At 40.1% G+C, this 144,179-nt stretch overlaps 6 protein-coding genes across 10 annotated transcripts; 4 read left to right on the top strand and 2 right to left on the bottom strand.

Moving 5' to 3' along the window:
* Positions 1-59,128: 59,128 nt before the first annotated feature.
* Positions 59,129-81,201, top strand: stx18 (syntaxin 18). Of its 2 annotated transcripts, none has more exons than XM_084705470.1 (11): positions 59,129-59,358; positions 75,214-75,281; positions 75,808-75,923; positions 76,148-76,225; positions 78,509-78,575; positions 78,926-79,023; positions 79,282-79,373; positions 79,584-79,642; positions 79,944-80,013; positions 80,102-80,182; positions 80,567-81,201. In XM_084705470.1, the coding sequence occupies exons 1-11, from the start codon at positions 59,206-59,208 to the stop codon at positions 80,660-80,662; spliced, it is 978 nt and encodes a 325-aa protein (XP_084561596.1). In that variant the 5' UTR covers positions 59,129-59,205; the 3' UTR covers positions 80,663-81,201. The 2 variants fall into 2 exon arrangements, with proteins under 2 accessions (XP_084561596.1, XP_084561597.1); XM_084705471.1 differs by lacking the exon at positions 59,129-59,358 and adding an exon at positions 68,242-68,321.
* Positions 81,202-81,578: 377 nt separating this feature from the next.
* LOC146273425 (neuronal vesicle trafficking-associated protein 1-like) lies at positions 81,579-87,598 on the bottom strand. 2 transcript variants are annotated; one of them, XM_084705472.1, is made up of 5 exons: positions 87,485-87,598; positions 87,015-87,164; positions 85,825-85,941; positions 84,381-84,491; positions 81,579-83,454 (listed from the first exon to the last, which is right to left on the bottom strand). In XM_084705472.1, exons 2-5 carry the CDS (start codon positions 87,141-87,143, stop codon positions 83,251-83,253), a joined length of 561 nt encoding a protein of 186 aa, XP_084561598.1. In that variant the 5' UTR covers positions 87,144-87,164; positions 87,485-87,598; the 3' UTR covers positions 81,579-83,250. The 2 variants fall into 2 exon arrangements, with proteins under 2 accessions (XP_084561598.1, XP_084561599.1); XM_084705473.1 differs by having other exon boundaries at positions 81,579-83,451.
* A 4,490-nt stretch (positions 87,599-92,088) lies between these two features.
* On the bottom strand, positions 92,089-96,295 carry zbtb49 (zinc finger and BTB domain containing 49). Its single transcript, XM_084706405.1, has 8 exons — positions 96,159-96,295; positions 95,547-95,742; positions 94,282-95,378; positions 94,065-94,111; positions 93,831-93,904; positions 93,569-93,651; positions 93,032-93,193; positions 92,089-92,689 (listed from the first exon to the last, which is right to left on the bottom strand). The coding sequence occupies exons 2-8, from the start codon at positions 95,696-95,698 to the stop codon at positions 92,229-92,231; spliced, it is 2,076 nt and encodes a 691-aa protein (XP_084562531.1). The 5' UTR covers positions 95,699-95,742; positions 96,159-96,295; the 3' UTR covers positions 92,089-92,228.
* A 143-nt stretch (positions 96,296-96,438) lies between these two features.
* lyar (Ly1 antibody reactive homolog (mouse)) lies at positions 96,439-116,713 on the top strand. Of its 3 annotated transcripts, none has more exons than XM_084705081.1 (8): positions 96,439-96,791; positions 96,907-97,021; positions 101,927-102,034; positions 102,152-102,235; positions 102,405-102,753; positions 103,042-103,107; positions 103,731-103,816; positions 104,655-104,768. In XM_084705081.1, the coding sequence occupies exons 1-8, from the start codon at positions 96,670-96,672 to the stop codon at positions 104,751-104,753; spliced, it is 1,029 nt and encodes a 342-aa protein (XP_084561207.1). In that variant the 5' UTR covers positions 96,439-96,669; the 3' UTR covers positions 104,754-104,768. The 3 variants fall into 3 exon arrangements, with proteins under 3 accessions (XP_084561207.1, XP_084561206.1, XP_084561205.1); XM_084705080.1 differs by lacking the exon at positions 104,655-104,768 and adding an exon at positions 116,440-116,713 and having other exon boundaries at positions 96,441-96,791; XM_084705079.1 differs by lacking the exon at positions 104,655-104,768 and adding an exon at positions 111,256-111,653 and having other exon boundaries at positions 96,443-96,791.
* Positions 116,714-131,068: 14,355 nt separating this feature from the next.
* Positions 131,069-134,092, top strand: tmem128 (transmembrane protein 128). Its single transcript, XM_084705313.1, has 4 exons — positions 131,069-131,477; positions 132,949-133,081; positions 133,226-133,387; positions 133,666-134,092. Exons 1-4 carry the CDS (start codon positions 131,243-131,245, stop codon positions 133,763-133,765), a joined length of 630 nt encoding a protein of 209 aa, XP_084561439.1. The 5' UTR covers positions 131,069-131,242; the 3' UTR covers positions 133,766-134,092.
* Positions 134,093-135,890: 1,798 nt separating this feature from the next.
* Positions 135,891-143,815, top strand: otop1 (otopetrin 1). The gene is made up of 6 exons (XM_084705278.1): positions 135,891-138,552; positions 138,738-138,874; positions 139,129-139,187; positions 139,275-139,405; positions 140,503-141,416; positions 142,206-143,815. Exons 1-6 carry the CDS (start codon positions 138,180-138,182, stop codon positions 142,374-142,376), a joined length of 1,785 nt encoding a protein of 594 aa, XP_084561404.1. The 5' UTR covers positions 135,891-138,179; the 3' UTR covers positions 142,377-143,815.
* Positions 143,816-144,179: the final 364 nt, after the last annotated feature.

The following is a 144,179-nucleotide window of genomic DNA, read 5'->3' as shown; positions in this document are numbered from 1 at the left end:
AGACAGATTTAAGTGAAAACAGAAAATGTATATATTAGTCACTTCGCCTGCAAGAGAAAGTTTCACTGGCCACTCACTTCCTGTAGTCACGCAAAGATAGTTTGCTAAATAGCCAATTGTATTAATCTAAAATAGAAAGCCTTGTGGAAATTATACAGTTATGCACAACAAATTATGCATTCAAAGTTAAGCATTATATGCCACATTGTGTCCAAAACCAGGCATAATCACATCAAATCTTTTCATAAAATGTTATCATAGGTAAATATCTATTATTTTGTAAAAACCTTCCAGAAAGTGTGTTAAGTAAAGTAATATACTATCCTGTTTCAAATGCTAAATTCTATAAATTCTCCTTTCTGCAAAGATGAATGCAAATCAGTTGGCCAGAAAACTTTGTACGAAGAACATTTAAAAGTTTAAGGCTGACTGTTAAGTGCATGACAGACATTCCTCAACCTCTTTTTTACTCCTCAGAATGTTTTTGGACTTAATTCAAGGAAATGTTTGGAGGTTATAGTCATTTGAAGGGGAATGGGGTGGAGTTGAACTTGCATCATGTTTCCATGACATCATTAAACGAGAGCATTCATGTCAAAAGCAAGATAATTGCAGAGCTGTTGCGGTGCCACAATATACCTTTGCATTTATCGCGTCATTCAACAATTATGGTTCATTATCTTCCTGAGCTGCCAGGAACCAAAACAATGGACTGCAGCAAACCCATGAGCTAATTGCTCACAGACATAAATATATATTTGGAGCCTATTAAACAGGCAAATACTTTGTTGTAAATGTGTGTCATTTCCAGTAAGATTATCTCAAATACAGTATCACAGTGAATTCTTTACTCATGATGGACAGATGACCACAGTGCTAAACACAGCTGAAATACAAATAATTAGGAACATTAAATAGCAAAGATACATGTGTATGCTTAAGTTTAAAATGAATTAAATTGTATGCAAACATGCACAGATATTTGAGATACATTGATGATTGTAGGATTTATATAATTATTTATTAACCTTTTATTCATGCATGGTCCTTTGCACAAAAACTAAGAAACACATTTTAATTTTTAACATTTATAATAATTATACTGTACATAGAACTGTTTGTCACCATAACCAAGTTATTTGGTTCCATATGCAACAAAAAGTCTGTCTGTTTTAGTTTTTTTGTGTTGGGAAATTTAAGGTCACCATTACTGATTAAGTAATAGAGAAAATGCACAGACCTGATCTAACTTGAAGGAGGTATTTGGCTGTAGTACAATAGGTATAAATGAGTATGTTCTGATTGTTAACTGTGAACACAATTTATCATTGTCCAGACAAACACAGTATTATCCTGGAACCCCCTAATTCTTACTGAAGATAACCCTCATAGTCAATAGGTAGGACAGCCAAGATATTATACAATACACCAACCTGGGTCCCTCTCATCCCACATGCTCTCTATATGCCTCAAAGGCCTTATAAGGCCAAAGTTATTCTCTGAAAGAGATGGAAAGTCGTTCATGCTTTATATTATCTTCCCATCCCCTCATTTACTGTAACATAATAAAGACAGTATGATTATTATCGCTGTCAAAAATGAGACCCCTGCATAAGAACACCGAACACCATGCCTTTTATGCACACAATCTTTCTTTGAGTTACCTTTTAGGAATAGAGTATTTTCAAGTTGGTTTGGTCCCTGAATAGATTTATACAGTTCGTGTGCACTGATCAAATCTAATGTGAACTATTTCTCTCTTTGAAGTGAAGGTTTGCAAGTATATGTTAATGACCATATGTTTTTTGTGAGACACCAGTTTTTAAAAAATACATTTAAAAATGTTAGTTGGTTTCACTACACGACTGTGCATGGCTTTAGTTGTTAATTGTTAACCAAAAGCTTTCTTGATTACAAACCTTCTTTTTCCACTTCTAAACCATTGTGCTGCATTCAGTAAGGCAATATGTTGCTTTGAATTGAGGCAATGTGATCAGTTTATATTCTAAATATATAGTTTCAAAGTAAATATTTGCCCTAATTAAAATTGTCATATAACACAGTGAACAAGAAAGTGTCTACGGCATTGTCGCTTTTTGCTTGACTTGCAGAACGAGTAATCATACATCAACAGTACTTTATCTGAAACAATAACCAACAGCACTTTAAGACACACACAAACCAACTCTCTCTTTCTCTGTCTCTGTCTCTGTGTCTCTGTGTCTCTCTCTCTCTCTCTCTCTCTCTCTCTCTCTCTCTCTCTCTCTCTCTCTCTCTCTCTCTCTCTCTCTCTCTCTCTCTCTATCCTTTCTCACTTTCACAAACTTGCATAGTGTCTTACACAGGGGCTGTCGTGAAATGCTGGGTGGTGTTACCACGCGGGGGCTGCGATGGACGGCGCACTCCTTGCTGTGTGGTGGAGCCATGAAGGCTGCACAAACATCTCTTTAGGGGCCCCCTGCTCCTTGTTTAATGAAACATCACAGGGGCCTCACTTGTGGACGCACACAGTGAGAGAAGAGAGTCAGAGCTCAGTTTTGACAGACAGTGTCACAGGGGCCATGCCAATTATGTTTTCGGCATCTCCCCCAACCCCTACACCAGCAATCTAGAAAAAAAATAACTGAGGGAAAAACACACACATCAATCAACTCTCCAAACCAAACAACAAAATCGTATTGAGATTTACAGTATTTGGTTGTTATTGAAAAACTGGGATTCCTGTTTCAAGGGATTCACAGCTCAATGGTTTTCTTCTGTTGGTCTTCACTTCAGTGAGTTAAGTTGATATTACTCAAACTCAGTTTAAGTGCAAATTCCAGCTACGGTGAAGTGACACTAATAGACAGTAGTTGTATGCACTGAACACATTATCAAAAGCCTGAGTATAAATTGTTACACTTCTAAAGTGTCTTTCTGTACATGATGAAGCTCTAGTCATTGCTCCATTCTTTTTTTCCCTTGTTCCATGCTCTCCATTCAGTAACATGTGTTATGTGAGACGTACACAATCCCAGGAGTTGACTGATAGTAGAACCATTGCTCTCAGCTTTCAGAATGCCATACCTTTGCCAGTGGTTTGAAAGAGCCAATCATAAGAGGCGCTCCATCACATCCTCACTCAGGCAGAAGGGGAGACAGACGCACCTCCAGAAGGGGTTGTGGGAGAGACTCATTCTCATCATGTATAATATCACCAATGTGATTTAGATATTTTTTTTCAATATGTGATGTCTTTCTGATCATTTTCACTAATATCTACATTGTTCATTTCTTCTGCAACCCAAAATGCAATAAAAGTGATGTAACATTTTCTTATTTTATATTTTTTTATGAAAAAAAAAAAATACAATTTATCAGATGCTTTTATCCAACGTGAAATATAAGGTTTTGCATGGAAACATGTTATATACATTATTTTTTATTTGGGCATGGTGTGTTCTGCTGAGTTTATGAATAGTCAGTAAAAAGTGTATGCATAGACGGGTATGATTAAAAATTCCAATCTATGTTTTTGACACCTTACCTTTCATAGTATTTATCTGATATTTTATTCCCCATTTCTGGCAAGAAATCTTTTCATACGAGACCAAGAAAGGTAACATGGTACAGACTGTTTTGCTCCACCCACAATAACAGGCACCATGTCAGGTGGTTTATCTTAGATTCAGTTACAACTAATACCTTAAGTCAGTACAAGGTGTAATTTATGGAAAGGTGTTCATATTTATGGAATTAAATACAACAGATTTGGTTTTTAATCCTCTAACCTTCTCCCACACAACCCAGCAGGAGAAGTCACTCAGCACACAATGAATGGTACCCCAGACAATAGTAAATAAGGCCTGCAATTGAATGGTAGGGATAACTCAATGGAGGTGAGGACACTCAAGATTATGTCTTTATTTGCATGTAACAGGATTAGCGCGCCCATGAAAGGGATGCACACAAAATTACCAGATTAAACACAGTGTCAGTTTCTCCGCAAAATAATGTCCACTCCTTCGTCATGTCATTGGACACTGAGGAAGCGCTGTTATATCCTTTGCCTGAGACCAGGATAGCCTCAGTCTCCTTTGCTGGTGTCAACGTCAAAATCCATTGGTGCTGCGGCATGCTGCAGTAGCCTACTATGCACTGATGAAACCTTAGTATCGTAACTTCCACCCCTGTTCTTTCTGAACCTTCTGTCCACCCCCAGGAACCCACAGCTCATTGGTCAATGAAAACACAATTAAAGGGAGACCACTAGGTTCTCAACTGTGCACTAACAGGCTTAAGAGGAGAAAATGGATCTAAATGCGTGTTATTGGCCTAAAGTTAATCCCCTCTTGGATTGACAGTTCTAGAAGGTTTAGCCAGTGTGGGAGGCATGGTGGTTACATGCTACTGAATGGGTTTAAACTCAACAGTGTTCATAACAAAAACAAGAGTTGCACTTGATTCTTGAGGTCTGAAAACCATTTAGAGATTATTTAAGTAATCTGACAATTCTATCAAGTAGGCTACACTTTGTGCATGTCCAGCTTGTGTCTTCAAATTCAGTGTTGAGTTTATTGTGGCAACCACACAGCTATAGGGATTCCCTTCAGGATATAATTTCAGAACTGTTGGGGGGAATGGAGTTCCAAATGTTATTAAAGCTTGACCATGTAGTTGTAATTCTAATTAGATGGGCGTTTGGAAATTAATTGTTTCAATATGCTGTTTGAGTGCATAAAATTGGATTAATAGACAATCATGCTGTCTGCTTTTGCCACATGATATGATTTTTCAACAGTTATCTTAAACAACACAAGCTGATATAAAACACTTTGCTTATTATTTGGTTTCTGAAATGGGTTCCAGTCCTGGAGATATCCTGTGATCAGATTGTATTTTACTTAAGTTCTACCATAATTGGAGCACCACTTTCGCTCTTTTGTACACATTATTAAGTTGTTAAATCTATCAAGTTCGAGGATAGGCAGTTAACCGCATAGCCACACGCACTGTTAATCCCCTTTTCAGTTATTTCAACTGGCAATTTGGCCCCTCTTTTTTCCCCCTAAGTTTTTCCCCCAAGGCGCAATACTTTTCAGCTGTGTGTATGGTCAGAGGTGTAATAGAGAAGATGGCTTAATAGCCCATGGTGTATGTAGAACCCAGACCATTGATCTACTAAGTGGGTGGGAACAGTTTTCTTAATTATTTTTACTTTGAAACAATTATGGAAACCATATTTCTACTTCCAAACAAACTTTTTTCTTGTGAACCTGCCTTCCATTTAGTGTACAACTTCTACAAAAAGTTCTAGTTGGCAAGGGCAAAGGTTTGGTCTCAGCTTTGGTAGGGACACTGCCCACCCCAATAAAAAACTAATTATATGTAGGTAAATGGTTCAGGTTTTATGGAGCTGTACTGGGCCGACATCATCTGTTCTGGACTTCTAAACAATTAAATAATGAATTATATTTGGGCATCCCAATTTATAGCACCTTTTTACGACGTATAAATGTGAATGATAACATTCATGGATAACATTGTCTAAACATCCCTTAAAAAACAGCAATTTAATGCAATCTTTACCAAAATGGACAATTCAACTTCTCACCTGAACCCCTGATGCTGATTCATCACCACTCTACTCTACATCTGTAGCTTCAGGGTACTGGTTTTGTGAGAATGTAGCAAATAGTTATGGAACGTCGAGGTAGTCATAATTAAATAAACAAATAAATACAAACATAGATATGGCTATGAAATAAACTCTGAAATAAAACAAAGAAGGCAATAAATATATAAATTTAGCATTATATAGTTATATAGCTGAATCCATTTACCAACATCAATAAATAAATACATTTATTTATTTCAAAATGACGTTTTTGTAAAGACAACATTTATTAATTTTATGGGACTTTTATTTCCTAATGCCACATTTATTTATTTTTTTAGACTTTTACGCACCACATTTATTTCCACATATATTTCCACACCACTTTTATTTCCACAACACATTTATTTCTGTGCTGTATTTATTTCCGATCTCACATGCAAACCAGAGGGGCATGGTTATCTTCAGACCAACGCAGCTGCACACCTAGATTGAAGGCAGATAGGGACACCTAGATTCAGTAGATAATGGAAGACATTAGCCGTGTCAGAGATCGCATGCTGGCCTTATAGATCATATTGATCAGCATGGCTTGTCAGGATACATTATTTTGGCACACATGGTAGATTTTGTAGAGGTACTTGGGCGGATGAGTGCTCTACAGAACATAGATATTGAAGTCTTGAATAGTTTGAGACTTATCGAGCACTGTTCGTGTGCAAGATGTACAGGTAGTGGGGGGTGATTAGTGCCAGGTAATGTTAGCTAACACAGCTAGCAACCGTCGCTACGCCTAACAAAGAAGACAATCACTGCCATCGCTACATCGCTCTGCTATTATGTGGATTGCTAGGTCGATAAGACACCAAGCTATAACTATCTAGCCTCACCATTATGCCAATGCCGGATTGACCATTTAGCGAGACGAGACCTGAAGTGAAGCCAGACCATTCCAGACATTACCCATACCTTTGGATTTACAGGACTGCTTCAAATTGAAGTCAAGTTTCTTAACGCTTTGTTATTATTGGCAATTTAAATGTGCAACTAACCAAGACAAGTCCAGACCAAGACCCATTCAACACGTTACACAATACCCAAACCCAGATTTAATAATTTATGGAATTATTCAATATTAAACCAAACCATTACCACTAGACTCGTTTTAATGACCATTCAGTGACAAAACAGGTTTGGCTGTTCAGGTCTGTGCCAATACAGCACAACACTACTAGCTCTACAGTAGCTAGATCTAGCTGAAATGGCCACACTGATGTTGTCCTTTTATTATTTAGGCAGCTAGCTAGCCGGCTAGCCAGCCACTTGGCCTACAGTTGCCGACTTCGAGACCGGTGATAGCCAACATACCAGCTAGGAAGACGTAGTAGTGATTGTTAGCTTTGCAGACGAGTTACACGTCACACGAGCAAAAACAATGTTTACAAAGGTAACTTCAGCGCTACCTTGTAGATATCAAAGACCAAGTCCCCACACATAGGCTACTAGGTCACCGCCATCACTCCCACTGGGAACCAAAGATAAAAAGGCAGAGACGACACAGACATTATGGGCAAAGCTTGTCTACATTGTATGCTTTTCGGCAGTGCGATGCCACTGTCACCCACCATACAGGTAGCATAGCTATCTAGGAATCTAGGTGTGCAGCTGCGTTGGTCTGAAGATAACTACGCCCTTCTCGTTTGCATGTGAGGTCGGAAGTAAATACAGCACAGAAATAAATGTGGTGTGGAAATAAATGTGGTATGGAAATGTATGAGGAAATAAATGTGGTGCGTAAAAGTCTCAAAAAATAAATAAATGTGGCATTAGGAAATAAAAGTCCCATGAAATAAATACATCTTTACAAAAACGTCATTTTGAAATAAATAAATGTATTTATTTATTGATGTCGGTAAATGGATTCAGCTATATGATTATATGCTATATTTATATATTTATTGCCATCTTTGTTTTATTTCAGAGTTTATTTCATAGCCATATTTATGTATGTATTTATATATTTATTTATTTATCTATTTATTTAATTTTGACTAACTCAGCGTTCCATAAATAGTAGGCTACTTAGGCAAAAGTATTTCATGTTAAATGTAAAAATCGATAGCCAAACAACTATCCTGGTCCACGTTACTCTGTCATTGTGACATTTTGTTCTTCTGACGTGGACTATTAGTTGTTTCTTCTGAAAAGTCCTGCTTCATTCAACTGCGTTTTTAGCGTGCGCATAGGCTACTTATTGTAATATTGTGAAACGTTAACAGCATATCTAAGATAATTTCATAGGAATGACCCTGATTAAAATAAAGAGTAGTGTCATGACTCTGAATTTTTAACACAAATGTTTCCTCTTTCCTTCCAACCAAAACAATCAAGTTCATGATAATGACAGAGTTACGTGGACTAGTTGTTTGGCTATCAATGTTTAAGTTTAACACGCAATTTATTCTTTTGCATAAGTAGCCTATGCTACATTCGATACCCAATTTTTTTTCCTGTTGCACTTAAGTCTGTCAGGCTATTGCATTTTATACTTCTGTCAATCCATTTCTTATTTCTTGTTAGTCAGCCTTCTGCATCCAATCAGTGCTGAAGTATAGTACCTACCCTTTCCATTCAGAGTTAATGTTATGTGTTTTTTAGTTAATGTAATGTCGTTTTCCATTTGGGGGAGCGTGTTTTTGTATTGGGGGGAGGTGAACAAGTCATCCGATTTGGGGGGAGTTGATTCGTATTCGTGGGGAGTGTTTTCATTTGGGGGATGTACTCATATTAGGGGGGGTGTTTTGCACTTCAGGGCCTCTGTAGTACATTTTCCGACTAGCTAACTAACAACAACCTTCTTGATAGCTACTTACTCTCTGGGTGCTGACAAAACTTCGGATACATCTCTTCTATTTGGGTGACATTTTCCTATCTACAAAGCATAAAAGGGTCAAAAACATCAATGCTGAGACCAAACGAAATACTAATATGAGGCTTTATTATATGGCAACAACGGTACGAGCTTTCTGATTGGCTAATGGGTAGTCATGCCAGACGCGTATTGCCCTCCTCAGCGGTCAATACGGCTCCGTATTGCCCTCTGACGTCATCTTCAAAATGAGCGACGAGTCAGCTGCTGAGTTTTACTATACAAATGATGCTGAAAAGATTTGTCGTCGAAAGTGAGGATGAAGACCAGACTCTTTTAATCACTTGTGTTGTTATTTTGTGTTGAAATTAAAGCCATTCTAGCAGAACCATGTTGTCCGCTTTCTATCAAAAGTAATGAGTTGCTAGGCAACACATGAAACACAGCGTGAGAAGACTTGAGAGCTAGCTACAATTAGCCTAGAGGTATCATTTATTTTAGTTTACAAAATGAAAAAAAGCTAAAAATGCCATATATATATAATAAACTACTTACTAACCTCGACCGTTCGGTCATGCCGGGACATATCAAACCTCGGCTTTGCCGTATCCAGCCTCAGTTTGATATTTCCCGGCATGACCTCACTCTCGGTTAGTAAGTAGTTATTATTATTTCCAGGCGTATTTAGTAGTTTCAGCCAACTTCAGCCAATTAAAATACATCAACTTGTCTCGCAGGCTCGAGGGCGCATTGGTTAACTTGGAAATGTCTTTTTTACTTTTCTGGGTGACGAACAATAATACGAATCCGTTTTGCAAATATATTGTGCAAAATATATTTATTCTGAATCAATCCAAATTGCAGCACAAAGGAGTTTGCTAAAATATTGGTGGGGACAATTTTGTCACCTTAAAATATTAGTAGGAACTAGTACCTAGCCTCCCCCCTAAACCTATACCCATGCTAGTTGGTATCCATTGAATCCCTGTTGATTGCCATTTACCTACCGGGCCTGTGGGTCCTCAAGCATTGTGGCATTTTGAGAGGCATATTTAAAGGTTCCATGGCATTCTTAGTGGTCCCCTAATACTTTATCTGAAGTCTTTTTCCCAAAATTCAGCCTTGGTGCAGAATTACAGCCACTACAAGCAGTCCCACAATGAGCCTTCCTTAGGACGGGCCATTTCTGTGTCTGTAGCTTCAAATGCTACAAGGAGGAGAGAGGCGGGGCGAACTGCCATGCTTCTGTTGTTTGCAAGCCCGGATGTCTCTTGAGGAAAAACCAATATTGCGTAGCTCATTTTCTCATTGGCGGGCCAAATTCTCTGGGCGGACAAAGCAGAGAAAGGGGAGGTAACTGCTCCCCATATGACGACATAAGGGGAAAAGTTCCAGATCGGACCATTTGAGCTTTCATTTTCTCAAAGGCGGAGAAGAATACCCAGGGCTTGGTTTATACTTATCAACATTTCTAGCCACTGGGGGACGAAAGGTTGGCTAAGGGGAACTCATATTAATGTAAAATAGCCTCATAAAGTGACATTTTCATGCCATGGGACCTTTAACTTAAAGCAAGCCACAGAAAGTGGGTTAACCGTGGATGACACTGAAGTCATCCAGTAAATAAAGTAATTCAACTCTCAACCCACCATGTAGTGCCGGTCCTAGCACATTTGGCGCCCTAGGCAAGATTTATCACCAGCACCCGTACCCCCCCCCCCCCCCGGGGGCGTAAATCGAGGTGCCGCCCCCCCAACCACAGCACGGACATATGACGTGGTGCGGTTAATTTATGTAATTAATGGATGCAGTTTGGAAAATGCCGCCCCCCTCTGCATGCCGCGCTAGGCGGCTGCCTATGTTGCCTATAGGAAGGACCGGCCCTGCCACCATACCTTCTGTATTGTTAATAGGTAATTACAGAGGTTTACCAAATTAAGTGCTGTACCAAGCCTTGTGGTGGCATATTGTCGCCATCATCTTCGTATCGTTCTCTGTTCATGGGTCATAAAAATGGAGTGAGTAAACATTAAAAAAGTGTATTACCTAATTGGTGACTCCCAGGAAAATTTTTGGGTATGTGTCCACCAAGATACTATTGTAAAAGCTGGCTTGTTTTTGCCACCCAATTTCTACAGGATTTGAGTGTATTTTAGTGGTTTATTGGTTTAAATTAATTTCAGTAATATTTCCAGGCTGTACTCCTGGGTATTTTTCTGAACTTAAGATGGTTCTACTTTTGTTAAAACACAGCACCCATCAATGTCACTTCAGTCCCAACTGACCGACCAGATCAATGGGATGGGTGGAACTACCCCCTCAAACAAGCACCTCTTTGTTCAATTACTGTCTTACATTTTTTGTGATACTTTTCTCAGTGAATATTTTATCTAGACAAATGGGCTACAACTAAATCAAGTGATGTTTACATCCATGTTTATTTTGGGTCCTTGCCATAATAAAAAAGATGCTGCAGACAATGACCAAGCTCAGCATTTTCTGAAAGTAAATAAACGCTCCTGCTAGACATTTACTTAGAAGTTTAAATTAAGGAAAAAATAGAGATCTGTCAAAAATAAACAAATTGGTAATGGCATCAAAAGACTGTACTATTGATTTTTTTTTGTTTTTATTTACTTTAAGTCCTCTACACCACAGTGTGTATTTGGTTGGAATTCAGTTAATGAGTCGTGTGCTTTGGAACTAACATACTTAACCAAAAAAGTCACAACAACCACCACTGGTGAATGTAGCCTCAAAGTGTGTTTAAAGAAAATCCACAAAGATCAGGACATGATGATACAAGAAAAGGAAACCACTCAAGTGACAGTGACGTGACACTCTCAATTAGTATTATCAGTGGTGTCGTTTTACATGAAAGAGTCTGTGGAAACTCCAAGTCTTTGATCACGACTTGATCACCTGTCTAGTTATTTTGGCTCCTATATACCAATACAGACAGTTTAGGGTAAAGATAGTGAATTGCCTGGCTCTACTGGGCCTTCCTTTCTTGCCATGAACCCACAGACATGCACAAAGCCTAAACAGGACCCAGGGATCTTCCTGACACTGACAAAACACAGATTTTGCGGCGCTCATAAAACACCATGCAAACTGTGGTCTTCTAAATCACAGCCAAATGCCACAAGGGGAATAAGGGGACTATCTTTTTTCGTCAGTGATTTTGATTATCTTAAAATTATGTAAGTGTGTCCAAGTGCTTCCATTTTCACCTTGGAGTGGAGTATTTTATCCTAGTCTTTTTATTATAGTGTGACAGAATTTGTATTTTATACAAGTACACATAGCATTTTTCACTAATGTATTAGTAAATTATCATTTAAAACCTGCAAACTAAGTAATACTTAGTGTTATCACTGGATTAAAAGAGCCATAAACTCCTTTTCCGCTTTCACAGGTCCGGAAGGAAAGTCCTTTCAGTCAATTGAACCCAAACTTTATAGCCATATGGATCATATCACAGAGTTCCATTTCATTATAAGATTTGACTTGAGATTCAGGTTTCATGAGTAGTTCATTGAATAGATCATTGGACAGTTAGTCAAGCTGATTGTAAAAATGTCACCATTTGCTTAGGGCTACCTAAATACAGTATAAGAATGCACACCTAGTATTTATACAACATTGTAAAGCCTGGGCTTTATATAGGTTTTATTCATGTACAAATAGAATACAAGAACACAGGGAAGCATGACAATAATGTTAAAGGTTAGGGCCTACTGTAGCAAAATAATCTGCCTAAGGCAGTATTCATGGCTCATTAAAGTAAAAGACTAAAAACTATATGATCCCCAAATCAATAGAAAGGGATAATTAAAACTTTCATCAATTCAACGTCTTAGGACAGCTCTTTTCTTTGCCTTAAATTCCGTGACAAATTTCTCCCTCGTCATCCTCACTTTATCTTTTTTGTCAGTTTTTCTGCCCCCCCCCCCCCTCCACCCCATGAACTGGTGGTTGAGAGAAAGAGTGAGTGACGGGTAAAAGAAACAGAAAGGGGATGTACCCCTATGAGTGGAGCTGAGTTTTTTCTTACAGCAGTGATTACAGTTTCATTCCCTGACCCGTGAAAGTAAGCAGCAATAAGAATGGGAGGAAGAGAGGCCCCCCAGACTTTGGTGGTGAGAGAGCGAGGGAGAGACAGAGTGTGATAGTGAAATAGAGAGACGCAATAAGAGCGAGACTTTGAGGGAGACAGAGAGCTGAAACTCCCCTATGGTATCTAGGCAATTACAATGACTCCCTTTCAAGCCAGGGCACCCATTGCTGTGACTTGATATGATTTTTATCAGATGCTGAAATGCTACATTACCAAGTGGACAGTAAATTATGTCTAAACCAATTATAGTGGGACCCCAAGCGAGCCAACGGCCACAGAAGGCCAAGTGGGAGGAGATAAAATGAAGCAGGGGTGTGGGGGGAGGGGCTGCCCACCCGTTTGTCTTGATTACGGGAGTCTTGGGGCGCATGCTAGTCTGGAGATAAGGGAGCGTGTGCGTATGTGTGTGTGCTAGTGTCTGTGCGTTGAGGGGGGCGGACTGATCTGTATCCATCTTCTGATTCACACAGAATTATGTACGAATTCACTAAAGTGATAGCTTCGGTTTGGTAGAAGTAAAAAAGCTATATAGAAATCTAATGGAAAATGTGTCAGTATATGCAATATATCAGATTAATGTAGTCTCCAAATATTTTATCATTTGGGTCACCGGAAAAAAAACAATTAAAATAGAATTAAAGGGGGGTGGGTGTAGCTCAGTGGAAGAGCATTTGTGCAGATCAAAAGGTCCCATGGTCAAATCACGCTGTACATTGTTTTGGATAAAAGCGTCTATAAAATGAAGAGTTAACCTTAACCTTAAAGTTACGACATTATTAGCTTGTGGTCTTTATTCCTATTTGCCTTTTTGTTTGTTGACTGTAACCTGTATGTCTGTCCGATCCAAGGGGATGTAGGCCAACAGTATCTACTGTAGACTTCAAAGCAACATTAATGTTGAAGCCAGCGGAAAGTAATAACTTGGGGACATTAGCCTTCACAGCTTCTCAGATTGTATACGGCTACACCTTCCTTCGCTTGGCATGCTTTCATGCTCCTACATTCATTCTCTGGTCTGCCTCTCTGAAGACTTGATGGTTTGACGGCAGTCCATAGCCTCTTTCTCGTCTGCTTTCTCATGTCTTATCTTTCTCATCATCGCTCGTAATTTTGTTTACCCTCATCCTCGCCATAAACATTGCTACGGGGCAAAGAAGTGATCGCTGTGTGGGATTGCTCTTTCTTCTCTTATCAACAAAAACAATTAAGATAAGGTGGAAGGATAGAGATGTGCTCCAAGCCTCATGGCATTTTTTATAGGATGTAGTATTTCGCTGGACAAATTGTACAGCTTTACCTTTTGTTCTGAAAATCAAACTAGGTTCCACAGATTAGCTGATCGATTGGATACCATTTTATAATGTGTTCATTTAGCAGACTCTTATCAAAAGCACTGATGTATTCAAACCTACAACCTCTAGATCTGCAGACGAACACTGCCACTGATCTATAGTATTCAAATGTCATGTCTATTCATGGCAGAGAGCAAGACAAACAGACCAAGAACACACATGTTTTTGTCTACACATATATTCGTAGACAGGGAATCATCTTATACAATCACTGCTTTTCCATGCTGCTTTGCGCAAAATGTTTGACTTCCATGTTGTTCCTGATGCGCTTCTCTGATGTTAGCATTTTCACTGAATGACCTTGTTCCTAATTTTATCAGATTTTCAACCAACCCAATTCTATGTGTGTGTAAGGACCAAATTATTCCAGTGAATTAAACCGTCATGCATCCTGTTTGTATGGAATCTAAAAGGATATGGTATAACCTCATTCTCACATTCTGCCCTGTTGAAAATCTCATCACTGAGCTTTAGTCCAAATATTTTGCATTTCTATGATTATGGCATCATCTATATTATTGACCAAGAAGAACAAAACCATCAAATTCAACCAACATTACAGTAGCCTAGAACACAAAATGAAGTATTATTGTTCACAACGACTTAAATTATCCCACAAAGGAAAATCCCCTTTTGATGTTTACTCTCCGTTTTCCTATATCCGTTCCCACCCCATCACACTCCTTCACTTCCCTGTCATTCATCATATTCCCAGACACCAGAGACTCAGAGCCAGCGATATAGCGTAGATGATAGAGTAGAAAGAAGAGGAACATTGTGATAATGCGGAAGGAAGAGAGGACAGGTCCGCGGGGACTACTTTCTTTGTCCTCCAGGAATACTTTGTCTGCCAAACCCCTGCCCCCACAGTCCCATGATTCCCTATTGAGATATAATCAGGCATAATGTGGTTGTGGGGATTTTAGCAGTCACAAAGACAGGGACACATACAGCTCCGTCTCAACACAGCATACAGAAGAAAAAAAACTGCGGTATGCAGATTTTCAAGATGGGTATCACAAGTTTTCATCTATGCTTTCCTCTCTTCATTTTTTATTGGCAACAGCTTACAGGGGCGTTATGCTGCTGAGTTGAGATCAACTCTTGTGGGTGGGAGTGACAGTGTGTTATCTGATTGTGCTACGTCCCCTGCTTTTCATCAACAATTTACCACTTTGAAAAAGTCCCAATGACCAATGATCTGCAGACATCCATCCTTTGTAACATTATCTGGGCCAAGCTGATAAAATGCAGATGTGCCTCCCTCTCAATGTGAATTTGTGACCCATTAAGCCACCCCCCCTCTCTCCACACACACATCCACATACTCAAGCTCACCCACTCCCCACCCCCCTCCCTCACCCCTTTCCTTGGCATACACCAAGCGGCCCTTGTTCTTTTTTGCATTGGACTTCCCTGAAAGCAGGTATGTGAACAGTATAACACTAACGAGCCACAATGGTGAATTTGTTCAACAAGCAGCACCACATCACCTAAATCCCTCCTTGGTCTCCTTCTCTTTCTCGCTTTTTTTCACACTTACTCACTTTTGCGAACAGCGAAACAGATTGCTCAGCCTTCAGTGTCTTGTGGGGAAACGGACAATGGGCAAATTGAACTTGGGCTTGTGACAGCTTGGTGTCAACTGCTAAAAGAGGTATTTGTAACAAATTAATGTGAAGTCAACACAATTTAGGCTCCTCCATTTGGGTTTACATTAATCAGACAAATAAAAAGTACTAGGAAGAAGTTCAGAATAAACAATACATGATCATTTTACACTGTGCAGCCAAATGTTGCATGTGTTTATTAACTGCTGTTTGTGCATCTTTAATTTGGGACTTTATGAACTAACAAGCACTCCAAGACGCCATGTTCTTGAAGGTATTTGGTCTTCAATGAGCTTTTAGAAAGAAAGAATGGATAGTCAATTTATTTTTGTAATTTTATGTAATTAGTTTGGACTGCTCAAACTTCTGTATGACCTCTGTTAAATATTAAGTGAACCACTCGAAATGTCTCAAACTGTTCTGTACTCTAAACTCTAACCACATTGTTCAATTTGTAGTAAAGCAGTAGCACTCTTTAGTCTAACACTGGTTAGGCCCAAAAGTGCCTTTTACATACTCTCAGATCTACCTCATTGCACCACTTCAATGTGAATAGAGAGTGTAAAGTCAAAGACTGGAACAACAGAAGAGAGCATTATGGATGAGTAGCCTCTGTGGAAAAAAACTGTGACAGTTTAATTGGTTGCGTTAGTCATGATATTTAAATCTCCTCTGTTAGTTAGCCAATGGCTAAAGTGTGTGCTACTGCTGGCCAAGAAACTGCAAACCTCTGCCCAGTTAGCTAGCTGGTAAGACACATTAAGATGCCCCTTCTGCCAGAAATTCCAAGTCCTGTGGCATAACTGCCATCTTTGCCAAGCTAGCTCTGTCTTTGCTACATTAGAAACACTGAAATCCTTTTCATATTATCTGTCATTTTCAAGGTCTCCAACATAAACAGGTGTTCCACCTAGATGTGTGTATTTACTTATGTCAAACACGACACTCAACACACTTTTAACATTCCCCCTCTCCTCCTTTCCCTCATAACAGCCAGTGAATGTCTTGGTTCAATGGCCGTTGCATTTAGAGTGTTTCGAGGAGACAAATTACAGACATAAAGTTTGGCTCTTTGAAAGAGACCTTCTGTATGGCAGGTGCCTTGCAGGCGTTAACTTCCCTTTCCCTTCTCCACCACCTCAATGGCAAATCTACTTCATACAAGAGACCTATAGAAAAGTTTTCGAGCATTCACTTAGATCCCCGTAGAATAGTTAAAGCGGTTGTAAAATATGTTAGGCTACACAAGGCTCAAGCTTGCAATAACTGGTGACGACAGTCAATTGAGGGCATGCGTGTTTATGTGTGTGTGTATGTGTGTGTGTGTATGTTTGAATGTGTGGGAGATGAGAAGAGTGCTTACTTGCATGTGAGAAGGAAAGAGAAAGAAGTGGATTTATGGAGTGTGTATTATGTATTTGAGAGAAAGAGACAGAGGGAGAAGTTGATAGTAGGGTGAGCATGAGAGATTTTAAATAAATCAAGGAGAAAGTGAGAGATATATATTGAGCAATACAACTTGACCAAAAGCACACAATAATTCTTGTGAGACTTAAAGACACAGCGTCTGAGTTTTGGTCTGAATGTGACTGTGTGAGAATGTGGCTTGGCGTGAAGCCACTTACAACAGTTCCAGAAAGCACTGAAGAAAAGGAAGAAGACGTCCACATTTCTATCTGGCTCACTCTCTTCTTCTTTCTATCTTTCACTCTCTCTCTCTTTCGGCCTCCCTCTATATAAATGCTGCCTGGCAGTTTAACGCATGGCTGGGAGCAATTTCCCACAATGTGTAAATTAGTCAATCTCCCAAGTCAGTAAAGTACTCTTTGATGGGGAGGACATTAATGAAGTGTACCATTAGGCCTCACATTTGTATTCTTAGGGGTTCTCTGTGCTTTTGATGTTGCTGGGGCCCCATGGCTGATTATCCACATGCCAGCGCTGCATGCCTGTGTTACTTAGAAGGGAGGGAGGGAGGGAGGGAGGTAGGTAGGGACTATTTTTCTTTATTTCTCTCTCTCTATATATATATATATATACGTCTCTGTCTCTCTCTCGCTCCCCTCTCTTTCTCTCTTTGATGGCAAGGGAGACTGCATGGAGGGTAGTTTATTAGTGGGTCCAACAGAGGAGAGAGAGAGGGGGGAGGGAGGGAGCATGGGGAAGAAGCCAGACTTTTCACTGACACTTCAAAGCCCTGTCTGGACTAAATTGCTGTGGACTGCTTCATTCAGAGTGTAAGGGGTCTTCCTTTGCGGATGACAGTTGCATGGTGACAAAGTTCAATTGGCACTGGTAGAAGGGGGGGACTGAGATCAAAGCAGGACCATTGTAATGGTTTTGTTCCGTGGAAAATCGCTTTTTGTCCTCTGTCTTTTCAAGCCTGGCTCTGGCTCCACTCGGGGTAAATGGGATTTTTTTTAACTCTTGTGTCGGTGGGTGGACGAGTGCGAGGGTGGAGAGGGGGGAACTTCTTCAGACCCCCCCTCCAACTCCTTGCTTCAACAATGCAAGGACAGCTATGTGGTTATTACCCTTTTCATCAACTACATATACCATCAAATTCTTATCAGGTTTAAGAAGTGGAATCACATCATTATTATTGTTTAAATTACCAGTACCAGCACATAACAAACCTTTGAATATGCAAACGAACTTTTCCTCTCTTTCTGTTTCTCTCACATGCTCACTCACATTTACCAAATACACAGACTTGCTAAACATACATTAACAGTACGTACGACTGCCCTGCATGAACACTTCTACTTACGTTTATTTATTGCGCACACTTACTCACTCAAACTCTCTGTCAAACATTCTCCAGCTCTCTTTTCCCTTCTCTCTCTTTCTCTCTCTCTATACCCTTGCAACGACACACCCCATGGGCTTGTCCATTCTGCCCCTTTAAGGTGCCATGAGAAGAAGCAGAGGCTCTAAGGGGCTTGTGCTGACCTCAAACAGAACAAACAAACAATCACAGTGCTACCAAGACAATCAAGAGCTATTTCAGACCCTTGACCCCCCCCCCCCCACACACACACACACACACACACACCCAGGCACCCCTCCTTCTCCCATTCATTTTCACATCATACACCTATGGAGTGGAAAGAGAGCAACAGTTTGAAATAATTTCAGTGGAGATAATGGTTTAATGCTTACTTTAATCCAACTGACATTGATGTTGGAAGTTTGGTTTATGGTAAAACTCAAGGTGGGCTTATACTGTATATATGTATACTACATAGAAGTGATGCAAACAACTTGTTTCCCCCTCCCCCCCTGTGTTTCAGTAAACATTTGATTGATTACATTGAATTACATTTTAAAGGACTGTGCTAGAAACCAAAAGTTCCTAAGGTTAAACCTGGTGAAATACAACTGTTTTCTAACCATGCTACTTTTTCTTGTGCTCATGTAATCCTCAGTCTAACTGTTACCATATCAGAATGATACCCAACCTTAACCCAAAACTCAAATTTAATATGTAACCATAATCCCAATCCTTTTATTGTAATGCCTTAACCTAGTACGAATGCAACGGTTATTGTAATTACATGACTGTTGTGAAAGCGTGATTCCTTTGAAAAAGTGGAGAAAAGAAAAATGAAAAGATTTCAAATAAATAAACATTTGTTTATTAATAAATCTATTAATAAACAAATAAATGAAGTTGTATGCATTGCTATTAAGTCATCACCAAACACATTGATAGGGTTTCATTTTAGATTGTACCAGTTGGAATGTTGACATATTTTTATTGGCATCTTTATCTATATAAATTACAATTATTACAATAATTACTCCACACATTTGGCAAGAAAGGTTCCGTCTGTGATAGTTTATTTTATATTAGAAAGAAGAGTAAAGTGTCTAAGTATTTCTGTGTGTTTGCATGCACGTGTGTGTGATAAAAGGAGTGTTTGGGTGGACATGTGTCTTCACCCAATGTGAGTACTATAGATATACTGATATTTTAGTAGCAAAGTACGTCAGACAGCGGGAGCTTGGTTTGTATGATTGACTATATACATTTCCTGCCAAATGTTTCACTTTTTTTTCTTTAGCTCAAAGAGAAAAGTGTTATTTCTTCAAAAGGCCCATTTGAGAAACCCCACAAGCCTGTAATTGCGAGGGAAAAGATTGGACTACCTGCCAAGCCAAACACTTGAGAGGGAATTTGAAATACTGTAAACAGTGTAGTAGCCCACTCACTGTCAAGACCAGAGAGAAGGAGCGAGAGAGAGATAAAGAGAGAGAGAGTTTTTAAATTTAATTTTGTAACCAACTACCAGAATAACCACCTAATCAAAGCACATATTTGGTACTGCAGCATATTTGGAAAAAAAGTTCTCTCAGCACACCAAATGAAGTGTAGAAAGAAAAAGATCATGGCCCATGCATGCCTGTAAGTTTTTCAGACAGCTTTTGTTCACTAAATTTAAATTGTCAAAGCATGTCTCTCTCTTCTGAGCTGTAAAAATAATTTATGATCGTCAGTAACCTTTTTTATGTGTTGACACAATATTTTTCTTGAACTATCAAATAAAAGTTTGGGATTATTATTGTAGTGTGACCCCTTCTTTCCCGTCTTAATGACCCAAGGTAAGTTCTTTCTGGGGGGAAAAACACATTAAAATCCAGTTTGGGTTTTGTGCAGCTCTGTAGTTCTGTGGGCTAACTTTCCTCCTCACTTCGTCTCTCTTTTTCCTTCCTCTCTAAAACCCAAAATCCCCCGACACCAATTAGAAGGCAAAAACGGAAATCTCCTACCAAACATGACATTTACAGGCCAAAACTCAAGACTTTTAACAGTCTCCCCCACCCTCTCTCAGACATGTATACATGTGCGCTCTTGAATATAGATGTGTACACTCACGCATGCACAGAAAGTATTGTCTCTTTCCCTTTCTGTCACAAATATATAATTGTAGTTTACTTTTATTTTGATGTTAAGGTGACATTTTCAAGGTACAATGATAGTACAGCTTTGATTGGATTACGGTTTTTGTTTGGAAATGTGTCAATTGACTCCATGCTTAATTGTTTATAGAAGGAGAGCCTCTTCTATATATCGCATTATCTGAGTGAATTTGCATAGTTAATATTTATTCTCATCACAAAAAGTCGGACATGCATGCCCTCTTCAATATAATAGGATTCCACTGTTTCATAAAACGCACTACCCCTGAAGCTTCAACTGGTTAAAACTTTCCGCTACAGTTGAGTATGTCAAACAGTCTCTTAAACAAAAAAAATCACCATTGCATTACACTCTTGCCCCAGCATAATCAACCCTCCTTTCATTCCACTTTGACTCCTCCATCCAGTCAGTCAGATTGCCACCCTTAGCGGAGATCTGTCAGTATCTGCCAAATTACAATTAAATGTGTCTGTATGACTATAATGTAATAAGCCCTGAGCTGCATCATTAATTATGATCGAAACACATCGTTAGTTCATAGACCAGTATGCCCCCAACCCCAACCCACTCCAATTATTCCCCTCAGACTCCAGAATGTGCACAAAAACAGTCAGGTAATTAATGATAATTATATGAATTAGGGTGGCAGTCTCTCCTTTGCCAGTACCCTGGTGGTGCTGGTGTCAGCCACCCATAATATTTGAACAGCAGAATGCAAACATGTAGCTTTTCTGTGAACTGTTTTGCTTTTCAGAGGCAATCTCCTCACTCTCCCTCCTGTCCCCAACCCCTGGATGGCAGCACCGGTTGGTGTCATTGGTGGGATGGTATACCTGATGATATTTCCACATGAATAACCTGAAAAGACAGCATTCTTTATTGTGGAAGAAGGCTTATTATTGTATTGAAATACAAATGTTAAGGACTGTTAAAGGAAATGGGAGTGTTTGTTTTTTTCTTTTTCTTTTTTTTGGGGTGGTGGGGGGGTCCTATTTTACTGATCACTATCTGCTGCTTTTACTTTCATGGTTGACAGAAAATAGATAAAATGCACCATTTACTGCCTCCTTTGGGGATGGGTTGGGGTGGGGGACTGAATGAAGCCAATAAAGGGGCACTTGCCATCCACAGGTTTGGACAAATTGGACTAGTTTTCAGCTTCATTAATTAATCCTGAATAAATCCTCCTCCATAGGATAGCATTTCTCCCTTGTACTGTTCACAAAGTTCATAACATTGATATCGCTCTTAGGGTGAATTCAGTTACCAATTGGTATGGTTCAAAACAAGTACTACAACAATATATTACATGATACAGTCCACTATGCTACTTGGCTTTTTAAGGCATGTTGCTATATTATTAGTCACCTAATTGTGAGATTGATGGAAAAGGATTGAAAGTACATTAGGTCTAGCTTTGAGATACCAAGACTGCTTGCCATGGGGAGTGGCCACCATGTCTCTGCATGGTTTTGATAAAGCTCAAAATTTATGCTCCTCTGGCGTTTATGGGCCCCGGGCCGTCTCTGCATTGCCTACTTAGCCCTGCCGCCACCTCCTGTCTGGACAAGTGACGAGGGGACAGACGGATATCTGTTACAGCCTACCCCCCCCCCATCCCCCTAGCTCTCTCTAACTCCACCACCCTTCATCAAGCTAGCCCAACTGGTGACCCAAAACTGATAGCATGGCATTTCCACGTGCACTGACCTTCTTTGAAAAATGATTGGTTGAAGCAAAGTGATGTCACAACAGTGTCCTCCTTGGTGATAGCTACAGAGTGGATTCCTTGAGGGAGCCCCTCTGGTGGCAACTGTCATTTATGTCATCAGATAACCAGCAGACATCAGTTCTTTTATAAATACATTTTTGTAATTCATGGCTCATCGTTGAAACAGCAGTATAATTTTGTGAAGCAAAACAGAGGGGATATGGTATTTATTAGCTTTAGAAGTGGAAATATTGATACAGCTGTAACATACAGATACAATAAAAATACAGTAAAATCTAAATGGCCAGGAGATGACCAACATCATCATGTGTTCTTTTTAACATTTATATAAAATAATTCAAAGCAAGTACATCAACATTAAATCTGAACAAAAGTTGCTGACACAAACTGGAAATGAAAGTACAAAATGTTGGAGGGTGAAAATTAAATCAATGTAAGACAACTTTGAGTGAGCTTCTCAAGTACAAAGAAAACAATCTAATGGCCCGCAACAGTAACAGCAAACCCTGCCCCTATGGCTTACACATTTTTGAATTAATCGCCAATTTGATATTTTCACATAATTTGGCTGAAGATATTTGCCTTGAAAAATGGCCTACGCATAAATGATCATGGCAGTAGGAAATAATTTGATATGAATGTGTATGGTTTTATATGAAGACATTCCCACACATGTTACTGTTGTTCATGGATTTTAAAACCTACTTAATAAATGTTTGCTCGACAAGCTTAATTAGAAATGTTTATGAATGCAGTCGCAAGTTATATAGTAATGCATGAAAGGGAGAAGGCTATGTGAATATCAATATTTAAGCATCTACATCTTGTCTATCACAAAGAAATACCCTGAAATATTTAAACAAACATAATTAGTACATCATAGTAGTTTTATGTGAGCTCCATCTAGCAGAGTAGACATATGTTCCGGAAAGTCCGGGGAGAGAGAGGCTTCAGTCAGTGGAGTCAGGGAACAGGGGGCAGGGGGAAGCAGTGCTCCGCTGCGCTTGTCCCCCCTGGCTTATTGAATTACCTAAATGAGCTGAGGAGACTAGACTGGGGCTCTTAGTCGTTTGAAGTTTACAAATCATTCTGACTGCTCTGGGGCAAGGGCGGGGGCAGTGGTTCAGGGGTTGGGGGTGGGGGCTTTTGATGTTTTAAATAAAAGCATCATGGAAACAAACAAACAAGGGAGAGAGGACAAGATGCCTAAACATGGTGTACGGGAACACCATGTTACCCATGGTAACTTGGGAATGATAATGGTTGAGAAACCACTTCCTGTGTATGACGGAAAAATTGCACAAGCTCACTGTTGTCTGCTGTCCACCATGTCTGAGTGGACCAAGTAAAGGAGTGAGAGAGAGGGAGAAAGATGGGAAATGAGTCAATGTGGTGGTGAGGAACTACTTTCAACCCCCACTTACTGCTTCTCTACTCAAGTGTTCTTGATGACATGTCTGTTTGTTATGTATGAAACGAAAAGTGACAAACTACTTCCCTTAACAGCACTTAATATGCATTCCCAGATACTGCTTATACTACAAATATGAATTTAGCTATAATAGTGTAATGAGCTTACTGTGCCTGAAAAGCAAATACCTTAGCCAGCTTCTTTGTTGACAAAAAAATAGACCAAACAAACATGCTATTGGTATTTACCATCCATTTCTTCTCCAACTTATATCTTTACTTCAGTTATTGCAGAATGGGAAACAATTACACATATATTTGTCCCTGAAAAGTAGCCCATTACCCTCAAATTCATGGATGATAACAACCAAATAAAACGGTTTCCTTTCTTGTATTTAATTAAGTATAACCTGCTTGATGTTTGCACAATCAAGGAGCTCTTCGAAGCTATTAAGCAAAACGAACTACTTAAGGCGTGGAAATGCATGTCTAAAAACATCTATTTTCCCAATGGAAAAGCCTGAAATGTAATTAGTTACATAATCATGGCAAAAAGGTAGACTTGATTGAAAACATATTGTCCATACTTTGCATGTCCTCCTTTTGCCAACCAAGCTGTTCTGGGTCCCGTAATACAGTATTTCGTTTTCCAAAAATATTTACTATTCTTTCTGTCTTTTCCATTTGCACTTGATTTTTGAGTTACATAAAGGTCGGCTCGTTTATGTAAAACACATGAGAGAAAATACACCAGAAAAAAAAACATGTTGATGACCTGAAAATGAAAAACGAGAATCTCAATTTGGAATACAGTACACCAGCAACTCAATCAACAACTGTCCAGGGACGTTAAGAATCTATTTCAACTCTGTGACCTGCTGGCTCCATATCTATCTAAATCAAAGTGAGCCCCTCCTCTGTTCTAATTGGACGACACAATGTCTGGGGTTTCTGAGATTGGGCAGAACTCACGGCAAATTACCTCTGACTTCCTGTTCAATCTTAGCAGGGCACTCCAGCCGTCAAGGAAGTTGTTGGACTTTTTAAAGTGTTTACTTAGGTTGGTCTCCTGTAACCATGACTCTGTTGTAATGAAGAATTATTTAGCATTTCTTCAAGAAAAACCTCTTTGGTGTGCATTCTACCAAGAGTAATGTTAATGGTACAGTATATAATTTTGTAATTGACCAGAACTGCCACTGATTTGAGAATTTCTAGCAGTCACATAAAAGTGAAAAGTTGATTCAAGCTTTATTGCTTATAAATCTATAATTAGAGGGCTTGTTAATACATTCAGATTTGTAATACGTTATGTAAACTTGTGAAGTGTCACAAATGTGTCCCCCTTCCTTTATGGAGACAAGCAAAAACTATTAAAACAATTATGAAAAGTAACAGTTAACTACCAATGGTACAGCGCTAATAGGTTTTTAACTTTTTTAGCCTCTTGAGAAAAACCTTACAAACATCAACTACCAATTACCTTCAGTAAATTTATAGAAAATGGAAACTGATGTTGCAATCATAGTTATCATCTCCAAATAATTTGTATCTTACTGTTATCAATCAACATTACACCTTTACAACAAAAACAACCTAAAATATAGTTTGAACATTTATCTCAGATAGAATTAAGTCTTTGGTTGGCTTCATCTCAACATTTCTCACGCCAGTGTTTGTGTCATCGTTTCGGCTCTGGCAGTAGCTGCAGACCTCATGTCTCTCTCCTCCTGCCTGGAGAAACCAACGTACAAGGGACCAAGATTGGGAGTGACATCTGGCAGTTTGATAAAGTGGATTTGGTTTCTTGGGGGCAATTCCAAGCCGCTCTCCCTGGGCGCCAAGCCCCTCTCTGGTTAGTATATGACTTACATGTGTACAGAGGGGTAAAGGAGCGAACCACGTGTGTATATACGTACGTATGGGAGGGTGTGTATGTGTGTATTGGTATGTGTAACTGAATGAGTGTGTGCGCATATGTGTACAGTATGCATGTGTGTGTGTGTATTGTGGAAGGGGGAAGCATTTACTGCAAATGGAAACCAGCAGTTCCTGGTACATTAATGCAAGCCTTTCATCACCCGCTTCCCTAAAGCATCGCCTCTCCGCCCTCTAATTCACTTTAAACACACACATTAGTCTCATCAATAAAAACTAATGGATCTTTATGAAACAGAGGTTTATTTCCAATTTATCTAACGGAGGCTCAATTTCCCTCCAGACCACTCCAAGTCCCTTAAATTCCAATGGAATCCATCTTTCCACATTCACAACCATTGCCCCGAAGAGAGCACAACAAACTGCATGCAAACATGACATTCTGCTATGGCTATTGTCTCTTCCATAACTGATGTAACTCAAAATGACATTTGAAAAGGGGCAGTATTGCATTATGTGCAATTGTCTGTTGGTCATCCACCATATTTAGGTTGCTTATCCTTGGCAGCAACTTTTTAAGTAATACATTGTCATATTAGGTAGATTGGATCTGTGCTTGTACATTCAACAGCAAGCTCTGACAAACAAGAAGTCAGGTAGCAAACCAAAGCATGGTATATACTGACAGTAGACTCTAGACCTCAATAATAAAAATGTATTTCACTACTATAGCCTTTATCCACTGACAGATACGGCACTGCACAAATTACAACTTTGCCGTGTGTTTTAAAACTTATTTTAACTCCAGACATCGTAAACACTCTATAACAAAGAGTTCAAGAACAAATATCCACAAAAACAGATGGACTAAGTAAGTAAATTCAGTAGTATAACAGATTCTTTCACTTAATCAAGCCCCTAGATCTTTCCGTGACTCAGTAGACAGGTTACAAACAGCATATTGTCTTCCTTGCCTGGAACGACTGATTTATGAACATGTTGTGGGTTCCATGGTTTGCTTTAGGATTTTGCCACATCAAAGTTGAGGTGGAGGTCAACATTATAGGCCTACTGTGGCTATGAAAATATCTTGTGTGTTTTCCCACTATGGCTCACACGAACATGCAGTATTCTAAGTGTGCCACCATCAAAGGAATAGTCCACCCCCAAAAAAGTACCAGGCTGAACCTCATTGAAAGTGACTGGTAAACTTGAGGTTGATCTGTCTATAAGTTCATATGTACTGTCTCCGAAGTGTGTTGACAATAACAGACTGTTAATTTTGTATTTCATAGTGATCGGAAGAATACCTGCTGCAATAGTGTTTCAAAAAGATGGACAGCCAATACACTGTCCTAAGGGTCAAAGATTTACATTTACATTTAGTCAGAAATTACCTTCTTTTTCCAAACCCCCTAAAATAAAACAGCTTTCTTTTATTTTAAACCTCAAATCTTTTCCTTGTTCACAATGCAGAAAGACTGCATTTAATCAGTGGACACTGTTATAATTGACTTTAGGACTTAAAGAAAGAGAGAACTAGGGGTACTGTAATTTGCAGCTTCTGTATCAGAAATCAGTAGCACATATCATTTAAATTTTTCATTGTGTGTGTGTCTGTGGTTTTTGTGTTGTGTACATTGTTTCATATACTGTAACTGCAGGGTCAAAAATGACCCTAAGACAATCATTGTACCCTGGTTGTGAACAGCTTTCATGGAAATATGTACGATGGCAAGGTTTCTACTTTTCTAATGTTGGGGTCACTCTAGGAAAGGTAAACTAGGTTCAAGTCTATTTAGGATTTTTCCTCTGCTGTTTAACATAGTGGAGGGTCATTAAAGCCTCAGTGATATACACTCATACCAGTTAACTACCATTCAATCCTAAAGCAGACATTTTTAGAGAGTGAATGTATCTGATTGTAAACAGATTGTTTGTAAACTGTTACTCTTCCCCTCCAATACCAGAGAGTGGTAGATGTATGTGGGATCCTCTAGTCTATCCACCAGCTTGCAAAAATCAATCTAGAACCACTAAAATCAAAAAGTCATCAACGGTCATCAGAATAGCAACTAATTTGACCCTTATCATACATCTCAAGTAATTTGACCTTTGAAAAGTTACAGTTTCCGAGAAGTATCTGACCCATATAGTCAATTCCTTCATTTGACCAATTGAAGTCAGCCTGCTTACAGATTTGGAAAGATTCCTTTCTCTCAACGTGCACATTGCTGTTCAGTTAGTAATGTTAGTGTGTTCATTTGAAGTGAAAAGATTTGAAAAGCCTTATATTTTCTTACAATCCTGGCCATTCAAAAATCAGATTATTCTAGATAATAATGCATTTTCTTTTGAAAATGAGGGACAGACAGAAGATGACAGAAAGTTGCAAACTTTACATAGTACCTAAAAAAAGCTGTCTTAACAACCTAAAATAAGTCATTTGCTATGTAATTTGTGTGTTTTGTGTCTCTCAGCTCCTTTATCAACTCCACTCTGTCATCTCAATTCCACTGACTTCTCAGAGAATGGAACGATATGCTGAATCTCAAGTAGGGCCTTACCTCACCCGTGGCATTTGAAAGGAATTACAGGGTTTAAGTTCTCTCAACTTGACCCCGGTCCTAATTACTTGTAGGATAAGTCTTTTGGCTCCTCATGGAGTGTTGTCCTAACCTCCACATGTCTGCTGTGTGTCCAAACACAAGAGAAAGGAAAACAAGTTCTACAGGAACAGGGGCTTATCTACCTCTCCGCGTTCTCACAAGTCTCCCACGGTCTCCCAGGGGCCATCACACATTAACCCAAGGTCTTCCCTCCCCCATCAAAGGTCTGTAGTATGATGATATGATATAGTCTATAGTCAATATTATTTTATGTTTTATTCATTGTGAGAATGTCTCATTTAAAATGATCTGAATGAAATGAAATCTACCTCTCATCTACCGAACATCAATTTGAAAAACATTCAGTCAATTATCGTTTGTTCATAGTCATTTAATACTTTACACTATGCTCATGTTTTTAAAACAGTGTTAACATCGATATTTATGGCTGTATATGAAACACACTGAAAATATGTGTTTCAAACAAATTGTAAAAAACGTTATGTGCCATGTCATCTAAACTAAGTACAAATTAGTTTGTATTTTTGTCAAAAACATATTTAATAATTCTCAAAAAATAGTATAAAACAACAATGTCACCAAAATGTCTTAACATCTTTAGTATAAGACATTATTGCTTTAATGAAGGTCAAAAAACTACAGTACTACATCCAACTCAAAATAAATATCATTATACACAATTTGTGACTCAACGTAACTGTACTTAGGTTTTCTATTCAAACAACACTTCAAATTCTCATGTTTTTTTCTGATCATTTGATCTCCAAGGTGCACCCAGATCAAACCTTTTATCAGATAATCCCACTCCATATGATAATTTATCTTAAAGATAATTAAACTCTGTCATTATACTGGAGATAGATTGGTCCTCCATCACCCCAAAATTCTGTTTCCTATACAGAACTTTAGTAAAGCAATAATACTCAAGGGACCTTACAAGTGAAGAAAGGTTTGTGCCGTTATTCTCTAATAGCTTCCATATCCTTGACCCTTCACCCCTATTAAAGTCTGATTGGACAGAGGATTTACTTTGGATTACATGGTGGTTTGAATAATAATGTTAAACATATGAAGAGATCTGAGTCAAAACATAGCTATCAATCCTTGTTAAGAGGGACATTTTATTCTTGCCTGTAATATACTATGCCTAACTATGCCAAATAGTGGCAGTTTTGTCAAATAATATGAAATTATCTCTGATGATGATTTCTGAAATGAATAACCACAGCTAATGTCTTTCTATAGTTGATATGTATGCAGTTAGCAGTAAGTTGATGATGAGATGATTCATATTGCTATCCAATATGAATAGCATTCATAGCATATTGCTATTCAATATAAATAGCAATGCTATTCACAAAAGATAATGAAAATAAATTGGACAAAGTCTGTTTTCATTGCATAGTCATCGGGACTGAGCTGTTTCAATATAATGTGCATTTTTAAGTTACACACTTCATGCTATTTCTTTTCATTTTTCTGCATACAAATGTTTGGATGGCAATTTGTAATCTTAACATTAATAAATGGCTGTTCCACTTCTGTGCCCAAACACCATGAGACTCAGGTATCTTGCTTTTAGAAGCATTATTTCATATTATGGAAGGAATCCATACACAACACCTCACAGGCCAAGGTAAAACAACCATATTCATGGTTTAGGCAGAACATTTATCCAGTCATTACCCACATGAAATAATAACTCTTGGCTGGGGAAGTGTGTCCCAAAGCAAACAGAGATAAAACTATCCCATTTTTATCTTTGCATCATATGACAACTCTGCTAGGGAGGTCTGATAGGGTTACAGTAGGTTAACATTATTTTGGGCCCCACACTAAGGCTAACAAACCGATCAGTAGATTAATGTCGGCCGCAGCTCAGCCACTTTTGTTTTTTGTTTTTTACCACAGACTGCACTAATCTCAACGCAGTGAAACATCAATGCAATGTAACTAAGGGGTGATGACCATTTGTCTGCAACCACTTCTTCAGGATCCACGGGTGAGATTGGACATTTCAGGCTATAGATCAATACACTCTTGCGTTTGTTTACCCTTTATTGAAGCCAACGTTTTAGTTTTTTATATTAACATAACGTTTGGCAGACACTTGGCAGATCCAACATTTTCCAAGTTATCTCTGGCTATATTCTTGAGGTGACAAATCTTGCAGTAGTGTTGTGATTCTTTGTGAGATTATGCACATTAAATGAAAGAGCAAATATGTTTTAATGCAAATGCAACCTGTTGAAACAAATGATCATGTTGCAAATAATCCACTTAAGTGTCTACATTTTGTTGTTTTTATATGTTATTCTGACTGCGACTCTCCATCAGATGTCATAGGGTTGACAGAGGTTTTTTAGCTTTGTCAACAAGGTTTGAAAATGTATAATTATAAACTCAATACAACCGACACGTGCCTGCTGAGTCATGATTAAATACTGGGATGGGGCATTTGGCAAGATGGAGCAACAATTTTGGTAAAAACCATGAATATTCATTATTCTTTCTATTGAGTATAAACAGCCTCCTGAAATGTGACACCCCAAGACAGTCCATAATGCAATGCAGTCATACTGGTTTGCAAGTACCAATTTGTTTTGTTTCAGCTGGTTGAAGCATTTAATGTGGGATTTGTGTAACATAACTATTAGGAGCCAACAAGACACACATTAGGAAAAGGACTCTAACCGTAGAAAAAGGACTCTCACCTTACAAGCAAATTAACTTACATTATCCCAGGGCACTGGGCTGTAGAATTCTCTGTTTAGAATGTCCACTCTTTTGTACTTGTACCTCCTTTGTACCTGACCCAAGTACTTGGGTCAGGACCAATAGTCATGGTTTTATTCATTAGAGTTCTGAATAACACAAAAGTAACTGTTTGTGAGAACCATTCCAAATAGTTCTGTACTGTAATCTGCATGCATGAGGTCTGTGATGTAGGCTATTGTGCCAGATTACCATTTAAAGTCGGGAGGGCTACAATGTTTCTTGTCATCGTCTCCATCTAAGATCCTCATTGACACACAGAAGTACACTCTTTGGCCTCCTTTTTTCATAAATACCCAATAAACAGTTAGGTTCCCACATTTACAATGTAATTTAGGGAGTTTTTAAATTCACAACAAACAGCACCTCAGCTTCAAATGACTGGAGATGGATGTGTCTTACCTGAGTATGCCTCAAATGTGGGTCAATTAGGCTGTGGTTCTAACAAGTAATAACAAGCACACAAAGTATGCAAAAAACACCTGTACAACCGGTGTTAAATCCTGTTTCGAAAGTATTAAAGTAGGTGTTTTGATTGAAATGTCTCTTTACCAGTTATATATGTCAGCATCAATTCCTCCTACTGTCTTGTTAGATCAAAACGATGATATCTACTGTTTGAGTGTAGCCAGTCTGGCAGTGCTGGGCTTGCTGGCGTCTATGGCTTGCAAAGTAAGGAATAGACAGCTCTCCCTATGGTTGCACTTTGAGGCTGGTGCCAGAGTGTCTCACCCTTGCAGGTTAGTTTGGGAACACAATCCTACTGCAGGGGTTTCATAGTCAAAACAGCTGGTATTCTCTCACACATAGTCATGCAGAGTTCACCCACAAAGTGCACTGCATACTGCAAATTAAATGTAGCATTACATTTTGTGTAAATGTCGACTGTCATGTTTTGTATGTATTTATAAACTTCAATTCCTTTAAAATCACCACTCTAAAACTATATATTTAAGAATTGTATGTCAATGGTGGTCAGAGTGAATAGAAAGTTAACTTTTAGATTATTATAAAATAGGATAGCTGTAATGTTATTTAGGCCTTATAACATAATATACATGCAGACATTACACAAATACACACCATGCCTGACTAAACAAAAACTACGGATGAAAGTGGGCAAAGAAACCTTCATCTCAAACATTGAAAACATGCCCTCACCATTTGTAAACTTGGTATGTGTCATTTTAATAAAATACTATTAATAATAAAAAACTGTAAAGTCAATACAGAGCATATTTAGCAATGGCTAGCAATGGCAAAATATAGTCATCTTTCTATATAATGACCCGCCCCAGCATTATGAATGCAACTCTAGGAATAAGTTCCTAGCACTAACTCTTGGGAAGTACCAGTACAGTGCAGTGATCAATTGTTGTTTGTTGATTGTAGTGTTGCCATGTTTGGTGCTTAGTTGTCATTATCAAGACCATTGCAATACCTCACAGGACACCTTTTACCCAAACCATTCATGATTGTACATTTCAAGTTTCAATCAACAAGCCCAGTGGGACTGTCAGTGACAGGCAATGTGTCTGATGGAACTACAGGGCTATCAGCAGCACTAACAAACACAGGTGTTATTCATCAGAGGCTAAAGTTGGCAGTCAAACTTTGGCCTGCATCTATTTTAAATTGCAGGCACTTGACAGCACATAGTGGCATTATGAGACACCTGGGTGTACAAAGCAGGTAAATACGGAAGTGGAACCAAAACTTTAAACGTGCAAAAGGAGGGAACAATTGAACCGGTGTGTTTTTCAGAGTGGGTTGCACCCATTGTGTAAAAGCCTTAGAATTATGAGATTACTGTGAGCAAGGTATGAAAACTAGACATTTACCTGATGGCAAAACAAAGGATTTAATTGCATAATTTAATTGCATAATTGTTCAAAAGTTGACTAAACTAGATCTGTCTCAGGTCTTCGGCAGTTGGCTTTAAAACAGGAAAAAATAAAGTACTCTACCATAAACACAAATACACACAGGCTATTCCAGTACATTCACCTAGTGTCACCCAGTCCAGAAATATTTTTGTTTACATTGAGAATGCTCCAAAACATTACTCAGTTATGACAGAAAGGTCTATGCATGAGGATTCCGGATATTTTAAGCTTTGGGGTGGATCAGATAGGCCCTGTGGTACTACCTGGCCCAGATTGCGGAACATCTTGGGCAAGATTTGTAGGCAACCAGGACCACATCAGTGTGACTTCAGAACTAGTTGTGTTGGTGTTGGTTGGTTAAGCTAGCCTACTGTCTGGTGTGTCTTACATCATGATGAATTCTAAAAAGAGCATACGCTTGTAGAGTGAGCAAGTGAACAGCGATGTGAAGTTTAATGTAACTTTTGGATTATTACAGAATCCTCAAAAACTATGAACCAAAGGAACATAATGGTTTCTGCAAAGTTATTATTAAAAATTGAATTGCCATTCTAGTGAAAGCTTGTCAGGTTGTTAACCAGCGTTCAGAATGGAATAGGGCCATAGAAATCAGAGGTCAGTCTGTTAATTGTGTTGGATAGTTCAACAAATACATTTAGCCAGACCAAAAGTTACAGTTTTAATTACATATTACATGGAAAAGTTGGCCCTGCTGAAAAAAGAGGTAATGACTTTCAACTTGAGTTATCCATGAGCTAGTTGTTGTTAGCCAAACAACATAATGCAAAGTAATTCCTCATCAATTGCTCAATTTTTTCAAACAGCCAGACACATGCTGCATCAGGCCTGGTTGTGTAGCATGCGCTCATTTGGTAACTGAGCAGAGTGTTTTTAAAGTAAGTCTCAATTTTTTTGCTGTGGCAGATTGTAACCGCAGCATAAAACCTGTCTACAAATTATTGCACAAATTTGAGCAGACAGGTAGTAAAAAATTTGTTGAAGCATGAAAACATTTCCAGTTAGCATAGGAACAAACCTTTTGTGTGACGTGGATACATTGCAAGTCTCCTGCCACTGTAATGAGCGGTGCCACTAGGACCAACCTACAACATCGAATTTCAATTTCCTGCAGGGGACCAGGACATCGATGTTGGGCAGGGGCCTACTATAAGGAAAAAATAACTGGAAATGGGACTGGAGATGAGAAGAGGCCCTGTTGAATTTCAGATGATCAAAAGAGGCCAACGCCTGAACAGTCTAAACATTGAATTGTATATTCATTTCACAGACTAGGAGGCAACATTTTACATTAAGGTTACATTCACCAGTTAATGTAACCATAATGTAAAGTGTTGCCAAACAGGAGTTAGAATAAAGCAGTGTCTGTTGAGATGACAGAGGAGCACTGAAGTAATAAGTGAATGGAAAATTGATTTTGAAATTGAAGTATAAATGGTGTGACCAGGCAAGAGAATGAGTGTGTGCTTAAGGTCATGGCTGGGCTACAGAAGCAAAGCCTTCAGGTAGACAGCTTGGGAACAGAGAAAAATTGCATAAGTACAGTATGTTGAGAACATGAAAGTGCAAGTGACAGGTAGATCATGAATGGGAGTTGTCTGGCTTCTCCTCTTGAACTTTCTAACTAACTAGAACTCTCAGGGCTACGTACAAGTATAAGTACAGTGTTGTTCTATCCAACTGGTTATTAATTGTATACTGGGAGAGACGACCGTTTAGTAACTACTGTAAGTTTGCCTTTGTTATTCTACACGGGCCGTGTACACCTACATGTAAAACTGTACTACTGTACACCTACACTGGTAATGTATGTACAGTAAAAGTACAAACGCCATACCCTGCAATATAGAAGCATGGAGGATATTTAAAACTTGACTATGATTGTTCATAGAGAATATTGGGAAATGCATTTTGACCGAGCAAAATATATTCTTTTAAATACTAAATAATTGAAAGATTTCAATTTCAGTTCACCAAATTAAATGTTCTTGCTGTATCTTCTGTTTACGTCTGTTTAAAATGTTTACTAAAAATATTGAATAAATGTCACAAATATTTAAAAGGTGCAAAACTTGATTGGTTGTTTAATGAGATCTTTCTTGTATCCAAGTGACTTTTTACATTTTATTGTGAGTATACATGGATATTTATACATTTACATGTTCAATGATTTTACCCTTTGTGTTTATTCTGTGAACTCAGAGAAAAGCGCTACACAAGTTTCATGTAGTAATTGTATTTCAAAATCAGAAACACATAAATAAGGTTACCTCAAAAAAGAATAACCTTAAGGGAAAAAGGTGAGCTGGATTGAAATAATTAGCGCCCTCCTGTGTTCATTTCTAGCTACGGCCCATGCAGCACCCAAACAAATCGGTTCTTTTGTTAACTGTATTTGATTCCAATTAAATATTCTTATTTTGTACATGCACAAAACGAAACCTGTTCACGTTTTTTTTTTCGAGCTAAACACAAAGCCACACTGACTCCTGTAAGATTTTTGAATATTTGTTTGTAATATTTCAAATTACATAACGTTTCCTTTAAAAAGATTACATTTGACCTCATAAGCAAAAGTTTAGTCTAATAAGATACAATACACATGTAATGTACGACATATTCTCACTTGAAGTGTACACCCCAATATGAAATATGTCATCACATTATGAAACATGGAAACAGCCCTACAATGTAGTAATGCACTGTAATAACAGCTAGTTGAAGAGGTTGTTAAACATACTTACAGCATACAGCTCCATAAAACCAATGACTTCCTTTTCTCTTTGGCATTAATACCCTCAGGGCTTGCATTGAAGACTGTTGCTATCACATTTCACCATTTGGATTGAATTTGACCAAAAAGTTACTGAGTTGCTCTGGCTGAACTGCCTCTGTATATATAATCTAAATAACTACTAGAAATAGGCTGATTGTTAAAAAACGTATCAACATATCAAAAGAGCTTACGTCTCAAATTTATGTTTTAAGGGTAACATTGGTTCTTTTAATTGTGCACTGTGCAACATTACAAGCAAAGCCCTCCATTCCTCGTTGAAAATATATGTGTCAAACTCAATAGTAAAAGTGTTTTTACATTAATCATTTCAAGTCTGTAAAATATTAAAGAAATGAAACCATGAACATCAACCTTAAAACATGTGGCAAGTACCTTAAAATAACAAATGTGTGTTTTTTGTTCTTGTGTTTTAGAAGCTTCCACATATAATGGTGAGGTGAGGAGTAATAATTTATTTGAGCCCCTTTTATATCTGTAACAAATGTTACCTGTACATTAGGTATTTTTATGTCAGGGTCATGAGTCATGCCTGACACACAAATGTTCACTTTTGCCATAAGGTTATTCTTAAAGTTAGGTTATATTATGTTATACACACTATTAATTAGGTGAATTAGCTAGTGAACTTCATTACAGGGCAATGGCCCTACCATTGTCATTGGGCACTTTACCCGGTTCTTTCTCTGTCAAGGTCCCTGAGTTACCTGAGGAAACTTGGCATGGCAGCTGAGCACACAATGGAAATTTTGAAAATGTGGTGCCCATGGGTGACAAACAATTATTGGGTTTGTGTTTATTACAATGGTGTACAAAGGGAATGAAAATTCCATAGCTAAGTGTTTTACCATAAAAAGGCTGGGAGCAAAATGAATGTAATTAAGACCATGGTTACCTCTGGTTTTGTAACAAAGCCATTTTACTGCCTTATCAGCAATTTATTATTATGGGGGTACATACTCAAAATCCTTCAAGAGCCTTTTCACAGACTGAGTTCAGTTAGGAGTTGTTTATTATTTTAAATCTGTGTTATCAATCATGATGTGTTTTTGTCCAGAAATATTACATCTTCCTGAAAAACTTTTAAATTTACAGTGCATGATCATAGTAAAGTAAATACACCATAGTCTTTACTGAAGATGTGAAAGGGCTTGTACTTTAAAGTACTGTTAATTTCAGTAAGGAGAATTGTGAAAACAACTTTTTTTCTGTGAGGAAGACGAGATGAAAATCTAACCATGTCTTTAAAACTTTCATGTCAACTCAAAAAAGATTTTTTGGGTCAAATGACTAAATTTCTAATAGCTGCCAAATTGAAACATTACTTAGAAATACCCATTGTACAACATTTACATCCCATTCACCACATTGTAGTGTATTTCACATACACATGAATATACAGTATTTTGTCTCTATTGTTGCACATGACAAGTCCTCTGAAGTTTAATGTCACCCATGTAAAGTAATACATTTATAACTATCATTCTAAACGGTGTTATTCTGTGCTTCTTTCATGACCACTGGTGTAATATTAGAAGCTTATCTTATGAGTGAAGAGTGACTCTTTTTACTTTAAGATGGCAAGGTACAGGTACACGAGAAGACAAACCCTTAACTTCTAATCACTTATCAGGAACTGTATTAAAATAACCAATTAATGCTGGACCTGATGCTAGTTTCCTCCAGGATCACAATGACTCTTATTGAGAGACTTGTTGCTCTTGTTGGTTAGTTGTAACGGATTTAAATGATTGTACTCGCTGTGAAATATTTTACTGTTGATTGCTTTTCTACAGGTATACTCTTGCACTTTTTGAGGTTCATGTTGTTTCATTGTAACTTATAAGACCCCTTGTTGTAAAATTACAACGTCACCTTTCACGCATTTCTTTTTTTTGAAAGACCACATTCATCCAATAGCATTGCAAGGCAAGACAATAGGACCCATTGGTTATGTAAATGTGGTCGTTCCAAAAAAATCTTATTTGCAAATGTATTTTTTGGAGAGCTAAAAGTGATGTTGAAATTATAGGGTTGGGTCTTACAGGGTTAACTGCATGCTCTTATGGTACTTCCCTTTAGCACTTATTTTGTTTTTCACAATATATGCTTCATGGTTTTGGCTGCCTGCAATGTTTGGGGCTATCTCGTTGTTATGATCAGTGATCTATGCACTTTAGTACAGCTCTCTCTTGGAAGTCGCTTTGGATAAAAGCGTCTACTTAATGCATAAATGTAAATGTTATCAAAAACTGTATCAAAGTAACCAATTAATGCATACTATAAAAACAGTATACAATGTAGAAATCTCTTAGATACAAGACATGTTTAAGGTTTAGCTCATTAACTTTTTTTAATTTTAGGGGAACCTAATTAGTAAAATACTAATATGCTATAATTATAAATCTTACTTTGTAATGAGTAGGTAGTTTCTGTTAGCTTTGCTTTGCAATGTGGCCCCTAAGTCTGCTGACAACTATAAACAGAGATGCATTGCTGCACATTGTGATGCCATCGGGAAATCCAACATAAAATTTTACAACAATTCAACAGACACTGTTTACATATTCCCTACTGGTTAAAAAAACAGTTTTGCTGTGCCTCGTACATTTATAAGGATGTTATATTGACAACAAATTATCACTGTCATTTAGGGAAATTGCTATAATTTCAATTGATCGCAGATAAATATGCATTTCAGTGAAGTGTGTGTGTAGATGGGATGTTGCGTGAGTGTGTTGTAAATGTGTACTTTACCTGAACTCATACAGTGTACAGATAAATTGAGGTGCAGATTAAGAACAAAAGCTTGACCAATTTATAAAGTTCTATGAAACATTTGTGAAACATTCTGAAAAAAAAATATTGAACGTGCTTTGTTACATCACAACCATATCAATTTCCATTTGTGTCTGTGATCCCATACCATTGAAAACATCTACAAGGTATTTATAAAGACTATACAGTAACATTTCACTTTACATTTTGGTCCCTGAAATCTGATTTCCTACTTTGAAGCTACAATTCTTGTTCATATTCTATTTATTCCTCTCCAGCAACATGTGTCCCTCATTACATCACGTCATGCCAAAGGACAATCAGTTTGTTGAAACACATTTCAGGATGAGAAGAAAAGGGGAGGAAAAAAGCTCAAGAGGGAAAGAAAATCTGAAAATGGAGCGCTGTCAGAGGTATGTGACAAGGGGCATTATTGAAACAGTAAAGGATACCTCTTCTTGCCCATGGCGTTTGAAGGGTAACTGTTACAGAGGCTTGCCTGTAGCGCCTTCTCCTTGAAGTTAGCAATCCCCCTCTGTGCTTAGAACTGGACTGGGCGGGTTTGTGAGTGACAGCTTCAATAAGTGTAATTACAGTGGGCTGCTGGGACAAGGTGTACTGTCTGGCGACCCCACCCACTCTGGAGCCAGTGTGACGGTGTTAACTACGGTGTCAGGCCAAGGTAGTCATCAACAAGGTACTACCGACCATTAGCAATCAACACATGCAAGAACAGATACGGTTGTATACTCTCACATAAACTAATGTGCATAGCCTCCTTGGATTTTAATTACTGTTGCGTCTCTTTTTCAATCAATCAATCAAATAATCTACATATTTATCTGTTATAAACAACCATGCACAGACATACTCACACAAATGCATTTGTTTTTTGTGGTTGTATTATATATATTTTTTACATGAATGCATAAACACACATTCATGATGTAAATGTAATAAACTCAGAGGAACAATGTTTGGTGTCAAATGGCCATCTCAAATGTTCCTTTTCCAACTGTGCACATATTTGCAGCATGGGTGTTAAGAGTTGTGGAATGCCAAAGGGCAGGGACTCACATTATCAAACAGGGCTGGGAATGTCTTATCCGTAATTTACATCTCTCTCTCTCTCTCTCTCTCTCTCTCTCTCTCTCTCTCTCTCTCTCTCTCTCTCTCTCTCTCTCTCTGTCTTTCTATCTCTCTCTCTCTCTCTCTCTCTTTCTGTTTTTTGTGTGTGAAAGAGAGTGAGAACTGCACTGCAGGGTTTTTAGAGCCTCTCATGACTATCTTGTGCTCTATGTTGTGAAACAACTCAACTGTATGCTTAAACAATGTTCTGTGCACAGATGTCATATCGTCTGTCAGATTCCATTGTACAGAGGACCAACTTTCTGTAGCCTTTAAAACTAGAAATTACAAAGCTAGAGACATTAGATATATAAACATACGTTGATGTTCTTGTTGTCTACCTGTAGTGCATGACTTACAAGCAAATGCATAATGAGGCACACTCTGATGTGTGCCTCATTATGCATTTGCTTGTAAGTCATGCACTACAGGTAGACAACAAGAACATCAACGTATGTTTATATATCTAATGTCTCTAGTTTGGCATGTTTACATGAGCGATGCATGTAATTGTATGCATGCATAGCATTCTCTTCCACTCACTGTACATTAGCCCATGGTTCTCTACTTCCTGACTAAATTGAGAATTATCACAAATTATCTATGCTCTGTCCTTTTTATTATTATGTATCAGTGTCATGGCCTTGGGCCTTGCCATTTTAGGTTTGATGGGGTAGTGTTGTCTTTAACCAGTTAAGATCTGAGGCAAGCTAGCCTGTTATGATCAAAACTGTCTACAAACTGGTTTAATGACTCAAGGCATTTTGGCATATTGTAATGGTTTCTGATTGTCACAATAACAAGGCAATCACATTGATTCATTATCATGATGTGCTTGGCTGCAATCACTTTTATTTTTATTTTTTTTATGTTGTGGATATTGGTCCACTTTTATTGGTCAATATATAAAGACAGTGGCTTTTGTTAATTTGCATGATAACTGTTGCTGTAAATTGCTATAATGTTGATAAATTACAAAGAAAGGTAGAGAAGAAATTCTATACGTTTTGCAATAGGAAAGAGTCCAAAATGTACAGCTCTAAGACAAGTTCATAGACAATTTGATTAGAAGGAGTACACATGCTTTTAAACTTCTGAATCAACAACAGAACAACCAACACACTTGAACACCCTCTTCAGACATGGTGGGCCACTGGGAGGCTCATTCCACAGTGGAGCCAATGCTGTTTAGAGACCTGTCCTGTCTGCTCCTCTCAGGTCAGTTTAATATCAGCCTTAGGCTATAGATTTGCCCCCATGCAGCTCCACCAATTACTAGAATATCCCCCTTCCTCCTTCCATTTTACTCCCACCCTCCTCCCAGTCTTCTCATGTTGCTCGCAACACCACTTTGTTGTGTCTGCTCTACTCTCCTGCATAGTCGGTTTTTCCCCTTTTCCTACTACCTTAAACCCTGTCAGACTTTCTCCCTCCCTCTTTCTGTCTTTCTCTCTCTCGCTCTCTCTCTCCTTCATTCTGTCTATTGTTATCTCTCTCTCCCTCTCTCTCGTTTTCTGGTCAATAATCTATTTTCAAAAAACATTCAAAAAGTTCCTTTTCCTCACTCAAATGGGTGTTGGATATCCCAATGGATGATCTTGAGGAAGATACCGAGTAAACTGAGTTCCTGTCCATGTATACTATTCGTGTTTGTCCATATGTGCTCACAAGCTAGTTTGTGTGTATACATTAAAGCTTTGAGGGGGATCAAATCCCGCGACAAGCCTTAAAACTTCAGTCAGGGCTGCATCCTGATATCCCAGTGTGACTGGTTGGAGGGGATAATCTGCACCACTAGGAACACAGTTTTTTAGAGGTTCCTTATGTGCCTTGGCACCAGACAGATGGACGGCAGGGGAGGCTCCTTATTTACAGCAACATTCCTGTAGCGTTGTCACGCAGTTTTATTAGCGTTAGCCTAGCCTCAGGCCCTGTCATTAGAACTCACTCTTCGAAAACCGTTCCCATGCTTGTCTGCCCATTAGCTCACAGATGGTTAACCACAAGTAACCACCAATAAGGTCATAGAATCAGTGTCATAATGTACTTAATCAATATGGGTACTTCGAACAAAACATCCAGTTTACTTTACTCTCAGTTTGTATTTCCTTATGTTTATTCCTTTTCTTTAAATGTTTTAAAAATTGGTATCTTCTTGTGATTTATTATAATATGATTGTATTATATAATTTTTGCAAACCTTTGCAAAGTTGCCAATATCAAAATCTACAAAGAAGAAGGATGGCTAAAAGGTCTGTGATGTGAACAGGCAGGGCAACTAAAACCCAGACAGTTTGCGTTTCCATTGTGAGAAATGTCAACCTTCTCTTTAACCCATAGACCTAAACTTGCAAATGTGATTTATTTGAGCAATCATTCTAATAACAGTAAATCCACAATAATTTAGGTCTTACAATTTGGATAAAAGAAAAGTGACTTTTATTACAAAAACCTTCCAGGTGACTCAGAGGTGGAAATGAAAAGCAGATCATTTGATTGTTTCCATAGGAAATGTTGCCTTCTTTGTTTTGATCTGCACGGTCAAAGTTGGCTGCCTACTGAAATGATCTTCAATCAATTGTCATGAAAGGAATTGTTTTGTGAACATCAGCAAATTTTGTCACAACTAACTGTAAAGGACTTTAACCCTTTAGAACTGTAATCTGTAAGATAAAAAATTGTACACAAACATTATATGACTTTTCCATTTGTTATTGTATATGTGCCTATTACAGTGTGCACATTTGCACCATAATGTATGCCTTTGTATCAAAAAGGGTACTATGAGGTCATTACAAGGTGTTTACGAGGTCTTGAAAATAAATTTGAATCACTTTTGTAGTTGCTACAATACCTTGCTCTTTACAAGACTTTAACCTTAAAGAGAATTCAATTTTTCTATTGTTTTTTTTATGGTTTACTGATTTGGCTTATAGATTTTATTTTGATCTCCTAGGGGCCTATATACCATGTGAGTACACTTGTAAGCTTAGTAAGTGCTTGCAATTTACTGGACAATCAAGCAACAAATGTGAACTGTTGTTGGAACACCAGTGCACTCGCGTGTACAAGATTTGTTTACAACAAAAAAGCCCTTTGGAAATAGTTATTTTTTATGAGTTCACTAACCAGCATGTAGGCATTAAATAGTTTGTACATTTTTCGACATCAATCTCCAAATGGTTCCAGGATGTGATAATGTATTGTTGAAAATATTTGGGGGCCTTTTGCAGCAATAAACATTTTTATAAATGAATGAAAGTAAATATAAAGACTCCTTCTCAAGTACGGAAGATTTAAAGACAGATAGATAGCACAATATGTTAAGTCATATTTCACATGAAACAAATCCTTATTTTACAAGGGAGGTACAAAGCATCCTACGCAAAGTATATACTTATTGTGTCAATATGAGCAATGTGTGTCTAAGTGGGCATGCGTTTCAAGAGAACAAGAATGGATGTACATTTTGAATGAGACATCAAATCCACTTTCTTGTTTCTAAGAAAGAAGAATGACACTTCAGAATACTAACACATAACCATTCACCAAAATAGCCTGCTCAAACGTCACCAAGTAATTGCCTGCTAATTCACATTTTTACAGTGTCATATTGCTACCTTAACAACATTGTGACTACCTCCCAGTTAGCATGTCGGCTCACCCTTAGCCATCTGTCTCTCCACAGAGAGCTTTGCGATGTATGGAGTGAAAGAGGGCTGCAGTCAGGGACTGCAGGAGTGCCAGGAGATCAAATCCACATCAGTGGACGTGGCTGTGAGAGTACGACAAACAGTCAAAACAAAACCTGATCTCAGGGGCAATTACCAGTGTTTGCCTAATCTTTGGAACGTGCTGTCAAGAGCCAGGTCAATTACGCTGTTTGACTCTTGATTTTTAGCAAGGGCTGGGTTGGGGGTAGAATGGGGAGTGGGGATTATGACTCATTAGGACTTCACAGTTTTGTGTTTGGAGACTTGAAGGAGCGGGGGTGTGGGAGGTGTGTGTGTGTGGTGGGGGGGGGGGGGCTGACGGAAAAAAGCTGCACCCATCAACACAGACACAAACCTAGACACACCATTGAAGAGGATAGTGGGTGAAATGTGATTATGTGAGTGTGTGCGATATAGAACTGGGACAACACTTGTTGAGTTGCAATGGAATAATATTTTTTCAACAATTCATAGGTAACTGAATAATTATTTTAGTTCTAAATGTACACAGGGAGAGAGCATTGTATATGACCTAACTCGAGCAATGAATATACATATGAAAATACTGGCAGGTAGAGCCTCATTAATTATATTGTTTCAATACCTATTTGTTCCCTCAGATGTAATTAAAGTCATTTAAAACCCCAACCACCAACAAGCTTTTTTCACTCTGTAATTAAGATGTCGTGACACCAGGGTTTAGTCAAACCTGATTCCACACCACATTTAAATGACAGTGTAAAAATCCCTTCAAGGGTATGTGAATGTCTTTATTGGGATAGTTAGTATTGGTAATTACCTACAAGTAATTACACCTAATTCCTATTATTACTGTTAGTCTTCTTGGTTACACATATCACCTGGGGGCATGCACTTTGTTCCCGGCTAGCTTTATGCTTGCTTTGAGTGCATGGGCATCGTCCCAAAGTATGCTTGAAGGAACAATGAGCTGTGTTAAGTTTTGCTCTGTCTTGAGGATTGCTCTGTCATGTTTTATCTTTTCCTCTCTTCCTCTCTTTATCTCTCAGTTGATACTTACACACACACACACATACACACATGACATATTATGACTAACCAGACAGTTAAAAAATACTTCCTACTGACAAGTTCAGTCAATCAGGATGTCCCTGCCAGCCAGACTATCTGTACAAATAAAATGTACGATAGTCTGGTTAGGACCAGGCTAGTTCCACTTGCCAAACTTGAGACTTCTTGTCTCTGGCTTTTCCCAGTAATTAGGGTTCCTCCGGTAGGAGGGAACTATTGTTTTTGTTAGTATTCCTATTATAATTTTTCTTCTCCGTTAAATGGCTCAATAGCTCAAAAAGTCCTGGACCCGATTTTTTCCAATTTGGCCCAATGATTCACCAGGTCACTCACTACTCCCAGACGGCTAGTGGCCCATGTACGCCCATAGGTGGCGCTATAAAACACGCCCAAAGTCTACGTGATTTCCCCAGCGCCCCATTACTCCAAAATGCCTGAAAATTGATATGAATCCCTTATTTCTCATGGGGAACAAAAAAGCCTCAAAAACCCATAAGGTCCGCCGTCATAGATTTTGCTTTACAGTCCAAATTTGGTACAACCTTCAAAACCCTTCTACTCATGAACCATAAATCCAATCGACTTGAATTTTTTCCCAGATGTGTAGAATATATGTCTTTACATAAGGTGACATGGAATAAGAAATGTAATACAAAATGGCTTATTTATGTGTAGCCCCTTGCTAGTATTTTATTTCATATTATATTCATTTATTGTTTTTCTGTTCGATATACTAATGCTGTTAAGTTCCATGTATTTTATGTAATATATCCGCTGTTAATATTTGGATTTAATTTAATGTCAGCTTATTGGTTGATTAGTTTGACCCTTGACCCGATGTCGGGATATATATTGGGATGGAGGGAAGCGGAAGGGGGGAGACGGTGGAGAATATATCAGTTGGTGTGCGTGGAGTTTGGTTAATATTGCAGTCCATATAAACTTTTAGGCTATCGTAAAGTTTATTGAGTGGTGTGTTGCCAACTAGGTAACCTTCAAAATACAGTAACTGGTGAGCTGTCGGATAGGCAACTCCGTGGTTACGAGTCAAACCAGGGACTGCATCAGACGCGAGGAGGACCGGAGTTGACGGATAGCCAAATCCAGGAGGTCTTCCATTCTTGTCTATACCAGCAAATCTCCGACGAACTCTGCCAAAGTTCTCTGGGACACCGTCGACCTGCTTGTTCAGCCCTGTAACCATCACCGTGCCACGAGGTGGCCGCTATTGCTGCGTCTTGCCCATGGACAGCAGCCGCCATCTTAGGCTGTGGAACAACGTGCCCGAGCCGAACACCAGTTGGCATGTGACGGACTGAGGGGTATTATTTTCAATCAGTAGTAGGATGATTACGGCCAGTGTTATTATCATCTAAATTGTAATGTCTTATATATATATATATTAAATGTAAATATGTGTGTTTGTTAAGTTGAATGCGTATGCATTATTTGTTGAAGAACTCAGGGCGCCCTTCTTAATTTAAGTTATGCCCGACAACGTGGCACGAGGGGCGCTACATATGTAAATGTCCACATTGCCTCAATATCTTTGTGTCAATAAATCTAATATAATTTTGACTCATGATTTTTCAAACCTAATAGGGTTCAAGACGACATCACTCTGAAGTACCATAAACAATTTCACCTTGGTATATCTATATATGGATGAATTCAATTGAATTGCTGCACAGCGCGCGCTCCAAATTCTCACAGGCTCATCCTGCTCCTTGACACTAGGGTGACCACCTGTCTCGCTTTGTGTTGTGTGTCGCACAGCATTTTTACCCCTTGTCCCGCACGTTGCATATTGAATATGCTGTGCGATACCGCGCAAAGAGGGACAGGTGGTCAACCTACTTGACACGCGCAAGCTTGGCGAGACGCACACACATCCTTTCTGGAAATGTGTGCTGACCAAGCCCCCACCCTTGGTCTTTAGCTCCTGTTTCATTTTGCTTCCAATCGCAGCTCGCGGTTACGAATATAAATTCTTTTTTGGCCACGTTCGGTAAGTCCTATTTTTACACATTTAAAGCTACAATCAATGATTGGGTTTGTGAAAGTACACTACTCTTGAACTATGGTGAAAGTTTGAGAACTTCGACCTTTAGATCGTGAGTTTGAAGTGACGGAAAACCGAACTCGAAAAGTAGCTAGCTTTTTCCCTCTGTGTAATTAGTGAACCATGTAGCATCTCAGCAAATTCATCAAAAAGGTAGAAGAGAGCAGCTTGTAGGAAAACAAGCAATTCCCCAAAGACCCGTCAGCTCAGAATTTAGATTTGGGTCGTGAAAGTCTTTGTAATAAGCCTATGCGCCAGGGAGACCGCATAGGCTGAGGCGGCAGCCATGTTTTGGTCGCATCATGTTCATAAGTTCACCATTTCAGCTCGGTCAACACCAAAAATGTGTTTGTTACCAAACCTCGAGGAGGTTATTCGAGGCATTGTTTTGACTTGGCCTCAGAGACAGACTCGGCTCGCTCACTCGCAGTGTGTAAACAATATTGTAGTTCACTCAGTTCTACTCCTAAAACGTCAGGGAGGGCTGCTTTTTGTAGACAAGAGCCTGCTGAAGATAGCCAGTATAAAGGGTCTTTCAAAACAAGCCTATTCCATTAGTCATTTGCCTGATAAAGCGACCTATGTTAGCCAGGCTAGTTTCACTCAGTCAGCCTATTTAAAGGTCTGTGACAGTCAGAATCACTGTTTACAGGCAAAGGTCGAGCTGGTCTTTTGTCAGATGTGTATATATTGACCAGTTTAGAGCTAAATACTATTGTTAGAGCCTGTGTTTTGAGTGACTTTGCATGGGTATCCAACACATTTGGATTCAAGTTCAAGTATTGCCACTGCATTTCACAGTCAAAACTGAAGTCTGTATCAAGATAGATGTAAAAAGCTTCATTTTTCACCACTGACATGGACCCTTTCTTCACTTTTACAGGTCATGCAGAGGCCTGCTCAACAGAGTGCAACAGACCATGCTGAGAGAAACAAGAGAGGATGCTGAGTGTAACAGAGGATGCTACAGAGGATGCTGAAGCAGCACAGACCCCTTGCAGGACTACCCCTCTCTACCTGGACAGCTTGTCTTCAGCCCTGCCCCCAAGACAGCTTCATCCAGCTGGCCTGCCCTGCCTGCCTGCCCCTGCCTTGATATCTCAAAAGATCACTGAATTACAGCTGTTTAAACTTAAGCCAAATCTTATAAGGCTTGCCACAGAACAAATAGCTTGGCCTGTCATAATTTAATTATCTGTTTAGTTTAACAGGATGACATCATTCGGATATACCATGTGCAATGTCACCTTGAAATGTCAACCGTTTCTTAACCTTTGTTCCAAAGCTGACCAAAGCTAATACTCAAATCACAGTCGGAGCACAGCTAGATAATCAGCGTCAGCGCCCCTTGGGTACCCAGCATGCAGTGCGGTATGTCAAATAGGCAAAGACTTGTGGAAAATAGTACGGTTACAACAGCCGTGCAAGGGATTTCAGTTGTTGTGTATGTTCAGTTAGATGTTTGTAATGTTATTGTTTATCAGTTCATATAATCTTGTTGGTCACCCTGATTGTGCATGTTGTGTAGAGAGTCGGCTGCTGTACTGCCATAAGCTATTCTCGCTAGGAGCTGAACATAAGCTCTGCCCTAGCCCGGTTGCCCACATGACTATTGTTATTTGTGCATTGACTGAGATTCCGGAAAGAGATCAACTCAAGAAGAGTTAAAATATCTGCTGTTTGTCAGCCATCTTGGGGAAAATGTGTCAATTGTGGGAAGCATTTTTTTGGACTACCCCTAAACCTCATGTGGCTGCCGCAGCATTTCTCCCTTGGCATGACCTGTGCTGGGAGAGAGGGAAACAGCATGGATGGAAGTTGTGTGTGGGCAGATGTGTCTTTTTATAGGGTGAAATGGAATAAGAAATGCAATACAAAATGGCTGAAAGGGTTATATTTATGTAAACGTCCACATTGCCTCAATATCTTTGTGTCAATAAATCAAATGTCATTTTGACTGATGGTTTTTCAAGCCTTATTGGCTTTGAGATGACATTCTGAAGTGGTTCCATGTGCAATTTCATGCAATTTGCCATTGAAATGTAGAGTTTCTTAACCTTTGTCCCAAAGCTGACCAAAGGTAATACTCTGCCCTTTCTATTCATAAAATCTCAAAGTTGGTGTGTAGCAGTGTAGCAGAAAGGATAGAGAGACTGACTTGTAACCTTAAGCTCATGAGTTCAAAGCCCCATTCAGCCTATTTTTGTTGGCCAAACATGAAGTCGTTTTGCTTCTACATTGTACATTTTAAAAATATATAGCCCTTTTGAGGATGAACCCGCATTGCTGCTTGCAGCTATATTTTACTACCTTGTATTTGCTGTTATTTGCTCATTTTAATAATAAATTGTTAATGAGTGTCCTTATATTGATTTTATAAACCTTCACTTAAGGGTTTATTACACTTAAACACATTTGAAATAGGATTAAGTAGTCACATGGTTTGCTTGGTTGACTTAAAGAAACAGCTCTCATCAAACCACAAGCAGTACTATGACAACACATGCCCCTCTTCTACTCTTACAAGCTCAAACCATCCAGAGACATGCAAGTAAACATTGGCTTAGACCTAATTCGCTTGGAGAGCGAGTTCCCCCTTTCTGTTCCATGGCCACCCCATTGTGAGTCCCCACCCCCCTTCTATTCATTCATCTAAATGCAGCCCCCCTCATAACTTTGGGAGAAGGAAGTCCAGCCTGCATCTCCTCTCCATCACTGTCCTGGCGGCCTCCACAAAGTGCAGGGACGGGGGTATGAGTACCCATAATGCCGTGTCCGTGCCTGCCGCTCAAAGCCACCCCTTCCTAATTGCCCTCAGAGAGGGCTGATAATGGGCCGGCTTTGAAGTGAAAATGGCACCTAATGAGAGGGAGAGGGGTAGAAGAAGGGGGAGAAGAAGAAAAGGGGGGGGGGGCGAGGATCAGGTGTCACTAGACAGCTCATGAGAAAGAGCACAGAAAGGAATAGGGGAGCAAGGCAAGTTTTTGGGTGGTGGCGGGGGGTCCCTTTGTCACTCCCTCTGTGCTTACAGGACCACGAAGGAGTCAGAGACGGGGCTCCGAGACGCACTCCCTGCAGGGGGCTGCTCCATCCATCTCCCCCCAACCCCCCATGCTCGCCCCCACCCCTGTCTCCAGCAAGGCGCCTGTCTCCCCCCAATGGTAGTTAGCTGCACCTCCTCTCTCTCCCTCTCTTAACCCTCCCTCCCAATCTTTCTTTTTCTCTGTCCTCTGGCCTCTTCATCTCTCTCTCTCTCTCTCTCTCTCTATCTATCTCTCTCTGTGAAACACTGTTTGAAAGTGTCATGAAGAGGATGGTCCTTACCACCACTAGGAAATTGTAGTTCCCATGCTTTTGATGTGCCTGTGATTCTTTGCGCTGCCTTGTATACTTTCACATGGTCCTGTGTAGGCTCAAAGGCTGCTGATTTGCATACAAGCATTTTATCTTTTTGCTGGGCATTCTTTTGACATGGTCTTTGATCCTTGAGTAGCTAGGTTACTTTTCTTTACTGTTGCCGAATGCACACTGTGAGATTGGCATTGTTAGGTGCCTTTAGGTACATCGGAAATAAATTAGACAGATTGTGTTGAATATCTACAGCAATTGTTTAAAACGGAATGTTATCAGACAATATCAGTTATATAAAAGATGGTAAAGAAATAGATCCATCAGTCTTCTTCCTTTTCAGCACAGAAAATGTGGCATTTTGAGAGTCTGTACCGCGACCGAGCCACATTACTCCATAAAATACAATCTGTTCAGAAAATAATAGACTCACTTAGCTATAATCTGTCTTTAAAAGGGAAAAAAGCCTTTTGGCCTTTATTCCTGGCACAAACAAGTTGTGTTCTCGCATGGCCTGCCATTTAAAAGGCTTTCTTTTGCACAAAGACCATAGCCACTGGTGTTTTAAATAACAATGCTTTGGAGTATCGGTTGGTATTTACTACCAGAGCTTTGCAGTGCATTAAGCTTGAGACTGATTGTTGCTCTGTTTGACTGTACTAATTGCCTGGTAAGCAATTGGGGGCCGATACAATACAGAAGCAAAACAGTGATCAGATAAGTGACCGTTCAAAGAGAGGGGAAACTTTATAGTCACTGTCGACGTAAATATGCAGGAATGTCTAGAATCTGGGGTTGAGCTAGGTATCATGTTCAAAGAGCTGTGAGAAGGAATTCTGTGAAATAGTGAGACCGTTTATAATCTGTTATTGACCCGAGGCCGTTTTATTAAACACCATCATGATGATTCTCAATGGGCTAAATGTGAATGAATGTCAGATAACTTACATGAAATGTCTTGAAGATCTGCACTTCCATTAAATGGACTACCTGACTAAGAGCTGAAATGACATTAAATGACATTTGTTAACTTAATAAGCCATGTCTTTTAGCCAGGTGATGCTAGCTGTATTGTTACCTCAGTGTTATAGTTTCTCATTGATTGAACTACAGTACAACCACCAGGTGAAGGGTGGGTAGACATAAACATTCTTTGGGTCCATAAACATAATCTTCTCAATCATACCGTTCAGTTTTTACCCATTATGAATACATACCAAATGTTGTGTTGTCTCTGGTGAACCTGTAGGGATACATTGACAATATCAGTGGGAAAACAAAAGTTGAAACTTAGAAGAAATGGGAGGAAAAGGGATTTACCTTACCAGGGAAATAAAGGGTATATCAACATGCTGTGGAGTAGTTGAGCATCCACACTTTATTTGAGAGTGCCTGTCATAATTTTCATTCCATTTTTTAAATTGAGGCCATGAATTCCCAATCTTTTGTCAAATTCATCATATTTGTCATATTCAAGCATTCACAAACTGCTACAGTAGGACCCTGTCACCAAAAGAGCTGTCTCACCAAAACATGAAGGTAGGGAAAAGGGGACCAGAGAGACCTGGTTTCATCCAACCATGGCTTTCTAGTCTACTTAGTAATCAGGACAAGCTGTGGAAAAGACTTGGCCAAGATTTTAAAAAGCCTCACCAAGCTGAAAGATGAGGAGGAATAGTAAAAAAATATATGTTTCAAGAAATAAAAAAAGGTAGATTTTTTTTTGTCCTGGACAAGCTGAAAATTAACCATTCCCGGGACGCTGAAGTGAAAGCTTCACCACAGGTCTTGATAGTAAGTGTACATCAATTAGTCTTTCCTGACGTGAGCTTTTTTGAAAACAGAGAAGTCTCTCATCAGATTCTAGGTCTGAAATATCCCAAATGGACTTTGTAACATACAACAAGAGACGAGGGAGAGGAAGGGGGCACACAAAAATCTATGTGAAAGCCAAAAAGGCGAGTTCCAAAACGGTCATGGTTGAAACCAATATTCACAGTGAATTTCCGGCCAGTGCCATGTCTAAGTCCCCTGATTATTTTCTGGTTCAGGGGTTGCTTCATTTCAAAGTCTTCTCATGGCCCACGTCTATATAGTCTTGTTAAGGGGCCTATATTTCAACAGAAAAACATGCAGAGAGTGCTACATAAAATAAGAAGTGACTGTAAATCACACAGGATCTGCAGTGTTTTGTTGTGATATAGTACCAACCATTGTTCCGCAATCTCAAGCCCCTATACTAACATACTAGTATTTGCTGAGTGTGTTTTTATATCAACACTATATGTTTAAATTCTACCCTTTTTGCAAATTGTAAAAAAAAAAAAGAGTATAGGATTTTTTTTCCTTCATAGAACACTAAAAAAGGAAGATAAACGTGCACACCCAAAATAGCATTCCTGCAATAATGACTTGACCTGATTATTACTCTCCTAATGAAAGAAAAAATATTTTCCATATATGGAAGTTACTATGGTTTGTCTAATAAAGATAATAAAGCGCTCAGTAAACAGTTTGGGTTTTGAAAAGTTACAGTAGCATAAGATTTTGGTTATTATTGGATAGTGACCTTTGGGGTATGCATGTATCCATGTAAACTTGAAGATAACATAATTGGCAACTCTCAACTTAAAGTGTCAAAAGAAAAGAAAAAGAGGAAATCACAATAAAAGTATATGTTCATGCCAGTAATTGATCACCTTTTCCAAGATGAATGTGTCCTCATAAAAAAACTGAATGAACTATCTTACAAGGCTGAATGATTGTAATTATGTGTCATTGACTGTATGGTGGCAAAGTCATTTTCTCCTCAGATCCCACATGTACTTTTCAAATTACAATCACTTTGTTATTGGACTAGCAACTAACTGACCTTCTCCAATTACTGTCTTTCATGAACAACTGTGGCATTAGACAGCAAATCTCAGATAGATGTGCCACAGTAAATTGTCACTAGATGAGGTACCTTTGACAAACATTATATGGTTCCAGTCACGTATCTGGGTCCATCAAGTTGTTCCCAAAGCACTGGCCTTGTTCTGAGCCCGGGGTTAAAAATGAGATAAACCACATTAATGCAAATTAGTTGCCTACATTTGTTTATAGGAAGTGCCATTGTCTGCTATTGTTGTTGTATTGCAAATAATATTCAGGTGACTTCCCAGTCTTCCCAGGTGACTTACTGAACTGTAAGTTTGTTTTGTCTGGCTGCACACTCAACACATTGTAACACAGGTATAGTTGATGAGGGAGATCACCAGCACTACCTGAGTGCTATACCTGAACTAGGCTTTGCTCATGAGCTGGACACATTAGCTGCTGCCACAGTCAACTGTGGTTTGACACTTGAAAAAGTGAGTTGGCCTTCAGAGAAACTGAGATTGCAAAGAGGTTATACATTTTAGAATTTCAAGTACCAGTGAAAAAAACACATGCACAAAAAAGTATGTGGTATCCTATCTAACTGTTGACTCAGATTGCAATGTTTTCACAATATTTAGGATAAAAAAAGCTTTTAAGATACATTTGAAAAGAAGATATGTGCAGAAATAATTGTCCCTTTGAAAATGAGATATGATTATGATGTTTGTAGATAAATTACTATACTGAGGGGACAGGTATGTACCGAATGTCAGAATTAAGTGTTCAATTACCTTTTTGCATTATGCCTTCTCAGGACAGCTGGTGTGCACCAACATACAGTACAGTATTCCCAAGGTCTACTGATAATTATATGGACTATGACTGAGTACATTGCTATTGAAGATGTCAGGTTGCTATTTTCCTATGGTTGTCTAATGAAAGCTATAATTTGCACACAAAAAAACTTAAAGAGCTTCAAACATCATATTATGTTGGAATGTGAATAAGGAACTTGCAAAAGAACATGCAATTTTCTGTTGGGCTTTAATCACAAAGAGGATCCCCTTTCATTGATGGTGCAATGCTATCCAGTTTTGAAGACGTACCTCTGTTAAGAATCCTTTTTTACAACAACCTTTTCTAAATAAAATTGTAACGAGGATGGATAGTTGCAACTTGGCCATAACATTTTCCATAATTAATTCTGCTGGATTTTGATCATTCATTTTCAATTACCATTATTATATATTTTCAATTTAAGTCATTTGTCAAAATAAACAAGTAGTGAAGGGTATTAGAAAACTAATTCAGAGAACCAGAAAGTCAAATTAGATTTTTGAAAAATATTTCATATCTATTGCAACCTACATACAATGTATTATTCAATAAAGAAAAAAAGATAATGGCGTTTTTATTTCACATATATATGTATTAATAAATAAAACATGTGTTTATTAATTAATTACAATACATGTTCATTTATAGTATACGTATTTACATTTTTGGAAGCACCAATAAATACCATACAGTTAAAGGAGTAGTTGCTTCTATAATTTTGTAATTTGTAATTCTGTACTTCTTTTACAGTAAAAAAAAATTAAGAAACACAACAACTTCCTTATGGAAAATTCAAGATGGGATTGCAACATTGATATTCTGTGGTTACACTGTTCCAAGGATAGCTAAGCATCACATCCTTTCCATGCTAATTTTGCATCTTCATGAACTAGCATGCAAAGATTATGATTTGTGTGCTAAACCGGCTCCTAGCTGTTATCTCAGGAGAATAATTATTGAAATATTCTCAGACATGGAAACAATGGCAATATGCAAGACAATCTGTCAGCACCCAAGCTTTCATGACACATGCACAAAACATATAAGGTAGCCTGGTTCACTTTACAATTGAGTGATGTTATTTATATTAACTATTGTTTCATTCATCACCTTAGAAAATCATTCAAAATGCTATGATTGTACACAGGTAGAAGATAGCAGAGAAGATAATTTAATCTTCATTTTTAACATCTCAAATCCCTTAGACCCGTGATTTTGCTTTTAAATTTACTAATGGGAGTTTACAATCTACATTTATTTATAAATGTGTGGGTTGTAATGTACTGAGTCCTGTGCCCAACACCTTTAGTACAGTAGTGTAGTCTCCAGTACACCAGTAAAGTCCTATCAGACAATGGAACAGGGTGTAGACAGAATAATGCTGGGACCAATAGTTTGTTTATAAGCATTGAATGCATGGAATTATCAAGATGAAAAGGCATTTTGACCCTGTCAGGTCATAATTCCTACCTCAGATAATTGTGTAGCTTTACATATCCTAAGAGTATTTGCAATTGACTCAAATGGACATTCACCTTCTGAAAATATACTTTAAATTGCATTTTAGTCCAAAATATGTATTTGTTTTACTCCAATTACCCATCTACAATATTGATACAAAGTATAAGACAACAAATGATCCATCCAAAACACCCCTCAAATGATTCTTTTTTGCCATTCCAAAGAGTCAGAAGAAGGATATAGCCTCTGGCATGAAAGATAAGAGCCTTTGATACAACCAAGTGACATCAAACAGTGAATGGATGAGTCCTCTGAAGATAAGGTGGTCAAAACTGTCAGGCCAGATAATCATCCAAACAAAGAGAAAGTGGAGATTAAGGGGTTCCTTTTTAGCAAGTTAAGTGGACTGCCCAGAGGGCATGCAACAACATGACTCACCTGTCAGAGAGGTAGTAGATACCATCATATACATATTCCCCCCTCCCTGTCAAAGGACACTTTTTTTTCTCTGAAGATTTATCTGAAGTATTATACATCTAGGGTTTAAGCTATTTAAACATTAATTATTCAATTTCGCAAAAGCTTTAAATCATTTATTTCAAAACAATGAACATCTTTTAAATATGCTTTTGTGTAGAAAAAATATTTGTACATAATACAGAAAGTAACTAATTTAAGGTATATTTAATACACTTCACGTCATATCTACTGTATTTTTGAATGTAATACATTTATTAGGTGCTATAATTCTTGGTTATAATAACATAGTGACACATTTGTTTCTGATAACCAGTTTTGTCACAGTTCTATGGCAATAAACTCTATTCATAAAGGTTCTACTATTTTTACAGGCAAGAGTTTGCATGGGGAAAAATTGACTGACATAAACATTCAGAAAGCTGAGTCTGCAGAAGAGGAGACCACTGTAACATCTGGTCCTACACTAACAAAGGATATGAGCAAACCACACACCAAATACATTTTTATTCAACATGTTGGGCCCATCTAGTTAGGCATCTAAAAGCCAACACAAGTGAAATGCAAATAAACAGATTTTATACGACATATATGTAAAAATGGCTACATTAGACTGGACAGAATATCATTTTAGCCTTACTTATCTTGGCATTGAACAGTTTTAGTGTTGTAGCTATATGTATATTGGTGAATAGGCTACTCCAAATGACAAGAGCAAATATTTGTTAACGTTGTTAACTTTACATTTTAAATGGAAAACTCAAGGATAAAAATGCAATTAATAGCCAGAATGCTATCAGGCCATTTCTTCAAAGTTTGTAATAGGCCTAATACACTTCAATTCATTACGTACAGTTCTAAATTGTGTATTCATAGAGCGTACAATAGGATTTTGGTTATACGTTTAACGGAAATAAAAAAATATTTGGTAATAAAAGGATAATTAAACGTTAAAAGACACAAATTAGGAGGTCATACTAATGCTATTATTAAGTATTAAGTATTTTGTGAAGACCATTGTCTTCACAAAATAATGAACAGCCTTTGATTCCAATTCCCACAAGTATGCAGTGGCATAACTACATCTCTGACGTTGATAATAAACCAAACCGTTTAAAAATCAGTTGAAAATTGAGCAAGTAATGGTCATTTAAAAAGTACATAGCATCAACACAATGTTATGGGTGAGCGAGTTGACTATAGCAAGATGGCCGCCATGTGCAAACGTTCGACTCCGTTGTCCCGGCAATGCGGACGAGACATCTAGTGTTTATATATATCTATGCCTCGAGGTATAGCCAGAGAATAGGCGCGTTCGACTTCATGCAGCGACCATAGATGTATATATGTCTATGGCGCTGTCAGGCCAAATAGTGTCCTAGGGACAAATAGTGTCCTACCTGACGTCACAATGCCGTTCAGAAGCAAGGACGCGTCCGTCGCTATGCCGACCTTAAATTGGTGAGATATCTAATCGTGCAAGCAGGAAACTGTCATGTTGCTATACTGGTTACTAGGTAGGAAGTTTTGTATTTAGGCTTATTTAAACCAGTTCATTCTACTCTACTATTTAAAGTTTTCACTCGTTCGATAGCTGGTGCTAGCTAGCCAGTTGTTTTCGTCAACAAAATTACTTATTTAGCGTCAATTTTAACAGACCAGGAAGGCAACACGTATAGTATTCTACCTGCGCGCGTTGCTGTCTCGGGAATGTTGAACGAGTGAAAACTTTAAATAGTAGAGTAGAATAAACTGGTTTAAATAAGCCTAAATACAAAACTTCCTACCTAGTAACCAGTATAGCAACCATGACAGTTCCTTGCTAGCACGATTAGATATCTCAGGAATTTAAGGTCGGCATAGCGACGGACGCGTCCATGCTACGGAACGGCATTGTGACGTCAGGTAGGACACTATTTGGCCCTAGGACACTATTTGGCCTGACAGCGCCGACAGTCGGCTGCCTTGAAGCTGAGAACGCCATTGGCTGCTTCAAGTCAGCCGGGCTGCAGGCGGCTGCAGGCGACACCGGCGCTGCATGAAGTCGAATGCACCTATTGATATAGCTGTGTAGCCTATCTATCGTTGCCACGCTCACACATAGACATAATAAAGAATAGACGCTGCATCAAACTACTGCCTACTGGCGCTGACTAGACGGTGGGGCCGCCATCTTGGAAAGGTCCGATCGCTCCACTCAGTGTAATCTAATTGGTTGGGGCAATGAGCTGTCAGCGCATTTAATTAATCATACCGCACTGAATAGCCTACCAAACGGATTTTCACACGTTTTTTTGCTGCAAAGGTCATACATGTAGCAATGATACAGGCCACACGTTTTGGCGTATTTTAATATTCATAGTGGGCCTTTCCTTTAAACCCTTTCGTGCCGGACCATTCAAATATGGGCATTAAAATGCCCATGGTTCCCGCGTCAATATCTTTGCCGTCCAATTGCCGATTTTATTTCTGAAAACTGCCAGATACTCATGACAACTTAAGCTCAAAGTACATGTCATTGTTTAGGTGTTACTGGGAGGGGGAAATAAATGTATCAGCAACGGGAGCCATTAAGGGCTTTCGACTTCATGCAGCGCCAGCAGCGCAGGAAGTCGGCTGCAGTCGGCTGCCTTGAAGCTGAGAATGCAATTGGCCGGGCTGCAGGCGGCTTGTGAAAAGTAACCCCCTTCGCCCTATTTAAGATGGTTCGCCGATTAGAGCATGAATATGCTGCACAGTTTTGCGCATCTTGTTTATTCTGCTGCTATGCAACTAGGAATTTGACCTTTCCAAGATGGCGGCCGCATTTCTCGCGCCCAGCAGCCAATGCGGCCAATACTTTTTATTATGTCCAGAGCCTGTTTAAGGAGAGCCTTGCCACTCCCTATTAAGCCCCATTGTACCGAATTTAGCTGCAGTTCCACCAGAGATCCACTGGGGGTGATCGCGAGCGAGTGCATGTTGAATGGGAGTCTATGGAGCTAAACGTCTAAATTTGTCTCTTTCGCCTGATTGTCGTTGAAAAATCTCCGATTTGATTTTAGTTTGTGCATTTTCAACATTGATTATAGGTCTAAAGTTGAATGAACGAGTACTAATGTCCTTTTGATTTCTTACATGGTGAGTCGTTGTTGCCCATAACACGCTAGCATTCTGCTAATGAATGCCGATTGGTTAGTGAAGGACTGATACGACCAGAGCTCCCGCTTGATGGCATCCGAAGAGGAATCAGAATGTCGGAGCATTAGCAACATTAGCAACAACATTTGCAAGCCAAAATGTGTGTATTGACAGGGAGAGCCTAACCTGTCAGCTGTGTTGTCGATGCCCTGAGAGAAAAAAGTAAGTGACCAGAGCTTGCCGTCAAGCAGTAGCTCTGGTCATACGATGTGTATGACGTCAATGACATTTTCAAAAGCCTTTTAGAATAGAAAGGCGACTTTAAAAAAATCTAACAGCCAGCAGTGTTTATTTTTTTTGCCTTTCCTTTCGAATTCAGAATTCAAATTTCTAGACAAAAAATTATATCCTGAGAAAAGTGGATTTTGAGGGGTACCGCTCCTAGACCTCCATTCATTCTGCACTCGCTCGTTAGCGCCCTCACATGGAACTTCCACCAGTTCAGAATCCGGAAGTTTCCCGAGAGTGGCAGTTCTCTCTCCATAGACATAATAATTTATTATGTCTATGATTCTCTCTATATTAGACATTCTCTGTTATGTCTATGCGCTCATATCCATGGCCACCATAGACATATGCCCACGCTTCTCACTGAGAGAATCTCAGTGCGCTTGTACGTGTGTCGCACGAGTATGACGTTTTTCTGTGGTGACGTGTCTTTGTTGACAGTGGACCTCAGGAAACTTTGCTAGCTAGCATATCTCACTGCTTAGAAATGGCTGTTGATATAACTCTGCTTTTTAAAGCCAGTGTGAAAACTGTCAAAACAAGGAACAAGGCCATTGGAGTTGGGATTGAATCTACGAAAGACGACATTTTCAAGAGGAGCAAAACGAAAAATGGATTTTCTCCAAAAGCGAAGGAAGTGGTGAGTCTCACAATTTCGCTAGAGATAGCTAACTCTACTGTCTGTAGCTAGCTCTAACGCCAGTCTTACTAGATGGCTACAAGTACTGAGTCCTACATTTCTACATTTACTTAACTACACAAAGTTAGTAGTTACATCTGACTCACGCCCGTATAGTTATATTCTTTACTATACAATCTTTGTGGGTGCGAAAATGTGCTCATAGTACCAGCTACTACTACGAGTATCGGCCACACCGCAGGTTTGCTAGATCATTAGCTCCAGATGGCCAACTTCGTTTCATTCTCGACTCGAGGAATCAGTATCTAGCCACAGCTAAACCTTTACATTTTTACCTTTAACGCTACATGTAGTCACTCTACTCCTTGTCTTGCTACCCCAGATTCTGATTATTTAACATCATATTGTTGCTAGTTATCTGATGAATGTTATGTTGTTTTGTAACTACAACAAATGAACCCCAGTTGGTGTGCAAGCTCTCTAAACAGATGAAGCCTAGCCACCGAGCTCTATACATTTGTAGTCAGCCTCCTGTTTGAAGCTAATCCATCAGAACAGTCACAGCGTAGACGAAAATGTCACCCATTTAATAAAATGTAGGCATGTATGAAGCTAAATGTAAACAGTTTATTACGTTCATGTTAAGTAGTTTTCCCTATACATTTCTGGAAAGTTTCCACTAATTCAATGGAGACAGAATTAATCAAATGGAACCTGTCTTGTCTGTCTGCTTTACAGTTGCATTTGGATATACTGGTGCACAGTGCCCGTGATGCAATCAGTGAATAAGTCAGTGAAACACAAATACTGATTTCTTGAACTATAGATAGTGCATAGTCCCCGTGATAAAATTGGTGGCACACACACACACAGATTCCTGATAGGGCACAGTGCCCACGATGATGTCGGTGACACACACAGACTTCTGAAATTATAGATAGTGCAGTTGCCGTGATGCAGCTGATGATGACAGTTTATCTCAGTGGATTTGGTACCTATATTTCTCAGATCACAATTTAAATTCTTTGTCCTCTCTGAAGTACTTGTTCAACCTGTATATTCTAGTCAAATTGCCAATGTTGTGGTAGCCTACATTAATGCAAATGATTATGTTGTTTCTTATATAATGATTATGCGTAGTTATCATGCATTTGTTTGCTCTTACCTACGTTATAAATTGCTCATGTTATGTTGATCAAAATGTACTATATTGGTTCTATGTTAAATTGTCTACCACCACATCTAAACATTTAGTACTGGTAATAACAGAAGTCATTACATGCACAGTGGTTGAGCCAGTTAACATAATTGTAGCCTAATTCACCATACAGCACTTGTACATTTGCAATGTGCAGGCAGTTTCGACATCAGTAAACACATTAATTTCTGTAACAAAATTCACTTATCTAGATACTGAAAGTATATCCGCTTTATATTGTCGTTATGTTAGCTAACCAGCATCCTTGAAAACTGGTGATTATCGATTGTAAAAACGAATTAGCTTCTATAATGCTTCATTTCATTTTATTGTAGGGCTGTCCCCACTCAGTCGACTAGTCGATTTTCTGGTCGATATGCTCTTGGTCGACCAAGATTTTTTTTAGTCGAGCTGCTGTATGGCAGTGTGGGATCTGATTCCCGCTTGTGTCATCATTGCTGAATTAACAAAATGTTCTACAGAAATTGTAGATTATATTATTTAAGACAAATAAAGCAACTTTAAAAATATATAATTTAAAAGAAAAGGTAACATTACTATTTTCCCTTTCGTTAATCTGCACTTTGTTTTGGTATTTTGCACACAGCACAAGCACAATCGGCTGAAGAACTACAAACTCTGCCATAGCCTACTTTGTTAGTGTTATCAGTCAAAATGGCTAAGAAATCTGTGGTATGGCAGCATTCCATTAAAGTACATTTACACTTACAAAGTACCGGGTGACTTGAAAAACGTTGAATGCAAACTACAGTTTATTTTTCATAGTTCAATGTCGAATATGATGTAGCCTACCACCTGAAAAACTTAAGTTGGCCAAGCCCTAATTCATCCATGCTAACGCGCTGTGTTGAAAAATGAATATGCCTATTTTAAGAATCACATCCAAATCAAATGACATTATCTTCTCCGGCCAAGACAACAAAATGTTTCTCTGTAGCACCATTCCCCACTCAGCTTCTACGTAAGTGCGTTCACACTGCAGCGACGCGATGCGAGCGACAACATGTTTTCCATTCATTTTCTATGGAGCCAGGCGAATCGCTTGCGTGGTGCATTGTGGGTAGCGAGGCGACGCGACAGAGTTTATGCAAATGAGGAGCGATTTTCGCTTGCGATGGCCAATCGGAGTGTTTTCTTGTTTCTCGTAACGTAGCAACCATGGCAAACATTTCTAGGTTTCAAGGTGGAGGAGAAACTGTGTCAACGTGGATGTCTACGTGTACGTCTACAGTTTTGTATTTTGTATACAAGTTGTATTTTGATCGATGTTGCGAGTACGTAAACCCAAGTCTGCACACTTGGCCATTACAACTACAACAGTGACTTTAGAGAACCACATTCTAAATGAATCTGTTTGAAACGCCCCGGAGTGTGGTGAACTGTGGGAAGGCGAGCGACGGCAAGGGATTCGCGTCGCTGCAGTGTGAACGTAGGGTAAGTTTGCATGCTGCAAGTTCAGGCAGTGATAAGCGCGCTCTGATGATTTAATGTTAAACAAACAATATATTTAATTTGTAGTACATTGTAAGATACTAAATACCATCAGCATTCGGTTACAACAGGACTTGTGATGCAAGTCTTATTATTAGTAGGCTACTAGCAGCTTAATCTGCAATGTCCATTAACCATTGAGTCAGATCGAAAAAAAAATTGTGAGAAAAAAAAAGAATTGTGAAAAAAAAAAAAGTTTCAAATTTCGATTAGTCGATTTTCAGACGTTTTAGTCAAGTCTTGGTCGACCAAAGAAAATCTTAATCGGGGACATCCCTATTTAATTGTGAATGCCTTTGTTAATGCATTAGTTCAATTGCGGAAAGCCACTTGGGCAGTTTTGACATCACTAATATACATTTATGTAAAAAAATTAACTGATCTATACTGAAAGGATATCCACTATGTCGTTCTGTTAGCTAGACAGCCCCTTTGAAAGCAATTGAATATCGGTTGTAAAAACAACCGGAAAGTTTCCACTAATTCCCTATATTACTTACTACGCTTAGTTTCATTTAAGTGCGAATGCCTTTGTTAATCGCATTAGTTCTTTAGGATTTAGTGCTTTGAATCCATTCAGTCATCTAGCTCAGCAAAACTTTGCTTTTGTTACTTTCAGTGCATCCTTGTTAAGTTAATATTGGAAGTAGTGGTTTAATAAAACGGTGATGCTGATTCAAGGAAACTTAAACCTCGTCTGTGGTGGCCGCCCCCCCCCCCCACACACACACACACACACACACACACTCACAAACTTGACCCACAACCCCCGCGTTAGAGATATCATCGGCAACTGTCTCGGTAAACCAACATTGGAAGAAATTGAAATTGGAAGTTTGGAATGTCGTGGCTGTGTACAGTTATGTTGTGGCTTTCATCCGACTATTCAACCCCCCATATTTCTCTCTGCGCAACGCACAAGGTTGCATGTTAGTTTTTGCAAGAGCCCTCTCTTTGCATGTATGATTCCATAAACATGCTGAAATAACATTTTCTCAAACAATTTCTCTGGGAAAGCCGATCCTTCCCAAGAGCCTGTGATTAAAGGTGGAAGATCAAAACACAGAAAATATTAAATTAGGTCCCCAGTAACAATGTTGATGGCCTGCACATAATGTGCAACAGATGTGTGCCCTGCAAGAAATGCAGGGCTCTCATATTTCCCAAAGACGTTCCTAAATAAGAGATAAAAAGGGGAAAAGTTGATGAATTCTTTCTTCATTCAAAACATTAGAAACTTTGACATCTTTTGAAACTAAGAAGTTAACTTACAAAGAGGCCAGTATCTACAGATTTGGTTGGGTTGGTAGAAATGATTTGTTCTCCTAGGGGTCAGTTTGGGGTGCTGTGATCTCAGTTTCAATGCTCACATCAGCATCCACAGCCATCTCAAGTTTCAATTAGAGGCGGTTGCTTCAAAATATTTTAATATTGTGTAGAAAATAATGTTGGCATTTCTACAGTCATTCTGGCTGTTCTCAGAAGGTATCCCTCAAAGGTGCGGCAGTCAGCCAGCACTTTACTAAAATGGAGAGGTAGGGGGATTTATTTGGAAATGATAATCTGGTATATTTTCATAACTTTATCATAGATTTTGACACACAGAGAAAGTCTGATGACATGTTTGAATTCCTGTCAATTGAGACTAGATATTTTGGGAGGAGAGGGAACCCAGGGATTCTGCAAACTAAACACAGCATCCCCACTTTGTTCAGCATTCCCACTTTTTTTGCCAGAATAGTTTAATTTTTAAGAAGCAATGAGACTGTTTGTCCACACTGCAAGTATACTTCCACATAATTTATATTTTTCTTTTTTGTCCCTAATTACTTGACAAATATGTAGGGGTGTGACAATACAATAAGCTTGAGATGAGACAATACATGATATTGGGTCAGGCCCGGCTCCACCCACTAAGGAGCTTGGCCCACCCTGGCCCCACCCCCCATAACAACCAATCGCAAAATTGGTGCGGTGTTCAAAAGTGTTTCCCCTAGGATTTTTTTCAGTGGGGGCGGTAGACCTATATTTTGCTTCCCATTCATTTTCAATGGATGCCAGTGGATCTACTGTTGTGTACTCATCATCAGTCGATCATGTGTAAATAACAAGAGCAACATTGCGCAAACTTTAGTCGAAACTTTAAGGTGAAGAACAAGAAGAGAATTGCCTGTGAAAACAGCTTTATATTAGCCATTTTGGGGGAATATAGCCTAATTACTTGTTTAACTACATGCTCTTATGGTTTCCTCCCTTTAGCACTTATTTTTTGGTTGTTCACAATGTGTACTTCTTGTTTTGGCTACCCGCAATGCTTTGGGGTTATCTTGTTGTTATTATCAGTGACCTATGCACTTTGTAAAGCTCTCTCTTGGAAGTCGCTTTGGATAAAAGCGTCTGCTAAATGAATACATGTAAATGTAATTACTGTATAGATATATATATATATTTATTTATTGTCATTCTTTTAGGGGTTGGGTTGTCGTTTTGGGGGGGCGGGCCGCCAAAACAATGGAAGGGGAAACACTGGTTGAATTCTCAGTGTTTCCCAAACATAGACCAATTTGAGGCAGTGCGCCACAGAATCAACACTGCCGCCACATATTGCGTTTCGTTATGATTTTTTTTTAATGCTATTTAAAACAAGCAGCGTATTCGTTCGGCTGCATTTCTTTTCCCTGCTCTCCCTCCGTCTCTCTGTCTCTCCCTCCCGCATTAGTAGCTTAGCTAAAAGTCTAAGAAAGTTGAGGCTACTTTTCGCGAGGTACCCTACAAACATGTCTTAATCTGCTAGACAAGTGGGTTCCCCTTCGTTCTTTTGGTGAGCAGTCTCACAAGCCCTACTTTCGCGGTGTCATGGAGCCAACCAGCTACATTGTTATTTAGCACTAACGTTGCTACCTGCATATATGCAGAAATTGTTTACAATATTTCAAGGCTTCGACCAATGCTGCTCAAGCAGAAAGACAGGGTCAGTGAGAGAAAGAGATAGATTTGTTAAAGAAAGAGTAGGAGAGCAGGACAGCATCCAACATGCTTCTGTGAGAGAGCTAGCTGAAGCAACAGGAGAGGTGGACAAACAGATGTAGAAACAGGCAGGTCAGAAAGCAGGTCTCAGGACAAGGGAACTCATGTGAAGGTGTGAATCACTTTTGATTAATATATAATATAACAAAGTTCTGTGTAACAAATTATTAACAAATGAATTATTTTGCCCCCCCCCCCCCCCCCCCCCCCCGTCGGACACTGGCCGACCCCCACAAATTGAGTCAGAGATGGAGTCATTTGATTCTGTTCACCCAAAATATTCGTACGCTGATTTGTGAACAAAATCTGGTGATTCTCTCGTTCACAAATGATTCGTTCTTATATTGGATTCGTTCAGTGAGTCCTCCCTACAGCCGAAGTCTGTGTGGTATGCCCACTGAGATTACACTAAAACAGGGGTACTCAATTAGAAACTCAAAAGGTCCACTCACCAAATTTCCATTCAGTCGAGGGTCCGGAACGGACCATGGTTTATTTTTCTGGCCCTTAGCTCTCCCATTGACTCCCATTCAAAATTGACATAGGTTTAGGCACAGTGCCCGTGCCCATGGGCATCTTTCTCCCATAGACAAGAGTTCGGGGGGTACTTTTGTTCAGTGCCTATGCTTTGTGTCATAGTGACGTTTCACGTTAGCTCTACCACTTTTGACAAGGGCAACCATGGGGGTTGTGCTAGGGAGGGGCTAGCAGGTGCTTCAGCACCCCCAAGAAAGACCAATGCACCCCAATAGCACCCCAAAAATATTGCTCATTTATTAATAGTATTCAGGCCCGGAGTGGCCATCGGGAGAATCGGGAGAATTTACTGTGGGCCGCTTTGCTCGCTCATAAATTGGTCCAGCAGATCGCCTGCTTTCTCTTTGTTTTTTTTCACACACCGAATAAAACAATGTGTAAAGTTACTGTGACTGATAAGTAAGCTAATAGGCTACACTAGGTTTTAATCTAAAATGTTTTCTCCATAGCCTTGAATCTTTCAGGTACAAATTTGGGTTGTAATTTCCGGAAAATATCACAATATGAGTCTAACGAAATGTTTATATTAGCCTACAGAAAGCTCAAAAAACTATTTTGCACAGAAATAAATGCAGAAAATTGCGCTTGGGTGCTATGCACGCTCGCATTCATGTGAAGTTCCGATTTCACCTTGCATCAAAACCTTGACTAGGTTGAAGGTTCGGGTTAAGCCCCGATTGTTCAACATATGGCTTGGCCCCTGGTAGGGGATGGGCTGGCTTTGGCCATTACACTGCTGGGCTGAAAATGGGTCCCACTCCGGCCCAGACGGCCCTGATAGAATTTATATAGAATATATAGAATTGTCAATGATCTAGCACCCCCTTAACACCTGCATTAAAAATTCTCTGGCGCCGCCACTGAGGGCAACCGTCTCATTGCAGATTAAACACATCGGTTTTGTGCTCCCCTCTGGATGCACAAATGCATCATGAATCAACTTTTCGCTGGGTTTTGTCACGCCATTATTTTTGCTAAGGAAGAACAGGTAGGCTAGCTACCGTTAGCAATGGAAAACCATAGACATAATAAATAGTGTAAAGGCTATAAAACATGTGCCGTTAAAATGGAAACGTTCCGTCAAAATGAATTAACTCCATTGGCTAATAATATATCGGCTGAAGGTCCGGGTCCGGATAGGAAGCCGCCTGGGTCCGGACTCGGACAGCGGTCCACAATTTAGTGACCCCTGCACTAAAACATAGTTACATTAAATCTTATTCTGGAAAATAATTTAGTTACAAAACTGACCAATTTGTTGGAAAAGTTAGTGTGTAAATAATGTAATGTGAATTATTTATTGCCCAACCAACTGGAAAAAAGTAAATAGTATGGATAAGTATATTTTGTACCAGTATTCCCTACTTATAATGTGAATAGCCGGTCAGCTTACCGCCCAATCTTCAGACAGGAATGTTGTTACTGGCGTGAAATGATCGCTAAATGGCTCTTTTTGTGTAGAGAAATGCTAAGGTTGAAAAATGAAATGAACTTCACTTTGTAAATCTATCATTAGTTTCCATGTTCATACAGTGATTATTTCATTAGAACATTTGTTGTCTGGGCCTTCAATCATTCAGTAAAATGTATTTTACTATAAAGAACGTCATACACTTTGAGGGTCATACTGCTGTTTTTAGGCTATTCTGTGTGGCACTGTATCGACCAAGTGCTTCACGGATTTGTTCAAGAGGGTCCAACTGCAGCTCTCCCTCCTCAGGCCCCTCTACACCGGAACTCTCCCCAGGCCCCTGAAACTTGTGTTTTGCATTTGTCTCCGCTCAAAGTGGTTTGTGCACAAAATGACTGATTGACGGCTCCAAATCCACCCATTAAACACTTTAAACTGACGGCTTAAAAGACCGAAAAGGCAATGTATAAGTGTCATAACACAATGTTTAAATCTTTAAAAAGTCTTTATTAACAATTCACTAAATAATTAAAATATATGTAGCCTATATCTAGGCTAACCCTAAATATATTGTTTTTTAAATCTATATTGTCATGAGATTTTATTGTTGACTGGTCTACGTTTGTATGTAAAAATAAAAAATAAAGGCGTAAATATATAGCCTATACTTAAATGCAATTCATACAAAATAACGTGACTAAAGTTATTGAGTCATCCAAAGTTGCTGTAGCTAGCTACATGCTATGGTAGCCTTCGACAGTTCTGGTTTAGCTCAACAGCCTGCTAAACATGGCCGTCCTTCTCAACCATTTAAGTGCTAGCGCCGTCCATGCTAATCAGGGACAGCACTCTGAACATCATCGCCTTCCATGATCTATGCTCCCCCTAGCAACGGACGTCCCTGCTAATCAGCGACGGCCCTCTGAACAGCATCGCCGTCCGTCCATCCTTGCAAAGATCAGCAGCCACGCTCTCAGTCTATGGACGTCCATATGGACGTCTATGACGCTCTCAGGGATTTAGCTGGCTCTCCAGGGCCTCTGAAGGCCGATTTATACTTCTGCGTTTTTACGCACACGGGGAACGCCCTCTCTGTCAAGAAACGCCCTCTCCGAACCCCTCGCAGAGCTCTGCGTGCACCTCTTGATTTTCCTGACTGTCCGTCTGTAATTTTACAGATAACCCTTGGCTGTGATTGGTCCGTATTAAGAACCGCTTGCGTCAGGGGCGGGGTTGCCGTTACCAACAAGAGAACAGAATCTTATGACCGCCATTGTTGTAAGTTTTTACAATTCATATTTCAGCTAAACAGTACATGTAAATCAGCATCTGAATTAAAATGTGACGAGAAATGGGCAGTGTAGTTGGTAAGAATGTGCTTATTTTATCGATGAAGCGGCTCATTTGTAAATTTGCAACTTTTCAATAACCTAGCTAGCATTGCAGTGCAGCGCCATCTACTGTCCTGGCGTTGAATTGCTTTCAGCACACAGAGCCGTCTGAGTAGTATAAATTCAATCAATCCGTCCAACTCTTTGCGTGCGTCTGTCCGTTAACGGAGACGCAGAAGTATAAATCGGCCTTAAGGCGGAGAAGAATACCCAGGGCTTAGTTTACTCCAGTGTTTCTCAAACTTTTTCAGAGCAAGGACCACTTGGCCAAAAAATAAAAACTCTCGGACCATCTAACTAAATAGTAGGCTATATCCCTGGAACAACAGGCCTCCAGACCTGGCGCCATACAATTGTTAGAGGCACATAATGTAGGCTAAGTTTTGAGACTGCTTAACGATCCGAGTGTTAATCAAGCACAGAGCCAGACGCTGCTAATGCAAGCATATTCTGAGTTCGATGTGATGCGAGTTTGGGTGTTCTATCCTTAATGTCGAAAATTTGTTGAGTTTCATGTCAAATAAACATAACCGTTTTTCAATTGGTAAAACCTTGTCTAGTAACCTTGTGTAGTGAAGGTGATTTCTTTGTCTCTCAATTTTTCAGCCCCACCCTATGTTTCTTAGCTTGGTTTTCCATCGTTATTCTTCTACCGGTGCTCCCGATTGCAAGTCCGCTACTGTGGAGCTGTGCCACGGTGGTGGATTTTTAAGTCATATCATTTTAAATTCTCGTGCTGTCAGGGGGTGCTGCAGCACCCTCAGCACCCCTAGTTCCCGCAGCCATGCCATCACTCCGGCCCTGCTCCCATCCATCCTCCCTGACGCGTATCATTATGGTTGGGCCGCCGGGCCCAGCAATCGGTAGCCTATCTGAGAAAACGTTTTAGAAAAGACGGGCTATGGACCCAACCAACTCTATTTGGGAGGGGAGAACTCCCTCACATGGTACAACCAGAGAGGCTCTGGTACAACCCATGCAGAGGTTGCGATGTCAGAATGCGGAACGTTTTAATAGGCTACTACCAGAGAATGTCTAATATAGACAGAACTGTCACTCTCGGGAAACTTCCGGGTTCTGAACTGGTTGCAGTTCCATGTGAGGGCGCTAACGAATGTTGTTGCTAATGTTGCTAATGCTCTGACATTCTGCTTCGGATGCCATCAAGCAGGAGCTCTGGTCGTATCAGTCCTTCTCTAACCAATCAGCATTCATTAGCAGAATGCTAGCGTGTTATGGGAAACAACGACTCACCCTGTAAGAAATCAAAAGGACAAAAGTACTCGTTAATTCAACTTTTGACCTATAATCCATGTTGAATATGCAAAAACTGCAGTCAAATCGGAGATTTCTCAACGACAATTAGGCGAAAGAGACAAATGTAGCCGTTTAGCTCCATAGACTTCCATTCAACACACACTCGCTCGTGATCACCCCCAGTGGAACTCTGGTGGAACTGCAAACACATTTGGTACAATGGGGCTTAATAGGGAGTGGCAAGGCTCTCCTTAAACTACTGACTGCGTTTTCTTTGTTCTGAGTTGTACATTAGAAATGTCGCAATAATTTACTTGTGGCTGTCGTGGACCACTACGGGGGCAGTGGCGGACCACCAGTGGTCCGCAGACCACACTTTGAGAACGACTGGTTTACACCTATTGAAATTTCTAGCCACTGGTGAATTTTGCGACCAGTTTTTGAGACAGTGCAAGCATTTTTTATAAGCACTCGCACATGTGCGACCTACAATTTGTTAATTAATTGGGTGTGCACAACGTCACACATTAGCAACGACGCATAGATACAACGTTCTAGTAAGACAGCGATATCAGCGTTCCTTCTGCATTAGTACCGTAGCTAAAAGTCTAGGAAAGTTGAGGCTATTTTTCGCTAGGTTCCTACGAACATGTCTTAATCTGCCAGACAAGTGGGTGCCCCTTCGTTCTTTTGGTGAGCAGTTTCATGAGCCCTTCTTACCCGGCGTCATGGAGCCTAGCAGCTAAATACTTAGTTAGTACCAGCGTTGCTACTGTATCCCTGCTTGGGTTTGAGCTGTTGTGCTGTTATACTCGTCATTATCATACTCAAGTATCGTGCTGTGGTGTTGGAGGACTGATCGAAAAGTGCATCATACATTTAAGTCATTTAGTTAAGACTTGCATGTACAGTACGTAATGTCACAATAAATAATGTATTTAAACTCAAACTTATATGGTGCGTCGCTGTATACCAGTTGTAAAAATTAGAGTTTTAAAAAACGGACCTATCAACCGACGCAGGCGCACCCCACAATTTCCCCAGAAATTGTCCCAGGGGCGATTCTAGGATCAGACCTTTAGGGGTGCTCAGCCCCCAATGAGAATGTGACATGAATACAGTGCCTTGCAAAAGTGCTAAATGTAAACCCCCTTGCAAATATAAATCCCTAATTTCACTGGATAACAATGAATACATTTACGTATTATTATGCAAAATATTGAATGAAAAAACTAAGGATGTCCGTTTCTTCATGAACTGCCAACATCAAATGATAATAAACATTATATTTAAAAAAATATATTATTATTATTTTTAGGGGTGCTGAGATTACATTTAGGGGTGCTTGAGCACTCCTAAAAAGGGTCTAAAATTGCCACTGAATTGTACCCTCTCTAGTAACATTAATAAATGCATTGCAGGTCAATATAAGGTGTCCCCTAAATGTTCTGCTTGCGTTCCTAAAACTTTCAGTCAGGGGCTACTGTGCTCCTAGTAAAAAAACTTAGTCTGGAGCCCTGCACTGGGGGACCAAAGGGCAGGCTTGGGAAACTCACTAATGTTAAATAACCTCCTAAAGGGAAGTTTTCATGTCATGGGACCTTTAAGGTATACAATGTAGGGGTCGACCGATATGCGTTTTTCAGGGCCGATACCGATTATTACAGATGAAGTAGGCCGATAACTGATATTTTGAACTGATATATATGTCTAGTGTAAAAATGAAAAGGCCTCTGAAAAAGAATTTCTTTAAATTATTTTAACCATATCTTTAATTCTGAGAACTGTTAATAATAACAACATTAATATTAATAGGCGTAATAATAACAACAACATAAAAAGTGCAGGGAGCATCCAGCAGCATTCTGTAAACATTTTGTAAAACTTAAAGAAGTAAATTTAAACAACAACAAGCAACAAATGAACAAATAATGAAGAAAAAACAAAATATATATATAGACGTAAGGGATCACTTTTCCTGCTATTTTAGCGATTAGTGAGCATTTTCTAAAGACATTTTCACGTATTTAAAGTATTTGCACTCGCACCAATGCTCCCAAATACGTATATTTTGAGATTGCAAAGATACAATTTTGGGAGCATATGCGACCAAAATCAAGCTCTGTATTTTGACAACACAAAAATAAATACAAAACAGTACTTGGCCTTTTCTGTTTAAAAAATATTATTGTCTATTAGTATTTATTATTCATACTCAATTGTTATTGAGTGTTTCAAGCAAACAACTTTATTAAACCATGTTATTTATTTTTATTTAAGTTGTTTGGTGTGACTTCTTTTCAGTACCTCTAGGCCTACACTGGGAACATATTTGTTATACTGTAGCTAGGGAGTTATGTTTGTTTAAATATGTTCAGTATAGTCTCAATGAAGTCTGTGGCACATCATTTTTTTTTTTTCTGAGCATTTTATTGCCAGCAAACGATAGCAGTTGATGCAGCTTGTTGATTGGTCAATCTGGCGTTATGTCATTTTTCCTCGCAATTCCTTGAGAAGTTGGCAAAAATGTATTGGACTGACAGGGTTAAAAAATAAAATACAAATTTAATAATTTTACGTTTATCAGCCCGAACCCTGACTGAATTAAATGCAGATAAAGAGTGCCAATTTGGGCCAATACAATCTGACAGACTATGTACACAAGAATATGAATGGGATATGTACTGTATTGGCCAAATATTATCTTCTCTAATTTTTTCTTTAAATTAAAGTAAGTCTTCAGGAGATTGTAGTAACAAGCAGAGGAGTGCACATATTTTAATTCACTACTCCAACAAAGTGCTGTGTGTGGTCCTAAGTTGTTGACTCTTGTTGACCAAAGCTCCCAACTCCAGAAAACAAAACTGTGTGATTGAGACGTAAACACCATAATAACGTCAACATGTGGCATGGCTCTCTTAACTTAAACATATTTTGCCTTGCAACCTTGAAAATAGATAGACAATGGTCAGAGCTGAAGGACCCAAACAACTGCTGGCCAGTCATTATCAACTTTTTAAGCTGAAGATCTATCCAAACCCCCAAAATCTCCAGGCTATCTCCTATTTATTTTCCACCTCATAATAATTCCCACTGATGGTTTGTTTGTGCTCTGTATAGGCTGCAGGGTAGGGAGAAAGTTAGGAGCTAAAGTGGGGGTCCTTGATTATGATGATGAGATTAGATGTAGCCCGGCAGACTGTCTCCTCCTGCCTCACTAAGATCTTTCATACACACACACGCACACATACACCTTCAATCAAGCACAATATACACACTCACATTCTTACAGCCGGCAGCAAGCACAGGGCCACCCCTTTCCTCATTGTTTGGGTATTACTCGCTCTTTAGAGTCTTAGGTTACAAGAGCAATTGATCCCCATGACCCCCTGCAAACCCTTGAGGTAGCAGTGGGAATTTGAGCCCCTGTGTATACACAGGAGATGACTCAAGCCCCTACAGCAGTGCTGTAGGGGGCTGTTTTCTTCTTCCCTTTACACCTTTTATTAGCCTGTGGGCCCCAATAATGTGAAGCTACTGCCGCCTGTTGGTGGTAGAGATATGTTGCAAAGAGTTGGATGGAGAGGGGGGTCTCATTGCAGTGAGCTTTGGAACATGTACCTAATAACGATTTTATGAAAATATTGCACTTGTATACAGTATATGCAAGTAAGTATAGTGTATCTGCTTTTGGCAATAGTGTCTCATTGTACTGGGAAAAAAGGCCTTTTCAGTCAGTTTTACAGTCTACAAAAGGGTAAATAATTAGAGCCTGTGAACTGTGTTTAGGTCATTTAAGATGGTGTTAGTCTTGAGCCTAAAGAGACGCTGCTCCGACAATACAATCTTCCTCATACATTTCAATCATGTGAAAAGCTCTCAAACCTCCAGGAGCTCAAGTGCTCCGAACAACGATTAACTTTTTGACCTCTAATGATTGTATTATTACAAGAGTTCACCTGAGGGCAAAGCCCCACCTCACTCAGCCTTTCACTTGCAACTCTGTACCTCTATTTGCTTTCGAAGAGAGGAGATACACTTCACAATAGTTGTAGCATATTTTATTTTTTCAAATAAAATCAAATATTATTTGTGTAGCCCTTTTTACAAGCAATGTCACAGAGGGCTTCACAAACGCCCATAGAACTGCCCCTCAACCAACCTAAACCTTCAAGGAAGTCAAGGAAAAACTCCCAGAAAAACTAATTTGAGAAAAAAATTGAAGAAACCTTGGTAGAAATTCAGTGATGGATCCCCTCCTCCAGATATGGTGAGTGAACACAGAGAGGTACAGAACACATGCCAAACATACATCAGGAGTAGCGCCAGTGGATGTTGAAATACAAAATTCAACTCCGGTCAGAGTTGGCGAATGTCAGTTTAAGCATTGGTAGCCACAGGGCTGGAGCCGTGTGATCGGCACAGCATGACAGGTCAGCCGGTAGATGGATGGACAGAAAAGGACCAGGAACGCCCTGTTGTCTGTCAAAGGGGACCGATATCCACTGTTAACTAGGTCCAACGTTGGCAGACCGGCAACCAGGCAGATGTTGACAGCTCAATGTTGACAGCTTATTTATCTTCATGTCGACTCAAGTACCAAAAAAATCTCCTTTCACTTTTGTCTCGTACTCATATTAGACCAAGAACCATTCTTGTCTCTTTTCATGCCTGTATATTTAGACATGCCATCTGAGGCCTGAGACTAGGTCGTGGTATGTCAATTTTGCAATTATGTTCATTGGTGGCAAAACAAAACAGACCAGGTTGGAGACAGCGGTGGTAATGTTACCAAAATTATCTTGGGTGCTATGAGCCACAATCAAACTCCTTGTGTCATTGTTTCAATCCCTGCCTTTCCTGGATTCTGTCTCCCTCTATTTTTTTTCTTCCTAAAATGTAGCCTGTGTGTGTGCCCTCACTCACATGTATATCCTTCCAGCACCACTCTGTGGACAGGGATACAATTTTGTCTTTTTCAACCAAATTACAGGAGCAAATATTGGATGGAATGAAGCTTCCTGTTGGGCTACTTATGCACACATATTCTTGGACATTTTACCTGTGGTAAATAGTCAACCGATTATGAATTTCAGATTTATTTCAGATTCTTCAGTCAGAGACCTATATAGAGGACTATAGAGGACCATTTTATTTACATAAGTTATTTGACAAGGAAATTGCCTGTTTGATTTAGGTATGTCCTGTAGTTAAATTAACAGTAAAAAGCAAACATTCTAAATTCATGCAGATGGGAATGCATGTATTTAGAATGGCGTGTCACGTTCAATAAATACAAATTCACACGTTTATACTGGCCTTTTGAAAGACATTAGAGAAAAGTACTTTTTTTCCTGAGCTAGAGACTTTCTTTAGCTTTCTTAAGCTTTGTTGACAGATCCAAGCCTTAGAAGAGGAACCAACTCCTAGCAGAAACTGCACAGAGAGGGCGACACACATAAGCACATTGATGAACCAGACACATGCTGAATGTAATTCATATTTTCCCTTCATTTTGGCAGATCTCAAACATTACCAAGCTGAAAGACTTTCTTCTCCAGCACAGGAAAGACTATGTGAATGCCGGAAGGTGAGTTGTAAAACTTACAACGGGTGCAAAGTCAATAATGGTATTCACTTGACTGGCACAGTACAATTCTCTGTTTGCCTAATATGAAAACTAGCATCTTACATAGGTATAAGATGAAACTTATTGAAACATATTTGCATAAATTGTTTTTCGTTTTAGTAATACAAAAAATATAATGTAATTGTGTGTGAGTCTATCACATATTCCACATTCTAAACAACAACAATACAATACTTAAGTGTACCAACATTTTTGGAACTTCACTCTCCCAATAGCAAGTTGCAAGCTGTTGCCTAGTTAAAATGTAACCCTCAAGGGTTTCCCAAACCAGAAGCTAGAAGTGACAGGACAGGTTATTTACTGCTCCTAAGTGAACTTTTGAGAGATTGGATAACTGACACCAATTACCAGACATCCAATTCTAGCATAGAGAGACATTAGGCTTTCATTCAACTATAGAGAGAGTACTATACTCAATGTATCTGTTCCGAGTCTTTGAATGAGTTGATTGTGTGTCTGTTCACAGTCTCATCTCATCAGACCTGACACGTATGACGGACAATGAGCGAGACCAGATTGACCAGGATGCCCAGATCTTCATGAGGACCTGCTCGGAGGCCATAAAGCAGCTACGCACTGAAGGTGTGTGCAAGGGAGTGTGTGAACACACTTTATCTTTCACAACAAATTGTCTCTTGCCTATATGACTTCCATCATGCAGGGCCCAAAAAATTGGATGCGTTCACTATGCACTCGATAAAAAAATCAGGAACAAGTTTTGGAGGGTGTCATATTGTACCGACAATCATGGTTGATAAAGGGAGCCAGATAATTTCAAGTCAATCAGTGTTTTCTTCCCCCTACAGCCGATAAGCAGGTGTTGTCAGCCCAGATAAAGGAGCACAGAAGGGGGGTTCTAGACCTCATCGAGATGTATTTAAAAGGTGAGTTTCCCATCGATAGGTCAGCCTTTTCCACTCATTTTCCATCTAAATGGTCTGGTCAAAAATATGATCCTCAAAGAAAATGAAAAAAAGTGTTTATGGACTTTGTTTTCCCCAATGGGGCCCCTAGATTTTACTGTTCAGAGTATGTAGTCGGGACCATCTGGATCACGGAGATGGTCTAGATTAGACATACTTGCCATGCCACCTGTATTGTTGTTATGTTGTGTTCATGTCAAGTAGATGTACTGTGTACTGTGTACTTTTAAGAGTACACTTTAGTGCTTTACTTACAGTTTTTCACAATTGTTAACACACAAAATGCAAAAATTTGGCACAATTTTCACAACCTTAACTTCATGTACCAATTGCTCGACCCAGTTTGGCACTACTTCACACTCCCTTATCTGCATTAGACTCTGACTTTCCTTGTTTAAACACTGATGTCAATTTCACATCACCTTGTTGTCAAAACACTACACACAAAACACTACACACAATGTTCAGTTGTTGTACACACTTCTCAAGTCTCAAAGCATCAACCTACAACACACACATATTCAAATCTCTAAACACTCAGGTCTGGTGAGCAATTTGCGATCAGGACTGCAGCATAAAAAGGGCCTTGAGCCTCTGTTTTGTTTGGTGCACAATGGAGAACTTAGAACATATCAACAACCAGAGAAGGAGAAGGGTAACAGTGAGAGAAGGAAGAGGAGGACAAGGAAGAGGTAGAGGACAAGGAAGAGGAGGGAGAGGATGACAAGAAGGAGGAGGATAAGGAGGAGGATGACAAGAAGAAGGAGGATGAGGAGGAAGAGGAGAAGAAGAAGGAGGAGGAGGATAAAGAAGAAGGAGAACGGTCATCTCTAATGAGATTCGGGCCACCGTGGTTGACCATGTGCTCAACCATGGTTTGACCATGAGGGAGGCTGGCCAGAGGGTCCAACCAAATATCAGCCACTTCACCGTTGCTGCCATCATTAGATCCTTTAGAATAGAGAACAGGTATGAATTATATTTGCCTTGTGTACTGAAATACTGCATATCAATAGAATACAGTGTGCTCACTTTAATTGTATTTTGCAGGACTGAAAGAGAACCACACCGTGGAGGAAGAACATGCACTTTCACAGCCGAACGGGAGACTGACATTGTGAAAATGGTTCTGGAAGTGGTTCTGGCACTATCACACTCCGACAGATACAAACCAGGATCCTGGCTGACCATGCCACATTCAGAAACATCCAGACCGTCAGCCTCTCTACATTGGACCGTGTTCTCCGTAGAAATGCCATGCGGATGAAACAAATGTACAGGGTTCTATTCGACCGGAACACAGATCACATCAAGGAGTTACGGCAAGAGTTTGTGCTTGTAAGTCCTATACATTCATCACTAACACATGCATGTATTGTACCTGTAATCCAATATTGTTCCTTTTCTACAGTGTCTCACTGTACCCCACTGTGTTGACCCATCTGTATCCATACTATAACTTGCATTATCATGCTGTCTGTTCTAGCGGATCCAGGAGCATGATACAGCTAATGAGCTATATGAATACATATTCATTGAGGAGGTTGGATTCAACCTGGTAAAGAGGAAGCGCCGGGGCAGCGCCATTGTTGAGGTCCCCGCTGAGCGTGGTGGGAACATCACTTTGTGTGCTGCAATGGTTTGAGCAGGCCCGTTGACAGTACTGTACTGTTCAGAAATAAAGCTTTTTTGCCACATATGTGTGCTGTTTTATGTTTGACTATGAACAAATTTGGCCTACACATTTTACAAACGTTTAAATGGCTCATTCTCAAGAGTCATTGTCATTCATATGGTGTGTTCCATTTCTAAAATTGTGTTTTCAATTTTGCACTACTGTGTGCTGTGAATGCTTGGTAGTGTGCAGCAAATGCTTATTGTGTGTAATGTTATGAATGGTATGTGTGTGTCATTTGAAAATATGGCTGTGTGTACCAAATGAGAACATGAGTTGCATTTTGTGAACAGGTTAGAGATTTGATAGCAAAGAGTCATCTCGCAAAGGGAGTGTCAGGTTTGGCATTTTGTGTGTGAGGTTTTCAGTTTTGTGTGTGCAGTTTTGAGAAAGCCGTTATTGTTTTGAGAAACGTGTGTTAACAATTGTGAAAAACTGTAACAGACCAATAGTGACAAGTGTCTGGATATGTTCGATGGCAGGATAGATTTCATACCCATATATTATTCTTAAGAGATGATCAGACCCCTACAACAAGTTAACCCAATGTTGGTTGTAATTGTTTTTAGAAGTGTGTAAGCTGTACTCTGAGCAGAGGGCCATAAGGGTGAAGAGAGTCGTGGACAAGAAGAGACTGTGAGTATCTCTGGAACTGTAAATACTGCGTTCATATAGATCAATCATTGTTATTCATTCACATATGTGTATATAAAATGTGTATTGCAAAGTAGGGAAGGGAACTACTGTTGGATTTTTATAATCATGGGCAATAGTGTTACAAAAAGTTAACTTATTTCACGCGGCCAAAGCACCGGGACTACTTCAGTTGGTAGTTGAATCAAAATCATTGTGCCATAGCTTTTAATAGCTTTTTAAGCCTTACCGTTTTACTTTTAATATACTGATGATGCACTTACTGTAATGAACGTAGCACATTTAATACACTCAATGCATAGCCCAAAACGACCACTGTGACGTGGTTCCAGGTCAAGACTTGAGCCGGAGCACCAAAGCAAGGCGGAGAAAGGTGTCCAGCAGCAGATGGAGCACACAGAGGAGAAGACGGCCAAGGACGAGAGCACCGGTGAGAGAAGAGAAGAGTGGGGGTAGGGGGGGACAAGGTCAGGTGAAGGCTGCTCCATGGAGTCACAAGCTGGCTGTTAATGGCTGGTTCGGTCTTAGTCAGTTGCAATTTACTGTACAACTGTCCGGATAGAAAGGTAAGTTCAAGACAGCTACATCAGCCATGTATTGTTAACTTTGCACAAGAAAGCGAGACTTGGTCAGTCACTTCCTTGGTGATACGTGAAGTGACCGACCTACTATTTCCGTTTCCCTATAGAGAGAAGTGTGACGGAGGTGCCAGAGAGCAGCATCAACCCATGGGAGGAGGGCAGGGTGGAGGATGAACTCTCACCTGAGGAGATCCAAATGGTAAAGATGCACTCATAGGGATCAAGACATTTTTGCTACCCATTTATTGTGTACATTAAGTTCAAATGTAGAAATGCATCCACCCCTACACACTAACTGTACTGTAGTTGATTCCAGTTTTAAGTTATTAGTTAGTTAGTTGATTATTTAAGTAATTTACTGAATGTGTTTCACTCTTCCGTCTTACTCTGTCTGTCTCTCACTGACTAGTTTGAACATGAGAACCAGAGGCTGGTGAGTGAGATGAGCAACCTGGTGGATGAAGTGAGGTTAGTTTTGTACCCTATAAGGTCTATTCTCCTTAAGAGTCATCTTATTTTGTTTACGGTAACGCAAGAGCTCTAGAGCCTAATGTGACACTGTTTTTGTTTGAAGTATCCATCTGGTATACTTATATGGAAATATGCATCTCTGAAGTATCCACAACAACCTACCTTGACATCCTTTTCCGTATATACGTTTCGATTTTGTGTTTGTAGGTGTAGGGAAACTGTTAATGATCCACAATGTGTAAATTGTCTTTCAAACACATCCAAGGTGTGTGACCTGTTCCCTGCTTCTATTCTCCAGGCAAATAGAGGGTAAAGTTGTTGAAATATCACGTCTTCAGGAGATATTTGCAGAGAAGGTGCTTCAACAAGTAAGTTATTCCATTGTACCTTCCCCTGAAAGCCATTTAAAATGTCATTTAAAGTAAATTTGCCATATCTACCCTCTTTTTTTGACAGGAAACTGAAATAGATAGTATCCACCAGCTGGTGGTTGGCGCCACAGAGAATGTCAAAGAAGGAAACGAAGACATTAGAGAGGTAATTGAACAGCTTTACCTACATTTTACCAAACAGACCTTGCAAATACTGAGTTGCAGCAGTTGAAACATCAGTCGCACATCCACTGCAATAGATGAAAGTTGTTCTGTTGGAAATAATCCCTTGTTTGCTAGCTCATCTTAGATTAGAATTTGTTTTTTTGCCTATGCACATATGCAACACAACATGTGAGTTAACATCTAACATTAGGATATTTAGCGTGTAGAGTAGTTGTAGGTTTTTATTCTGAATTTTAAAAACGCAGACATTATTTTTAACCAAACCATTGTAAAACGCTGTATTGAAGACTGACTTGTCATTGTCTTCTACTGAGCAAGTAGAAGCCTTATGTAAAGTAATTTAATGTTTGAATTCCATATTTAGGCCATCCAAAACAACGCCGGCTTTCGTGTTTGGATCCTCTTCTTCCTTGTAATGTGCTCGTTTTCTTTGCTATTCCTGGATTGGTACGACAGTTAACCCATATACTGCTGACACTAGCTCCCTGCAGGAAAGGACATCACCATGGGCCTCGCCCTGGTTGGCCCTCACATTGAAATACTGATACAATTGGACAAAATGGAAGGTTTAAGAGGCTACAATACTGAATCTAGAACAACTTGTGCTAATTAATAGCTAACAATTTTGGTATGACTGGAACTAACTCCAGGACAGTCCTTTCAGTGCTCTCTATGACAAACTCACAGACTTTAACCCACCAGAGGGCGACGTGGAAGCACTTCCTGTAGAGGGAAGAATGGTGCTGGCCAAATATAATGTGCTGTCATCTTGCACTGAGCATATGTCCAATCTGTAATCAAGACCACTACCATGCTTTAAACAGTTACAACAACAGTTACTGTTTTGCTGCAAATGAATAACATGGTAATGGTACATCTGGGTTACCATTTGAGATCTGTTAAATTCTTTTATTTATTCAATGCACTTGAGTGTACTATGTAGACTTTTGCTGTTTTAGAAATAATTAAAATAAATCTCACCACACATGCTGTATGAAACCATTGTAGATATTATGTGTATTCATTTAAATAATGTCAACGTGTTTTCCTCAGATTCAAAATTCTTTACAGTACAACTTTTGCTTCCATTCTATGATTCAAGAGAGGTTGTCTGTTTTCCAGAATGCTAGCCTTTGTACATTGACTGCAACACAAATTTATAAATTTATTTTTTGACATTGCTCTTGTTATTTACAGTTTGCACTGCATGGGCTATTTGCTTTTATATTATGTGGTCCCCTAAACCAATAAAACAAAATACAGTTCATTAATGAAATTGTCCACTTTCCTTTTTTATTACATACCCCATATTACAGCATGAGATCCACACATTCACTAGCTGATAGATAATACAAACTGAGCTTTCCTCATCATTTGCTGTCAAATCAAGAGTGTGGATTACATACAGATCTGTGGAAATGTGGGCTCTGGCAGCATCTGTCAGAAAACATGCTTGTAAATGGGGGGGGGGGATTCATGAGATTATGTTTCTGACAATCTGTTCATTTGTGTTATCTGAACCAGTGAAAGCAGTACAGTTGTTCCAATTATTGCTTTGATTAAGACTAGTGAAACAGGGCTGTTTAAAAAGCTATTATTTAATCTACCTTTAGACTGAAATTAAAGTATTTCTGACACACCAAGGCTCAGAAAAGTTGAATTCACATTTTCTTGTTGGAATATAATGTTACATTCAGGATTCAGAAAATATGAAGAGGAAATGAAAGGTGGACATTTTAATGTTTTCCTTCTTTGTAACAGATCATGTCATCAGATTTTCAATATTAAACAAAATTACACATTCTGCACCAACAAAAGGCGCTACTTAAAAACAGTAAGACATGTAAAAGCAATAGAGCGTGAAACTGCAGTACTTATCTCAGCAATGTTACGTGACTTCTTGACTTCCACTACATGCTTCACTCTGCCTGGTATATAATACATAGCCTTCTACGGTGACAGCTACGGAAATCATTTAAAACCACTGTACAATTATTTTCACGAGCATAGACAACAACATAACATTAACGTTATGCCGTGAAATAGAGTGACTGTGCGTCTGAAGGTCTAGTTTCTGTTGCCAATTTGAGAGCTAATTTCCCTGACACAGATTGATCCATTAAATTAGGTTTTATTAGTGCTGGACTATTCCTAACTCTTGCAGAGAAAACCAAGCCATTATGTGGAATTAATTTAGTGTGTAAGAACAAAAATATCTAAAGGCCAATTGGCTGTTGTTATTGTTGTTATGACAACTTTTTCTAAACAGCGTTTTTACACCTTTTACTGCCAAACCCCAAATATGACATTTAAAAGGACACCCATGATATAATGCGACTATAATCTTAAATATCTGAGTATACTCAGTTTATACTTAGTATACTACAGTCTGCAATGTAATTGTTAAATACTTTTTACTAAAAGTTCAATGGGAGTAAATTATTGAAAAATGAGGCCTATTCCCAGATATCATAGGCAAAATCTGTCATGCTGACTTCTGATATGTAGTACTTGGTATTAAGGTATTAAAGACTGTTAAAGATGTTTTGTGTGGAATGTAGTAGCTTAAAGTAATGCGTGCATGTGTATATGCAGACACAATGTTTGACAGTCATTTCACAATTTGAGAGTTGCTCTGTTACGTATATATATGTACAAAGGAGTGTCTGCGATCGTGTCCATGTCAGTATATTTGTGTACCAGTGGCGAGTTGTTTCTCTGTGTAAGTGTCTGCCACTTTAAAAAATAATAATAAATAACCACAATTGCTACAGCATTCAAACAAACCAGAAATCCACCCAAGTGATGTCCCTGCACTGCCTGAAATGGCCAAATTCAATATGACTACACTTCCCACTTGAAATAATTCTGTAGTTCTCAAACACAACACAGTTAAGGTTTTTTAACGATTAAAACAGTGCCACAGCTAAGGACCTGTCATTAAACCCCCTCAAATAAGATCCATGATGACCAGATTTGGGGTTTGCTTGAATTGCACCACGTTATCTTTTAAATGGTTGAGTCAGAACCCAGATCCCCCTCCCTCTCCTAGGCCAGCTTCTGGGTGGTCTCTGTCTCCTGCTGGGTGAACTTCTCCTCGGACATGACGGTCATCCAGGGAGACACAGACCTGGTGATGGTCTGCTTTGCCATGTTGTAGTGGTTGATGATGGTAAAGAGACGGCCACGTCCGCTTGGGCCCTGAGGGGGGTAGTAGCCATACATCCCCGCTGGCATGCACCGGCCTTGCTGCTGTGGGGAAGGTGGAAGGTAAAGGGGGTGGGGGTGGACAGAAAGAACAGGAGAGTGGGAGAGAGTGATTTAGAAATGTTGCCCCTAATTGCCCCTAATGTACAGTTATATAGTTATTGTTGGCAGGTTATTACATTATTTGCTGTTGAACATTGTTATTTTTCTCGAACAGTTGAATAACTTAATTATTTAATGAATAACAAACACTATTTCCCAGTGTCACACTTCCACATCACTATATACATTTTATACAAAATGACAATCAGCTAATACACAATTTTTTACGTAAAGTTGTTGCATAAAATATTAAAAAACTTACACAAATATTTCTCCCAGAAAACACAAAAAATGTGAAAATACACATACAGTGGAAACTGAAAAATGCATTTAATCGTATTCCACAAAGAAATGGCCTGTACTATAATTTGCATCATTTAGAAATACTTAAAACTTGATTTCAAGTAGGTTAATCTTCTTTTCTTATATTGCAGTGGACTGCAATATGACACCAAGCTAATTATTTATCTTTATGTCACTGTGTGCATTGTAAACAGACACAAGATCGCAGCCAAGCTAATAGCAATGCTAATAGCATCTCAGCACTACAAGTTAGTCTCCAGAGACCTAATTGTAATATAAAAGGAAAAGAGAGCTTTAGAAAATGTGGCTTAGAGAGATATGAAGTATGAGAGAATGCTGATTGAGAAATTAAGGTACAGGAACCAGATGAAGGCCTTCATAAGCTTTTAGTTCGAAAAAAATAAACATATGGACAAACACATTTTAACTATGATGCTACTAATTGTTACAGTATAACGCTTTCTGCTTCTAGACAAGACAAGACAAAAATATGAGAACAAGAGAGTACTTGTAGGGTGGTGTAGCATCAGTAAAGGTATGGCTATTCAGTTATAGGAGATACTTACTGTGTACACAAAGCCCTCGGGGCAAGGTTGTTCATACTGGTAGACTTTGTAGACCACCAGAAACACCACACAGACCAGGAAGGCCAATGCACAAATCACCAACAGAGTGACCTGAGGAGACACAAATATGTCAGGCTTTACTCAATAAATGTAGACATTCTGGAAAAAACCAAAGTAGTTTATTTTTAAAAGAAATTGTAAGCAATTGTAAGAAGTTCACATTATTTAGAACTACAATCAATAGGCTAATTTATTAGCATTTTGGTCACAGCTCTCAATGTGAAACCACAAAAAAGTAAAAGTTACTTTAAGACATCAAATCTCTCCCATCAAACAGTGCATCTAGAAGTGTCTAGAGTGGACTGCAGGTAAGAGAAATCTGTAACATGTTGTACTCTCTGAATTTCACTGCATAGAGATACTTGAGTAATGACTAATAGTCTGTGAAGAAATAGAGGAGTGAGGGACGAAAAGCCAGTGAGGTGTTGGTGGTTGTCCTACTTAGATGAGGCTCAATCTTAGTTTCCAAGACCCACACACGGATTGGTATTTGATGTTCATGAGTAAGCGTAGATTTGGTTCTACTGTGTAAATCCAGATCATCTATTGATGTATCATAGATATGGCTATAATTTAAACGGACATCTGAATTTCAGACCTCAGCACATTCAGTATACTGCAGTATTTGTAAAATAATAGGTGACAGTGCAACAGTAAGTCTCAATCTTGCAGTCAACAATCAAATGAATACACACAATGTCTAATAGGAAGGGTGCAAAGTTGTAAAGTAAATTTGCCAATTCTGTCTCTTACTGTCTTTGTTATTGAAAGCACATTAATCTATTATGATTTCCCCCCCCTTTTAAATTATGTACACTGTTTTTACAATGGTTGACATTCTTTGACGGGAGCAAATTGGTGTGACTGATCAAATGATTGAGGATTATCAAACAGTGGCAACCCATATACACAATTTTGAATGCATGAACATGATCCATAAATGTATTTATGTGTTGTCTACTGTTTTTGTATAATTTACCAGGCAAATTTACCCATCCCCCTCTTCCGACCCTTTCGACACAATCACAGCCCTTATTGATACAACCACTTACACCATGACCATATGTTGCAAAAATCTAAACACCTTTGAGGTGATCTATAAGCATCATATCTGCCTCGTTCTCAGGGACGTTACAGGAAGTGATAAAGTGGTGAGCATTGAGGGGGCATTGCCATGGCAGCAGCAACTGAATTAATGAAGGGTTGGGGCGGGGTTAAATGAATCACAATGTTTTTCTTCTCCCAGGATAGCACCACTAACAGGGGAATGGGAAGAAGGAGTGGGGAGGGGGAGCAAAGCAGACAGAAACACCCCTGGATTCAGAAAGACAGATTGACTCGGATTTAGGTTTTCTACTTTCTATGAGCTTCATGTGTGTATTACCTTGAGTCGTTCAGAGACACCTTCAATGATGCTTATTGAGAACTCTGCTATTTTCGGGGGCCGCAGCTTGCCTTTCTTGTGCTCCCCATCATAGTCTGTTTTGGTCTTTACCACCACCTGTAAGGAACATATCACAGGTGTCAGAGGAAATTAAACAATGTCATTACTTTATTAAGTGCTTTACATAGGTGATTGTTTTTACAGTGTGTACTATTTGGCCCTTTTTAGCTTTGTTACGCTGTGTCCTTCAAACTAATCAACTATAATGGTTTAAGTATTTGAATCTAAGTACCCTTGGTTTTTATGATGTTTCAAGTGTCACCAATACATTGAATTCAGAATTAAGCAAATTTGCTCCACATTTTGATTTCATTGGAAGCCACATGGCCATTTAAATACTTATATTTCTGTTTTACCATAAAAAAAAACATTCCATAGCATTGTTTCTTTTAGTGTCCATACATGTAGACACTCCTTTCTAATGTACAGTATACAGTATACTACTTGTACTCTCCAAAAATGTCATACATGTGGTTCAGTTTCAAGCACTGAATAAAATAGATCAAGAGTTTAACTCCTAACCCTTTCTCAATGTGTATTGGTGTCAGTGTATACAAGGGTGGGGGGAAAAGTTGTTAAATCTTCAACAATCAATGTTTTTATTATCTCCCTTCTATCTTGGGATCTAAAAAACGTTGTGTAAAAGCCAGCCTTTATATGTTTCTTACCCCAATGGTACTGTATCTATTGCCTACTAACTACATGTCTATCTTACTATCCACACACAGGGTACTAAAGAGTTCCACCAAACGTTAATTTGGTAACAACAACACAACATACTGTTCTGTGGCTATGCACACCGAGAAACCATGATATAGGCTATGCTCCATTTGTCTGCAGTATGAGAGGGGATAATTTACTGTAACAAAATAATAAAAATAAAGGCATATAGCAAAATGTATGTATAGTGTTTACAGACTGTTTTCCCTGATGACACATTGATTAACTTGGCGCACAATATTGGCACCATGGAAAATCATTTACAAAACATTTAAACCATGTATGTTTCCTTTGGGCCCTTGGTCTTACTGTACTACCCATTCATTTAAAAAGGACAGGAAAGAAGGACCCTTCACTGACCAAGCAGCATGCATTGTGTTCTTAACCTAGTAATTTACAGATTCGCTTACCTTTTCTGGTGGAGGGAACTGCAGTTGACTAGCATCCAGCGGTGTTATGAGAGGAATGGTGTCGAATCCATCTTCGGAAACGGCCTTTGCGTTATTCTTGTCGCTAAAATTATTTCCCAGTTTTACCATTTTCCAAGACGATTGCGATGCCTGTTCAGAAGAAATCCATAAATGTGACTGTCTGACGACCTGTATCGTTAAAATATTGAATGCCATGATTGTTTCCGTATTTAGCTTTTGGTGCAATTCTTCTGAATATATTATCGAAACAAAATATATCACATCTGATTATCTCTGTAAAGATATATATGAATTTGGCATATTTATTTTAAGAAAACAATTATAGCCTACGCTATCCACAAAGCGCAATAAATAATTGCTTTCCATTAGCGGTCCACGCAGATATAAAACACATACATTTAAATGAAAGACGCCTGCACTTTAGAAAACAAACTTAGTCTAGTGCTTACCTTTTCACGTTATTTCGTTATTCCGATTGGATTTCTTAGACTGTTGTTGAGGAAAGGGTAGACATTCAGTGTAGGTGTGACGCAGCCGATTTACGAGGTGGATACACAATATGGCCAAGGTCTGTGCACTGCAAGGCTACGTAGCATCATCACATCCATACTAAACATGGCAAGAGGTTGCACGTTCCAATTTTGAACAATCATACCCAACTGCTTAGATTTTACTTTTTGTTTTATAACAATCAATACAATGCTGTTCATAATGGCAGAAAGAGAACTTGTTGAAGAATTTAGTAGATATGATACAGTTGAGAAGGACCATTCTCAACTTAATTACTATGGCCCAGACTCACATTCCTGTATGGGTTGTGCATTATAACAAGGCTTTTACAGAACACACTTAGGTTGAGCTTTTAGGTGATTAGTGGTCAGCTTCAACTGTGCTTTGAACCTTGAGAACCTTCCCATAGCATGAATTTCATCACGCATGTCTTTCAGCTTGTTGCCAAGCTACAGTGCCATGGAGAAGAGGGGAGAGCTCAAGCTCAAAGGACAAAAAGAAATAGCTTGTGTCTGCTAAATAAGATGGACTACTTACAACCGGGAATAACAAAAAAAACAATCAGTGTGCACATTGCCAACACAACATTTCCATAATCTTAAAATGCTATTTATGGGATTGTTATTTATTATTAGATGAGAAATTATCGGCCTCAGCAGCAACAAGCGCTGTCATGGCAGAGAATAGATGGATGACAGTCTAGACTCTAGAGTATTGTATGTATATAAAAAGCTGGTATCATTACACAATAAAAGCTTTGAGGTAGATTAGTTAGACCTCCCTCTTGCCTCCCTTTTCCATCCCTGTCTCAAATGTCATTATAAAATGTATGAGTTTGGCATGCATATTAATTTAATTCATTCATCATACAAAACCCCCTTAATTCACTTCACATCTGGATATATATACAGCTGATCTACTCATGCGGTCATGTCCTGGTATTCTGATGCACCCATAACAATGTGTAAGCCACTGCCACGGCAGAGGTTTTCAGACCTCGCCTACAATCAAAGTTTTCTCTCAGAGAAACGTATCACCTAACTTATCCACTTAGCATGTTCTCTTCTTTGTCCTTCCTGTGACCGCAAGGCCTCCCACCCCCTGTACATGTTTGCAGTGGTGTGTGGGTATTAAGAATAAGAGATTGTTAATTTTGAATGAAGAATCGATTTAATGGGACAATACCTGAATATCACTTTATGGCAAATCAAAGAAACACATAATTTCTCCAGGGGCCCAGACCACCATCCAAGCTGTTCCCCACTAGTAACCAATCAGCCTGCCCCAACCCTGACAGTTAAATCTCCTGTCTGCCTCTCCATCGAGACGCCCAAGGCCATAAGCAAACCTATGGCAATGCAGCAGGGATAGCCTTGAACCACAGCCGTGCCACCAGCTAAAATGCCTCTTTGAGGACTACATGGAGCAAGAAGGCGTGTTCATTCTTGGGCCCTTCCCAGTTGCTGACTCTGGCACCTGCCACAACCTTGTGTCTATGGATTATTTCACAATATGGCCCGAGACTAATGCGGTGCAACAGGATCGCCACTTGCCCCCGTTCCTGTGGTCCTACCGAACTGCTGTACCCAAGCCAACTCCGGAGGGTGGTAGAATACGACCTACACCACCTGGTGCCGGGCCTTCATACCTGGGGACAAAGTCCGGGTGTGTTGTCCCACCCGCAAGAAGGGGGTGTCCCCCAAGCTTTGCAACCACTGGCACGGGTCTGGCGAGGTTATGAGGTGGTGTACCGGGTGCGCATGCCTGGCTGGGGGCTCGTGGTGGAGCTGCACCAGGACAGACTTTCGTCATACTGCCCAATTGCTCCACTGGCTGTTTGGGAGGTGGTCAACAGCATCACCCCAAACACTGCATATTGTGACACTCCCAGCTGCACCTCCTGAAAGCTTCGGAAGACCCGCTCACAAGTGACGGCACCCAGGACATTTGAAGGACCATGCGTTGGGTGATGGGTTGGTAAAGGACGACTGACCCCTCAGGTAGGGGCTATGTAGCGACCGGAGGAGACAGTCACACCATTGGTTGACAGTCTGCACTGATTAACATACGAGTTTATGAGGCTGTTAAGGTTCATGTCTTTTAATTGTGTAAATCTGCCTCCGTTTGATTGTTTCAAGCTAGTTCCTCACAATTTACAGTATTTACAAATGATTTTCTTAAATATGGAATTATAGTTTGATTATTAATTTGATTTGAGAAGTGGTGTGGTTTCAGTGAAAAAATGTCACACCAATGCTACAGGGGGAAGAAAGCATTAGACTGTAGTTATGTTTGATCAGGGTTGATAAAGGTGAGCCCTCCCTTGAGAGTCTGAGGGCTCATTTGAATAAGATCTTGTCAAAGGATGAATATCCAAGTTTTTCACTGAAAGGATTGTGAGACTGAGTCTGCGTGATTTCAGTCAGAGTTTGCAATGATAATTGTGTTTTGGAATTTCTTGGTGAACAGTCCTGATGACGCTTGCAATCGTCTATCCATCCTGTTGCTTGGGAAACTCAGGTTATCGTCTTAAGTGGTGTGAAAACAGTTCTTTTAAGGGATGTATCTAAATCTGATCTCATAGCCTAGTCAGAATTCATGAAGTTAAAGACTAAGACATTTATAAACTAAGCTAGGGAACTTGGAATGGTGGATTGTCAACATCTCTGATGAGCAGCAATCAATTTAGACTACCCTTTAATATTTTTTTATAGTACGATAATAAAGTATGAGCATGAAGACTCCTGTTTCCAGCTGCAAGTACACAAAACTCACTCATAACCTTTGAATTCCCAATATATCCTGTAAGCCTCAAATCTTCAAGACTGTATATACTCTGACAGTTGTCTTTTTCTTTCAAGCACCTATGATAGAACCACAGAAGGTATGTCAAGTAGCAGTGCAGGTAGACCCAAACGCAAGAGACACAAGCATAATTGAAATGAACCAAGAAAGTGTTAATCAAAATATTAAGGAACACAGGGAACTACTCACACATCAAGACAAGGATCAGACAAAGACAAACCAAGGAAGAAACCATAAATACACACAAGGACCAAACCAGAGACAGGTGAAACTAATCCAATCAAAGCAAACCAAAACTAACGCACAGACACAGATGAAGGTAATCACAGACACGGAGAACACACAGGGAAAACATTGGGACGTGACACTATCCCTATCTGCGCCGTCCTACCCCATAAATCAGAATTCCCATGAATTACTAAGATTTGATTTAGTGGCAATTTAAGTCAATCAACAGTGTAACAATATTAAAGAAATACACTTATCTAACATGGATCAAGATCATTAAAGATGAAAAAGGAAGAAGATGCCAATGGCAGGGATGAAAACAACACAGGGAAATGTTAGCTACACGGTGTGTGCCTTATGTGTGTCTGCCTCTGTATTCTCCTTACCACTGTATGTTTGTTACGTGTGCTATGTTTGTATGTGTATCATGTCTGTATGGAATGGGTGGAACCCTCCAAATACACCATTAATGAAACATCCATAAAGAAGTTGTTAAAGAGAAATGCCAGTTGATTGACCTGTTAAACAGGCTGTGTGTCTGTGTAGTGTGACAACCTGAGCGCAGAGGCAGGAGAAGCCCTGGTCAGTACCAAGGCCAGCACCTGAAACAGCACCCCGGATCGATTTGTACATTGCAGGGCCCACTTGCTGACCTTTTCAGCACACACTCTAACTGTACATCACTTCTTGGAAAACTCCCAACATTCATCTGGTAGAAACCTTGTCGGAGGGGCAGGGTTACCACCTTACCGCTTAACTTGGAAAATACAGGTCAACTGTACTCTCCACAGCTGCAATTACACTGGCAACTGCCCTGTTTCCAAAGAATTCCCTGCCAAACCAAGATGTCATGTTACCTCAGGGAAACAATCACCAAAGTCAGAACTGTCAAACAAGATCACAGGCAGAGAAGATCACAAGAAAGTTATAAGGAAAGGTTTTTAAGATACAAAAGGGAGTCTGTGTAATAAGGTTTTAGTCGTTAAAATGAAAAATATAAATGAGAGCAATTTCAGAATTGCTTTCAGTCTCTTTCAGTCTCTCAAAGCAGTAATTCATACACAAATACCTGAGAAAAATATTATAAAAATTACAAAAAAATTATTTAATGGCCATGCACATATATCGATATATAATCCTCAGTGACTGTATTTCACGAAACCTATACATTTCTTATGGGTATATAAAATAATCTTTAACATTACAACATTGTGTTCCATTTACTGTAGTGGTGGACAGAGGTGCCAGAAATGACCAGCTACAACCATTAATGTCAAAAAATAAATGCTACTGCAACATTATTACATTAAGAGTCCTCTGTAAAACAAAAAGTGCAGGCTACACTGTACAATTAGGATGCACCCCTATGAACATCACCCACATTTCACTCCATATCATTATCATTTTGCAGTGTTTTCATTGCCAAACCCCACAGTGTCACACTAGAGAAAAACTGCCCTTCGTGGGTCCTATTGTGTGCACCAGTGGGCCTGTTTGCCACTGGTTGTCCACAGGTATTATCCGGTTCAGGTAAGTAATGCTTCCCCATCCCTCCTCGAGTCACTGGACCCGCCTGCATCGACCCTGCTGCTCCATTTTCCAAATAAGGACCATAGACGCCCTCTTGAGGTAGATGAGGTTTGGACAACTTTAGAAGTTCTGGTGGGTGTTGGGGGGAGGGAGGCATTTGTCCTGCTGAGAGGAAGAAAGGAGGTGATGGGGGACAAAGGACTGCAGTTCTGGGAGAGTGTTTGAGGTAGGTGGGGCGCCACGGTGCATGCTGAGATCTGGAGATTCTACATGTGTTGGTGATGGTGAGGACTTGTCCAGTGCCGGGTGGGACATAATTCCGGGGAAAGGCTGCTCGGTGGTAGTGGTACGCAGTTTGCTATGACGGGACAGTTTGGGGAATAGAGGTCCGGTTGAACAACCTGGCTTTTTGTAGACTGCTATGGCTGCGCTGGAATCTGTGGTCCCTTTGCAGTGCATACTGTGTCTCCTCAGAAGCGCAGAACGAGTGAAGCTCTTGCTGCATGAACAGATGTAGGGCCTCTCGCCAGTGTGTGACCGCACGTGTCGCTGCAAGTCACCTGAGCCGATAAAGCGCTTCCCTGTAGAGCATGTTAAAGTATTGGTTTTGTAAATGTAACCCTGTAAACGCAAGTCAAAATATACAACTGGCTGCTCACACTGATCACAGAACGATGCCGCTTCATTTAACTTGATCACTGAGTTTAATTACGAGTTCTTGGTTTCCTAACATTGGATTCTCAATTCCAATCCAATCAAACCTGATATTCTGTACATAAAAATTAATAGTGTTGAAAGAAAGAAAGAAAATTTGCATTCTGAGACAAAAGAAAGACTAAACAAGGCCTGCATACAGGTAAATAACTTGAGTTCTACACACCCTAAACAGACACCACCGATGGTATATATTGGCTGGTACATACCACAGGTATCACAGTGATGTGGCTTCTCTCCAGAGTGTCGGACCTTGTGTTTCAACAGCTTCCTCTGCATGTTGAAAGATTTTCCACACTGGTCACATGTGAACGTCTTATCTGTAGTGTGGGTCTTCTTATGCTCCTTCAAGTTGCTGAAGTTGCTGAATCCTGAGCAAGACATTCCGAAATGCATTGCATTTCAAGACATTTACAGTACGCTTGGAAAATATTTACATCCCCTCATTTCCCAAAATTATTTTGTGTGTGTGTGTGCGTTCATGGCCCCCTTTTCCAAGCTCAATAAGAGAAATGCATGGAATGTTTAGAAAAAGGTTTGCAAAGAGAGAGCCCAGTTTACACACAGTTTGGTTACTACCATCCCAGGTGAGATCCTATGTCACTTTATACAATACTAAATATATTTATGAATCATCATCATTTTATGGATTTTCGGTATCAAAGTCACTCATGACAAAAGACCCTGTACTGCAGTATACACTAGGTTTTATGACAGATATTCCAACACATCTTTTTTGCACTCACCACGTCCACATATATCACACAGATGCGGCTTATCTCCTGTGTGCACCACCATGTGTCGCTGGACATCACCTGAGGCAGCAAAACTGTGATAACAATATGACACTCAATAATTACTAATAATTACCTGCTGAGGTAACAGCAAAAAAAGACAGAAATATTGAATAAGAATTATTCTGAACACAATGTCACAGCACAAAGAGATTCATACCACTGAATGCAGAACAACATACTCTAAACTTGGATGCTAAAGAAGTGACTTTACCTTTTCCCACATAGTTCACAGATGTACGGTTTCTCTCCAGAGTGTCGCCGCAAATGTGTTTGCAAGTTACCTGCCTGTTAAACAATATGCAGAGGAAATGCCAGTCAGCATTTTAGGTATATGCATCCTTTTGTATTGGCTCCATAAGAATTGACGGAAACTGTCCACTGTGTCTTTCTTAATATTGCACACTATCAACAATATTTTTTGCAAAAGAGAACAGTAAAGTATTACCTGTGAAAAGTTTTTCCCGCACATATTACACTGAAATGGCTTTTCACCTGTCAAAACAACAATGAAAAAAAGATGACCTCCTCATAATGCCAATACAAGCATGTTTTTCACTACTCAATTGATCTTTGGGTAATCACAAAAGCTTAAAAGACACTGTCCAGCAGCATTACTCTGGTATTTGGTGGTAAGCCAATGTATTTGAATGACTGTGATGTACCTGTATGAGACCGCTTGTGAAGCTCAAGGTTGCTTGGGTGTTTAAAGATCTTCCCACAGATAATACAGCAGTACTGCTTATGTCCTGCCACTTCAGCAATGTCATTGACAGCTTTTGAATTAGGCTCCTCTTGATCAGCAATCGGGGAAATAGAAACTTGAGTGTTTATCACTGACTCCAACACCACTTTACCTTCTACAGCAAGGCAGTCGACACTGACTTCTGGAAGTTCGTTATGGGCCAATGGATTATCTTGCTTCTCTTTGGTGCTGAAAACTGGCTCAGAGATTGGTTCGACACACATCTCTTCAAGGGCCTTCTGGGACCGCAGGTAATTATATTTCTTCAAGTACACAGGCTTTTTCGGCCGTACTAGCTTGTTGACTGCAGAGTCCGTTCCTTCAGAGTTTGGAGTGGCTAAAGTTTCTAAAGAGGGCACGCTCAAATTAAAACTCTTTTCAATTTGCGTTGGAGGACATGGAGGGTTTGACTGAACTGTATTCCCAGAACAGACAGGTATACTCCCAGGTTGGGTGACCCCAAATTCTAACTGCTGCACTTCGAGGACCACCAGAGGACCTTGGCCTTCAGTGTTGGCCCTCTGTTTGTACTGCTTGTTATAAAAGTTGCGTAGCTTGTACCCATGGACCAGTTGCTTCTCTGGAGTGGCCTGAGAATTTCCTGTTGTCTCTGTACCAGTACCCTGAGGCACTGTGATAGGCAGTCTCTTGTTATGGTCAATATCACCACTGCCATAAACTGACTTTTGGGCTTCCGTAGAAGGGCAATGGATGTTTACATCTTGAGAAAGACCTGTTTCAAGGAGGCAGTTATGATCAGAGGTGAGGGAGCTGGACAGAGAGAATGATGGGGTCTCCACACCTGGAAGAGAGGGTTTAAGGTATGTGCTGCACATGTTCTGTATGTTGGGGACCTGCAAGAACTGGGCAATATCCATTAAGGCCTTCACATTGTCTTGATTGACATCCAGGTGGGAGGTATACATGTAGTCCAGTATCTGACCGATTCCCCCGACATCTTGGATGACCAACTGGAATACATCATTTTTCTGACTTGGCGAATTTTGGAACAAGGACCTGAAAGGCGACAAAGTTGAAATTAGCCAATGCTAAATCCAGTACTTTATAGACTACATAAAACGAATAGAACGACTCTGTCTTTTGAAAGAATGCTAGAATGGCCAGCTACTTCCATATCATATTATTAGATTAATTATATTTATGGTTTCTGATATACATAAGCACCTGAAATAGGAACTAAATGCAGCCAGGACGTTTTTGTGGGCCTTGAAGCATACTCCTTTGACCACCAGCATGCAGTCGCAGAGTAATCCCTGTATCCTTTGCTCTTGCAATTGCTGGAGGAGGTATGAGCTGTGGCTAGACAATGTCTCCATGTTTTCTCATCAGCTGACCACACAAATTCGGCCCATCAATGTAACTAAGGGATAGAGAAAAAACACAGTCTGTGAATGGACCATTCTGGGTCCAACATGTCCTCAGGTAATGTTACTGAATGACATAAGTAGTAATATGCTGACAATGTATTGCATGTCTGCTTATCATTTATCGATGTGGCATTTAACAAATATAAAAGGGAAGATTATAGCTACAACTTAAGATCCCTGTTTGGAATGCCGCTGAGACTCATACTCTTTGCTTTAAGACCACCCATGACAAAATTTGATTAAAACACGGCATATTATTGTAGGTATTACGACAACACACCATACAGAAAACATAGCATTTGTGCAATTATTGCAAAGCTGTGATAACAACATATTGCATCAATGTTGTGAAGTTACTTTGAAATCAATGGTTAATAAAATACTTTTTGGGCTGGTTTGTTTAGCTTACCTTTTGGATGATCGGTCACTTTCTGATTCTAAAAAGCTACATCATTTCCGGCAAAACTTCACCGACGCACTAGAAAAACATCAACTGAATGTACGAACAACACAAGAGATATACGATCAGCATAAACATTAATCTACGTACATATATATATATATATATATATATATATATATATATATATATATATATATATATATATATATATATATACGTGTTTATATCAACACAATACCAAAACGAACTTCCGTCTCCTAACCCGGAACAGAAATACTTTTTGCGGAGGGTAAATAACGTTACACCAGAGCTGGTTACACTTCCTCAAGATACGCTCGTCATGTGTTAATTGAAAAGTTTTGGTGGTCGACGTATCGGTATCTCAATATTTTTTTGAGCTAGCTGTGTGTATACTAGCTGTGTATATACTTTTTTTTAAGCGGTTCTTACAATCGACTCGAAGTTTGTTGTCTGGCTTGTTTGTAGTGCTGTCGGAAAGCAGAAAGTCCCTCAGACCATGGTTTTCTTTACCTGCAATGCATGTGGCGAATCTCTAAAGAAAGCTCAAGTCGATAAACATGTGAACATGTGCCGGGGTTGCCAAATGTTATCATGCATAGATTGCGGGAAAGACTTCTGGTAAATGGAATACAATGTTGTATTTCATACGCGACATGTTGATTTTTAACCTAGCTATGTTCATCTTGAAGTGTTAACCACCGTACACATTTTTTTTGCGATTATTTTCTAACAGGGAAGAAGACTACAAGAACCACATCAAATGCATCACTGAGGATCAGAAGTATGGAGGCAAAGGCTTTGAGGCCAAGTCAAATAAAGGGGATTTAAAACAGCAACAATGGATTCAGGTAGATCATAGTTTTTTTTTTTACGTCGCACTTCAGTCGCCAACAGTACAACAGTTGGTGATACTTGTTTAGGATGGTATCATTGACTAGCCTGGTCCTAATCAGACCGTCGTACATTTCATTTGTACAGAGGGTCTGGGATTAGTGATGTGTCGTTCGTGAACGATTTGTTCATTTTGAACGAATCTTTACAAAGACTCGGGAGTCCTCTCAAAGAGTGATTCGTTCATTTTCTCATGGCCGCGCATTAGGACTGTTGCATACAATGGCGCTGTCAGATAAAACGAGGGTCCTAGAACTGCGGTCCTGAAACGGAGGTCCTGAAACTGCAGCTCTCCGGCTCTCCGGGGTCTCCGGCTCTGCAGGTACTACTCGTTGCATAGGCTCGTTCAAATAAACAGAAATGATTCGTTCATTTCCCGACTTGGTCTTTGGGTATGAGTCTTTGAATCATTTTCCATGTGACCTGCATAGGCTCTGTACTGGTAGCTAGAGGAAACGAACGATTCGTTCATTTCCCGACTCGGTCTTTCTACCATAGAGTTAATATAACTAGAGTAAGCTACTTTTGTCTTCCAAGATGGCGTCCCCATTCATTTCTATGAAAAGTGCTCAGTGGCGAAGTTCTTGCTCCGCAGTGAGAGCGCGAGACAGGACGCGGCCATCTTTCCACTTCCGTGTCTTCTGGTTTAGCTTTAAACAGTGGCTCTTTTTTCCCTAGCTCCGAGACCTCGTGCACACTTGCAACTAGCTGTACACGTCATACTTTGCGACAACCAGTCGCGAGCATAGATTTATATGGTTAACAGTGCGTGTCCACTGCAGCGACGCGAATCGCTTGCCATCGCTTGCCTTCCCACAGTTCACCACGCTCGGGGGCGTTTCAAACAGATTAATGTAGAATGTAGTTCTCTAAAGTCACTGTTGTAGTTGTCATGGCCAAGTGTGCAGACTTGGGTTTACGTAGTTGCAACATAGATCAAAATACAACTTGTTTACAAAATATAAAACTGTTTAATACTGTAGACATACACGTTGACATATGTAAAAAAACGTTTTACTCTATATTCCTCAATCTCTGCTAATCTGCCGATACGATAGGGAGTTTCAGCCCGGCTAGCTAACTAGTTAGGACAGAACGAAGTTACGTAATGTGACTAAACTGAATTTGAAAGTACAAGCACCCACAACTTCGGCAAACCTTGCGCCATGCATCGTTTTTTTGTATTAACATCTCTGTACGAATACAGATATGTATCGTACAGGACTGGGTAAGCAGCCACACAAACAATTAGTTTCTCCTCCAGTTTGAAACCTAGAAAGCTAGAAATGTTTACCATGGTTTCTACGTTACGAGAAACAAGAAAACACTCCGATTGGCCATCGCTAGCGAAAATCGCTCCTCATTAGCATAAAGTTGAGAAAATCTCAACTCGAATCGCTTGAATCGCGTCGCGTCGCTACCCACAATGCACCACGCAAGCGATTCGCCTGACTCCATAGAAAATGAATGGAAAACTTGTTGTCGCTCGCATCGCGTCGCTGCAGTGGACACGCACTGTTAGAGCCTAACCAGAGAATGTCTAATATAGAGAGAACTGCCACTCTCTGGAAACTTCCGGGTTCTGAACTGGTTGAAATTCCATGTGAGGGCGCTAACGAGCGAGTGCAGAATGAATGGAGGTCTATGGAGCGGTACCCCTCAAAATCCACTTTTCTCAGGATATAATTTTTTGTCCAGTAATTTGAATTCTCAATTCGAAAGGGGAGGCCAAAAAAATACACACTGCCGGGTTTTAGATCTTTTGAAAGTCGCCTTTCTGTTCTAAAAAGCTTTTGAAAATGTCATTGACGTCATACACATCGTACGACCAGAGCTACTGCTTGACGGCAAGCTCTGGTCACTTACTTTTTTCTCTCAGGGCATCGACAACGCAGCTGACAGGTTAGGCTCTCCCTGTCAATACACATGCTAGAAAGAGTTTTGGCTTGCTAATGTTGTTGCTAATGTTGCTTATTCTCTGACATTCTGATTCCGCTTCGGATGCCATCAAGCGGGAGCTCTGGTCGTATCAGTTCTTCACTAAACAATCAGCATTTATTAGCAGAATGCTAGCGTGTTATGGGCAACAACGACTCACCATGTAAGAAATCAAAAGGACATGAGTACTCGTTCATTCAACTTTCGACCTATAATCCATGTTGAACATGCATAAACTACAATCAAATCTGAGATTTTTCAACGACAATCAGGCGAAAGAGACAAATTTAGCCGTTTAGCTCCATAGACTCCCATTCAACATGCACTCGCTTGCGATCACCCACAGTGGAACTCTGGTGGAACTGCAGCCAAATTCGGTACAATGGGGCTTAATAGGGAGTGGCAAGGCTCTCCTTAAACAGGCTCTGGCCTAACGGTGCGTTCACACTGCAGACTTTTTTACCGCTCAGCACCGCCGGCCTTCCCACAGTGCACCACGCTCCGGGGCGTGCCAGACAGATTCATTCAGAGCTGTAGTTCTCTTAAATCACTGTTGTAGTTCGTATAATGTCATGGCAAATGTGCAGACAAAATACAACTTTTACACACATTAAGCAAGAATCCGACACGCTTTCTAGATCTGACATGATCTTATCTTCAGCACACTATAGGTTATCTTTTTCCACACTTTTTTTAGGCCGAGTGAAAGATTAAATGCCACCCGCACTCTATGTAACGGGTCTTGTTCCGGCTGGAAAAAAAGATACATCAGACATAAACGTTGACATGTGTAACCTTTTATTATATTACTCGAAATCTGTGCAAATCATTCGCTAGATTATGACTTGCCTCTACACATTCACTGTATGGATAGCGAGTGGCTGCCAGCCAGCATTTCAGCGTTGAATGTCAATCGTGTGCCGGGTGAGCTAGCTAGATTATGCAGCTAGCACAGAAGAAAGTTACGTAATGTGAAAAACTGAATTAAAGTACAAAATACAACACACCAGGGACGCCGACAACCTCAGCAACCCTGCGCCAGGCATAATTTTTTGTGTTTACATCTCTGTAATTGAACATAGACGTATCATACAATACTGGGTATGAAGACACACATACGATGAGTTGATCTTCCATCTTGAAATTGTCAAACCTAGAAATGTTTACCATGACCAACAGTTGCTACGTTACCAACCTGATTGGCCATCGCTGGCGTTTTCACGTTCCTCATTTACATAAAGTTGAGAAAATCCAACCTTCGCCGCCCCGCTCGCCTTCCCACAATGCCCTACGCGGGCGTCAACGCCTGGTTTCATTGAAAATGAATGGAAGCCGACGCCCCGCTCTGCCCGCCCGGCTGCAGTGTGAACGCACCGTAAGGCAGTGCAGTGGCAGAATCTATGGGCAGAAAGTCCGTTAGGAATCAGAGACATGATGCAGACTTAACGGAAATGTATAGTATAGTATTCCTGTATGTATAGTATTCCTTACACTTGTTTTTTAGAAATGGGCTATAGGGCTAAATATAGGGCTATTCTAGACGGAACTCATCACATATGAGAACTGTGTCTAAAATATACTTTATTGAACATTTGCCTTTGAAAGGGGCTTATTCACAGAACCATATAGGCTACAAGACGTTTCCATCAAATGTAAGTGGGGGTGAAACATAGTCACTGAGGACCTTCATTGTCCCACAAAAGCAGTCTGGCTTGATGACACGATCAAAAAAAGAATAATGGGTGTGTTTAACAAAAGCTTCTGAAGGCAAGACTAATATTTAAATATATATAATTTCCGATTGTGGTTAACAGTTAAAGTATGAATCTTCGTCTTTGCTCCAGATAGACATGTCAACAATATGCTCGCGCTTAACATAATATAGTTGCCATCAAAAATTATTGGGGGAGATAGTTTTGTAAATGTTGACTGGAGTTAATAGGTTTCCGACTCTTCCGGTCGTTTTATTCTAACTGTAAATGCACTACCACCTACATCCACCGGGGCCGTTGCTTCAAGCCGAGGGGTGGGGCTTGCTTTCTACGAGTCTTTGGATAATTTTTCACGTGACCTGCATAGGCTCTGTGCTGGTAGCTAGAGGAAACAAACGATTCGTTCGTTCAGTAAAATGATTCGAACTTCCCATCACTATCTGGGATCGCTCCATTGACAAGCGTTAACTTCCTTGAAGGCGGGTACTCTGTTGAAGTTTAAAACTATTGGATCTGCCCATAGCCACTCTGATCTGCCATAACCAATTGCTAGCGTTCGCCTTAGCCAACTCTTCACCACGGAGCTAGCTGCCGTAGCTGGAAAATCAAACTTTTCCCGAACCCCGTGGGGAGGAAGGCCACAACATCATGACCACCAACAAAACTCAGCAAGGATTGTTCTTGTTCCGGCTTTAACTTATGGATATTCTGTGGCGTTGCCACAACCGCAGAATAGCTTCGCGCGCATCTTTCTCGGCCGCCATTACTGAACTACAACGCAAACTAATGCATCCTATGTCATCGTTCTCAGCCACTTCTTCTGTTCGCTGAATGGACCTACAAAAAATTTGTTTCTGAAAACCTACTGATGCATTGAAATCCCAGACCTAGTACAGAAGCAAAATCCAAATTGAGCGGAAGTACGTAGGAGGGCAGAGCCAGGCTAATCATTGACTCCTAAGATAAGATATGAAGTTGAGGCTGTGTACTAAGGTGTGTGTTGAATGAAAAGTGTGCCTTTAACCCACACGTCAATTATTCTATTCGTATTTGGAGATTGTGCACACCATGATATTCCTGCAGTTTAGTATAACTTAGTCAATAACTACTTATGGAATGGGATGTGCTTCTAATTAAACTGGTAATTAGTTCATGGTCATTTGTGGTAGACAATTTTACATTTGGTAAATTACTTATTTTGTTTTGTCTCAGAGAATCCACGAAGCCATGAATAAACAAGGAGTCAACGCCATGCTGAAAGACGTTCTTCAGCAAGTCAGTTCGTTTGACAATGTTCCACGAAAAAAAGCAAAGTTTCAGGTTGGTTGTTTCACGCTTCCTGTTAGACATTATTAGCAGCACAACATTGATTTGTCATTTATCAACAATAAAAATATCAGCTTGTTAAAGTTTTTGGATTGCAAATGTTCTCCTCAGAACTGGATGAGAAATAGTTTAAAGATTCTCAACCCTACTTTACATGCCCAAGTGTGGGACATCTGTTCAGCAACTACCGACAATGTAAGTAAGACTATCTCTTCAACGAGTCTGTCATTTTAGTTACAACCACCACATATATGCTTTAAGATTATCATAAGGATCTCCAAATTGCAAACTGATCTGATTACAGTTAGGGGCTAAGATAAGAGGCACTTTGAAAGATAATTATGTCTTTAATGAATGCCATCAGCCTCCTGAAGTCCTTAAGAAAACGGAGGAACCAAAGCATCCTGTGTCCAAAAACAAGGCAGACACCAATGGAAGTCAACCAACTTACCAAAATGGAGCTCCAGAGGAGCTGGCTCCTGACAAGAAGAAGCTGAACAAGCGAGAGCGCAAGGAGGCAAGACAGAAGAAGAGTGGGAAAATCAAGAAAGGTCAGGAGAATGATGGTTCAAAAGATCAGCAGGAGGAGGCCAACAAAGGAAAGGCCAAGAAAAGGAAGAGAAGCTCTGCGGAGGAGGGTGTAGAGGAGAACGGGCACACTGGAGAATGGACATCTCCTAAGAAACAGAAGAAAACCAAGGATAGTTGTGAAGGTGCCGTTTACAATAGTTTCAACCAGTTTTTACATTTACATTTCAGACGCTCCTATCCAGAGCGACTTAAAGTAAAGACGGACATTCCCTGTACGTATTTGTGTGATATTTAATTTGATCTGATTTGTGGCAGGTGATGGTACCTCTTCCATGTGGGTGAGACAGTGACACCCTGTTTGAGTTGGGAGTCAAAAGTGCCTCATTTGATTGGAGTAGCTATGCCTAATGGAAGCCATGGAATGAGATACAGTTTTTAGCGTGTTTTTTTTCTTCTTTTCATCTCAACAGATAACCAAAACACAGAAGTTGCTGAGGAACCGACAGAGCAATCTCATAGTGAAGCAGGTTCTAAAGGTACCCTTCCCCCAAGAATGCAATATAGACTTTAAGTTATGATTCAATTTGTAATGGTCTTATTAAGTATTGTTATAAAAGAGGTGTTCTTAGTAGTTCTTTGGAATATTGGTACAGTTTTGAGTAGGGCCATGACACTAGGCATGCTTTTTGCACACATAACATAACCTGATATGGCTTTTCCTGTTGGTAGCCTGTAAAAATGTGCATTTTAACATTAAATGTAAATAGGATGTAAAAATCTCTGTAGTATACAAATATTTCAGTTGCACCCTAGTATCTCACCAAGTAGGGCGAGTTCCTTATGGGCTGAGGCCTTAAAATGCTGAAGCCCAGGTTTGATTTCGGTTTTGGAAATGTCTCCATGTCTTTCCCTCTCTCTCTCCCCCCCATACATCTCCCCGTCTTGTCTCTCTTTCTGTCGAATGAAGCTGATAAAGGCAAAAATGTTCAGATCTCAGCTCAAAACAAATTGGTAGATCTGTAGGCAGGCCTTGTATCCACTAAGGGGCAGTATTATTATGTTCTTACACGTGACGGGACAACGATGAGAAGTTAACAAAGAATCACAAGCATCAAGTTTTATACAACCACAATGATCCATGATATGTTTTGACTCCAAGGTAAATTCAATTGGAAGGGAACAATCAAGGCAGTCCTCAGACAATCACCAGAGGAGGGTCTCTCTGTGAAGAAACTTAGGAAGAAGGTACATGCACTTTCCCCTAACCCACACCAATACAAATGTATTGTAAATCACACTAACTTCATACTGGGTTTCACACAGTGGTGAGACAAAAGTTGGTGAATGCTTTAAAATGTATTTTACTAGATCCAGGGTGGGGGTGGGGGCGTCGAAAACCCCGGGCCCCGCACCCGAAGGGGCCCCCGATCTATGTTTTTTTTTTTCTTCATAATTTCTCTTTGGCAACAAAACGTTGATTGTATCCAGTGTTGGGTGTAATGCGTTACTAAGCAATGCGTTACTGTAATTAAATTACTTATCCAGTGAAAAAGTAAAGTAAGGGATTACTGTTCATTTTTAGGTAATTTAATTACAGTTACTTGTAATGTACGTAGTTACATACTGTAAATTAGTCATGCAGTTCTGTATAAATCAATATTGAATAAGAATCTAAATGTATGCTCTCAGGGTAAAAGTGAACGCTGCCTCTTTAAAATCGTTAGCTGTAGTGTAGTTGCACGGGAGACGTGAGTTTTTGCTGCATAAGCGTGCGCTCTAGTGGTTTGAAGTGGAAGATTTTGGACTAGGCCGAAGCAAGTAGCTCTTGCTGTTTTACCAAACGGAAATATTCAAAGTACTTTACCTTTTTGTCACAGGTTGACAAGAACATTAATGTAAAGTGCAAGCTATGTCCTGGGGAGAAACAATATGCGGCTGCGGCTAGCACAAGTAACCTACTGAAGCACATCACAAGGCAGCATCGACAAAAAAAAAAATTGTGATCCATGTTCATCAGAATCAGAAAGGGTTTTATTCCCCATGAACGTTTTCTCAGATAAGGAATTTACTTTGGCATCAACAGACAACACCTCAGCAACACCTGTTAAGCAGACAACTGTTACAGTTTACATCATCAGTGCAGAAAGTGTCTGAAGGTGAGTTTAAAAACATTGCAGACTAGATTGCAGGAAGAAATGCTACTGCTGCTTAGGTCTACTGTAGAATCTTGTGATGTCATGTTTAACTTAAAGTTAAGCTTTTGTGTTATGCACATATTGTTTGGTAACTAAAGATAAAAGAAGGTTACACGTGTTACTAAAATGATAAGTATTAGTAGGCTATGTTTTAAAAGGCTAAACTATTCCAAGTTTGACTTGTATTTAATAATTGAAAGAGTCTGCTTTCTGTTGTCTATCCAGTCAAGGTTTATAGGGATTGTAAGAAGTAATGCATTACATTACCTATTGAGTAATTAAATTACTTTTCAGACAGAGTAATTACAAAAGTATTTTAAATACAAAATTGAAAAAGTAATGACTAATTAATTACTTTTTTGAAGTAACTTACCCAACACTGATTGTATCCATGGTAGACAATTTTACTATATATATATGCCTACATTTTCCAAAAGATTTGTCACCCCGATGCTGCTCGAAAGTTAGAGTGCTTGCAGAGTTCTAATCGGAGGACCTAACTAAGGCCGATGATGTAGTTGACGAATTTGTTACATTTCGTAGGCTAATATGTACCGTGAGCTGAGCATGGAAAAACATTAACTAAACACGCACAGCATCCTACCATTTCTCATTGACAACGACATGGACCGTGTTTTCCCCAAACTTTCCATTCTCTATCACATTTACTTGACAATTCCGATAAGCAGTGGCAGAGAGGACTTTCAGCCGTCTGAAATTGATAACGAGTTTCTTGCGGTCAAGCATGGGAGAGGAGCGGCTGTCCAACTTAGCACTGCTGTGCATTGAGAGTGACATCGAGATTGACATTAATAATAGCCAGATTTGCAAACAAGAACAGACAGATGATTATTTTAATAGACAAGGGTATTTGTTGTGGCCTATGTTTCATGTCTACATATAGCCTATTCTGCCTTTGTAAAACTTAAGTTAAATGTGTTTGTGTTTTGACCTGTGTGTAGGCTGTGAGTTTGCTGGTTTTGAATATTCCAATACATGTCAGTTCGTAAAGAAAATGATTATAGTCTAATGGAATTTTAGTTCAATTGTAACATGCCGGCTGTATGTGGCCTACTGCAGTGCACGTCACGCGTGTGTGTTGCGCACTCGTTTTTTTTCATGGGAGCTTGGTTCACGTGTGTAGCTCGACCCAAATTGTTGATGAGAATTGTTATATAGTCCTATGTTTGTTTATAAGTTGTCACTGTTAGGATGACTATAGGCTACTGTATTGAATGTCATTTTGGGGGGCTTTTGACCTCTTCTTGAATTTGAATATAATGTATTTGGTAAATGGACAGATCATTAAACCCATGGATTTGTGTAGGCTTACAATATACTGTCTGTGAGATTCTAATGAATGCTGAATGCTATGGAGCTAAATCAGGGCCAAATGTTTTGTTAATTCGAAAATGAAATCTTTAGTCGAAAAACTAAAGCTTGACATTGAAAATGTACGTTTTGGTCGAAAACTTGAAAAATAAAACCATGAATTCAAAGAAAAAATAAGTGTACAATTTTTTTTTTTCAGGTTGAATAAAATTTTGGAATAAGTTATTAATTTTTATTTGTCACTTTCATATTTTCACAGTTTCACATTTTATGTTTTCAGATTAAAAACCTTTTTTTTACGGCTTCAAATTATTATCATTATAATTTTTCAGACTTTTGGCCCCGATTTTGCGTTGGGGGCGTGGCTTCAACTCAGAGGCGGGAATTATGAGTGACAGCCTAACAGACAGAAGACTCGGCAGTCGGCATGGCGTCCACTCCGCCAACACAGTCTCATACTTCTGTGTATCTATGACACAGGTTTACACATCTATTTTGCGTGCCATATATACGCCAAATCGCTGTTTTGCATGCAGTTGAAGCCACGCCCCCTACGCAAAATCGGGGCCAAAAGTCTGAAACAAAAAAAACTGCTGTAAAAGCTGTAAAAAAATAAATAAATTGAATCTGAAAACATGAAATGTGAAACTGTGAAAATATGAAAGTGAAAAATGAAAATTAATAACTTCCAAAATTATTCCAAAATGTAATCGACATTTTATTCAACTTGAAAAACAAATTGGTACCTTTTTTTTCTTTGAATACATGGTTTTATTTTTCAAGTTTTTGACCAAAACATACATTTTCAATGTCAAGCTTTAGTTTTTCGACTAAAGATTTCATTTTTGAATTAACAAAACATTTGGCCCTGATTTAGCTCCTTAAATGCGAGCCTACTGGCCTACATTTTGTTCGCACATTATGGGCTATGATGACTGAACACATGTATTAGGCAAATATGTGCTGTTCACAACAGAGGTTGCCATTGGTTACTTGTTATATTTTATTGCACATCAAAATATTAATAACAGGGGGCCCCCCAATCCGTTTCAACCCCCCCTGAGATAACCCATGCTCCGCCCCTGATTGGATCCCTGCATTTGTTGTAAAATAGGATCTGGACAAACTCATGTTGTACAATCTCTGCTTAGAATCAGGTTCAGTAATAAGTATTACTAGTAATACACATCATTTTATTTGGTGGTATGGTTCAGCTTTGTGACAGCTCTCTGCCTGAGAAACCCAACCCAAGTCATCAGTTGCAGAGCAAAGATATCCATAATTCACTTTCAATACAGATTAGCTGGAGATGGAGCCATGGGTGAAGAAAGAGGTGGTCATGGGAAAAACGAAAATTGAGTATTTGTAACGCACTTACTCAGCAGTAATCTCAGAGTATTTCTGGTCTTAAATAGACCACCCTTTTAACGTTGGTGAGGATGACTGGAAGAGTGAATATGACCAATATTGCCCACTGGCCCCTCTTGCTTGAACTAGCTTTGTTTAGCTTGTCTAAAAAAGGTAAAAAGTTTTTAAATTTGATGCTTATGAAATGACTACAACTGTCACTGTCATTCTTTAAAAAAAAAGTTGATTGAACCTTGGGATATGGTAGCTTTTAACATTTCCACTAGTTTCCACTACTATCAATAATGAATGGTTTCCCTAAATTATTGTAAGCTGTCTGGGTCCTGAGTCAGCATAACAGGCTGAAACGTTGATATTATTCCCAACCCCGTGCTGTTGGAACACGATTTTTGTGACGGAGTGTACTCTTAGGTATTTCCCCCAAACACAATGGTCTTTTAAATCTGTACTAGAGAGGTACAATTTCTGGGGAAATTGTACCTTTCTTTACCTCAATTTCTGGGGAAATTGTGGAGTGTGCTTTTTTGTACGCCCTTCGACTGGTTTGTTCCTGCCATTCCCACACAGCATAAGTCTACAGGGTTTTTCCTGGGTCAAAATGGGTCTTCAGTGCTCAAAAAAAGAAAAATAAATATATATATATGTATATATATATTCTTTTTTCTAATCAATGTATTTATTCCCAGGTGTTTTACATCCCCCCCCCCCACACACACACACACACACACACACACACATATGTTCGTCCTATTTCCCCTAAAGCAATAAAGTTAGGCTACTTAAAGACACCTTACACTCATAAAGTATGTTCTAAATGGCATAAATACTGCCAATTAATAATTGACATAACAACTTATTGTAAAAGGTCAGTAGCCTAGCCTATTGATTAAGGTAGGCCACTCTGAAGCATGTACACTGCTTGATTCATTTGATCTTGATAGGCTAAGCATTCTATAGCAAATATTACCAATAAACCCACTTTTCATTAATAAAAAATACTTCAGCATAATAATGCACCTAAAATACAAACCTGAGCAAGGGCAGCAATCGCTATAGACATGTGCAATTTAGCTAGCAGGGGAAGAAAACAAACAACAATAATCACCAGTTAACTTGATTTAAATTTGCAAGAACTATAGACTTACACAATAACAGGCTTAAATGAACTTACAACATAAGTTATACGATTTACAGTTCTCAAGGACGCACATACGCAATCTCAACTGCGGTGTGAAGCGCGTGTCCATGCAATTCTCCGACATGCACTCTAACAATCACTCCTGATAGACGTCCAAAAATTTTGTACAGCCTGATTTCTGATACCGTGGCGGCAGAAATTTAGCCATAGAAGAAACACTGCACTATATATTATCATTGTAGGTTAAGAATACCAATGGAGGCTGCGTTGGAAATCGTAAATCAAACTTTTGTCAGCATTTTGAGTGGAAATATCGTTTGCATTTGTACAGGTGTATTCGTGCACGTCGGGCTGGCCCTCGCAGCGGAACGACAGTTAATTGGCCACTTTGTCCATTCGCACATCACAGTTGCGTATTGATCAGACAAGAAGACACGCTTATCAATTCGATTACTATTGCTCAAAACAGAACGAGGGTTTGGCTGTAGCCTACTTGAAACATACTATTGAACATATTCGCTGACATGTATTGCACGTGTGATTTCAAAAATTTTGTACAGCCTGGTTTCTGATGGCGGCAGACATTTTGCCATAGAGGAAACACTGCACTATATATATAATCATTCCAGGTTAAGAACACCAATGGAGGCTGCGTTTGAAATCGCAAATCAAACTTTTTCCAGGATTGAGTGGAAATTTCATTTGTATTTGTACAGGTGTATTCGTGCACGTTGGGTGTCGATTCTCACCTCACAGTTGCAGACTGATCAGACAAGAACACACGCTTATCAACTCGATTACTATTGATCAAAACAGAACGAGGGTTCGGCTGTAGCCTACTTGAAACATACTCTGTTGAGAACATATTCGCTGACATGCATTGCACGCGTGATGAGCTGCTTTTTTTTTTTTTTTTTTTTTCTTCATTGCAGACTTTTTTTTGCCTTTGGCGCTCGGGATTTGTCATTGGCGCTCGGGAAAACAGCTTTGGCGAGCGCCAACATTTTCTCTATGCAGGAAAAACCCTGGTCTAGTAGTTAGCTAGATCTACAATTTACTGTGGCTAGGTCTGAATCTAGGAGCAAAATGGAAGAAACAGCTGCCAGCTGTAGATATATGCGACCTGCTAGATAAGTATTTATAAGTAGGGCTTGTGAGATTGCACACCAAAAGAACGAAGGGGAACCCACTTGTCTAGAACCCACTTGTCAAGCAGATTAAGACATGTTCGTAGGTACCTAGCGTAAAGTAGCCTCAACTGTCCTACACTTTTAGCTACGGTAATAATGGTGAGGGCTCGCTGATATTGCTGTCTTACTAGAACGTCGTATCTGTGTTGTTGCTAACGTGTGTTGACGTTGTGACGTTAATCTAGCACTGAGTTCCCTTTGGCCGCGTTCACACTTGACTTTTTTCTGAAAAAAGCGCTGCCTTCAGCGCCTTTTTACATGCAACCCTATTGGAAAACGAAAAAGGCAGACGCTTTAAAAAAAAAAAACGCCTGTTAAAAACTTCAAAAAAAGCGCTGAGCCCGACGCCTTTTTGTGTTCAGTTTTCTCAACTTTTGAGAAAGCGCCTTTTTGACAGCTGACCAATCAGGACGAGGAGAGTAGGGTATGCGTGTACCTTCCCTAGTAACCTACCGTAGTTACCAGGGCACCGAAAATAGACCAAGATGGACAAGTTACCGGTCGAACAACTTATAATTGCCATTTCGTACTACTCAGTTATACGACTAATACGAGTAATAAAAGATACGCAAACATACAAATAAGAGTCCATCTGGGAACAGATCGGTAGGTCTTTGGGTTTTTCTGGTAAGTACATCGTAAATCTCATTCATATAGGCCTACTGTATATTCTGTATACTGTATAGCTCTAAAATTCTATATACAATATAGAGCTAATGTAAAATGTAAATATTCATTGATATCGTAACCCCACCTTTTTCCGTCCCAGCTATTAAACAAGTGACAAACCGATTTAAACCTTTATAGATCGAAAAATATTTAAACAATAAATCTATACATTAGAGGTGGGTGTCTAGATTACGACTGGTAGCTAACCTGTTTGGATTTCAACTGAAACGTGTGAGTAGTCTTATGCCAGGTTAATTTTTATCATAAGACTATCATGCAGTAAGAAGTGGAAATATTTGAGAGACAAATACAGGAAGGAGAAGAGAGAAGAACAGGAGAAGGCCAGGAGTGGTGCGGAGGGGGGAGTCAAGAAGAAATGGAAATACCTGGACATTTTAGCATTCCTCGAGCCCTATAACCAGGACAGGGAGACCACCTCCAATTTTGATCTGTCAGTCAGCAACCGTTATACTAAATAACATTTGTTCAGAGACCGGACAGGTAATTAAGCAGGCTATTAGGAATGTGTCTTACAGAAAATCAGTGTTTATGTATGAACCAGGGTGAGAAATTTACTTTAAAATTAACCAGCTGAGATATAACTTCACCAGCCACTCAATAGTACAGTAAATCATTATTTTGTGTCTGAAAATCTACCAGCCACTCTCATATTTTACCAGCATTTGGCCCCGGTATGGACACATGATTAGGCAGGGGTTAATAAATGTATAAACCTGGAAAACGTTGTTCTAATTAGTGCTGTCATGGGTTTTATTTTTCATTTTCATACAGGATCAAACTGAGGAAACTTTAGATTTAGAAGTTAGCCTGATGTCTGAAGTAACCCGAGATACCTTGCCTCCCTCACCGACTGGTACACCAAGTCCTCACCTGGAGCCTTCACCAAGACCTACGTCTAGTGGAAGAAAGGCCTCTCCAGAGATTACCCCATACCAAGCTCAAATACTTTCTCGATTAGACCAAGCCCAGAACAAATACACAGAAAACGAATACTATCTCCTCGGTCTGGCACCCACACTTGAGCGCCTTGATCCTCGAAAGCAAGCCATGGCAAAGCTTCGCTTTCAACAAGCCTTATTTGACATAGAATTCGGAGAGTAATGTAGTATATTCTATTTGTTGTTGTAATCATTATTGATTCAATTAAACCTATCATTATATTTACTTTACTTGCTTGTGTGATATTACTTCTTTACAATTTACTATTACTTGCAGTCATTATTGCAACTTAGGCCGTGTTCACACGCGACTTTTTGTTGTTGAAAAAAGCGCTGCCTTCAGCGCCTTTTGAACGCCTTTTCAGAAAAGCGCTGGGTGACGTCAAGTGCCTTTTTCTAACGAGAATTTTGTAAACTGAACGGGTATCATATAGTCTAGCGATATATTATTATCCGTTATTTTCCGTTGGTTACTTATCGACAGCTAGCCACTATGACCAACAAAATGCCATTACTTGCTTTAGCTTTGGCGTTTGAGGAGCCCTAGCCATAGCCTACTCTCCACGTCCTGATTGGTCAGCTGTCAAAAAGGCGCTTGACGTCACCCAGCTTTTTTCTGAAAAATTTTGAAAATTGAACTCAAAACGGCGTCGGGCTCAGCGCTTTTTTAGACGTTTTTAAAAGGCGACCGCTTTGTTTTCCCATAGGGTTGCATGTAAAAAGGCGCTGAAGGCAGCGCTTTTTCAAAAAAAAGAAGTAAAGTGTGAACGCGGCCTTACACTGCACCAGATTAATTTGTTCTTTAAATGATAACTCACAAGACCACACCTCAACTGAATTAGTTTTGAACAGTTTACTGAAGGGAATGTGGGATGTGCAGGGGGCGGTTCTGCCAGGGCACTTGACCAGCTCCAGATGAGAAGTACTCTGTGAACTTGGTCCTCACAGTGATGGCCTCTCTGCTGGCATTGTTGCTGCCAACCCTGGCAATATTCTGCATTCCAGAAGATGGTTCTGCTGGACCAGTAGGTGTGTCTGGTGAGCCTCCCTGCCGCAGAAAGTTGTGAAGTACACAGGTGGTCTTTACAGCTGACTCGGCCACCTGTGGTGACACACCAAGCACCCTCCGGTATATCCTCCATTGGGCTGCTAGGATGCCGAAGGTACACGCTACCATTCTCCTGGCATGAGAGAGGCGGTAATTAAACACTTGCTTTTCCCTGCTATGCCCAGGGTAGGGGCGGAGGAGATTTCTCCGCAGGGGGAATGCCTCGTTCGGCCAGGAAAACATGAGGAATAGGCCCCAAGTTCTCTGCTCCAGGTAGAAGGGCATCCCCAGGGAGGTTGAGGGTCCCCTGCCGCAGGGCAGACCCAAAGGCAGAGGCAGATAATGTTCCTCCATCGCTGTTTTTGCCGTAGCACCGATGTCCACCACCCTGAAGCGGTAATGGGCATCAACTACAGCCAACAGGACAATGGAGAATGTCCCCTTGTAATCATAATACAAGGAGCCACTTGATGGAGGTGCCTCAATAACTACATGCTTTCCATCCATTAAACCCATGCAATTAGGAAATGCCCACATGGCTTGAAACTCCTGTGCAATCTTCCTCCACTCAGCCTCAGTGGGAAAAGCCATGAACTTCCCAGACAGGCAGTCCCAAATGGCCTCACACACACTCCTAACTATCCCAGCCACAGTGCTAACTCCCGCCCTGAAGTGGAAAGCAATGGACCGGTATGAGTCCCCTGTTGCCATATACCTAGGAAAAAACATGGTTGTTGTGTATGATGTACATAATATGCCAATTATGTAGGCTACTTGACCCCCTCCTTCACATGGGTTTGTCTAACACACAGACACAGTCTCTCCCTCTTTCACGTTAGTTAATGTTACCCACCTCAAACAAATGCAAAGATGCTCCTCTGGGCTGATGGTCTCCCTGAATTTCGTCTGCATCTTTGAGATGGCTGGTCCAATCCTCATGAGGAGGTCCTCAAACTGGCTCTTGTCCCGGTGAAAGAACAACTTGAACCTAGCTTCGTCTAGGCGGAGCTCCTAGACCAGGTTGCGGAATGCCCCCTGCGACTCCCTACTGTGGAGGATTTCATGCACCCATAAACGGCGTATTGGCTGTTCAACATAACCCTCCTCCTCAAACGCCAAAGCTATAGTAAGTAATTGCGTTTAATTTGCCATGATAGCTGTCATTAAATAACCAACGGAAAATACAATGTATGGCTAGAATTAATGATTCCTGTTGTTAAGGTTACAGAATTCTCGCCAAAAAGGCGCTTGACGTCACCCAGCGCTTTTCTGAAAAGGCGTTCAGGTCGCTTTTTTCTAAAAAAAGAAGTCAAGTGTGAACACGGCCTTTGGCCACACAAGGCACTTTTTGCCACAAAAACTTAAAACCTAAACCGCACAACGGAACTTAAGTCCCAATAGAAGCAAACGCAATCACTAACAAGACAAACCTTTTTACACCGGCATTGTCTATGTAGTCCAAATATTGAGGGATTCTTAGCGTTGGGAAAATAATAAAAAGAATAATATATATGTTAGAGAACAATGGCTGTGCTCGCCGAAGGCTTGAGCTTTTGATCCTTCATTAATGCATCAGAGTTTTCATAGGGTGAGGATCTTTTAAAAGCTAAGAATGCCCACCAACCACACCACTGCACATAGGCAAGTTATGTAAAAAATAATTGTGTATATATATAATTTAAACAACAGTTTATAGTTCCCAAGAGTCAGAGGAGAATGTTGTACCAGATGCTCGCAGGTGCAATCCTGAGACTGTAACGCCTATGGGATGTGACAAGCATTTATGTTTGACTTGAAGTGTATTCATTAATCAAGCAGATGTATTACATAAATCCAATCCGTTGTGGATTTTATACAATAATAAGTTTCACACTGACAGAAGTGTGAATTATATTTCACATAAAGTAGCACATGGCAGCAACTCAATGCATTTAGGCATGTAGACGTGGTCAAGACAACTTGCTGAAGTTCAAACCGAGCATCAGAACTGGGATTTAAATGACTTTGAACGTGACATAGTTGTTGGTGTCAGACGGGCTGGTCTGAGTATTTCAGAAACTGCTGATTTACTGGGATTTTCACGCACAACCATCTCTAGGGTTTACAGAGAATGGTCATAAAAAGAGAAAATATCCAATGAGGGACAGTTGTGTGGAAGAAAATTCCTTGTTGATGTCAGAGGAGAATGGACAGACTGGTTCAAGATGATAGAAAGGCAACAGTAACTCAAATAACCACTTGTTACAACCAAGGTAATAGAATACCATCTCTGAAAACACAATACGTGGAAGCTTGAAGCAGATGGGCTACAGCAGCAGAAGACCACACAGGATGCCACTCCTGTCAGCTAAGAACAGGAAACTGAGGCTACAATTCGCACAGGCTCACCAAAGTTGGACAATAGAAGATTGGAAAAACGTTGCCTGGTCTGATGTTGGGATTTCAGCTGCAACATTGCTGGTAGGGTCAACATGAAACATGGATCCATCCTGCCTTGTATCAACTGTTCAGGCTGGTGGTGGTGGTGTAATGGTGTGGGGGATATTTTCTTGGCACACTTTGGGCCCCTTAGTACCAATGAGCATTGTTTACGCAACAGCCTACCGGAGTATTGTTGCTGACCATGTCCATCTCTTTATGACCACAGTGTACCCATCTTCTGATGGCTACTTCCAGCAGGATAATGCACCATGTCACAAAGCTCAAATCATCTCACTGTTTTCTTGAACATGACAATGAGTTCACTGTACTCCAATGGCCTCCACAGTCACCAGATCTCAATCCAATAGAGCATCTTTGGGATGTGGTGGAACGGAAGGTTCGCATTATGGATGTACAGCCGACACATCTGTAGCAACTGCGTGATGCTATCATGTCAATATGGACCAAAATCTCTGAGGAATTTGTACAACACCTTGTTGAAATTATGCCAAGAATTAAGGCAGTTCTGAAGTCAAAATGGGGTTCAACCCAGTAGTAGCGAGGTGTACCTAATAAAGTGGTGTGTGTGTGTGAGAGAGAGAGAGAATATTTGATATATATATATTTTTTTTTAAATCTACATCGGCAAGCTTCCATTTCAGCCTAATTAATTTTGTCTCAATCTCTGCCTGGTTACTCATCATTTCACACAGCCTGTATATCAATCCGCATTTCTTTCCATTCTTGTCTTCTCATTTGACGTCTTCTTTCAAGGCCAAGTACGGTTTCCATACCAAAGAACGCAATTGACCAAGAATGCAAACCAATTCTCCTTTTTATTGAGGATGCATGGGTTGGTGAGTTGGCCAGAGGGAATGCATCTGACATCCCAGAAGTCAATGCATTGCATTTTCTGTCTTCACAATCTATCAAGACCAGAATGTTCTTCTCAAAAACTAAAGTAGGTTCTTCACGTTCTTCGGACTGATAAATGACCGCACCACATTTTGTACCGTCAAACCCCTGATTTGAACACCTGGTTATAGGCAACAGCAACTTACTCAATTTACATTTACATGTAGTCATTTAGCAGACGCTCTTATCCAGAGCGACTTACAGTAAGTACAGGGACATTCCCCCGAGGCAAGTTGGGTGAAGTGCCTTGCCCAAGGACGCAACGTCATTTTGCACAGCCGGGAATCGAACTGGCAACCTTCTGATTACTTGCCCGATTCCCTACCGCTCAGCCACCTGACTCCTCAATTATGGAATTATTTCAGCTACATGGTCATACTGACCTCACCGACTTCCATATTAATTGCGTGAACAAGATACCAAATTCTTGTAAATGTGTGCGTTGCACCACTGCCTTAGCTGGCACCCCAGAGACTTTGTGGTTCCTTGTTGGCGCCCCTGTATTGCAGAAAGCTATATTTTGGTCAATGCTACAAAAACTACACCTGACTGTCATTATGCTGTTCATAACACCTGGCATTGTTCTCATCATTTTGATAATTGACCTGATTCGCATCATCTTATTTTTCACAGGTTTTGGCAGCGTACTACTCATGCATCGGAGAAAAGAACTTCAAATCGGAAGAGGAAGTGTGCGCAATCTTCAACAAGAAGATCAGTAACAATCCCAAGTTTCGAGTTTTGAAAGATAAAGTTCGACTTATCAACTAGTCTGTTCAGTGCCAGAACTTGTCATATATGGTATGTGTAATGTTTGTAAAGATAAACAATCTTTATTATGAAATGCAGGATGAGTCAATTAATTCCAGAGATGAACTTGACAAATAAATATTGATAGTTTCTCGTTGCACCAAGAAAGTTTCTTTGGATTTATAACTAGACACCTTGCAACTAGACACCTTGCACCTGCAGCTTATACTACCCATACCCTCTATTTGATAGAACTAGTGCAATGAATGATCCATAGCTCCATCGCTCTGCCAATCGCAGGTTAGCTTAATTAAGAATGTGCTTTCTCTTCCATTTCCCTATTTCACAGTTTGCTGAATAACCTTGTCAGTTAGCCTGTAAATGGTAAACTGGCTATACAATTATAACCTATGCAAAACAACTGCATGCATCCCTTTAATGTGAATATGCACAACATTTAAACTAAGTGAACACCGAATCAACTCACATTTTAATCACCAGCTGCAGCATTGGCATTGGGGCCGACACTGCACTGGTATATATAGGCCATTTATTTTTCACAAGTGAAAACTGCTCATCCATCTTCTTGCTCATCATCTTGAGCAAAACACCAGAAGAGTTTCAACTTCATACATAACCTGGTTCTTGAGATAATCATGCCACAGACACACACAGATTACTGGAATTGTTGTTAGATGGTGCAGTGTCTGAACCTTAGTGCAGTGCCCGTTGACGGCGAACAAGTTTTTATCTGTGTCTCATACCACTCATTGAAACAATTGCACACATGATACTGCGCGTCCTTTGGTCCTCAGCAATACTCTTGCTGCATTTTAACTTCATCGATGGCCCAGTTTTTTAGATAATCGAGAATGCTTACATTGACTCTTTTGCGACTATCAGATGGTATCCTCTCTATTTCCCAAACTTCTTAGACAAAGATTTTCTACAAACAGCGCAAATGTTTTAATGATGGTCTTTGGATAGAATCTTTCATTGGTCATCGCAAGCATGTTATGCAACTTTTTTCAACATATACTGTACACACTAATAATTGTTATTATACACTTTTTTATTTCTTATTTGTCAGCAAGAGTGCCACTTAGCACAAATTATCCTCAAATGTGTCACTAGTGGATAATATGGCAGTTGTGGAGCACACTAGCTCTGTTTCACATTCCAACCCCACATCGAGGCTGGGAAATGGTACCTTATCTGCTAGATTGGATTTTGAAGGGGTTTGTGAAGGAGAGAGGGAAAGGGGAAGAGGTGCACCTGAGGTGAATTTGACTCTCACACGGGACGGGGGCTAATGCACATTCCTCGGCACCCCGAACAGGGTTCACTTGGCCAGGTACACAGAAGCTCCATAGATTTAAGACACTGGTGTCAGCCGCAGGTGAAGTTTTAATGCTGTCTGATTTTCCACTGCTAGAATGAGCAGCCTTTTTCAACCCCGCCACTAACACACACCTGACATGCACACAGTTGCTGCACACACAAACACACTAGATGGGTCATACTGAAGGAAATCTCCTCAGCTTTATGAACCTCTGCTAATCCTGTGGAGTTTAACACTGATCCTCATTCAGCTTAGTGCTTACCTGTAACTGTAGATTGCATACTATTGGTATTAGTAAACCTGTTTGTCAAGCCTGCACGCATTAACATGGTGTTTTTAGGCCCATAAAGAGGTTCAAATTACCTTTATGATGATAGTTATTAGATGTTCCCTGTATTCACATTTTTCCACCTTAACATTTGGTTGAGTGGTCTGTTGATTTTGCATATGCTGATGCTGATAGTAATTCCAAATCGGGCACAGCATGTCCATATTTGGCAAGTCCAAATCAATAATACCCAAAGCTATTTACAATGGAAGGTTGAAAGACGACAGGTTTGCTAACACAAACTAATATGTACTTCAAAATTGAAACCCGGGCCATGCTATATAAACAGAATGCATCTCTCGCAAGTAGAATAAACTAAAGGCATATGATAAGCATAAGCACCTTCTGTTCATGGAAATGTTTCTGATATCTTCGTGTCAATCACAAAATCTATTGAATCTCCTGATTTCAACATCAGAGACTGTGGTCTGGTTTTATATACTTATATTTAACAGTCCACCCACATGCTGGGGCATCACCAGAACATTTGGTCCCTGATGAGAAAATATTCCAGTCATCAGCCGTAGCCATGTAAGCCCCATCTAGACTGTTCTGAATTACAGCCGTGGCCAAAAGTATTGGGAGCGACATACATTTTGTGTTTGCAAAGCTTGCTGGGCCTTGTCACAAAATGACTGCTATCATAATTTCAGTAAGTCATATCAGCATGAACAACATGAAACATGGATCCATCCTGCCATGTATCAACAGTTCAGGCTGGTGGTGGTGTTGTAATGGTGTGGGAGATATTTTCTTGGCACACTTTGGGCCCCTTAGTACCAATGAGCATTGTTTACGCAACAGCCTACCTGAGTATTGTTGCTGACCATGTCCATCTCTTTATGACCACAGTGTACCCATCTTCTGATGGCTACTTCCAGCAGGATAATGCACCATGTCACAAAGCTCAAATAATCTCAAACTGTTTTCTTTAACATGACAATGAGTTCACTGTACTCCAATGGCCTCCACAGTCACCAGATCTCAATCCAATAGAGCATCTTTGGGATGTGGTGGAACGGAAGATTCGCATTATGGATGTACAGCCGACACATCTGCAGCAACTGCGTGATGCTATCATGTCAATATGGACCAAAATCTCTGAGGAATTTGTCAGTATCATAATTTCAGTAAGTGATATCATCAGCACAGGGGAAAGTGTGAAGTAGTTCCAGCCAGGCAAAATCAATATCATTCTGGTTGGATTTTAAGAGCAGATTGACTGCTGTAAAATAGGGGACTATTTGCATGTGTAGAACATTTTCGCCCCCAAAAAGCTTAAAAAAATATGAAATGTGCCATATTGTATTCCAGTATTCTATAGAAACATGTACGGAGGCCCTGAAGTGCAAAACACCCACTAATATGAGTACATCCCCCAAATGAAAACACTCCCCCCCCGAATACGAGTCAACTCCCCCGAAATCGGATGACTTGTTCACCTCCCCCCAATACAAAAACACGCTCTCCAAATGGAAAACGACATTACATTAACTCAAAAACGCATTACATTAACTCTGAACGGAAAGGGTAGGTACTACACTTCAGCGCTGATTGGATGCAGTAGGCTAACTAACAAGAAATATGAAATTGATCGACAGAAGTACAAAATACAAAAGCCTTGCAGAGTTACATGCACCAGGACATGTGTTTGGCTATTGACTGTAGCAAATAGAAGGCTACTTATGCAAAAGTATTTTGTGTTAAATGTAAAAATCGATATTTAGAGCATTCACCCTCCCCTGGGCCTGCAACAAGCCACCAACTGGACTCAAATAGAACTCCAACTCATTTTTTTAATGAGGTGGTGGCGCCAGACCCAGGCACAGCGAGCCCAAAGCAAATAGTGAAACCCAAGCGTACTAACCATATCACCCAGTTTGCTGATCCTCAATTGCACTACCACTATGATCCCCATAACTATAGACATTACCCAAGACCTGAATTAGGCCCTCAGCCCACCCCACCGCCCCCAGTACTCACACCAAACATTAATCCAAACAGGTCCGGTTACAGTTTGCCAGCTGTTACTCTCCCAATTGATGCTCCTGCGCATAGGCCATAAGTAGAAACTATGATGGACGCTGCTGTCCCACCTCAAGCTGGTATCCACTGGCCCCCAACTCAGAAGCATCAGGCTGCCCCCATCACTCCACACAGGACATGAAGCCTACATTTAGTCATTTAGCAGACGCTCTTATCCAGAGTGAAGCCTGGTCCCCAAGGTTACGTTGACTATTTACTGCCCACCCCCCCGGCCCTATACTAAGGTTCCAAATGCCACAACCAAGTAACACAAAGACTAACCCCCCTTCTGTTGGACTGATCCCCCAGGGGTTTACAGCACCAGCCCCTGTTTGCTACCCCCAAGAGCCTAGAGAAGCAACCCCCAGGCACCAACCGGCCACCAGAACATGGGGCCCCAACATGACCTTACCCAGACCCCTGGATGCTGCAAACGCAACTTTTGGCCACACAGTCCCCCCGCTAGCCCCCAACCCAGGAAATGTACCTATGCCACACCAGCAAACCATCATGTATCCTGGAGATCACGCACATATCACATATCATGCCCCCACCTCAATCCTCCATCTCACTCACGCACTTGTACCCATCTAACCCACGGACAAGTTATGGTGGCTTCATGCAGACCCATCTAAGTCAAGAATGTGCAGGTGTTTACTGGTAATGTAGATAGCAAAATGCTTGTGGATGACTGGATACGGGACATGCAGTATCTCCTGGAGGCTATAAATCTGCCATCTCCTCTCCGCTTTTCCACGGTGGTGAGACACCTGACTGGTGAAGCCAGAAAGCTGGTGCTGAACTTACATCCACATGAACAGACCCCAGAGAATGCATTTGAGGAACTAAAGGCAGAATACAGTGAAGCACGTGGCTCCTTCGACCCACTTGCCGATTTCTACGAATGCAGCCAAAAGCCAGGAGAGCCTGCTTGCTCTTATGCCATAGCACTGGAGGCGACACCGCAACCGGTGGAAGAGAGTCAACGGGGGTGTATGCCTTTCCCTGATCGCGACAGTAAACTCACCAGGCAGTTCCTAAGAGGACTCAATGACGAGGAGGTGTACACAAGAATTGCACAGATGAAGCCCAGGCTCTTAAAGGGGCAACTAACTGCAAATCTGAGTTTTTACCTTGTCATAGTTGAATAACAACAGTTCGGTGGGTAAAATGAACATACCGTGAATATCAGAGTCCATTGACACCTCTTTCCTATTCAAATCTCAAAAAGGAAAAAATTGGCTGTAAAACGCTAGCTTTTCAACAAAGCTACCGGTCTGACGTAGGACCGGGGACCGCCGTTTTTGGCTCTGGTCTGTATCTTTGTCACGCCCCAGAATTTACATCCAGACCAGCCCGAGGTAGCATCTATCTCCGATACTAGTTTAGCTGCGCGCTGCTATGTGTAGGCTACTTATAAGGAATTACAAAGAAGAACGTTTTGAATTATAACAAGGATATTGAAAATGGACCACGGTCATAAATGCTGTGTTCCAGGCTGTACAGGGAAGGCTAACACTCACAGTCTTCCCAAGGAGCCAAACATTCAACAGGCATGGCTGCTTTTGTCTATGAGAAGATCCCGGCGAAGTTTGATACTCAATCATTAATTTGCTCTGAACATTTCACCCAAGACAGTTTTGACAACCTTGGATAATTGCAAGCAGGATTTGCTGAACCTGGAAAGAGGTGCTGTTCCGACCGTATGCTCATTGCTACCGCAAGCTATAAGGACAGTATGATGTTGTGCTAACAGTTATTAGCAATGCTAACATTTCCTGTATATAGCATACCAGGTAGAATGCTAAATAAGTTTCTACACACATCAAATGACTCTAGCTCGACTAGCTGTAGTCGGCATTAAAAGGAAACATAGCCAGAAAACAAACAGCAGTCTGGCTTATTGCTAACGCCTGTCGAGATAATCTATTTGAAAGAACTGGAGAAAGGCAGGTGCTTGATACAGGATACGTTAGCATTGCTAGTAACTGTTACTAGTAACACCTAGACTGTAGGCATGTAAACAAGTTTAGCTTGCTAACGCAAGAGCATAGGTAGAATGTGTGATAATTTAGCCTAGTTTATTGGCAATGGGGCTAACGTTGATTCATGTTCCTGACTGTGTTTCATTCACATAAATAACCTGTGTAATATAAATTTACAATTCACGATGCACGTTTGTCCAGATCTTTGTCATGTTATTTTTCAGCAAGTTATTTAGAGCTAGCTAGCTAACTGAAGCCGAGTAGAATCACGATATGGTTTGGTTGCTAAGCTGTAGCCTAACGTTCTACCTACCCAAGTCAATCCAGTTTGCTTCAGCAACAGAAGTGGAAACAAGTAATGTTATCATTTCAAATGATATATAGTCAATCTGTTTAAAACAGTGTTGTGTAGACACAATAGATTTATTTGCGCGTTTTTATTTCAAGTCTCCAACTTCGGTGTTTCAGCAAGTGCTGCTGTTGGAGTTTTTGCTCTCCAGCTTCACTCGTTGAAAACCAACCAATCAGCGCGCAGCTTAACTAAATATTAATGAGCATACCATAAAAGTAGAAAAGCTAGTGTTTTTTCCCGGGAACATTTCAGAGGATCTGTCAGTGGACATAGAACAGCACCCGGGCCATTTTCAACCCAACCAATGTTACATACCCTATTCGGAGACCTTAAGGAACAGTGTGAAATACCCCCCAAAAAACAGTCAATTGACCCTTTAAGCTTCAGAGAGCTGCAGGTTGAGCTACGAAATCTCTCAAGGGAAACAAAAAAATTCCAGTCGCAACATAAGTCAAAGAAGACATATGCGCAGGTACATTTTACACCAGAGCCTAGTGCAAATGTGAAGGCAGATAAAACAAAACGTGCATCAGAGTTAACAGAGCTGACTGAGATGGTCAAGAGGCTAGCCTTTAACCAAGAGGAACACTTGGCCAAGTTGTGTCACCTAGAATCAAGGATCTCAGCTCCACCCCCTGCCACCCCACTAAAAACTCAGCCACCTGCAGGAAATGTCATTCAGGCTGCGAATGTCACATGCTACAGGTGTGGGGCGCAAGGACATATTGCCCGGGTCTGCAGAGCAGCGTTTCCAAATCCCAACCTATGGACCCAGACTGTGACCCCTGTGGAGGGAAGCATACCCCAGTCATCACACCATTTAAATGCCTAGAGCCCATGGTAACCGGGGCTACCATGGGCATGCAGGAAGATCCCCCAGTGGAGGATGAAAAGACCAGCGAAGAAGAGGACCCTCCCTTAGTGGGTCCCAGGAATGAGGGGGGGGGTGGAAGTCAACGGAATGAAGTGCAGGGCGCTCATTGACTCTGGCTCTCAAATAACCAGTATTACCCATAGATACTGGCGGAATCACCCCACCCTTAAACAACAAAAGCTACAGCCCTTCAAAATACCCATAGAGGGTGCTGGAGGTCAGAGGGTGCCCCACAGTGGTGTCCTTAGCATCCAACTGAGAGCACTGGGAAAAGAGTTCAAGGATGTACCAGCTTTTGTTGTTCCTGATTCCGAATATCGCTCCTCCGTCCCTTTGCTTGTAGGGACCAATGTCATTCGGGCCTCCAGAACCTACCTCCAAGCGTCCTTTGGCCAGCAGTTTCTCCATCATATTAAAGAATGCCATCCAGAATGGAATACGGCTCTACAGGATGTTGAAGGCACTGAACAAAGTGTCACAGATGACATGGTAGGCCCTGCTGTGTATATTGGCCGTAAGATTCACATCCCGGCAGGAAAGGAAATGGACTTATGGTGTAACATTACTGTTGGCCCTCGGAGAAAAACATACACAGCCCTGATTGAAGGCCACCCCTCCCTACAACTCCAACAAAACCTCTTGGTTGCCAAAGTTCTTGTTGATGTTAAGAGTGGTCTTTCCCCTGTCAGAGTTATGAACCTGTCCCAGCGTGCTTTGACCATCAAGCCACATACACCTGGCCAATGATTTTCTTGTAGACAGTGTTGTGGAGTTGGCTGACAAAAAGGAGGGAGGTAATAATGATGGAGACAACAAGGCATGCCGGGGTGGTGGACATTAGTGGAGCAGCGGTGGAAAATAAGCAACAACGCTCTCTCCTTCAAGAACTTGTGTAAAAGAATGCAGGCGTTTTCTCACAGCATCCCACAGACTATGGCCGCACAAAGCCAGTGCAGCACGAAATCCCTCTGGTGGACTCCAAGCCATTTTGGCTCCCATATCGAAAGATCCCCCCCCCGCTCAGTGGCAGGACGTCAGATGGTTGCTAAAGGAGATGGAGACAGAGAGAGTTATCCGGTCTAGCGGGAGCCCATATGCATCACCTGTAGTGATTGTGACCAAGACGGATTAGTCACTGAGGCTATGTTGGACTGGTCAGCATCCACAGCAGCGCACCCATGGAGCTTATATGTGTGGACTTTTTGACCCTGGAAAAATCCAAAGGGGGTATAGAAAATGTGCTAATAGTTACCAACCACTTCTCTCGCTATGCACAGGCCTACCCCACAAAGGACCAAAAAGCAACAACAGTGGCTAAGGTGCTGTGGAGAAACTTCTTCTGCCGGTTTGGTTTCCCTGCAAAATTGCATGCAGACCAAGGGCGCAATTTTGAAAGTGCTATTGTAAAGGAGTTATGTAAATGCACTGGCATCACTAAGACCCACACAACCCCATACCACCCCCAAGGGAACGGGACCACTGAGAGGTTTAACAGGACACTGCTGAACATGCTGGGGACACTAGAGCCACACTTGAAGCTCCGATGGCATGAGCATGTGGACGCCATGACACATGCATATAACTGCACACGCCATGATTCGACTGGGTACACACCATACTATCTAATGTTTGGTAGACACCCCAGACTTCCTGTGGACCTGATTTTTGGGCTCCCTACAAATAATGAGCCAAGTGAATACAGCGATTATGTCCAGACCCTGCATGACTGTCTTTCTAAGGCCTATGCACAGGCCAACCAGATGTCTTGGCACGCTAAGGAACAGCAGAAAAAGTACTAGGACCTAAAAGCAGGTAGTCAAGTCTTCAGCCCAGGGGATAGAGTCCTAATCAAAGTCTGTCATGTTGAGGGACGGCAGAAATTGAGAGATAAAGGGAGTCCCGCCCATACATTGTGGTGAAAAAGCAACCTGACATCCCGGTGTATGTGGTACGACAGGAGGATGAAGAAAGAGAAAAGGTGATCCACCGCAACCTCCTTACACAATGCATGTCCTCCCAGTGGATCAGGTTGATGAAACGCTAAGAGAGGAGTCTGAGCCGGATACAGATGTAAGAGAGGCAGACATGGAGTCAGATACAGCAGAGGACAAAATGTTGACAGAGTTCTACCTGGGCCATCAATCAGACAGGACGAACACACAAGCACAGAGGATGAGGACATGGAGGTGAGGGTAATGAGATTGACAGTGGCGATAACTTTCCTCAGGGTCCCAGCTCTCCTAGGAGAAATCCACAGAGGAATAGGCGTCCCCCAAGGAAACTATCTTGTGAGTCACAAGTCATGGAGACAGACAGTGATCAGAAGAAAATAGAGAGAGGATGGCAGCTATGGCAAAGGATCAAAACAAAAAGAGCAGCAGGCCCTAAGTGGAGCAGCCGTCGTAGTACATAGTACTTGAGTGGCAGCTACACATGCACACATACACACCCCCACACACATGTTAACACTTTTACTTTTCCACCAAACACAGGTTAAACATTTGTTGTAAGTAGTTTGGAGTTCCCATATATATGTTTGTTGGGTGGTTTTGAACTTAGTGTGGTCAAATGGCTGGGATGCCATCAAGTAAGGAAGGGGAAGATGTAAGATAGTAACTTTAAGAAGGCCTGTAGGGGGCATTTGTTGTACCTTAAGAGCCACCATAGTTAGCACTCGTTCTGGGTAGGTCGCCGCGCTTATTTAGAACTGTTTGTGCTCCGTTAATGTAGGCAGGTCAATTGCGGGCGGGTATCATAGAAGTGTGAATATGTTGATAATTACCTGCTCACCTCATTTGTTCATATGTTGGTTATTGTGCTGAAAGTGACAGTGTATAAGTGACTAGTGTGCAGTAAATCAATGTCCATATCAGTGTCCATTCAGAGGCCTGATGGCCCTTGGGTAAAAACTGTTGTCCAGTCTGCGTGCGCGACCGGATCCTGCGGTAATGCCTGCCAGAAGGCAACGGGGTAAAGAGACTGGAGGATGGGTGGGAACAGTCTCTTGGAATCCTGACGGCTTTCCTTTGGCAATGTGTGTGGTATATGTCCTGTAGGGCTGGGAGCTTCCTGCCGATGATGAACTCAGCGGAACGGACCACACTTCGTAGGGCCTAGCGGTCCCTGTCTGTGCAGCTCGCATACCACACTGTAATACAACCAGTCAGAATGCTCTCTATAGTACATCTGTAAAAGTTAGTGAGGATGACTGAGTCCATACCAAACTTCTTCAGTCTCCTCAGGAAGAAGAGGCGCTTGCGGGCCGATTTGACCACCTTGTCCGTGTGAACAGACCAGGTGAGGTCGTTGCTGATGTTCACCCCGAGGAACTTGTAGCAGCTGACCTTCTCCACTTCAGATCCATTGATGAGTAGGGGTGCATGCTCCTCCTCCACAATCATCTCCTTGGTCTTGCTGATGTTGAGAGAGAGGTTATTGTCCTGACACCATGATGTCAGGGTGTCAACCTCCTCTCTGTAGGCTGACTCGTCACTGTCAGAGATGAGGCCCGCGATGGTTGTGTCGTCAGCAAACAGTAGCCAGTAGAGGCGCTGTCACATACCACTAGCTACTGTCATGTACCAGCAAAGGCACTGGCATGTACCACTAGCTACTGTCACGTACCACAGTAGCTCCACTGTCTGGCATATAACACTAGGTGCCAGTAGAGGCACTGTCTGGCACGTACCACTAGCCACTGTCACGTGCCAGTAGAGACACTGGCATGTACCATTATGCCAGTATTTCTTAGGCTAGTTATACTTTAACAAAATAATTATTTGAGGGGATACAGCATTCCATTAGGGGAATACCCCCCAATGCCCCCCCTTGGAGCCAGACGACCCTACTACTTTATCACAAAATATTGTGTTTTTTAATGATTATTGTTCGCCATACGTAATGCTAGCCGCGATGCGAATTTATGCTAACGCCAAAGCTCAACGTAGTCTAATAGTGGGTCAAACTTGAAGGTACGCGCCCACACTCTTTTGAACCTTATGCCAGATTATCTAAAATGAGGTAAGAAGAATGAAGACGTTAAGACTGAAAGGGAGACATTTAGATGTTTATTGCACTGTATTATTTGTGAACACCATACTAGTAAACACCATTAGCTAGCTACTGTAATCAAGAGGTTATTGTTGCACTCTATTTAGGTAGGCTGATTAAAATTTAATTGTTGCACTGTAGAATTATTTTATGTTCACCGGGCCTAGTAGGCTAGTAGATGAGATGTGGGTTCTTGGCTAGAAGTCCATGATTCATTTGGTATTTCCTGAAACATACCTGACTCAGTGTAGTTTGCAGCAGCTAGGCTAGCTTGCTCGTAGCACAATTCAGCTTCTCCACGCAGGGCTCTAGACTGACTGAGACCAAAAAGTCGCGTTTAAGGGCATATTTTCAGTTAGCAGATGGTAGCTACTGTTTGAATCGCGATTCCATCTGAAAAATACTGCCGGTGGTTAGAGAATGTCTAACAAAGGGAGATCTCCCACTCTCTGGAAATTTCCGGGTTCTAAACTTGTTGCAGTTCCACTCAAGTTCCATATGAGGGCGCTAACGGTCGAGTGCAGAATGAATGGAGGTCCATGGAGCTATGGCCCTCAAAATCCACTTTTCTCAGGATATAATTTTTTGTCTAGTAATTTGAATTCTGAATTCGAAAGGGGAGGCAAAAAAAAACACGCCGCAGGTTGTTAGACATTTTTTAAGTCGCCTTTCCATTCTAAAAAGCCTTTGAAAATGTAATTGACGTCATACACATCGTACGACCAGAGCTACTGCTTGACGGCAAGCTCTGGTTACTTCCACTTTTCTCTCGAGGCATCGACAACACAGCTGACAGGTTAGGCTCTCCCTGTCAATACACATGCTAGAAAGAGTTTTGGCTTGCTAATGTTGTTGCTAATGTTGCTAATGCTCTGACATTCTGGTTCTGCTTCGGATGCCATCAAACGGGATCTCTGGTCGTAGTCAGTCCTTCACTAACCAATCAGCATTCGTTAGCAGAATGCTAGCGTGTTATGGGCAACAACGACTTACCCTGTAAGAAATCGAAAGGACATAAGTACTAGTTCATTTAATTTTTGACCTGTAATCCATGTTGAACATGCTAAAACTACAATCAAATTTGAGATTTATCAACGACAATCAGGCGAAAGAGACTAATTTAGCTGTTTAGCTCCGTAGACTCCCATTCATTTTGCACTCGACCGCGATAATTCCCAGTGGAACTCTGGTGGAACTGCAACAACATTCTGTAGAATGGGGCTTAATAGGGAGTGGGCAGGCTCTCCTTAAACAGGCTCTGCGATGGTGACAACATTGTTAAAATATTTTGTCTCAAAGGGGGTTCAGCTTGTTTCATAAATGGACCCATTTGCAAACGACGCAAGCAAGCAAGCAAGCACACTCTACCCTCTACACTCTACACTCTACCCAGTTTTTGTTACATTTTGTTTAAATAAGGGGGAGGGGGGCCTCCACATCCACCACCGGATGCCACTGTAGAGCAGAGTAATGACGCTGCGAATAAGGACGTTTATCATCATTATTATTTTGTATTATAATTAAGAGGCCCCTGATTGGTCGAGGCCCCGGGCTTAAACCCAGGTAAGCCCGTGCATTAAGCATAGAGTTAATATAACTACAGTAAGCTACTTTTGTCTTCCAAGATGGCGTCCCCATTCATTTCTATGAAAAGTGCTCAGTGGCGCAGTGAGGCAAGCGAGAGCGCGAGACTGGGCGCGGCCATATTTCCACTTCCGTGTCTTCCGGTCTAGCTTTTAACAGTGGCTCTTTATTTCCCTAGCTCCGAGACCTCGTGCACGCTTGCAACTAGCTGTACACGTCATACTTTGCGACAACCAGTCGCGAGCATAGATTTATATGGTTACGAGCGTGTGAGCTAAGGCAGAATCTATGGGCAGAAAGTCCGATAAGAATCAGAGACATGATGCAAACTTAACGGAAATGTATTCTGTCACTGTATAGTATTCCTTCTACTTGTTTTTTAGAAATGGGCTCTAGGGCTAAACATAGGGATATTCTAGATGGAACTCATCACATATGTTGCTTTTTTTCTTCGTGATATGAGTATGATTTCCAACGCATTGTATCGGATGAAATAAACTGTTAACATGAACAGCTCCGTCGTTGTTCTCGCCAGGCAAAGAAATGAGTTATTTTGGTAACCGAAATCTTCCATAATGCAGACTTACCATAGCTTACTGTCAACTTTATATTCAAACGAAATGCCACGAAATTCACACTGCCTTCAATTTCACATCAGTGTCGAAATGCAACCTGTGTTTTATATGTTCAACCTAGAAAACCGAACGTCTATTAATGGATATAACGTGATCTAACAAGACGTGTTAATAATGTAATAAATAAAAGCTTGAGAAGTGTGTCTAAAATATACTTGTTTGAACATTGGCCTTTGAAAGGGGCATATTCATAGAACCATAGACTACAAGACGTTACCATCAGATGTAAGTGGGGGTGAAACATATATCACTGAGGACCTTGTCCCACAAAAGCAGTCTGGCACGATCAAAAAAATAATAATGGGTGTGTTTAACAAAAGCTTCTGAAGGCAAGACTAATATTATTTAAATATATATCATTTCCTACTGTGGTTAAAAGTTAAAGTATTAATCTTCGTTTTTGCTCCAGATATATGTCAACAATCTATGCTCGCGCTTAACATAATATATGTCATCCTATATTTGCCATCATGTCATGAACATTTACGAAAAATCAAATCCGTTTTGAAATAACGGGAATAAACTATAGCCTATTAACAACATTTCATGTATGTGTGACAACGATTTGCTAAACTTGCTACAACAAGGCAGGCAACTCAAGCCATTTCTCCCTGTGCTCATTCAATGTAAGTCTATGGCTCATTCAGCGCCATGTAAATCGGCTATCGACCAATGTGAACTTTTGTGCTCGTGCCCTGTTAGTATCCGCAAGCACATTTGCAGGCAACTTTTATTGACGTAAGCAAATAAATGGGGTGCTAGTTTACCCATTTCGGATTGGTCTCAAACTTAGCAAAAATCAGGAAAATTTATTCTATGAAAAAGCTAGTAGTATGAGCCAGGTTCGAGAATACAACAAAAAAATTTGGGGAGATAGTTTTGTAAATGTTGACTGGAGTTAATAGAATAAAAACGACCGGAAGAGTCGGAAACCTAACCGTAATGCAATACCACCTACATCCACCGGGGCCGTTGCTTCAAGCCGAGGGGCGGGGGGTGGGGGCTTGGCATTAAGGCGCCACTGCCACTAACTTATAGGTACGTTCGACTTCATGCAGCGTCTGCAGCCGCCTGCAGCCCGGCTCGGCGCCGCCGGCGCTGCATGAAGTCGAAAATACCTACTGCCACGTACCACTCGCTCCACTGGCACGTAGGTCTACCACTAGCTACACTACAGTACAGTACAGTTTCGGTTGTAACTGCCTCTCTGTCCTTATGTGATGTAATTAAAGTCAGGAAATGTATATGGTCTTGCAATTGATTCGCTATCAATGAATAAAAGTATCCTACAGATGATGTTAGTCTTGTCTGCGTTACCATGGAAACCAAACCAATACAGTACCGACACACTATTAAATGTGAAATTATATTGTTCATAGCCGATAATTTATACGTATGCTGTATGCATGATGTGTCCCAACTAACTTTTTAGTTTTAAATTAAAGTAGCATAATTTAGCACTTTGTTTAGTTTTAAAGCTGTTGGTACAGCTGTAAAAACTGTCCCTTGAAATGTACGTAATTCTTCAGGGACAAAAAGCAGGAAGGGCACAGTTGGCTAGCTCTCTACCATCAGCTAACAGAAAACGTATCCATCTTATATTAGATCATACGTTGACTATAAAACAAATCAGCCTTTTATCCAATATGCTTGACGACAGTGAGCTTGTTACTCTGCGAAATAGATTTAAGAGCAATGCTGAAGTTCTATTGCAAGGAGTTTCAGCGGTTGACAACGATGAAAGGAGTAAGTTCTGTCATCCATCCACTCAGTCAAGACTAGCGCGGTGCGTCCCAACTACTACACCTACCATACCATTTAGTACCATAAACAAAATCTAAATAGGCCTAGTATGGGTATTGGGATACACCGTAGAACTACTACTACGTATATAGTTAGGCTAGTAGCTGACTAGTCGTAGTAGCAATATACTGTACCTTTCCCACGTATATAGCAAGGCTACTGCGTGTCTAGTTATTGCATTATGCCATTAGCTGGTATAGCTAACGTAAACTAGCCCCAAGACCAAGTCTGTAATTAAGTATTCGTGTCGAAACAAAAAATATGGCTTGGTGATGCACTTGCACAACATTTGGCTGACAATTATGCAGTGAGCAAAGAGGTTTAGTAGACGAATTGTACAGTGGACAATTGTCTTGTCTGAAAGCTGTAACTGGGCTTCCTGCCGCTGATTCTTGATTGTTTTGACTATGTGCAAACGCTGTGTCAGCACTGCAGGCAACATGATATCTAGTCTGGTTGCAAACTCTAGCCTTTTGCACTGTAACCATGATTCAGTCTGTTGCCAGTGTAAACTGATACTGCACACAAGACCGCAGACTGAACATTGGCCGGATATTTGGGCTAAGATTTTTTCCCCCCAAGCTGATCGCCTTGTATTTATCATTTTTAATTTGAAGTTATTAATTGTCGTATTGAACACCACCACATAGCAGCCTGCAACAGTAGCTGCCAACATGTTGGCATAGGCTAAATTCCAGATTAGAAACTTGCAGTTGCAGATACCAGTTGCATTAAAATTAAGATGTTGTCCATGCTTAAGGGCATCAAGTTCATCCTGAACCTGAATTCCCACCTGGACAGACCTTGTAGCTCAACCACTTCACCAGCCAACCGCTGTCTATGATACATTTAATCAACTGCTCAACTACTAGTCTTAATTATAGAGATTAAAACCTCTCTAAGAAGTAATCTTATAGCCACAAGAACCCTATTAGTTTCATCTTGAAAGCTCTTTAAAACTGAAAAGTGACGATTAAACGTATGACTGAAAATTATTATTATATTATGTTGGAAGTTCAATACTTTTATTGTTGTAGTTGTAACCCTTTAATGTCATCTTACTTGGAATTAATGGCAGCTCTTTGCTTCTGTGAACTGAGGAGGCATTCAACAAATCAGAAAGACGAGAGGCTATAACTAGGTTATCAGAGCTTTGCTTATCTGATATGCCATGACCTCAACTAGCTTCATCCAATATAAAAGATTTCACCCAGACTATTGTAGATGAAGTGTGACAAAAATGTCAGTAAAAAATAAGTTTGACTATGATCATTGCACAGTATGGCAAGTCATTTGTGACACCTCAAACCGATTTGTTTTAAGGACAATTCATAGCATCACCTGGCTACGATGCACTTGTTATTGCTGCATGAAATAAAAAAGAAACTTAGTATTATTCTACACATTTCTGTAGGTCAAGAAGAAAAAGATGTAAAACCCTTACCTCGTATCAACCGCCACTCCATCTTCTGGATAGTGGCGTCTGTTTGCCTGACTTATTATGTGGATTTCCTCAGAGTCATTGTGGAGAACGAGGACATTAAAAGGTGATCATTTGTCCAGCTATTGTTAGCCTCTGTTAATGTCTTCCATATCTTTTTTTCCACTGAATTCCATTTGACAGCTTTAAAGGTATTGTGGGATGTTAACTCAGTTCTTCATTCAAGGAACATATTTATGTTTGTTTTCAGCTGGTGGTTTAATGTTGGCCTGGTTCTGTTTGGAGTATGTCTGTCCTTGGCTACTTTCTCCATAGTGTATCTGGAGTGGTACAAGGGGATACAGCACTATGACCAGGTGTACCCTGCCATTGCCCCAACGACAACCGCATCCTTCATTGCTGCATCTTGCAGGTAAGAGACTCCAGACTTACCATATAATACTGTTGGAGCAAGTTACACCTCTGCATTGTTTGACATAGGGACACCTCAATAATTCCATCACTAGCCACCATGCCTATCTGTAGTTTTCATCTGAACGCTAACCAATACAAAAACTCAACTTCAATTAAGACTGCTTGACTGAGCACTATTAGATGATTGGCAGAATCAGAATTGCCACTCCATACTGGAATTACAGGTAGTAATGATTGATTGCCCTCACTCACTCACTCTTATTTTGCTCCCCACAGTTTTAATATTGCACTCTGGCCTGTGTGGTCATTCCTCACTCCCATAATCCTGTTCACCCAATTCATGGGAGTGGTGATGCTGATATCAATGCTTGGTTGAAAAGTAAGATGTAAAACATGTTTGTAATGCAATTTATAATATGTATTGAAATTCATGCTGCACATGTATTTCAGATGTTTAAATACAGTAAAGACAAAGCTAACTTCATGTAACAAAACAGTCTAAAATAGAAAACCCATGAAGTATTTATGCCTATTTGTTTTATTGAAAACATTTCAGCATCTACAACACTATTGTCAATAACCACTTTGTGCTCTTAAGTATTGTTTTTGTACTGAAACAGCATACAACCTGAGCTACCATTCAAACTTTATACGTTTCTAACTGTCTCAACCTATTATTAAATATGGATTTTTTTTAAATAAATGTTTTAGCTTTTGTGTTATTCCATTATCTAAAATTCTGTCAAATCATTTTTGACTAAATTGAATTGTTCTTATTTTTCTTGAAACCTAAACTGCAGAGCAAATGTTTGACTAGTGTACCAAGGCCTGTATTTATCTACTGTATTTGTGAGAAGGCCTAGTATCAACAAATAATTTTTACATGCTCAAACTTGCTGACCTTTTACATTAGGGCTTTTACATAATTTGAATGTGTCTAAAAGTTTACAGAATTTCTCAAGGAAGTTGATTAAAATGTTTTCTTTTGCCTGGAAATACAGTATCTCCAGGCAGCCTTGTTGGTTTCAGTCTTGCTAGTATACAAGGCAACCTCCTATTTGTAATGTTTTGGCTGTTAGCTAATGACTTAAAGTATTAGCCTACTCTCATACGCATTTTATATATACTGTTTGAATGTAGTATATATATATATATATATATATATATATATAAAAATATATATATCAGTATATATTTAAGCAATAAGGTACAAGAGGCAGTACTTTATCGTCAATAAAGTTCAAGGGTGTTGTTAGGTCCGCCGCGCAGCCCTTGGAACACAAGGGTGTAGGTTTGGTCTCAGCTTTGGTAGGGACACTGCCCGGCACCCCTCCCCACCCCACCCCAATAAAAAAAAAAAAAAAAAAGGTTTTATGGAGCTGTACTAGGCCTACATCATCTATACTGGATTTCTGAGCTTTATCCTTCTGGCTTCAGTAAGACCAGCTGCTGCTAACACACTGGTTGAAAGATTGCAGACGCTAGGGATACATTTAATACAAGCAAAAGTTACTCTACTACACTAACAACTTTCAAAACGTGTCCATTGTAGAATGGGTGGCGATGTCAGGCTAGCAGGTTTGCACTGTGTGGGTAGTTTTCCGACTATCTAACTAACAACGACCTTATAGCTACTTACTCTCTGGGTGGTGAAAAAAATTCTGATACATCTCTTCTATTTGGGTGACATTTTCCTATCTACAAAGCACAAAAGGGTCAAAAATATCAATACTGAGACCAAACGAAATACTAATATGAGGCTTTATTATTTCCTGGCGTATTTAGTAGTTTACAGTGTCAGACTACTGACAGCTCTCTTTCTGCAAGTCAAGATTCACAAAGTGTTTCTGCAACTTCAGCCAATTAAATGACATCATCTTGGCTCGAGGGCACATTGGTTAACTTGGAAATTTATTTTTCCCTTTTCTGGGCAACGAACAATAATACGAATACGTTTTGCAAATATTGTGCGAAGTATTTTTTCTGGAATCGATCCAAATTGCAGGACAAAGGAGTTCGCTAAAATATTGGTGGGTACAATTTTGTCATCTTAAAATATTGGTGGGGAATAGTACCTAGCGTCCCCCCTAAACCTACGCCCATGCGATAGGGGAACCCTTAATCTGCAATTTACTATTGCTAGCTCTAATCAGATGTATGCTAATAAGAGAAGACTTTGTATGCCAATAAACTAGCCTGACGTTGTCATACTCATAATTCTAGTCAGAATATGAGTATGAAAACTCTCCGTTGGGCTGTAACTACGGGGCGTGTTTCAACCGAACTCGTAAAACAAATGCCTCTACGCTCAATTGGATAGACCTACAACCAATCAGAGCAACGTAATATGTTGTTTGTTGAAAATGAATTCAACCCAAGGGCTCTTTCGTGACGTTGTTGATTACGTTACTGTTGATCATCTGTCCATCATCGTATAAAGCCCACCCTGGCAATTTCATTGGTCCGCCCAGATCCTGGTTTTATGTCGTTGTTCCCAATACGAGACCCAACTTCCCGACCAAATTTCTTTGTGGGCGATGAGAAGTTGGGCTGGCAGCCAGGCTACCAACAAACACCAATAACTAGAACTAATTTGACAGACTATAAACCAACTGACTTGGTTATGATACACGTGCTTTCAAGCTAGCTTTAGTAAAGTGTTGCTTTCGTTAGAGATACTAGACCTACAGTCTAGCTCTAACTGCATTTAGAATCTAAGCTATAATCTTACGATAAACTTGATCTAAAGCTGGCTATATAAAATACTACTAATAACAATTGATATGTGGTGGTAGAAATATGAAAAAATGCTGGATTTTCATCAATTTACCTGTTAACTTGTTTCGGAGACACTGAACACGAATGGGGTTGAACGGTGGAAAATTCAATGTTTGGAATATAGTCGCATGTGACACGCTTTTCTTCCTTATTCTTCGATAACAATAGAAGTGTCGCAACTCTCTTTTTATATGGCTCTGGTTCAAACCAGTCATAGTCTGTGGACAATAAGTGTACTGTAGGCCTCTGTGACCAAGATTGGGTGTATATATGAACGGTATTGTGTAAGCCTATCATTGTTTTGCTCGATCCCTATCAGAGGGTAGGCCTACTCATGGATCATTCTTTCAAGACCATTTAATGGCGTGTAGGCTTTATCTGAGACAATTAAACATGCCCTTTATTGATTGTCTACTTTGCTTAGCAATATCAGGTGGCTCTTTTAAAATAAAAGGATTTGGCATGTTGAGTTGACCTAAATGCGTGAAAGTTGGGATACACTTGAGAACAAATCTTGGTCATGGGGTATCCGGTCAGGTTTTCCCAGGAAGAGGGTATTGAAATATAATGGAATCCATTGTAAGGCCTAAGCCTATCAATTTCACTAATTGTATTGCACTCTAATTCAACACACATTTATATTGCATTTGATCATTTCCATCAATAGTATAGGATCTTTTGATGAACAAAGTGTGAGGCATGCAGATGCGATATAATCGTATTTAAAAAAATAACACGTTTGCCGCAGTGTAACTTTAGGCTATCGTTCAGAAATTATATTGTATTAGACTACAATGGAATTTGAATTTAACAATAGCGTATTGTTACACTGGGATAGGTCATTCCCTCATGGATTTGAGCAGATCGTCACATTTTATAGACGTCGGAATTGTGTGTCCAGAATAGACGACTCGTCTCAAACTCTGAAAAGGAAAGTAGGCTACATCGCCATCCTGCCAAATCCTGGCCTTTGTTCCCCAAAAATAAGGATGGTTCTTTGAACTTATTGTATAATTTTCAGGTCAGGTCTGCAGTAACTGATAGGGTATCACCACAAATGAATAGAAATGTAGCCTAAATGTCACTTCGACAACAGAACTAAAAATGCACCACGAGACTATGCTAATTTCACTCTTAGCCAAGTCATAAATAGGGCCAGATGTTGCCATAGACAAACATTTCAATGAAGCTGTCGACGCAGAGAGACCGATTCTACCCAGACCTCAGCAAGGCTGTGTACTAAAAGAGCCATTGTGGATTGAACCATTGAAATTTGATTCGGGTTTTTTTCACTCTTGAAAAAATAGCTCTTACCATGATAAAGCACATGGATTAAAATATCTGCTGACTGTTGGACATAGAGCTTCTAAGCATTGGAGGACAATGCACTTAACTTCAACTCCACATGTAGCCTATACCATCGTCTATTTAATTAAATAATGTGTTTTAGGCTACTTTAATTTTATAGGCTACTAGGTAAAACGGATTCCACCCTGATGGGGACAGATATTCTTAGTTGGCTACTGCTTTGAAAAGAAGGATGGTCTCTAACTGGTCTGTAAGATATTGGATATTTAGCAGTGACGTTTTCGTATTGTGTAGTCTAGATTGAATTCATGTTTGGACCCAGTCAACAAAATTTACTAGAACCATGGCAAGTCAACGAGGACAACGGTTTGGGGTCTCCATGTCTGAAACTCAATATGTACATTTTCAGTGACATAACAAGCGGTATATAGGCCTAGGACGCGAGAAAGTAATTTCAGCTAAATGGCCAAGATACCAAAACGATATTAAACACTGTGACGCTCTAAAGAAAAATATATTTAATAACCGACTCTGTAAACATTTAATTGGCATGTACTTAGAGGAGTTTTCCTATCCACCTAATTTGCATCCTATCCACCGGCTTATTGCAACAGGTAACGCACTTTGCCTTTCATAAATGCAGTTATAGCGCACAGTGCTAACAATTAGGCTACTCTTTTCTGACGTTGGAAGGTTAAGGAACCATGGAGGAGGACGGGGGTCTGGATATTATGTGTTTGAATAAATATTGTAACAGTTCCTCGTCATCTTCCAGTTCGGGGCGAGAAAATAAATGTTTTACCCAGTTAAAAGTTAGCTTGACGGAGGACTACCCAAGAAAGAACGCGGAGATCCTCAGCGGTCAGTACGGGACTAACTTGTTTTTAGTCGGCTTATCGTTGATGCTGGCTATAGCATACGAAGGAGCATCAGTGAAGGAAGAGCACCTGCTGTCGTTTATTACAACCCTCATGATCCTGCAACTGGTATGGATGATGTGGTACGTCGTGGTGCGAGACAGACAAAATAATGTACCGGTGGATAAAGATGTACACGCGACTACCTGTTGGGTAAGAGGTAAGTAGGCCTACAGTAGGCTATATACAATTATGCTGACAATATTTAGTCGTCACTATAATAGGATACTGAATATTTGGAGTAATCTAAATCTATCAATCTTTGGCCTACATCAATCAAATTGCTATTAATGGCACTTTAGTTTTTGTGTGTTTCTATAATAACCAATAAGTATTAATTGGTAGGTGGATTAACTGTTCTGGCTCTCCTGGCTTTGATTATGGATGCCTTCCGTATTGGCTATTATGTGGGCTACCACACGTGCATATCGGAGGTGCATGGAGTATACCCCGTCATTCACGCAACTCACACCATAGCACAAGTAAGACAAATATTCAACCATTTAATTAGAAAGAATTGTGTCTGTATTTGTGTTGTTCAGAATATTGTGGTATTTGTTTCTCAGGCTTTAAAGTTTTATGAATGCCATAATCCTGTCAATGTTCATGTTGGTTTATTGTTTGACACTTTTTTACTTTTATACTTTTACTTTCAGGTGAAGAGTTGTTGGGATTTAAAGTTTTTAAACCATGTTGGCTACTTTGTTCAGTTCTCAAATCTGGTGTTATCTTTTAGGTGCATTTCCTTTGGTTTCACATCAAAGATGTCATCAAAACGTTTGAGACCTTTGAAAGGTATGTGGAATATGATAACCTTTCACATAAAAAATAAAATACACAATACATTTCCAATGACACAAAATATGTATATTTCCTGCATAGGTTTGGTGTCATCCATGCAGTCTTTACCAACCTCCTCCTCTGGTGCAACGGTGTAATGTCAGAGTCAGAGCACTTCCTGAGCGACCACATTAGAAGAGTCTCAGCCATGGACTATCTAAACCTTACCATAGGTAAGGGCCATGGGGTCGATTGCTGGCTTGTATCTAGAAGAAAAGAACAATAGTCCACTTGAGAGCTCACTTCAATCGAGTAAAGAAAAGTTTTGGAGCTGGGGGGATGGGGAGGGGGGGCAGTGGGGGTTAGGTAGGCAGTCCGGCAGGTCTTGTTTGTGTCGAACGCCTCTCTCTTAGGTTTCACATGATGGATTCGACTGCTATCCCCTACCCACTCCCCTTCTCCACCCACTCCCCCTCTTGGCACCCCCAGCTCAACCTCAGACGGCTTTGTCTTCGCCCTGGTGCTCCCAAGGGCACTGCAATTACAGTAACTGATACATCTTAAGCCAGGGGTGGAGGGGCTTGAGAAGGGGGGACATCCTAAGCCAGGGGGAGACTGGAGGGGGGTTGGTCGTCTTCACTGGTTCCCCCTCATATCCGGCCGACTGTGAGGCTGGCTGCACCCCGGCTGTTGTTCCGTTTTTAATTAAAGGGAGCAAGACCGTGGGGGTGCCCTTTGGAGGGGGTTTGCTGGTTGTGGTGTTGGGTGTGGAAGATATGGCAAGGTAGATGGTTGAGGCCTTAGTTGATTTCAGGAGTGCCTCACCAGTTAAAACTATTTGAATACAGTGCACTGAAAGAAGCAAGCACATCAGTATTCTGGGGAATAGCTTGTGTCATTGTCCAAAAGGATATTTGACTGTGTATGTTTACTTTACTTACAGGCGTTGTGAACACTGCCTGTTTATGAACAATGAGACTATTGAGAAAGAGGGAAAACATATAAAACCTTTTAAAATGGCTAGGACATGAAACTGAAAAGATTTTCTTTAGTTCGAAGATTAGAAAAAATTACTGTTCATTTTTACTCCAGTGACTGATCATTTGTATGCATTGTATATACAGACTGGTTGAGTGTCCAATAAATCAGCAATACTGATTTAGTACCGCATTACTGCATTACTTCAGGACTACAATTTTGTTGGGAAGACATTTATGGTCAAAGTCTGTTTGCAGACTGTAATAACTCATATGACTGCTCATTTAAACAATTCTGATGGATACAATACTGGATTCTAAATGTTGGGTTGTTGTGTTGTTTTTTTTTTTAGTTTCAGTGCATTCCGAACCTAATTGCAACTGCACCACCAGCTCCTGCGGAATATTTTCCAACAGCCTGTACTATCTGTACCCATTTAATATCGAGTATCACATATTTGTCTCCGCCATGCTATTTGTCATGTGGAAGAACATAGGACGCAATATCGACCTCATGTACAATCGGAAGAGGCCAGCGACTAAGACCCAAGGCCTGGTGATAGGCCCTCTTCTAGGCCTGCTCGCGCTGGCCAGCACCATTGTGGTGCTGGTGATGTACATCATCCACATAGAGGAATCAATTTATACCCGGGAGTTGGCTGTGTCCATGTTCTACTGTTACGGCATAGTTATTCTGGTGTTCATGTGCTCAGCCGGGGTAGTGGGTCTGGTCATCTACCGAGCCGATCAAACCCCCATGGACACATCCAAGAACCCATCGAGGCAGCTGGACATGGAGCTTCTCTTCAGTTCCTCCGTGGGCTCCTGGCTCATGTCGTGGTGCAGTGTGGTGGCCGTGTCAGCCTCTAGCAGCAGTCTCCCTTACCGCTGGACCAACCTGATGTACTCTCTCCTGATAATCCTGGAGAAGTACATACAAAACCTCTTCATCATCGAGTCCCTGTACCGCCAGAGGGAGGATTTTGAGAGGGAAGATCCCGAACTGCCAACTGCTCCAGAGATCTTCTCGGTCACCTCCTCTCTGAAACCGTCCTACAATGGTATCATCAACCAGGCATACGAAACTCCAGACAAGACTTGTGTGACATTGGAGAACGAGCAGGAGGAGAATGGCCAGGTATACGGGTGCCCGCGGAAACAATCGGAAGTGACCCTGCCCGTAGTGACCGAAGTTGTGGAGACCCCAAACAGGAAGAGGCAGATTCTAAAGAACATTTCAGTCTTCCTCCTCATGTGCAACATCTCAGTAAGTTCACTCACATAGAATGTTCTGATATTTAGCTTTTATTTACTGGTATTGGATTACTACATACCATACTTTACCATGAATAGTTAAATACTACTTCCTGGTCTATTCTGATAGACGTTTGTTCAGGTAAATACTCTTCTCCACCTATAGCCAACAAGATCAGAAAGACACAAAGGTTACACTGCACCAGAGGTATATTTCATTTATTAAGTAGATCATATGTTCAGAGTTGTGTTTGGATTGTTAGCTTAGTAAATCAGTTCAATGATTAGCTTATAACAAGTTGAAAGCAATGTACGGAAGTGTTAAAACTTGACTGATATTTGACAGCAATTGTGCATGCCAAGTTTGCCAGCAAAGTGTCCTAAGGCTCCAGTTCAGCTCCAACTGCAGAAGAGTTCATTTGTCTCTACCCCTCCTCCACTCCTTTTTCCTTGCTGGTGTTTTTTTGGGGACATTAGAGCAATCTAATGCATATAGGGGAACCAGTGTTCAAGGGGGCAGAAGAAAATGCCACCACAGCTCTGTTGGTCAAACATGGTTTAGCAATGTTGTTCACAACATTGAGATGGCTACCTTATATACAGTCGTTCTATACTGTTGTTCTACTCTCGGATACATTATATTAGATTTGTCATTCAAAAATCATGACTTATCATGACTCTTGTCAACCTACTTTAAAGTTAGAACACATCCATTTGAATTAAAAGAACAGTTTTTCTTATAGGCTTTGTAGTCCTTTTCAAATGTATTGCCCATTCAAACTTTCCTTTGTCCCTCATCCAGCTATGGATCCTCCCTGCCTTTGGCTGCCGACCCCAATATGATAACGGACTGGAGCAGGAGATATATGGCTTCACCATATGGATCACAGTTCTCAATTTTGCCATACCCATGAACCTCTTCTACCGCATGCACTCCGTGGCCTCCCTCTTTGAAGTGTTCCGGAGAGTGTGACCGGGGTAGAGCAAGCTAAGCCTTACACACGAGACAACAAGCACAAGAACACTTGTCACCTTAGGCTGCAAAGAAGGCCTTTTGCAAACACAGGTCACTCATTCAGGAGATGTTGTGGTCACACTAACACTCTTAAGTCGGGTAGACCAAATCAGATCTCTACTGTTTGAAATGAGATATTCACATTAATATTGTATCATTATAACTGTACTGTATGCAACCTATAGTAAAACAACAAATGACTTTGGAATGACTTTTACAGTGAGATACCCCCCATTGGAAAGTGTCTTTAAATGTGGGTTCATCTAAATGTTAGGGTTTTTTCTTTCGTATTTAGTGACGGTTTACTACTTTCTACTACATGTTATGACATTTTACAAATACTTTAAGTATATTATGCCCTCTGTAAGGTTGTGCTTTCCAGGAAATAGTGTGGTGAATCAACCAAACTTGAATTCCATCTCAGTAAACAAGATTCTAACATCTTGGAATTGAGTTACAAACCAAACATGATCAAGATCATGATCAAGTTGCCAAAAATCTCTCACTTTGATTATTTTATGTTATAACAATTGTACTGTGAGGATGGCATGTAACTGCAAAAGTCTTTTTAGTTTCCCTTTTGTGTTTGTTTGTATGAAATGTACACGGATAATGTTCTCATTAGTGATTATGCACAGGATATACACAACACACTGTGGTACTTGAACTACAAGGCTGGTACAAGTCTTAGGACAACACTATATTTGTACCATAGTTCTCAGAATCTTTCAGTATAGCGTGTATTAGCTGATGTGATCAATCACAAGATTTCATTCTATGGGTTGCTAATTGCCTAACATTCAGTTGATAAAGGTACCATTAAACCTAATGGAACATGGCATTTATGTTCAATATTTAATTTGTGTAGGCCTTATACTCATTATTTTGGCTTCATCTCTCTATACTGGTTTATAATCATTCCAATGGCCAATCTCTCATATGTCCTTGAGAATTTAAAGTTAAGAATAAGATAAGAATATAAGGTTTACTCAACACCATTATGTGGAGAGGCTTAATTTGACAAAAATATTGGAACTGGTCCTACACATATTTCATAAATATTCAATCAAATAATGAGTTGTAATGAGTGAACAAACTGACACTGTTTTTGGCACTTTCTCTTCGATATGTTTATTGTAATGGTTATAATCCTATGTTATTTTTTCCTAAATATATTTTGCCATAGTGCATTTAAACTACATTTACACAAAAAGCATTGTTTACTTTTTTCGTAATCCGTTGTACGATGTGCTTGCAGACCCAACCTCCCTCAGTTTATATGAATGTTTAATAATCAACGCTGGTGAAGGGACTCTTCAGTCGAGCACACAGGGACTGGATTCTTTCTGCTCAAATGTATATTTTGTTGACAAATAAATTAGAAAATTTAACAAATACACTTTGTTTTTCTTCCCCTAGATTTGTAACATGTCCTGCAATGGAACTACTGTTAAATAACTGCAATTACATGGCTGAAACAAATTGGTTAGCATTTGTTTTTAAAGTTAGCAGTAACAAATGTTGTGTTTATTGACTGTGTTTTGCGGTAGTATGAACCAGCTTGTGCTCTGTAGAAACTCATTTTAAAGTTAGTTATCCAAAATGCATATCTTCAAAATGACTGCTAATATGAACACTGACTACAAAGGGAAAAGTTAAGTAAGGCTATGGACATCCTATTCTCTATTTCATGCATAAATACATCAAACTTTGGAAACCTATAAATCTTGTGCTATTTGAATTACAATAGCCTTTCTGTAA

Source organism: Hypomesus nipponensis, chromosome 9 (assembly GCF_054491055.1).
Source record: "Hypomesus nipponensis isolate SF chromosome 9, ASM5449105v1, whole genome shotgun sequence".
Taxonomy (NCBI): domain Eukaryota; kingdom Metazoa; phylum Chordata; class Actinopteri; order Osmeriformes; family Osmeridae; genus Hypomesus; species Hypomesus nipponensis.
This window is presented reverse-complemented; position numbering and strand designations above follow the sequence as displayed.

Bases quoted from the DNA above. Each gene is read 5' to 3' on its own strand.
- stx18 (XM_084705470.1), top strand. From the start codon at position 59,206: ATGGCTGTTGATATAACTCTGCTTTTTAAAGCCAGTGTGAAAACTGTC. The intron at 79,374-79,583 runs GTAAAGATGCAC...CTCACTGACTAG, and splicing joins CACCTGAGGAGATCCAAATG to TTTGAACATGAGAACCAGAG. The intron at 79,643-79,943 runs GTTAGTTTTGTA...TCTATTCTCCAG, and splicing joins AACCTGGTGGATGAAGTGAG to GCAAATAGAGGGTAAAGTTG.
- LOC146273425 (XM_084705472.1), bottom strand. From the start codon at position 87,143: ATGGTAAAACTGGGAAATAATTTTAGCGACAAGAATAACGCAAAGGCC. The intron at 84,492-85,824 runs GTAATACACACA...GTGTCTCCTCAG, and splicing joins GTGTCTCTGAACGACTCAAG to GTCACTCTGTTGGTGATTTG. The intron at 83,455-84,380 runs GTAAGTATCTCC...CCTTCCCCACAG, and splicing joins CCGAGGGCTTTGTGTACACA to CAGCAAGGCCGGTGCATGCC.
- zbtb49 (XM_084706405.1), bottom strand. From the start codon at position 95,698: ATGGAGACATTGTCTAGCCACAGCTCATACCTCCTCCAGCAATTGCAA. The intron at 95,379-95,546 runs GTGCTTATGTAT...GTCGCCTTTCAG, and splicing joins GCATTTAGTTCCTATTTCAG to GTCCTTGTTCCAAAATTCGC. The intron at 93,194-93,568 runs GTGAGTGCAAAA...TGTCTTGCTCAG, and splicing joins GTGTGATATATGTGGACGTG to GATTCAGCAACTTCAGCAAC.
- lyar (XM_084705079.1), top strand. From the start codon at position 96,670: ATGGTTTTCTTTACCTGCAATGCATGTGGCGAATCTCTAAAGAAAGCT. The intron at 103,108-103,730 runs GTACCCTTCCCC...TTTGACTCCAAG, and splicing joins TAGTGAAGCAGGTTCTAAAG to GTAAATTCAATTGGAAGGGA. The intron at 103,817-111,255 runs GTACATGCACTT...ATTTTCATACAG, and splicing joins TGAAGAAACTTAGGAAGAAG to GATCAAACTGAGGAAACTTT.
- tmem128 (XM_084705313.1), top strand. From the start codon at position 131,243: ATGTACGTAATTCTTCAGGGACAAAAAGCAGGAAGGGCACAGTTGGCT. The intron at 133,082-133,225 runs GTGATCATTTGT...GTTTGTTTTCAG, and splicing joins GAGAACGAGGACATTAAAAG to CTGGTGGTTTAATGTTGGCC. The intron at 133,388-133,665 runs GTAAGAGACTCC...TGCTCCCCACAG, and splicing joins TTCATTGCTGCATCTTGCAG to TTTTAATATTGCACTCTGGC.
- otop1 (XM_084705278.1), top strand. From the start codon at position 138,180: ATGGAGGAGGACGGGGGTCTGGATATTATGTGTTTGAATAAATATTGT. The intron at 138,553-138,737 runs GTAAGTAGGCCT...ATTAATTGGTAG, and splicing joins GACTACCTGTTGGGTAAGAG to GTGGATTAACTGTTCTGGCT. The intron at 138,875-139,128 runs GTAAGACAAATA...GTTATCTTTTAG, and splicing joins CAACTCACACCATAGCACAA to GTGCATTTCCTTTGGTTTCA.